Source organism: Polyodon spathula, chromosome 4 (assembly GCF_017654505.1).
Source record: "Polyodon spathula isolate WHYD16114869_AA chromosome 4, ASM1765450v1, whole genome shotgun sequence".
Classification (NCBI taxonomy): domain Eukaryota; kingdom Metazoa; phylum Chordata; class Actinopteri; order Acipenseriformes; family Polyodontidae; genus Polyodon; species Polyodon spathula.
The window spans coordinates 42,682,753-42,826,931 of NC_054537.1; the positions used below are offsets into that span (position 1 = coordinate 42,682,753).

At 38.2% G+C, this 144,179-nt stretch overlaps 3 protein-coding genes and 1 pseudogene across 11 annotated transcripts in view; 2 read left to right on the forward strand and 2 right to left on the reverse strand.

The window, feature by feature from the left end:
- Positions 1-8,729: 8,729 nt before the first annotated feature.
- LOC121314557 (FYVE and coiled-coil domain-containing protein 1-like) lies at positions 8,730-64,812 on the reverse strand. 2 transcript variants are annotated; one of them, XM_041247955.1, is made up of 18 exons: positions 64,750-64,812; positions 59,394-59,486; positions 56,209-56,315; positions 55,528-55,653; positions 50,070-50,176; positions 49,541-49,684; positions 49,184-49,277; positions 41,785-44,343; positions 41,066-41,158; positions 37,759-37,877; positions 36,810-36,977; positions 33,501-33,650; positions 33,070-33,287; positions 31,750-31,903; positions 16,800-16,889; positions 13,352-13,562; positions 9,669-9,778; positions 8,730-9,417 (listed from the first exon to the last, which is right to left on the reverse strand). In XM_041247955.1, exons 2-18 carry the CDS (start codon positions 59,446-59,448, stop codon positions 9,342-9,344), a joined length of 4,581 nt encoding a protein of 1,526 aa, XP_041103889.1. In that variant the 5' UTR covers positions 59,449-59,486; positions 64,750-64,812; the 3' UTR covers positions 8,730-9,341. The 2 variants fall into 2 exon arrangements, with proteins under 2 accessions (XP_041103889.1, XP_041103890.1); XM_041247956.1 differs by having other exon boundaries at positions 59,394-59,489; positions 64,750-64,810.
- A 26,773-nt stretch (positions 64,813-91,585) lies between these two features.
- Positions 91,586-93,731, forward strand: LOC121313841 (chemokine XC receptor 1-like). Its single transcript, XM_041246630.1, has 2 exons — positions 91,586-91,741; positions 91,880-93,731. Exon 2 carries the CDS (start codon positions 91,893-91,895, stop codon positions 92,922-92,924), a length of 1,032 nt encoding a protein of 343 aa, XP_041102564.1. The 5' UTR covers positions 91,586-91,741; positions 91,880-91,892; the 3' UTR covers positions 92,925-93,731.
- Positions 93,732-100,826: 7,095 nt separating this feature from the next.
- The window catches only part of LOC121314558 (C-C chemokine receptor type 4-like), a 46,398-nt gene continuing 3,045 nt past the window's right edge, over positions 100,827-144,179 (forward strand). Inside the window, exons 1-4 of one of the 8 annotated variants that reach the window (XM_041247957.1) lie at positions 100,827-100,934; positions 125,623-125,690; positions 126,060-126,180; positions 139,683-140,023. In XM_041247957.1, the coding sequence (XP_041103891.1) occupies positions 139,829-140,023 (195 nt within the window). In that variant the 5' untranslated portion in view covers positions 100,827-100,934; positions 125,623-125,690; positions 126,060-126,180; positions 139,683-139,828. The other 7 variants (XR_005950119.1, XM_041247959.1, XM_041247963.1 and 4 more) reach the window with 7 other exon arrangements.
- Positions 113,489-114,718, reverse strand: LOC121314559 (annotated as a pseudogene).

Below are 144,179 nucleotides of genomic sequence, written 5' to 3' on the forward strand. Positions count from 1 at the left end.
TCAACACAGGAGCTATTTACAAGTAGACTTCTTACCTCAGACTAACAGTTTTTTTTTTTTTCCCTCTGCCTACTTCATATAGCAGGGGTATCCAACCCTGGTTCTGGAGAGCCCCTATCCAGCAGGTTTTATGGGTGTCTTTACATCATCAGTGGCTAAAGATCTGGAACACCTGTTAATCTTGACTAATTAAGCCAATAATTGGTTCAATTAAGTAACTGAGAGATTGGTTGAAATGAAAACCAGCAGCCATAGTTGCTCTCCAGGACCAGGGTTGGAGCCCTCTGTTATACAGCAACCCTGAAACCGTAATTTCTTAATTGGTGAGTTGTCCGCCTACCTAAAAAAAAAAAAATTCAGCCGTTCACAGGACCCTTTAATGTGTTTTATACATTAAACACATCAGTGTCCACATCAACAATGTGTGTGTGATATGTATAATATGAAAGCCCTCTATTTGTTTTATATTGTCAAATTAAACAAAAAAAAAACAACAAAAAAAAACAATGTGAATATCACCTTTAGTATGTTTCAATGTTTCTACATGCCAGTGATTTTTCAAGTTGAAAGTTTGAAAATGTCTTCTTAAACACTGCAAAGCAGTAAATCTCTGAAATTCACTGTGAAACAGGAAATCCGTTGCCCTGTTCACCTTTCAGTAGCACCACACCACTAAACTTGACTGTTACCATAGTGCCAGCACTGAACGGTTATCAACTGTCTGAGATTTTAATTGTCAACCTCACCAAGCGGATGTGGAGTAATAGTGAAAGTTCTGTGTAGAGTTACCACTTTCACAAAATAAGCTCAAACAGTGGTAAAATAAATAAAGAGAGCAAATGAAGTTCCACAACATCTACTCCCACAGTACAAACCAGAATGTTAACAAGACCACACTCCATCATCTATGATCCAAATATTTATCCTATGAGAAAAATTACAGGCCCAAATTACAACCCATTCTATCAAATGATCGAAAACTACAGCAGGTGTTTCCACAACATTCTATCTTGGCCAAATCTCTAAAAAAAAAAAAAATACTAGTTCCCTTCAAACTTCACAACAGCTCTCCATGTAAAGCCAAAAAACAAACAAAAAGAAACAGACATGTCCTTAGTTGCTCATTGGAAAAATGAATGTTTGTATTTCTGAAACACTCATTTTAAAAATATATTTTCAATTTGTTTTTCTTTTATAAAAATCAAACCCAACTGAACCCTCTGTAAATAGCTGCTGATACTGCACTAGTTTATATACAGTATAACAGAGTGGGTGCTACTTCATATTGTGTTCCTTCCGGCAGGTCAAGGAAAAATCTCACAGCACACACAATTGTTACATGAGAATTTATTTATTTACATTTCAAGTCTTTCCAAATACAGATGCTTGATCTGTTCAGTGAACCACTGGCAATACAACATGTTTCTATAATACTTGGTTACCCAATAAAACCCTATGTAACTTATTTATTTTCTTTCTAGTAGACACTATACTTTCCGGCATTACTGTACAGTGGCTCTCAAAAGTATTCACCCCCCTTGGACTTTTCCGCATTTTACTGTGTTACAACATGGAATCCAAATTGATTTAATTAGGAGTTTTTGCCATTGATCAACACAAACAAGTCCATAATGTCAAAGTGAAAAATAAAATCTACAAATTGTTCTAAATTAATTACAAATACAAAACAGAAAATAATTGATTGTGTAAGTATTCATTATATTTGGTAGAGGCACCTTTGGCAGCAATTACAGCCATGAGTCTATTTGGATAAGTCTCTACCAGCTTTGCACATCTGGACCCTGCAATTTTTGCCCATTCTTCTTTGCAAAATTGCTCAAGCTCTGTCAAGTTGGGTGGGGACCTATGGTGAACAGCAATTTTCAACTCTTTGCACATATTCTCAATTGGATTGAGGTCCGGGCTTTGACTGGGCCACTCCAGGACATTGACCTTTTTGCTTTTAAGCCACTCCAGTGTGGCTTTGGCTGTAAGTTTGGGGTGATTATCCTGCTGAAAGATGAATCTTCTCCCAAGTCCCAAGTCTCTTGCAGACTTCAGCAGGTTTTCCTCCAGGATTTCTCTGTATTTTGCTGCATCCATTTTGCCCTCTATCTTCACAAGCTTTCCAGGCCCTGACACAGAGAACCATCCCCATAGCATGATGCTGCCACCACCATGCTTCACAGTAGGGATGGTGTTCTCAGAATGATGTGCGGCGTTAGGCTTGCGCCAAACATAGCGTTTCGTTGAGGACAAAAAGCTCTATTTTGGTCTCATCAGACCATAGAATCTTCTTCCACTTGGTCTCAGAGTCTCCCACATGCCTTCTGGCAAACTCTAGCTGAGATTTGATGTGTGTTTATTTCAACAATGGCTTTCTTTTTGCCACTCTGCCAGTTTTGTGAAGCACCTGGGCTATTGTTGCCGTATGCACAGTGTCTCCCACCTCAGCCGTGGAAGACTATAACTCCTTTAGAGTTGCCATAGGCCTATTTGTTGCCTCACTTACTAGTGCCCTTCTTGCTCGGATCCTCAGTTTTTGAGGACGGCCTGTTCTAGACAGATTCATAGTTGTGCCATATTCTCTCCATTTCTTAATAATGGACTTTACTGTGCTCCAGGGGACATTCAATGCCTTGGAAATATTCTTCTATCCTACCCCTGATTGATGCTTTTGAAGAACCTTATTCCGGATTTGCTTTGAATGTTCCTTCGTCTTCATGATGTAGTTTTTGTTAGGAAATGTACTAACCAACTGTGGGACCTCCCAGAGACAGGTGTATTTAACCTGAAATCATGTAAAACACCTTAATTGCACACAGATGGACTCCATTCAACTAATTATGTGACTTCTAAAACAATTGGTTGCACCAGAGCTTATTTAGGTGTTTCATAGCAAAGGGGGTGAATACTTATGCAATCAATTATTTTAGTGTCTTTGATCACTACATTTCAATATTTTTTGACCACTCTCATTTTTTTGCAGACTTCTGAATAGTTTAATGCCCTGTATTCTTTTATTACTCTGTCATTTCTGGCTCTAGAGAAATCATGTGATATTGCGACCAGCTCTCAACTCTTATTTGCTCCACAGTGAAGTATAGAAGCAGAGGGAGTCAACAGGGTTGAAATGCAAGTTGTTTATAAACTGAAGACACAATTGCGCCTTTTGAAATAATCGTTTCTGGTGTGCATGTTTAGAAATAATATACCATATAGGGTAAGTGAAGATAACTTTTGGTCTTTGTTGTCTTTAAACACATTACTGGTGTACTTCAGCCATCAATACAGTGGCTTGCGAAAATATTGACCCCCCTTGGCATTTTTCCTATTTTGTTGCCTTACAACCTGGAATTAAAATGGATTTTTATTTGGATTTCATGTAATGGACATACACAAAATAGTCCAAATTGGTGAAGTGAAATGAAAACAATAACTTGTTTCAAAAAATTCTAAAAAATAAATAACGGAAAAGTGGTGCGTGCATATGTATTCACCCCCTTTGCTATTAAGCCTCTAAATAAGATCTGGTGCAACCAATTACCTTCAGAAGTACATAATTTGTTAAATAAAGTCCACCTGTGTGCAATCTAAGTGTCACATGATCTGTCACATGATCTCAGTATATATACACCTGTTCTGAAAGGCCCCAGAGTCTGCAACACCACTAAGCAAGGGGCACCACCAAGCAAGCGGCACCATGAAGACCAAGGAGCTCTCCAAACAGGTCAGGGACAAAGTTGTGGAGAAGTACAGATCAGGGTTGGGTTATCCGAAATGTTGAACATCCCACGGAGCACCATTAAAGCCATTATTAAAAAATGGAAAGAATATGGCACCACAACAAACCTGGCAAGAGAGGACTGCCCACCAAAACTCACGGGCCAGGCAAGGAGGGCATTAATCAGAGAGGCAACAAAGAGACCAAAGATAACCCTGAAGGAGCTGCAAAGCTCCACAGCGGAGACTGGAGTATCTGTCCATAGGACCACTTTAAGCCATACACTCCACAGAGCTGGGCTTTACGGAAGAGTGGTCAGAAAAAAGCCATTTCTTAAAGAAAAAAATAAGCAAACACGTTTGGTGTTCGCCAAAAGGCATGTGGGAGACTCCCCAAACATTGGTCAGTTGAGACTAAAATTGAGCTTTTTGGCCATCAAGGAAAACGCTATGTCTGGCACAAACCCAACACCTCTCATCACCCCGAGAACACCATCCCCACAGTGAAGCATGGTGGTGGCAGCATCATGCTGTGGGGATGTTTTTCATCGGCAGGGACTGGGAAACTGGTCAGAATTGAAGGAATGATGGATGGTGCTAAATACAGGGAAATTCTTGAGGGAAACCTGTTTCAGTCTTCCAGAGATTTGAGACTGGGACGGAGGTTCACCTTCCAGCACGACAATGACCCTAAGCATACTGCTAAAGCAACAGTCGAGTGGTTTAAGGGGAAACATTTAAATGTCTTGGAATGGCCTAGTCAAAGCCCAGACCTCAATCCAATTGAGAATCTGTGGTATGACTTAAAGCTTGCTGTACACCAACGGAACCCATCCAACTTGAAGGAGCTGGAGCAGTTTTGCCTTGAAGAATGGGCAAAAATCCCAGTGGCTAGATGTGCCAAGCTTATAGATACATACCCCCAGCTGTAATTGCTGCAAAAGGTGTCTCTACAAAGTATTGACTTTTGGGGGGGTGAATACTTATGCACGCTCAAGTTTTCTGTTTTTTTGTCTTATTTCTTGTCTGTTTCACAATAAAAAATATTTTTCATCCTCAAAGTGGTAGGCATGTTGTGTAAATCAAATGATACAAACCCCCCAAAAATCCATTTTAATTCCACGTTGTAAGGCAACAAAATAGGAAAAATGCCAAGGGGGGGTCAATACTTTCGCAAGCCACTGTATGGGTGTCGACCTATTGACTTTATAGACTAAAAGAAACACTGATAAAGAATTGTATTCAGCCCAGGCCTCTCAAAGATAGTGTAGCAAGTCAGACAGTGCTTTGTTTTTTACGGTTGCGGTTGTGTTCTGTGTCGAGTTTGTGTTTTTTGATGTTGCTTTATGTTTAATCACCCTAGGTAGTCATTTGTGCACCTGCAGTGGGCTATTCTCTCTACAGCCCTGTTTGTGTGCTTGTGTCCTCCCCTTGATGTCACTGTGTGTTGTTTGTGATTGTAATGGTTAGAGCTTCTGCCCCTTGAGACTCAAGAAAGGATTCAAAGAGCAATTGAATTTGCGTCGCCCGTGGGTCATTTGGCTCGTCGGCAAATTTAATTGCCGACCAATGCTCCAGGTAGTCGTCCGTTCTCCTATGGTGGGCTATGCTGTCCACATCCCTTTGTATGCTTGTATCCTCCCCTTGAAGCGCAATTGGCACTTTAAGTGCTGATTTATTTGAAGAATGTTTATTATGAATAAAAATGTTAATATTAATGAAACTATTTGTTGATGGTTAATACTTTCAAAAATCATAAATAACTGGCTTGTGAATAGGGTCCAATATCTCAAATAATGTTTTCACTTACATTCACATGACCAGATTTGTCCATACACATTTTTTTAAATGGATGGTTTTCATAAAACAAAAACAGTGAGAACAGCAGTACAAAAAAGAATATCAACACGTGAAGATTTTTTTTTTCATATTAATTTGGAGAATCAGTTAATAAATCAATAATTGGATTATAGATTACAGCCTAGGTTATATATAAAAAAAAACAAAAAACAAAAAAAAACATTTTATATTAATTGAATGAACATTTGTCAAGTTATGGGCAAAACTGGCTGATATGTGCCTAAGTATAACCCCGTACAAAATAAATTATGTATTAACATTTCTTCATGTTATTATCTACTACAATTTCCAGAAAATACAATGCCCCCCTTGGATGTTTTCACAGTTTGTTGTGTTACAACATGAATTCTTGATGGATTTAAATGGGATTTTTTCATTGGCAGGGACTGGGAAGCTTGTCAGGGTAGAGGACAAAATGTATGGCGCTAAATACAGGCAAATCCTTGAGGAAAACCTGCTTTAGTCTACAAAAGACCTAAGACTAGGACGGAGATTCACCTTTCAGCAGGACAATGAACCCAAGCACTCAGTCAAAGCGACACTGGATTGGCTTAAAAACAAGAAAGTGAATGTCCTAGAGTGGCCCAGTCAAAGCCCGGACTTGAATCCAATTGAGACTCTGTGGCAAGACTTAAAGATTGCTGTCTACCAATGATCCCCATCCAACTTGACGAAGCTTGAACAATTTTAGCAAGAAGAATGGGCGAATATTGCACGATCCGATGTGCAAACCTGGTACAGACTTACCCCAAAAGACTTGCAGTGTAATTGCTGCCAAAGGTGGTTCTACCAAGTATTGACTCAGGGGGGTGAATATTTATCTAACCAAGACATTTCAGTATTTTTTTTTTTCATTAACTGTTATTTCACAATAAAAATTATCTTCCCGCTTCAAAGTGTAGGTTGTGTAAATCAAAGGAAAAAAAAAATCCCATTTAAATGCATCAAGATTTCAGGTTGTAACACAACAAACTGAAAACGTCCAAGGGGAATGAATACTTCCTATAGGCACTGCAAATACAAAGGGTTGTTATCACATGCAAAACTGGTTGGAAAAACCGACAGTTTAAATAACATTAATTATATTGCATGAGGGGAAACTAATTACCTGCAGACGGAAAACCCACTTCTTGTCCTCCACAACCCATTATACTCCTGTTGAAGGGTGGATGAGGCGATCTCCTGTGCTGGAGTCAGTGGCTGGCTTGTGGAGGGACCCCCATCTGATACTGCAGCCCGACGGACATTGTTGAATCATTTTCAGTCGGACGAAGAAACATTCATAGATGCAACTACCTGCTCCCGTACCTCTTTCACCTTATTTGTCCTGGGTGCTTGATGTTTTGAAGCATTCCTTTCATTTTCTGCGAGTTGCTTGTGTGCAGCCAAATTCCACTTCATGCTACAATGGTGTCTCCTCCATGTTGGATACAGATAACATTGCGCTAACGCTGCTTTTTCTTTTTCTCAGTTTATAATTGCTGCGCGTCCTGGCACCAGTGCAAACAACTTCTTAAAGGGAATGTCAGGTTAACACTTGCACCGGGCACTACATCTGATCAAAATCACTCTCATGGGAAGGAGCACTCCCTGCAGCGCTACCGCAATGAGTGTTGCGTGTGCCCCTGTGTTATCAAAATCGGGCCCCCAGTGTCAAAGTATTTGATCTGTATCATTGATATGGCTGCAGTTAGCAATGTGGCAGTGAAATAATTTTTACTGGAAAATACTGGTAATTGAAAACAACAAATACAGCTGTGTATGTTACATTAAAGTACTAACTCAGTGTATTGTCTCTATGCTGCTGTAACTTACACCTGTGTACCGAGGATCAAGGTAATATCTCAAAGGGTTTACTATCCAGAAACCAAAAAGTCACATGACCCCAATATGGTGGCCATCTTGGGTCAAAAGTCAGGGTGAAGCTTGCCATTAGATTAGGCCCACAGTTTCTCCAACACTGAAAATTTCAAGTTGCTAGCCTAATGGTTTAGGATATATTAGCAGTAGTAGGTCAGCGGGTTCACAAATTCAAAAAAGCTAGCCTTAAGTGGATGCTCAATAAATATTACTACACAGTAATAATCAAATCTCTTTATTGTATGTTTAGACAAACAGTCAATTCATTCCAAAACTTTAAGTGAGATAGACTGCAATAATTATACCACCCAAAACAGAAATTATTGATTGTTATCTGTTATTTACTAAATGAGACAAGTGCCAAAGCTCTTGAAACCCACATATCAGTACTTTAAATGGTTAAAGTTAAAAAAAAAAAAAAAAAAACTATTGGAGTTTTTTGGGCTCAAGAGGCTTTATTGGTTTTTGGTTTTAAAAATGATTATAATCTTCAAAAGTGTGTGCAATATTGCATAGATAGTTTTGATGAAATGTATTCTTTAAAAAAAAACAACAACAACAAAAACAACACTCATTGCTGGCTTTTATAATGAATGCAATGTGTATTGTAAAAATAATTATATATTGCTTGCTGCTGTACCAAGAAAAGTAGCATCCAATTCAATATCTCATAAATATCAAAACAAAAAACATGTATATAATGTATTGCAAGTGTTTCTCAGCAGTCCAATATCAGACTACAGGAGGTAAATAAAAGTTAAACAGCCCTTTAGTGTTATTATATTCCTATAAATATAGCAAATACAACAGTATCAATAACCTATATGTTTGAATAACCTATATAAAGCCATTAATAAATCCTGGTGCTAAAAAGGTATTCAATGCATAGACAATGCTACTGCAAGAGTATTGAAGTATGTCATCAGCACTGATGTTTGCTAGAGAAACTCAATATTAGCTTTTACTACTAAACAACGTTAAAGTATAATTCTGAGGTTTATATATTTTTTAAACTTAGAATAATACACATCATATAAAGTTTATAGCCATATGCTCTTCTCACACACTGTAATAAATAGAGTTTGCCCTGTTGTCTTCAGAGCAAAATAATCTCATATTCACGAGACAACAGAAGTCTCGTCATTAGATTTAAAAACCCTTTATTTGTTAATATCGAGATACTCTAAAAGGATATTTAATAAGGAAATATATATATATATATATATATATATATATATATATATATATATATATATATATATATATATATATATATATATACACACACACAGAAATTAGGGTTTAACATTAAACTGCTTACTCATCCCTAACTATAGTGGTGCTATCTTTCAATGTTGCTAGAATCAAACTTTATCTGTAAAAGTAACAAAAAACATGTACTGTAAATAAGTTATAAATCTCATGATCAATGGCTTATGACCCTTTGAATATAGGGTTTGGGCAATTCTATACTGTACATTACAAACTGAAAGAGAATATGTTTCTACGAACTATGGCACAAATGGGAGTGCTTTTGTTTAGTTTTACTTTGGATATTTTCCGCATTGCACTTAAAAATGCTATGTTATGTTATGAGGCTGGCATTTACACATGCTGTTACACCTGGAAGATGAAGTTACTGCCTTCCAGGATCATCAGATGCAACCTCATGTATTTGACAAGTAAAATGTTTTTGTAAAAATATTGCTGCATACTTTAAATAACTACATACTTTAAACCTTTTTCCCCCAACAACAACAAAAATCCTATAAAAATCCCCTACTCTAACTGCATATTTCATTTTCACACATACAGTACTTGTCACCTAGAGACAGAGGCATAATGAGGGTGCGGGTACTTTAAAATAAACAAATATATAAATAAGAACAATTCCCATATTATGGGAAATCACTTCCATCGTAGATTATGGGCTTCTCAATTGTCAAGTTGTAAAAAACTTTCTTTGAGATGAATCTATAATAAAAAAAAAAAAAAATTATATTATATTTACCTTTACACTAAATACTCAGAAAATTAAAAAATTAAAAGGAACATTATTTGAGTGTATTTAATAAAAACACAAGGTAAATTATACATAGATAATGACTGCAGTGGCAGATATTAATGCTATTATATATACTTTAACGTAAACACTAATAAACAAAACAACTATGTAACTAGCAGGCATTACTATATACCTTGTAAGTATTTTTTAAAGGACATACCTGGAAAATGAGTTGTCGAATATGAGCATGTACAAACCAGGATTCCTGACTTTCAGCTGGCCCTGAACAGTTTCCTCGTGGGAATTGCATCGAGTCAAAGGAATTAAAACCTGTGAATTAATTGGACATAAACATTTTATTTTTATTCCTGTGGTATATTCAGAAGGGGGAGACAAATCCCTGGGTCCAGTTATTCCATATATAGAATGTCACATTTCATCACTGCTGTAACTAGTGCAAACACCACCAAATGTAAAATATGTTTAAAAAAAAACACAGTACCTGCATACATTACACAACTGCAACTGCACTCCTTTAACACAACAACAACAACAAAAAACCAATAGAATATAAAATAAGTTTCTACATTGGGAGATAATGACAAGCAAATCTCTCATTACGGTTAAGAACAACAAAGGTGTTAACAGGCCTTGTTTGCCTGATGTTTTACCGCCTACATTGGGTTTCAGGTGCCAACATTGCAAACCTTCCTGGTTTCATGACACACTTAAATCTCCGATGTACAGTAAATCACAGCTACCACACCTAAACCTCGAGTGAAAAATATTGTGATTCTCATTCTCAGTCAAGCAAACAACACTTATTCCCAATTAGGATACATTCTGTAAATCAATTAAGATTTAACTTCATAGGAAAACATAATTCTGTAATACACATAAGAACGGTAATTGACTTCATACCAGTATTGCTCAAAATGCATCCATACACAGTTACTTCCTAAAATGGAACTCAGCAAAACCATTTTTTTTTTAAAACACTGGAATTGTGTAAACATCTAGGAGATGGATGTGTCAACTACCAAAGACATGGAATTCTTTACATCATAGTTTGAAGATTAAATTTCATAATGTGTCTTTGTCTGGGTATAAATATCATATTTGGTAATTGCTTTACCTCCAAAAATAAACAAACCTCCTCCACAAATCTTAAAACATATTTTTCTACAGCTTATTTGTAAGGCAGTAGTCCAAAGAGTGAAACTGGTTAAAAACTCAGGGGGTAGGATTCGAGTTTTAAAATACTGTTAAAAATGTACTTTGTCTATCTGCTTTGTTTTTGAGGTTAAAGAGGTTAAACAAGATGCACTGCCTGTAGAGATTAATTACACCACATACATTTCTGTCACGAAAGGAAGTGGCCTTCTAAAACATGTCAACAACTTGTACCTTAGAGCAAGATCCCACATGCACGTCATTGGCCCTGTACAAGGAATATATAACAATGGTGTCAGTGTTTTTCCTGTTTGTTTGTCTGACTCTCTGTGCACTTCTCTGCTTGCAAATGTTAAGGCCTGAATACAGATATAACTAAATATTGTATGAAACTTTTAAAAATAAATGTACCTCTTACTTCATGTGACAGACAAAGAATGAATCTTGGTTATAAATCTCCCGACCTGTGAGGGTGCCGTGTAAAGGGAACAGTGTGCCCCGGACTGGATGGTCTGACAATTCATTTCAGGGAAAGGTGGAAGTCAGCCATCTAGAAAGGGGGTGGAGCCAAAGTACACCAAGTCATCGCCCCAGATGGGAGGTGATGTGGCAATCGCAGATTGTTGAAAAAGCGATTACACTTGCTAACCATGGGGGCGTGGCTGAAGGTACAAAAGGGGATGTGGTCGAGCAAAGTGCTCCTATGTTATAGTTGCGAGAGAACCATTGAAGGCCTGTAAAAGTTACCGTGAGTGTTTCGTGTTTGTCTGTTTGCCCATCTAATTGTACTTGTTAGTCATTATTAGACGGCTAACACGTTCAGGGAGCTGTCGCTAAAGGCCAGCACTAACCAGGACAACACTGCACTATTGTACTTGTGATCATGTTTATGTTGTGTGCGTGTTTATACCTTGTTTATTATTTCGGGACTGTACCCCGTGGTTTAAACTGTGCAATACACATTGCTGTTTATTGCCAGAGATTATTGTTTACAGTCACCAAAACGACCTGGATTGAAACAAATAAAGAATTGTTTGGACCGTGAACTTTGTTGTTTGTCATCTGTTTATGAATTGCATCACCTCTACACCTGCGCACTGCAAACCACTTTGCCACACTTCATCATTACTGGAAATTTGAATATGCACTCTTCTGCTGTCGATTTCAGAATAATCTGAAAAAGTTTAGGTTAACAAACTCATACAAGCTTAAAAAGTAGCGGAGTTCCGAAAAATCTAGCGTTATACCTCACCATGTGTTGCTATGTTTAAATAATATACCTGTAATTTTTCTTTTCCTTGTTAACATCTTGACAAATTTTTACACTGTTTCAAGGCTTTTTTCAAAATGCCCACGCTAGTGCACTGGGTTTTGAGATCTGTCCTCTAAATCACTGCAGGAAGAGCAATTTAAAAACAACCAACATAACAAGTGCTCTGGCTTTTCAGTTCCATACCACATCATGGATGTTACCTGTTTGACAATGTGGGCAATAATCCTTACACTATCCGTGCACTAGAGCTGACATTTTAAAGAGAGAGACAGGCTAAGCTATAAGTGTAAAAAGTTGTCAGGATGTTAACATTGAAATGGAAAATTACAGGTACGTTATTTAAACAGGTTTAGCAACATGTGGGGACGCGTAACGCTATATTTATCAGAACCCTACTACTTACTCTTTAAGTGTAATGCTATATTTATCGGATCCCCGCTACTTACTCGGATTACTCCTTAATATAATATTCCATTGTGTATCCGCCCATCACATATCCGCCCTAACTGTTTATCTGCCATGATCAAGCTTGTTTTTCACGTACACCTATGCATTTTGCTACTGTGTAAATCACCCGACACTATGTATACAGAACTGTGGCAGGGCAGGAGCCCTGTGCATGAAGAGGGTTTTTTGTGTAAATGTACATTGTAAATAGTGTGTATTTATTGTAATTTTAATGAAGTACCTGATGCTCCTGGGAGAGCCTGTCTGCTGTGTGTGATTACCAGGTGTGGAATCTAATCAGCAGGTAGGTGTGTTCCAGCGGGGTGTCAGGTATAAAAAGGTTCCATTTATTCACCTCAAAACCAAAGCTAACTGGGCTAAAGAAGCTGAAATTAGCTGGTGTGTGGGTGTGTGTGTCTGTTTGTGAGTGAGAGAGAGAGAGAGAGAGAGAGAGAGAGAGAACCAGAACAACAAACAGGCTTGGAGATAGTTTCTTTTGTTTGTGTAAACTGTGACGGACTGCTGCAGAAAATGAAACATAACCATCTAATAAATTGCTGCTTTCCAAAACTTAAAGAACACTGGTGTCAAGTACAATAGTACAGCCCTACCTTTTTCCAACATCATGAACGTGAACTTTGGATTGCTTATTCACAGGTTATTTTTTAATATGCAAGCTAACCAATGCTACCTCTAAAAAATCAACACAGCAGGTATAATCTCTATTTAAACAAAGGTCCAGACCACAGTGGAAGTTTCTTGACAGTAACAGGATCCTCCAGGTAATCTATTTTAAGAATGGAATAGGAATATACCTAAAAATCTGGTAAAAATCACTGAGCTTTGTGTTTCTTTACCATTGTGATATTAACACTTATTACTGAGTCATTAACAACATAGAACTGTATATCCTGTAGAGACCTAAGTTTGCAAAGGAAAGAATAACATTTTTAAATTACTGAACATTAAAATTCATATGATATCATAACAAAACCAATGAACCTGCTTACCTTTGACTGTTCTAAGGGGCTTTCCGACGACTCTTGGTACACAATGCCGAATGAGATACTTTTTGGCTCAGAAACAAAAACCCAACTAATGATGGGGCCAGCTTCAGCAACAGCAATGGGGATGACGCTGTAGCAGCTGGACTTAATGAACAGTTCTCTACGACCATCTCCAAACTGTGTGATCTCTTCAATATTCAGGGGGACTCGTAACCTGCAAACATAGAACAAACTCACTAAAAATACATAATTTATTATGATGATAATGATGACAAAGATGCAACATGTTGAAGGAGCAAAATCACTTTTCTAACTTTCATCAACACCTTCAAAAGACAGAACTAACTGGACATTGTATTTTCTAAGACCATAAAGAAAGTATCTCCTGTGGCACTGCTTAGGGCTTTAGCCCACTGTTCCATCTAGAATTTCATTTCTACCATGAATAACGTCCAGTAACTTTAACCTCAGCTATGTCCCACGGCAATAAAAAGTCCTGGGTCAATAAAATCAGTGTTTCTGAGCCTTGTAAATGAATAAGGCTAGGCACTAAGAACAACACTTGTTTCATTCCTACATGCCAACTTTGATAATACACTTCAAAAACACATACACAGGACACTTGTCTACCAGAGCATATTTTGAAATGGAAGAGGACAAGATCGAGAGGATCCTGTAAATGGTCATTCTATTTAGGCAGGAAAGGGTTAAAAACTGGTGATCCTGATATTTTTCACCACTCTCATACCACAGTTACACAGTCAGAACTAAGAATCGCACATAGCAACCTTCTCTATTTATAATCAACACTGTTCTTCAAAGGTGGTAAATGCTATAACATATCCCGAAAGTAGACTTCTTAAAGAGCAGGCATCATGCCTTAACCTCACAATGTCATGATATGACATAACTATGATATCCCCATCAGCTGAGCGCATATCAGGTTCTTTATATAACTGTATCTGTCGCCCTCTGTTGGGCAGATTCTGCATATCTTCAATGCTTGGCTAAAAGAGATCTCAGTAAACTGGGATTTTGAATGATTAACTTGTAATGCAGGCAGTGCTGTTTGACAGAAATACTTGCAATGTGGATATGTTGTTTTTAAAAGAGGTGTTTCCGACTGTATTTAATTTAATTTTCTTTCTGCTTCCAAGCCTGATGCTGAAAATGTTGTTGATATACTGCCACCCAGCAAGCTTGCTCACACCTGCGGCAGCAGACAAAAGTATTGGCACCCTATGCTTATTATACCAAAATTCAAGGCAACAGATTAAGGACAACCATTCAGTAAACTTAAACCACTTTTTAATAAAACAAAAAGCAAAATTTACTCAAATAATCTTGTGAGTAATTTAACAAATAATCTTCATAAAAAAACCAAAAAAACAACAACATTTAATTTAAAGTATTCGTTCATGACAAAATTATTGTCACTCCTGTTTTAGTATTTCGTGTGTCCTCCTTTTGCTTTTATTATTGCTTTCAGACGTATATGATAATTCTTAACCAGTCTTGTTGCTGAAATCTGAGCCAATTCTGTCTTGCATATTTCCTTCAGCTCAGACAGGTTTGATACACAATGCTTGGCTACAGTTTTTTCAGATCAGTCCAGAGCATTTCTATTGAATTGAGATCTGGTGATTGGGAAGGCAATTCCAGGACTTTTACCTTTCTTTCCTTTTGTCGTGTTGAACTGTCAGCCTACAAGCAGATGGTATCATACTTTACAGAATGTTTTGATACATGACTGCATTCATTCAATCTTTAACCACATGAATGTCTCCAGTCCCTGAACTGATAAAACCGCCCGTGTTTAACTGTAGGTACAAGGTTTTCTTCACTGAAGGCTTTCCCTTTTTTTTCCAAACATACTGTGGTCCATTTTTGTATAAAAGTTATATTTTAATGTTATTGGACCAGAGAATTTTGTTGAAGAATGCTTCAGATTCCTGTTCATATTTCTTGGAAAAAGGTATACGGTTTGTTTTTAAATTTAGTTTAAAACTGTTTTGCAGTGAGGTCTACAGGTAATATGCCAGATGCTTCTAAGTCTTTTTATAAGTTCTTGGTTGTGGTTTTTTAGCAGCTCGGATGATTCTCTTGCCTGCATTTCTTTGTTGTATTTTGCTACGAGTGCTTTTCTCAAACGTGAATCCCGCTCCTTTGTCTTGACCACCATCTGCTGTGTTGCCAAACTTTACATTTTTAGACTTTCGATATAGGTGACAATACTTTTGTCATGAACAAATTGCTTAAGTGCTTTTGTTTTTTTTTATAAAGATTGTTTGTTAAACTACCTGTAATTGTGTATTTTTGTCTTTGTCATCTTAATGAGTGGCTAATGTTCACAAAATAATTGTATTTAACATGTTTTCTTGAATGATCTTATATTAAGTGTAGGGTGCTTATACTTTTGTCTGTGACTGTATTTTGTAGCAATTTTGTCAATCCGTATCATGAAGATTATATATTATATATCACTCAAATATAGCTGGAATCTGTCATTCCATTTTTTCACATACAGTCATCAGTTGGATGTGATTAAAATGAATACATGCCATTTTTGTTGAACCCCTAATGAGATATATTTCCACAAAGTTATGAGTGAGTGACCCATGATAAATGGAGCTTTTTACTTTCATTTCCTTTAATAGTTCATGAATTTTACAGACAATCAAACACTCAGAACAAACACGGGCCACTGCAAAGTCAATATCAGGTATCAAATTAAAGTTTTGCCATTGGCATACATAATTAGTGAAAAAAATCAATATTTAATTTCTAAAATGACCTACCTGTAATAAGCCTCGGAGTACATTTGGATTTATGCATTTTCTTGATGAAAGTGGGATGAATAGTCACAGAAAATGTTTGGTAAAAATCCAGAATCAATAATTTGCTTGACCATAGAAGTAAAAATCTGATTACAGACCACTTTCAAAGTAGATATAAAGATGGCTAGTTACATTTAAATTGCTAGTGAATTGTTAAGTCCTCAGATCACTTTTAAATATTAAGCCATTAGATATTCAAAAATCAGTAAGATATACTGCATTGTATTTACCAGGATACTTCTTTGATAATCAAATTATTTCTAAAATATCAGAACATGGAGTAAAGTTAGAATAAGAGGGTCTATAAATATTTTTCCACAAGATGGATTAGCCATAGGCAATCATACTCTACCAACCGCTATTTACTCCTGCATGTCGTTGAATAATAGATTGAGAGGATTTCAGTTAGATTAGAATTAGATGTTAAATACATATGATTAGAATAAGATGCTGTGTACATGTGATACAGAAACAAAACAAAAAACCCCCAGTAGCTATGAACTGCTTCTTTACACTCACAACAGTACTGGGACTGCCTAACCATAACCCAATATAGGCCCAATACAGAAAATAAGCCTCCTTTATGTACGAGTAAATAATTTGAATCCACTTACGTCATTTCTCCAGACTTCAACAAGTATATCTCAGCATCTTGAACTGTTGGCTCTAGTTCATCTGGGGTTATTACTTCTGAGCTTGTATTCCTGAAGCAGAGATGTTAGTGTTAGAAATGTCACTAAACTTTTGGAGATGTTGTTGAAATGATGGCAGTATTTAGATCCTCAAACATTAGGTCAACTGAATATTCACAACATCAGTAAAGCTGAAACTCTGAAAGTACCCACCAGCATTATTAAAGTAATTAAAGTGGTAGTTAAAATAAAATCAACCCATCAAACAATAAAACGATAATTGTTACAGAACAATTGTTCTGTATTCTTGGTCCCCTAAAATGAATACCATTACAATTCAAGAGCTAGTTAATGTAAACATGTCTGGCCTGGGGTGTCATTAATGTCAAGGGCAGATAAACAAGTCAAGTAAATTTCCTAATCTGGATAGGTCTTCTTTATAATAAACCTGACGCAAGCAGAGAAACAGCTTATGCTGGGCATTTGAACCTGGTTGTATTTGCAACTGAGTACATATTATGAGTGCCAGAAGGTGGCATAGCAAGCTAACAAACTGCACAATGATCAACAAAAATGATGAATGTAAAATTCTATTTTAAAACCTGATGCAACTGAATTCGCACCAATATTCTCAGTGTTAGGAGTTTTTCAGTATTACAGCTTTTTTCCCCATTAGGGTTTATATGAACACCTTTTATTTAAGAATAACATTGCTTTACCTAGGGCAGCTCAAGAGATAAACATAATGTACTATAGTTAGACAAACATTGGCAGAACTGAGATCCTAAACTAGATTTTCTTGTATCCCAAACCTTCCCTTTTATCATTAAATCAGTGTGTGTGTGTGTATGTGTATATATCTTGTGTTTCCAGATTTTATTTAAATTGAAAAATAAATCAAATAGAAAACTGCACAGATAAGGAAGCCAACTCGTACAGTATTGTAGCACTGCAGGATTGCAAACAAGTTAATGCTGCAGAGCAAATGTATGTTTTATAGGCCAAGCTATTAGACAGGGTTGTGTGATTTGTTGTAATTTGGTTGAAATGCATGTACCTTAATTTAAAAGGTACTGACCCTTGCATTCACCTTGCAGAACATTTAGACACACTGGTGTTTTTCAATGTGTTGCTTAATATGTGTGTTGTTTTGTTCGGTACTTATTTGTGCAAAATGAGGTAGTTATTGCCCTTTTATTTCTTTGCTTAAGAATTAGAAACAAGGTGTTTCTCATATGTGACTGTGACAGGGCGCTCGTGTCACGTGTGTTGGTAACCGCTGTTTAAGCAAGACAGAGAGACCATGGAGGTAGAGTTGAAACGCCGGCACAGGCGCGCAGGATTTATGAATACAAACATAAAATAAATGAAGGTGTTCATGTGACATTACCAGCCATGGTAACACACAGAGGACAAATACAGCAAGCTGTACAAAAGGCAAAACAAAACACTGTACAAAAACTACAAATAAAGGTGCCACACAGGGCGAGCGCTAGACTTATAAACGAGGCATCCCGCTCCAGGAACCGGCTACACTACGTAACCCTCGCTATACATTACATGGGATCACTATCCCCTAAACTAACCTACTGATAAGCCGGTATTCATACGGCCTTGGCTGGGCATTGTCTTCACAAGCACCGCTTGCAGTTTAAGGATTGCATAGCTGTTGTTCCTGCAGAGCGGACTCTCTCCTCCTGAATACACACAGCTTCCCTCTATAGCATGGCGTTCAATCACCATGAGCAACCTCCACAGGATATTTTTACGCCGACAGACACTCGGTCAAGACCCGCCCACTTGTTGATTGAGGACCAGCACAGCCAATCACTTGCTGCCCTTCCCCTCAACCATGCCTAGCAGGCAGCAAGTCTCAATCGAGTTTGTAAACAATAATTGAATCAAACAAATCAACTCCAAAAGACACATAATAAACCCATTTTCCCATACAAATTACACCAACACTAATTCTCCATTGTGCAGTCGCCCTGCCACAGTGACACATTGTTGTGACATCTTTTTCTGATGTGGCACTGTTTTACAACAAATAAAACAACCACACAGTTTTGGAGATTTAATATGTGGAAGCTAAAAAACTTATACTTCATACTGTTAACATGGAGCAATTAAATTATGAACTGTGGTGGTGTTGCGGGAGATAAAGTACCAGCTGCATTGGTATGGAGGTGGCCTATGTTCAAATATCAACCAGTTCATATTTACAGTGGCTTGCGAAAGTATGGACCCCCTGGGCATTTTTCCTATTTTGTTGCCTTACAACCTGGAATTAGGCCACCCCTCTAGTGGGCCAAAGATGTCGCCATACCCCTAGTGGAATGCGCCTTCAACTGCCCTGGTGGTGGAAGGCTTGCAGATTCATAAGCTAATTTAATAGCATCCACTGTCCAATGGGAAAGGCGTTGTTTAGACAACGGCTGACCCAGAGTCTTAGAACCATGGCATATGAACAATTGTTCTGTTTGCCTCACAGTCATTGTACAGTCAATATAACACCTCAATGCCCGCAAGGGGCATAGCATGTGTAATCGTTCCTCCTCTGGGGAAGAAAAAGGAGGAGGATGGAACACCATCAACTTGACTGGTTGGTTCATATGAAACGGGAATATGACCTTTGGTAAAAAGGCTGGATTTACGCGCATGGAGACCTTAGAACCGTCTCCTGCGAAACGAGGAGGTCACAAACGTCTTGCGCCCTTGAGGAACTGCGATGCCAGAAATGGCAACCTGGTGATAACCTGTCAATGCCTACATGGCAACCTGATATGGCGGGAGATTTCCCTTCATCTGACAGTTTCTGTAGAAAGTGTAATATCACTGCCATAGGACAAGATATTGGGCCATGGCCACCCGCCAAACACCAATCTTGGAACAACTGCCACTTGTACGTGTACTGCGACCTAGTAGAGGGCGCTCTAGCACTCTGAATGGTCGAAATCACAGCCGTCGAGAGCCCTAAGGTTGACAGGCGCTCCTGTTCAGGGGCCAAGCCCATAGCTGCATGAGCTTAGGGTTCGGGTACCAAAGTCGTCCTTCGGCCTGGGACAATAGGTCTGCTCGCGGTGGAAGCTCCCACGGTTGACCTTGCAGCAACTGCACCAAGATCAGAAAACATATCCTCCGAAGCTAGAGAGGAGCGACCAGGATCACTGTCGCTTGCTCTACCCTGACCTTCTCTAAGAAGGCAGGGAGCATCGGAATCGATGGAAACGCATATAGGAGCCCTGGCGGCCATTCGTGAGCCACTGCATCGACTCCTAGGGGGCTCACTGAGAACCATAGGGGGTAGTGCGGTAGCGAAGAGATCTACTTGCGCTATGCCAAACCATTCCCAGACGCGCTCTACCACCTGAGGGTGGAGACGCCATTCCCCTGCAAGAGGGCCTCCTTTGGATAGGAGATCCGCTGCACAATTGACTCTGCCCGGTAGGTGAACTGCGCGCAGAGAGGTCAAACGCGGCTGTGCCCATAGCAACAGCCATGCTATCATCCGGTGAAAGCAAGGGGACTGTAGGCCGCCTTGGCGGTTAATATACGCCACAACCGTGGTGCTGTCCGACCGCACCAACACGTGCTTGCCTAGGAGCACTGGCAAGAAGTGCTGAAGGGAGAGGTCCATTGCTCTGAGTTCCACAGCATTGATGTGGGCTGACCTCCAGGGTCCTGACCACACTCCACGGGTCCCTGAGCCATTCCAGACTGCTCCCCAACCTTAGTTGGAAGCGTCGGTCGTGACAACCTCCCTTCGGAAGATGGGACCCAAGTGCACACTCTGGCGGACGTTCGACGGAACTTTCCACCAGCACAGTGCTTTCCAGCAGGTTCGGGATACCGTCAACCTGCGGTATTTGTCTCTCTGCGGATGCAACGCGAAGGCATTGAACCAGGCCTGCAGAGGTCTCTGGTGTAATAAGCCCAAGGGCTTGCGAGGCAGCAGCCATCAACCCCAGCATGCGCTGACACAGCTCCATGCTGACTGTTTCTCTCAACCTGAAAAGGAAGAGACACCGCTCTCGCTCCAGGGAGGCAACTCTTTGTGTCGACAGGGTTGCTTCCATGGACACTCAGTCCAGATGCAGACCCAAGAATTCGGTCTGTTGGCTTGGCACGAGGCGGCTCTTTTCTGAATTGATCTTCAGACCTAGCCGCTGAAGATGGTCTGTAACCATCACTGTGTGCTATGCCAACTGCTCCTTCGACTGCGCGCAGACGAGCCAGTTGTCCAGATAGTTCAGCAGTCGGACACCCTGAGCCCGCAAGGGAGCTAGAATAGCGTCCATACATTTCGAAAAGGTTCAAGGAGCTAGTGACAGGCCGATTGGGAGGACACAAAACTCGTACAACCTGCTCTGAAATGCAAAACGCAGATACTTCCTGTGACCCGGGCAGATGGGTACGTGAAAGTACGCATCTGTCAGATCCACGGTGGTGAACTGGTCGCCGTGCCGGACAAACTGGATGACGTGCCTGTGCATAAGCATCCCAAACGATAACACCCACAGGTATTTGTTCAGTACTCACAGATCTAAAATAGGCCGGAGCCCGTCGTCCTTCTTGGGCACCAGGAAGTATTTGGAATAGAACCCCTGGTCGAACAGAGCAGGGTCTACTTGTTGAATGGCACGCTTCCTGAGCAATGCCTGTATTTCCACATTCAGAGCTGAGCACTGAACTGAGTCCTTCAATGCAGTTACGACCACCCCCCGGAAGGCTTTAACCGGAACTGAAGGGTGTACCCGGTGGATATAGTTTTGTGCACCCAGATGTCGTCGGTGCATTGTTGCCAGAACTGGAGCTGTGGGACAGTGTAGGGGTGGGTTAACAGCTGCCTGGAGATTTCAGGGCTGTTTCGGCTGCGCTCGTACGTGAGGGGACTGGCCAGAGCCACAAGGTGCTGCAGTCCTGCAAATGGAGGCTGACCGTGCGCTGCTGTAGCTGAAGGAGGTGTCTTAGCACCCCGTGGCCGCAGCAGGTGCTGCAGTGGTGTTCTACGCCACTGGTGCTCCTGTTGGCGCTTAGGCTGGAAAGGCTTATGCGGCCACATCTTCGCCATCTGCTGAGATGCCTCCCGGGCATCAGCGCTGTAGCATCTCCTCCACCGCTGGGCCAAACGTGTGCCCCGGTGTGATGGGAGCATCTAATAATGGGGCCTTGTCAGGCTCTTGAACTCTCGCCTGCGAGAGCCAGAGGGGCCTTCTGGCAACTACCAGGGATGCGATACTCCTGCCCTGGGCCCATGCATTTAGTTGGGCTATCTTTACAAGGAACTGAGCGACCAATGCCAATTCCGCCCTCAGAGACACCGAAAGGTGCTCCGGGAGATCTTTCACCAGCGACGCTTGGTAAACTGAAAGGAGGCTGGCCACGTTGGACAACCTAACTGCCTCTGTAGCCGCCAAATAGCCCTTCTTTAAATGAACCTCCATGGTCCTGCACTGTCTGTTAGGACATGCAGGGTCTTTAGTTAGGCCCGAGAGCGTCTGCGTTTTAACTAGGGCCGCAAAGGCGACATCAACTGATGGGAAGGACGCCAGTCCCGCCTCACTCGCTCCCTGCAAGGCAAACGCGGAAGCCTTCTGCGAAGTTGCCGGTGAAAAAGCTGGGGCCCCCCAGGTGGACTGTACCTCCTTAATAAAATCAGGGAAGGCTGGGAGCGTCCTGGGCTGTGGAAACCACATAGACGCCGACTCAAACAGTGACCGCCGAGGTAATTCTACGGCTGGTCACTCAATCCCTACCTGGCGAGTTGCTCGCTCCGCCAGTGACCACAAGGGATCATTGGTGTCCAGTACCTCCAACTCAGTGTCTTGCTCTGAGTTGTGAGGGGTTAGTTCAGCTTCCACACTGTCCTCCTCAAGGAGAGGCTCCCCTTCTGAAGCATCCCTTGAGATGGCATCTACGTCCCAAACCCCTTGGGTTTGTTGGGCGCTTGGTGCAGGCAGAGCCGGTTGATTGGCAGTCGGCCTGACCTGTGCGTCACTGGCTTGTGGTACCATTTTAGTCAATTACATGAGCAGCGATTGCTGACCCATCATCACGTCCATAAACTGGGACATCTTTGAAGTGAGCTCTGCCACGCCTGACTTGTCCCTATAACACCTGTCTCGACGAGGGGAATGAGAGCGTCCCCTATGGCGGGGTGACACGGAGTGAGACTGTGACCGGCGAGGGCATTCCCTGCGAGGTAAGGGGCCTCGGGGTCGGATAGATGGGCTGCGAGAGCGTTCCTGAGCACGTCTATGGTCTGGGGATCTCTGACCAGCTGTAAGCTGAGAGAGGCTCCTGGATAGCCACAGCTTGACAGGCAGAGTCGCTGTAGACGACGGTGGAACAGACAGGGTGTAAGACGACCCAGAGGAGGGGGGGGAGTGGCTACCAACCACTTTCCTCGCCCTCTTGTGAAGAGTGCGCGGCTGAAAATTAGCATACAATGCACAAAACGATCTGTCTGCCAAGGCAGACGGGGCAGGCTCCGGTCCCAGGTTGCTTGCCGGCAAATTTGCCTGGCAGATGACGCAACGGTGGAACCCAGACATCTTTAGACACCCTGATCGCCGAAGCATTGTGTGTCGATGGGTTACGTCGATGTCAATAAGAGTCAAGGTGTGTGCACCGATCAATGTGCTGAGCGTTGAGTTACGTGTACCTAGCGTTGAGGTATGTGTACCGAGCGTCGAGGCGTCGATGCACCGAGCGTCGAATGTCGAGGCGTCGAGCGTAGAGGTGCTTGCGCCGAGCGTCAAGGTGTCGAGCGCGGAAGTATTGGGCGTCGAGCGCAGAAGCATCGAGCGTCGAGGCGCATGCGCTGAGCGTCGAGGAGCAGAAGCGTTGAGGTGCGTGCAGCGAGCGTTGAGCACGGAAGCATCGAGGCGACGTGGTGTAATGTTACAATCCGTGGGTGATATTATAGGAGTGGCTTCTAGTAGCAGGCTGAACCCTGGGTCTGGCAGAGGCGAGTCCGAGGCTGCAAAAAATTGCGTGGCCTTCCAGGCATGCAACGTGTCCTCTAAACTCTATTCTATACCTGGGGGAAGAATAGACAATACATATATATAATGCTCAATAGAGCGAACACTGAAATAAACTCAGAGTAGGGGCGGTAGCCAACTTCACAAGCTCAAGGCTCGAGAGTACAATCAGTGAAGTAAATCTCTCAGAGAGAGAACTTACCAGCTCAATGTCCTACAAAGGCTGAAGGCAAAAGAGGAAGAGAGTCTCCACACGCTGCATATAGTAAGCACCCAGGGGGGCGGGCTTACACGGCAGCTCGCACGGAGGCCTAACGGCAGCTTTGCTATAAAGCTCAGCCAATCCCTACTGCCTGACGGCAATATCCCATACCTCGATGGTTATTTTTGACTTGAAAGGGAACTTCGGTTGGTAGCAGGTTAGAACCGGGCCTGTACCAGAATGGTACAGGGTCGGTTTGGTACCTGTAGCACCGGGTTGGTACAGTAGTGTACAGTACTGTCGCTGCCCACATGAGGCGTCTGCTCAAGCAGTAACGCAACTGTACAGTAATGCAACTGTGGTCTTGCAGACCAGGGTACCTGCAAGACCACAGTGGCTTGTTTGATCAATGGCATAAGCTCTGCCGTTACAGGGACAGCTTAACCACAGGGGATGTGCTATCTGACTCCACGTCCCCAAACAGGAACGCCAGCTCCTAGAGAGGCAGAGCACCTTGGGGAAACGCTCACAAAACTTGCAGAAAGCGGTTTGATGCAAATAGCAAGCAATGTACAGTAAAAATGTACAGATGGTGCCTCTGCTTGTTAAACACAGTAACTGGACTGTTAGCAAGGCCTGCTTCGTATTAGACAGGCAGGCTGGCTTTACATGTGTCGCAGGAATAAACCCAGGCATAATGCAAATAGCAAGCAATGTACATTAAGAATGTACAGTTGCTGCCTCAGCTTGTTAAAGACTTGCATAACAAGCAATGCTGTTTGGTACCGGTTCGGTGCCTGTAGCACAGGGTAAGTACATTTGTGCACAATGGGGGTTACACATCCCCTACGCTCTCTCTGCCATTCTAGACTGTGCACCAGCCAAAGCTGGACATGTCTGCTGAAGTAGCAACATCGCTGTGTAACAGGGTGGGAGCTGCAGCTCCTATATTCACTACTTACTATACAGTATACTGTACTTATAACAAAAAACCAGCTGTCTCAGACAACACAAGCAGCAACGCTGCTGTATGGTATGTTATAGGCAAGTACTGTAAAAACATTTAAAAAAAACAGTGCGAGTTAAACTCAAGCTGTGTTCGTTGCTCTTAAGTACCTGCAATAGTACAGTATTGTACACACACGGTACAGTGAATGGTACCCACATTACAGTGCAAATGGTACAGTACGGTGCAATAGTATGGTGCAAATGGTACACTACCATCACTAAGAACGGTGGTAGATAAGTGACCTACAGTTACAGAAGAAGCAAAATACAGGGATGTCCAGCTGCATAACTTCTGGCTTGACACAACACGGCCCTAAGACTGGAGGAAGCCTGTTGTCACTGACAGCTTTCGCTATGGTGCTTCAAGCAGAAACCAGAGTGGCAACGAGACACTACGGGAAGGACTGCAGCAGCACTGAGCTCAGCGACTGCTAGTGAATTGGCAAAGGTAACCTTGTTCGTTGTAGCGGGAGCAGATATACGACCTACAGTTACCATGGTAGCAATTACAGGGCCTGCTGGTGTAACACTGGCGCCCAGATCTTATCTATCTGCCGAAAGTGAACAGCAGGCTTTCTTCCTCCTCCATTTTGGAGGGGGAGAAGATGATGTAGAACTGGAGGAGGAGGATGAGGTAGACGAGGAGCATGGTTTCTCGATTGGACTCCTTCGAACGCGACGCCTACCCTCGGGCCCCTATAAAAACATGACCCAGACAATGAAACTTGATTTTGTAGCACTTTATTTGCACAATTTTACTGTGAACAACAGAAACAATCAAACAAACAAAACAAACTAAACATCAAGCTCTTCCGAGCACTTACTATATATTTACGCAGGTTCCCTGACTAACGTGGAGAACAGCTAAGCTGTTTACCTGGCATAAAATACAAAAGCAAACAATACCTGCTTTTTCTCTATTGCACTGCTTGTTCTTCAGCCGCGCTGCACAGGACTGTTCCTCCATTAGCCTGTTTTCAGCGGCACCCAGAATGAACTAACTCTGGGGTCTATATTCCCCAGAGAAACAGGTATAGGCTGCTGTCTCTAATTTAACAATAATGAGGCCAACTGCCTAAACAATAAAACAATTACCAATAATTAATTAAACAATTAACACAAATGAAACACTTTAGGCTAGCAGGGAAGCTTTTAACCCTGTTCCTGCCACAAAATACACATATTTACACTTGCAGGGCCCCTGCCCTGCCACAACTGATGTATGATTTCATCAGATTTACTGTCCTTAACCTGTCTGGCATCACTCAGAAGCTGAAGTGATCTTTTTAACTGCTGGTAAGCACTGAATTTCGCCGGCTGTTATTGAGAAAAATAATACAATTCAGTATTTACAATTTAGTTTTCTATCTATATTTTTTTATTTCACCAGTCAAGGGAAACACCGCAGTATATTTAGTTACGAATCCACTTTCTCTGAATAATTGTACTGGAGATGAGCGATCTTTAAAACAGAGTAGTGTCGACAAATTTGTCAAACAAACAAAATGAGACGCTATCTACACTTTTATTCACGGTTATCTGTGTAAACATGCTATTTACAAATATTTGCATTGCGTATTTTAAGTAAGTATGTTAGTAAGATCAATTTATGCCCATGCCAAAATTACTTTGAGGACCACTGCCGTAGACAGTATCAGTAAACATGGTAGACAGTGTCAGTACACAGAGTACCCAGCTAACACACTACGTTCTGGCAACTTGTTTAGGTAGTATTTTGGTTGTGCCAATATGATGTCCTACAGAAGTTGCTGGAAAGTCATAGGTTGGTCGTATTATATACAACGTTGTATATAAATTACCTAAAGGTCTTCCCTGAACTTTGCAGAATAACGTTGTGTGTGTATCGACGCTATGCTGAATGTATAAAATACGTATCAGGATTGCAGCACCGCTAAGGTGTGGATGTAATTATTAGCTAAATCATGCTTTACTAATTTACAGACAAAACAAGCATTGACGTTGAACGTATCTTATACACTCTTATATTGACAGATTTTAATACAGCTTTTTTTATTCTTATTAATATTATTATTAGTATTATTAATAATTTTATATTCATATTATTATGATACTATTAAAATAATAATGGAGTTCATTTCTGCTGCATCTTCCATACATTGTATTGTCTATTTCTTCATGCTGTCTCTCTAAGTATATAACCATTTTTGTATTTTCACATAATTAACCATTGCACACCTTCTATTTCCAGGATCCTGGACAGCAAGCTGCCTCTCAAGAACCTCAAAGTGAATTGGTCACTACCTTTGACAGTACTTAAAAAAAAACTATAAAAATTGCAAACTTGAGCATTTTAAAGAAAAATGGGCGTCATCTTAATCTTTGGTGTTATTCGTGAATAACTTGTGTTACTATTTTCATGTTTGTATTGTTTTTTGTAATGCATTATAACTTGTTCAAGTAAAGGGTTGACCAATATACATTCACATAGTTTTACATCCAGTTCAATAAAAATTTTTAATTGAACTGGATGTAAAACTATATGGAGTGAAGTGGCACTCAAAAGTATTGGCTTAACAGTTTACCTGCAGTCTTTACGGTACTCGCTAGCATGACTGAGTGTTCAACAAACTTCAAAAACATATTTTCTAAATAAGTAGGTTATAGTTTAATACACACTGTTTATGAAACTCTATAAGAGTAGTTGTTGAAAGTGTTAGCACCCTGCCTCATTTGAAACAATGTTATTTGGTGTTTACTTTAGTAGGCTACGGAAGCCCTGAAACGCACATAAAAAAAAAAAAAAGAAAGAAAACTCAGAAGCAGTAGTTTCTTCACTTGTGTACATGTCAGTTTTGCATATGTGATGGTGCGTCTGGTTTTATTATTTCACCTGCGGTTCAGGGCTTCCATAATTTAGTTTAATACACATTGATTATTAAACTATACGATATTTACCAACAATATATTTTCAGAGTTTGTTGAACGCAGATTAAACCTGGAGATAATTTTAAAGACTAAGATAGTGTGGGAATACTTTTGACTGCTACGCAGGAATCAACGGAGTACTGTATCTAATGTATTTTACTGTTTGTGTTATTTATAATATATAAATGAAATACAAGACAATTTTTTTTCTTTTGGCAACTATTTAAAATGTCCCCACAAGGTAATAAAAATATCATATAGAAGTAACAATAAGGTTGCTGGAAAGTCAAAAAATAAGTCATCAGAAGGTTGTGAAAATGTCACATGGACGTCCTCACATGATTGTAGGAATGTCACAATAATGTAATATTACAACATCGTAGCAACATTCCAGCTTCCTTCGTTTGAATGTTTTTAGAACGTTGTTTCGCTACGTTGCCAAGACGAAACTCAACATGCTGGCAACGTTGCAGCAATGTAATTTTGTTAGCTGGGTAGACAGTGTCAATACACACAGCAGTGCAAACTCAGTATCGTGGTGCACTCGGTACCGACATTCCGTACAGGGGGGACGGTGCACTTGGTACCGGCACTCTGTACCAGGACAGTGTACTCTGTATCGAAACGGCAACCTCGGTTCCGGTTCGTATCAGGATCGGAAGCAACAGGTCGCAGTTACCGCTAGTGGCGTGTTAACAGGGATGCTCACCTGTAGAAAGCTACTGGCTAAACTTCTAGTCAATACAGACACGAGACTGGAAGCAGCCTGCTTAAAAACAAGCCACAGTAGCTGCTCTGTCATAGCGTACATTCAGTCAAACTATTTAAAAAGTTTTATTTATAAATCTAAATAGTCCTTGTTGTATCGCATCCAAAGGAGCTTAGGGTTACAAAAGAAGAAGTTATTTCTGTACCTGTTGGGATCTGTTTGCCTTTTTATCAAGCTCAGTACTCAAGCCAGTTAACCTGATAGTGGGCATGCACGCAATTTGCCAGACAGAAATGAAACTGTTGTGATATTCAGGACATAAAACAAGTTGTTGTGTTTTTCCTGTTTGATGGCGTGTGGTACAGACTGAGATGGAGCACAGATTATAAAGTGACTGAGAGTGCAACTGTGAAACACAATAAAGAGCTGTTCACATTTGGCTTTAAAAAAGAAAAGACCACCAGTGTAGGTGTACAACAGAGAAAAAGTAACGAGACAAACTTGTTTATTTTTTGTGGAACGTCACTGTAATATTATTACTCCTTGTAACAGAGCGAGACCAGTGCTGGCTGTCTGACATATGCATGATCCTGTAGTGGAGGGGTCAGGAGCCTTGCAAGATCCACCTATCGATCATGGGGATGACACAGAGAGGTTGTGCGAGGGTGTGTTCTCTCCCTCTCTCTGAGTGGTCGGGAAGTGGGCCTTGGGGGGTGCCTGACCTATATAAACTGTGCTTTGTTATTCCTCAGCCCCGCCCATCTAGGAAGAACCACTGTGACAGCCCTGGTCATGAGGGACTGGAGAAACAAACAAGGCTGAGGAAGACAGCCGAACAATAGAAAAGAAACCACTATAAATAATTGTAATTACGTACCCGAATCGGGACGTGTGTAGATAGCAGGGAAACCCTGGGCAACCCCAAAGAATATAGCAGGGAAATAGCAAAGCACAGCCTGAAGACCCGAACTGTACAGATAGTGACGGTGGGGGAACGCTGCAAGTGCAGCAACTTTTATTTGTAGTTTTGTTATTGTGCACCACGAGTGAACAGCCAACCTTTTACCATTGCTGGTATTGGGTTGTGCTTTGACCACAGTGCCACACTGCCACCTTGTGGCATAAATAAATCAGGCGCCAAGCAGCATTTCAACTAAACAATTCTGTCTTGTGTCCAGTGAATTCCCACACCCTCCCATTAAAAAACGAATGCGTTAAATTACCTTGTTATTAACAAAAGTAATATTACTACAGTAACGTGTTACTTAATTAACCCCCAACTCTGATCATCTTTGTGTATCACTTTTGGGTATCACAGACACTGGTGCACCATACATCTTTTCTGAACTGTTTTTGTATTACCAGCTACACACGCTATAAACTATATTGTATGGCATAACAGTATGGCATATTGCAATTGTGTGATCAAAACACAGGTTGATATTGGTTCTAAACCACAACAAGCCCCTTTCCATGAATCAAGAAAAGAATTATCACATGGGGCTTAGCTTGCAATCTTTAATTTAAGCAGAATAACAATTACACTATTAATGGTGTCAGTCAACAGAGTCTACAGTCTGCTATGTACTGCATTAAAGTAGGATTGATTGGAGTAGAAAAAATACGAAAAATTGTAATACTGATTATATTACATATTAAAAGCCCTTGTTACACATTATCTTCCTGACTCAATACAGACTTTAGCCTGGTTTATCCGTAACTGTTATAAAGCACCCACGCTAAACAAAATATAAGAACAGAGGTAGTGAAAACCAGTTATTAACCTGTCTCGATACTGTCGCAGTGCAATAACACACAAATATCACAGCTTTGCAATCTTGTTTTTTGCTGACTACTTTAAATCAGCTGCACTTCATTAGTCTTGCCACTAGGTGGCAAAATAGATTAGGACATGCATTAACCGTTTAAGAATCACACTGAACGGTCTTTTTAGACCAGTAATCGCATGGTTGATGGAGGTGGAAAACGCTGTCTTGGGCGTCGTTCCAGAATATCCCATAATTGTTCGACTGGGTTCAGATCTGGTGTTTGAGAAGGCCATGACATATGGATAACATCAGTGTCATGCTTATTAAACCACTGGGCGACCACTCATGTTCTGTGGATGGGGGCATTGTTATCCTGGAAGACACCCCCCCCCCCCGCGGCAAGAAAGAAATGCTGCAACATGGGGTGAAGATGATCACTTAGTACCATTAAGTAGCGATTAGCATTGACCTTGCCTTCTAAGGGAATGACTGCACCCAAACATTGCAAGGAAAATGCACCCCACAACATTACGGACCCACCAGAATCCTTCACTGTTGGAACCAAGCACTTAGGGCTGTAGAGTTCTTTAGGTTGGCGCTACATGTGCACTCGTCCATTTGATGAGAACATGGTGAAGCATGATTCATCTGACCATGTCACATTTCTCCACTGCTCGGTAGTCCATTGCCTGTGCTCTTTGCACCACTGGCGTTGCAAACGTGCATTGCCAGGTGTGATGAGCAGTTTGTGCACTGCAACCTGACTATGGTATCCCGCTCGAGTTCTCGGCAGACCGTTTTTGAAGAAACTGGCTGCTCGCGCCCCAGGTTGAAATTTGCAGTCAATTGATCTGCAGTTGCTCGCCTGTTTTGCCTTGCACTTTGAATTAATGCACGAATATCACGATCCTGGAGTATGCGCTTCTGCCCACTGTTGCCCTTTGCTGATGATGACTTGTTGAGCTGTCTTGGTCACTGAAGCTCGTGCCAAACTTGTCTCAATAATCACCCCTCTTTCAAAGTCACTGCAGCCATGCTAGCCATAATTATAGACAACCAGGTTGTCCATCATTTTTATACATGACCCTAAGCATGCTGGGATGTTATTTGCTTAATTAACGCATGAGCTACACCTGTGTGGAAGCCTATGCTTTCAATATACTTGGTGCCCATCGTTTACCCAGGTGTTTCCATTTATTTGTCCACTACCTGTATATGCATACTTAAAAACCTTGGTAAGACTGAAAAACATTTTTAACTGGTCTAGATGAAAGGGTATTTTCCTATTAAACCTGGATTATTTTGCGAGCTAAGAATGTTTTCTTATAATACATTGCAACATGTTACTTACTGTTCTGCTGTGCCCTGCTCAAATGACTCTTTCAGGCTATCTGGGGCCTCAGCATCAGTTGGAGGCAAAGCATCACTGTCATCGATTACATTAAGCTCCTCATCTGTGATAATATCAAAGGTAACATCATCTTGCTTTGAAACTCCATCTGTAACTACAAGATCAAAACCATGCTATCACCACCATGTCACACATACTGCAAGCATGTAAGGAAACTTAGTATGAAGTGGTTATCAACAGACATAAAAGCCAACAGCAGAAAGTACATTGCTCCATTAGGCAAAAGTAAATATGTTGTAGCAGACTTTAAAATCTGTCCAGCTTTGGCCCTATTCACAATGATTAAAGTTATTTAAAGACTTTTCTAAAGTCAGTGTTGATGGATGTCTTCAGCCCTATTTGCACAGGACTAAAAACCTCCACCTAAACAGGTGGTTTCGGAATTTTTACAGATATCAATGAAATTTAGTCCTGTGCGAATTGTCCATTATCTTTTTATCACTCTGATTATCTTTTTATCCCTTTTACAGGTCATCGGGACCTTCTGTGTCTTTTTACTCCGGTTTGAATCGACCACGTCAGTGTTATGTTAGAATTGATACAACATTTCCAGGGTATTTGCCTAAAAGCAACACCAGCCTTTACAATAAACCATAAGATAACATTAAAATTGGTACGTTCTGTCATGAGATTCTAAGTTTAGTAAAATGCTATGATTGGGCATAACCAAATTGGGGACGGGCGAAAATACAAAAAATAATTGTCAGCTTTTAACAGTGCATTTGAAGATATGTATGGAAATACATATTACAAATGACAAAATGGCTATTCTAGCATTTGATAAAAGAAGGTACAACAAAATTAGCTATGTACACCCAGTAAATTGTTTATAAATCATGCACAAAAGCGCCTTCTCTGGCCGCAACATCGCATTCAATTTTGAATTTTCCAACTTTCCTTGATAAAAACTAATCCATGTCTGAGAGGTTACTAGACGTCCTCTGCTTTTGACCAACTCTGAGGACACCTGATTTTTAGTTCTGTGCGAATCATGCTTTAGGGCAGTTTTGTCCTAGTTTATTTTCATCATTTTTTCATCATTATTTGAAAAAAAAAAGCAGTCCTCGTAAATGAAAGGTTTGTCAATTGGGCCCTTAACTTCATAGTGAAATATGTATCTTGAAAGAACACGGTTGTCAATAATATCTGAAACAAAGACAGGAGGCTAGGGTTGGAATTCAGGTCATAGGAAAAAAAGCAGGTAGCAAAAAGATATGAGACAAGGCTCTTGGTCTGTAAGCAGTACATTCCTAGGCCTACCTGTGACACTTGGTGTTGGTCGTGGTGGTGCTTGAGCAGAGAGGGATGGAGATCCCTCAGGAGTTTCGAGAGCACTGCATGCATCTGCCTGGCTAAACCTCTCAATCACTGCACTGTGCTGCATGTAGCATTCTCTGCAGCAACGCTCCTTTTTACCACTGTGCTTGGTCATCACAAAGTTGTTGCTGCAGTAATAGCAAAATATGCGACCACAAAGTCTAAAGAGAAAGTAACAGAAGGATTATTACATGTTAGTGAAAAAATATCTTGGAAACAATTTGAGAATACTTGCTTTGCTGGTTTAGCCTGAATAACTACATTTAAAATAAATAACATGTATTTATTTAGCCATTTACAGTGAAACTTGAATTACAAGGTACTTTGGGTAATTACTATCTAGAGTATTATTAAAATGATTATAATTGACAGACCTGCAGTGGTGTCGGCGAAGCCACCATGTAAATGGACTCTGACAGTCTAGACAGTGATTAGTCTCCCTATCAACAAGCCAGCGCTCTTCAGCACGAAGCTTTTGTTCAAACTCCAGGGCATCTGATTTCTGCCAGAGGGCATCTTTGTCCCTGCACAAAAAACAACACTTTTTTTAACATCTGTTCTGTTTCTGTGACGTTGAAAGGGACAGATGCATCTCAAAGCTGAAATACACAAATACACTAAGCACTGTAATAATTATAAATATTCATATTATTTAATAATACTATTATTATTAGGGGTTTTTCTTGATTAACGATTAACTGAATATAGTCAGCACTCAGATATACGACCCTTATATCCCTTTCGCACAAAGACGAGTTACGACTGCTCAGATCCGGCACTGATGCTGCACTTTGGTCTTTGTGAATTTCCTATAACATCATGGAGGGCGTGGATTAAAAGTCAACATCCCACGTGACTGTATACCAGACGTGTTGGGTATTTTTGTCATAGGTGTTACACGCTTTAATTTTTTTCAAATACAATGGCTGATCAAGAACGAGGTATTAATTGGAGTCTGGAATAAGTTAAGGAATTGTTAACTTTATGGGCCGACGAACAGAAGGGACGGTGTGTGATGCTGTAATTTATGGGCGAATCGCCGTTGCCATGAAAACGATCTGTTGACTGACAGGTTTGAAAGTTGTACTCACATAATCACTTTGGCTGTGTGAAAGGATTATGAGGGTATTACACCGGTATAGATTGCACAATTTCATATATATATATATATATATATATATATATATATATATATATATATATATATATATATATATATATATATATGTAACAAATGAATGCACTTAACCGTCACACGTGATTTCCGACACCAGTTTTCTGCTACGAAGCCCATCTCTTCAATGTTACAATTTATTTGAATATCCGTCACAGCCTGCTTTTTTCTCTAGCCTGCCAATCAGTCTGTTTTTATTATGCAGTTAAAGCGCGCTTCCTCCAATTTCACCTGACGAAAAATGCAGTAAAAACAAAGCGAATGAGACGAGCTATGTTAATGTAAACCAGTTAATCACTAAAAAGTTTTACATACTATGATGTATTTTTTTTTAAATCTCTGATCTTTAGTTGCGTTTGTGCATTTTCATTTGCAAGTGAACTGTGACATTAGGGCCTTATCGAGCACAATATTCTGCAATTTTGAATAATGGCTTTTGATACTGTTAATTCTGGAAATTTTTTTTTTTTTTTTTTAATCTTTTGCTAAATTGCATTGCGTTTTACGTTTTATGCAGTTCTGTGCATGGGTAACACTGCGATTTAGTTTTGCTGTTGGGTCATTAATGGTGAATTTCACATACTGCTTCAATATGTACCAGATTTAAAAGTATGTACTGTATTAAGGACTTGTTACATGAGTCAATGCGCTGGCAACATAAATTGTAGAAACGTGTTGCCTGTGAGGGATTTGCCTTGTTACACGATACAAAGAACAGGCAACTCACATTCAATACAAATTGCCTTTAATCCAAGCAATAGCCAATTACATTTAATCACACATCTACGTCACGTGGTTCTGGAATTAACAGTAAATTAACAGTTTGAAATGGTAGCCATTTAAAAAAAAAGGATCATTAAAGCACTTCTATTAATTAATTTGTTGGAAGATAAAGAAAAACACAAACGTCAGCAAAAGTGGCTCTTATGACGACAGGAAAAAGACTGCTTTCACAGTTTACTGAATGAGCTCTCGTTTTCCTCTTCTAAAATATTGTTCATCCCTCGGATCCCAGAGGAATTTGTTTTCTAAACAGTTCAATTAATAATTAAATCTACCTTCATCACAAAAAAGCAGCGCATCATATATGACATGCTACGTGTATACACATTACACAGGGATATACAGAAAGCGATTTTTTTTTCTTTTGTCAGTCAAAATAAAAAAGCCTTTCATGGCTATAGTATCACAGTGCTGTAACAGTTTAAAAAAAGGTAACGAAATAACAGAATATGGACAGTTTAGCAGAGTTACAGCAGCTACATTTTTATTCCCCTATAGTTAACGATAGTTTGGGCCAAAGATTTTAAGTACGGTATTTTTAAAAACTTGTTAAAAGTAACTCTTCCAGCATTGGTTGTTATCAAAATATTACCAAATTAAAGATGTGTTGACCAGCATTTCTTTGTCCTGAGTCCAGGTAATTGCGGCTTTCGTGTCAATTTTAACTATTGTTTTCACTGTAGCAGACAGAATCACGTGACACATACCAGTGCTATGATTGGATATTGCCTGGAACCTGTTGCCTGTAGTATGATTGCTGTCCATTGCAGTTCCAGAATGTTGACAATACGTTGTCAGGGTTGTTACATGGGGCAATCTTCACGGGATTTGGTCGTAGGTGATAAAAGTTGCTAGTAAATTGACTTGTGTAACAAGGGCTTTACAGTCCCCGATATTTTCAGAATCATATTGCTCTGAATTAAATATACTACTGTACCGAAAAAAAACAACTACCGTACATCTATATGGAAGCCTAATTATTTTAAAATACGGTCCTTTCAGCTATGTACTTTTGACATTGTATTTTTTTTGTGTTCCCTAAAAAACAGACAAGGGTTGGAACGGGCCAAAATGAAATAATCAGATATGCATCACACGCGTTTAACTGTCACTGAATTCAAAACTGTATAGGGTCGGGTATGTGCTTGCTGACTGTAATCACACCTGTGGGCTTTGACAAATTAAAAAATAATTGATTTATCTACCCTAGTACGGTATCAAAAAATGATGCGAGAAAAAGAACTCTTGAAAAATGTTAAAGGGTACTTACTGGATGGTATACACAATATTTAACAATATCTCAGAAGGTACTACAAATTTATCGTATCATCTTAGTCACAAGTACGTTGATTTTTCTTTTTATTCAAAGTAACGGAATCATAAAATGAACACTGAAAAACGTGTTTGTCTGAAAAACTGCAGTGTATATAGTTAGGGTTTGCTGTTAGAAGTGCGTGGTGTAAACAGCATGGGGGTATTTTCTATTTAAGTTTGGCAGGGATGGAGTTCATTGGCATCCCTGCCAAATACATGTGTGGAATGTGGCTGGGTCTTAGTTGAATCATTAATCGTCAATCAAGTCCCAGACACATCGTATAAAAGGGAGGAGGAATTTATACAACAGACATTTCATATAAACTGTAAATTATTGTCTTCTGTTGTTTTAAATAGTACTACATTCCAGCTGTTTTGCATTTGAAAGGTCCAATGATAAAATAAAACATACTTAATCAGTTCAATGAGTCGCTCCTCTAGGTTCTGCTTGGTTCGAGTCAAATCATCAAGTTCAGCCAAGAGCTCCAGTTGTTTTTTTTGCTTTTCGGCCACTGTCTTGTCAAGTTCATCTCTGTACTCCTTGCTTTGTTTTTGCGACACCAATAATTCTTCTTGAATTCTATTGGAAAGATAGTTTGGTTTGCATTAGTTTCCATCATATAACACTGTTGTTCAGTTTACTACGGGTGGTTTACACATTTACAAAACACTATAAAGGTAGCAAACGAGACATTGGTGTAGGGGTAACGGTAGATTTGAACAGCAATGCCTGTTTTTGAAGAACATTATTCTCATACGGTTTTATGAATATCAAAATGAATGTAATCTATCACAACATACTTTAAAAATATATGTGGTTGAGGGGGCTCCCAAGTGGTGCATCCACTAAATGGCGCTCTGCGTGAGTGCAGGATGCGCCCTATAGCCTGGACGTCGCTGGTTCGAGTCTGGGCTACTCCACAACCGACCGTGGATGAGAGTTCCCAGGAGGCAGCGCTCAATTGGCTGAGTGTCGCCTGGGGGGTGGTTGAGGGGTCTAGGTCGACCAGGGTGTCCTAGGCTCACCACGCACCAGCAACCCCTGTAGTCTGGCCGGGCGCCTGTGGGCTTGCCTGTTAGCTGCCCGGGAGCTGCGTTGTCCTCCTACGCTGTAGCTCCTGGGCGGCTGCATGGTGACTCCGCAGTGTGTAAAGAAGCGGTCGGCTGACGACACACGCTTCGGAGGACAGCGTGTGTTCATCTTCGCCGCTCCAGAGTCAGCATAGGGGTGGGAGCGGTGAGCCGAGCATAAATAAATAATAATTGGCCATTTCAAATTGGGAGAAAATAAAAAAAATTATTGGCAACGACAATTTAAAAAAAACAAAACAAATCAAAAACATGTGGTTGTGAACCCATACCTTGCCAAATGATCTTTTAAAGACTGTAGCTCTTCAGCATTTTGTTGGATTAATGTTTCAGAATGTTTCACTTGCTCTGCTTTTTCATCCAGCTGCTTTGAGTAATCACTATTTACCACCTGACACATGGAAACAAAAACATCAATTGCATGTCCTTTATATTTTGCATAAAAATCAGATAGTTAGATAAACAGAAGTTCATAAACACACTAAAGAAAAATGTTGTTTTTTACATTAAGCTGCAATTGCAAAGATTCCAGTACACAACGAGCTCAATAACACATTGTGTTGTACCATATCTCCAATGCCCTAGCTGTCAACAAAGCAAATGCTGGACGACAGAGCGACTTAATTTGTCCTGGGTAATCCATAAACAGTGAGGGTCAGAAACCTTTAGCAACTCGCTGTGAAATACAATACATTTTTTAGAAAAAAAAAAGTGTTTGTTTTTGTTTTTATTTCCCTTTCTCTTAATTTACAGCCAGAACATTATTTATAGTAACAAAGAATGCAGCATATCATCTGTGACAAACAGGATAAATGCTACAGCCCTGGCCTATTGCAATCTGGTATCAGCAACGCTGGATAAAGTTAAGTAAAAACTATAATAAAAAAAAAACAATGGTGTGTGATATATTTTGTATAATTACAGGTACATAAAACCTCTCAAAATCAGTATATAACACATCTGCCTTAAATATTTTTTATTTATTTATGATTTTACAAGACAAAATATCTGCAAACTGAAATCTGTACTTGTGAAAGGTATAAAATGGACACTGTACTAGATATCAGTAGTATGTGTGAGTTCTATCAGAACTGTCATTTTGATAATGAGTGAAATGTTATATTTGTATATTAAATAATCAAGCACCATTAAACTACATAACAGCGAAGAAGCCTATCTAGCTCTTTGATAAGACCACTGCTCAGAAGAAGCTATTGTTAGTGCCTTGCCCTGTTCTTTCTGTTTTGGATGACCTCACAGACTTCAATTAGCACTAAGCTTGAATTACCTAATTTTAATCATGGTCCTTGAGACCTCTTTTTTTACTTCAGTATGTACACCAGTGTATTTTCATTAAGGCTTTGCGCTACTGAAGATAATCTAAAGTGAACAAATTACAAAAGTGAAAAAATGACAATGAGCTCCTCAGTTGAATATTAATAAGATATCTCAATACATGTTTTGATGTATCAATGTGAAATAAACAGGTGAGTATCAATAAGATGTACTGTTTGAGCAGAATATCTGAGCTGAGGATTTGTTGTTAGAATATATTTTTAAACAGACAAGTACAAATCAAGGTGTGATTCAGTAACAAATGGCGCATCATTAGGAACTTTTTTTATGGGCAGAACCTTGACTTAAGAATGAACTTTAGAACATTTACCAATTTGTTATGAAAATGCGTATATGGCACCCGAGCGATCTATTTTCTGTCAGGAAATCAAATTAGTCTTTCAGTGAATGCTCACTAGGAACAATAAAATCAGTATTCGATTCCCTACATACCAGTTCTGATGGTACACTCTGAATCGGAGTCTGATAACCGGCGCAAATCTCCCGCACAATAATCTGATTCAGTCAGTCATCCTTGTGATGCAAAGACGAGAACATTCTGGACTTCTATTACAAACTACAGTACTACATTTTTTTTTTAGTACAAATGCTGACGAAGACAGCTGATAGCAAAAGTGCATCCTATGACTGTGTCCATAAACACGAGTTTAAAGCTGCTTTGTACATCGGTCACAGAGACCTGGGGATTGGAGAGAACGACTACCTTTGAAGTTGTTCATTTTGCCCTTAACTTTAAGATTTAATATATATACATTACAAAAGCATAAATAAGTGCTACACATTAATTTAAAATATACAAAAAAAATAGTAAGTAATGTTTTATTTATCTGCATAGCTCGTTTTTTTCTCACGACTTACAGTACCAGAACCACAGTTTAATTGGATCCAGGAAAAAAAAATTAAAAATTCAGAATGTAGTGTACAGCAAAATTGTCCAGTACTGTCAGCAGATAGTCTTTAAAAATGAATTTAAAATACAAAAACAATTTTAATTGCACTGACAAAGTTCTTAAATGGGTGACGAATAAAAAATAACAAGCGTTTGTGTGATTCAGAATTTTACTGGATGCAGAGCTCCAGAAAAAAAGACAGGGGGAGGATGTGATACACGTACAGTAATACAGGGCGTCGTTGTGAATTAAATTCTGCGCTGGCGATGACATATTTGAAAGGAATTGAAAAACAAATACATAACCAAACCACCAAGGAACATTAACCTGCAAGATGCTTTAAAAAAAAGCCAAATTTGGCTGGAAAAACGCCAACCTGGCAGCACCCAGGTAGCCTAAAAGTCGCATGCGAGACACCTATTACATGTTATTTCAGGTTCAATGTACAAATAAGACATAAGTTTGCATAATTTGTTTTAGAAAAATCGATATTTTAATTGATGTCATGGTAGTACTTTCAGATTTATAACTACACCACTGACTGTATGGGAAGGTCTCAGCCATACCTTTAACAAAAGAAACGTTCTTTTTCTTCATCAAAATATATTAATGGCTTATATAGGAGACCAACCCTCTCAATATTGTGGCTTAAGCCGTCTTTCTTTAAAATGTTTCTTATGGGAACTATGCTTTTAGAGTTTTCTTAAAAAAGGGAGTGCACCAGAAATGACCTGTAAACCCTAATTTCTTATATGGAACTACTGAACTATTGCAAAATAAAGTCACCATGATCTAGCTGTTGTTACCCTCAATAATTCCCACACCAATTGCAGTTACCTCATATCTACTTTTGTTTATGACATTTGCTATGACAACATCACCATGAAAATATTGCTATTACTTCCCTAACATTCTAAAACACTAACAGTGCAAGTACAATTTTAATCACAAACTCGAATCCTACACCACCTGTAAAATGGACACAAGTTTTCTTTGATTAAAAAATGCTCTATCTACTAGTATGGTACAGTATTGTACAGTTTTTACAGCCTCTTGACTACGTGGCTTAGTGTACTGACTTTTAGAAATGCCTACAGTTTACTCAGCAACACACCTACACAACAAAATGTAATATATTTTAGAACAATTAATATGCCTTTTAAAATGTTGCGATTAAAAAATGTTGAGGTAGTGTTTTGTTTTTTTTGTTTTGTTTCTGGTATAAACACAATCTTCCAAGTCTGGTCATTGACAATGATAAATAATACATTCTTGCTGGCATGGAAGTGTATACAGTATATAGATCCAATTCATCTGCATGAATCATGCCTACCTTTAATTGTGAGGCTGTTGCTTCCAGGTCAAACATCTTTTCTTCATGCTCTTTCAACTGTCCTTTAATATTCTCCAATTCTTCTGTGACACTCTAATAGGTATAAATATTTAAAAATCTAGCATTAGCATCTACACAGAACACCACAGATCTAGGCTGTGTGTTAAGACAAGTATACACAACTAAGCCATATTTGTTATTCTGCAGTGGGGATTTAATGTGTATCTTTAGTGCTATTTAATTGACTTTCTTTGTGCTGATACATTCTTTATTTCAAATTTTAAAATATGAAAGTACAACATTCTAAAGGTTCTTTCATACATATTGGTCCTCACCTGGTAAGTTCCCTGAGCTTTATGTCAGTTAAATTGATCTAACGTGTGGCAGATCATACTGTTTTTTAAATATTTAAAAGAGGGGGCTTTGAAAAAAAACAAAAAAATCTCTCAACTGTGTATATGCATCTCAAGTGTATTATTGTCATTAGAAGTAAAATGACAGGTTTGGCGGTATTTACATCAACCACTGTTTAGTACAACGGAATAGACTGTGTCAACTTTGTTTACTGAAAAGGACACAGAGTTTTCTTTAAAAGGAAAAGTCTACTCAGCAAAGAGAGCACGGGAGACTCTGCATACACAGACAGGAATGTTTTTTTTTTAAATCATTTTACATTATGGTTTTATCTTCTATTACATACATTTCTTAATTTGAAATACCTTGATTTTATTTTGATAGCTAAGAACTTCGCTGCTCATCTGAAACTTAACAGCAAAGACCTCTTCTTTGGATGTTTCCTGGAGACTCTTTGCCTGTTTTTCAGTTTTCTCTAACTTAGTTTGTAGGTCAAGGATTGCGTCTGCAAGGTTCTCTGATTGCTTCAGCTCCTCCTGAAGGCTTTCGTTCTCCTGTCTTACAGCAGCCATGCTGGCATTTAACTTGTTTATCTCTTTTTCTGCTTCTTCACATTGCTCCTGAAGCTGAAGAGAAACTCTTGTCCATTTTTCTTTAGCATGTTCTTTTTCTGAGGTGAGGGTACAGATCTGAATACCAAGCTCAGCCATTTCCACGTTTGCCCTTTGAAGTAATTCCTTAGTTTCCGTGTTTTCCAACTCAAGTTTTTCTAAGTACTGTTTAAGCACCGACAGCTGATCTTTAAGAGATGCCGTCATAGTTTCATGTTTAGCCCAGGCCTTGGCTTCAGATTCCTTATCTTTTCTCAGACAGTCCTCCTTCTCCCTAAACTGCACAAGTTCCTGCACATGGTTTCGGTTAAGTGACTCAATCTGTCCCTTCAGTTGCTCTGTAAAGGTTCTCAATTCTTCTAGAGAGGCTTCGGTCACATTTAACTTGGCCTGGGTTTTCATCCTTTCCTCATTGGCACTCTGAAATTTGGCTCTTAGGTCAATAACCTCTGCTTGAAATCTTCCTACTTCTTTCATGTTTAACTCAAGTTGCCTTTCAGCCACAGACATCTGTGAGTTGATCTCTTTCTCCACAGAAGCCTTCTCTGTGGTGAGAGATTCCATTGACTTGGTTTGCTGCAGAAAGGCATTCTCCAAGTTTAGCTTCTCTCTCTCCAATTCCCTTACCTGTTTCTCAAATGTAACTGATTTGTCTAAAAGTCCATCAATAAACTTTTCCTTCTCTTCTAAAAGTCTGTGTTTTTCTTGAAGCTGCTCCTCAAGGGATTTCTCACTTTTCTTTAGTGCTGCAATATTCTTCTCCAGCTCTTTAACATGCTGCTTCATGTCTATCTTCAGTGAGGATATTTCTTCCTTTAGATGTGCTTCATCTTGCTTTAGATCTTTATTCTCAACCTCAAACTTCTTTATTGCTTCTTCAAAAACTGCATTTTGCATTAAAGCTTTCTGATAACTCTCATCTAAATGTCTGTTTTCTTCCCTGAGTTTCTTTTCCTTTTCATCTACAGTGACCATGGTATCTTCTATCTGACTCTGCAGATGCTTCTCAGAAGCCCGAAGGCTAGCCAGTTCATCTTCTTGTACAGTTCTGATTTCCATGAGTTCTTTATTGGTTTCCTCAGTCCTCTTTATTGTCTGTTGCAGTTTCTCATTCAGTGACTTCCAATTGGAACACTCCATTTTAGATTGCTCTAGTTTTTCTGATTGTCGTTTCATGTTTTCTTTTAACTCTGCAATGGTATTAATTAGACCTTCTTTCTCGTTGATGATCTTGACTCGGTGATCGTCTAGCTTCTGAATATTTATGTTGCTGTTAGACAGATCTTTTTCTTTGGCATTTAGTTGTTCAGTGAGAGAATGTATCTGTTCCTCAAGACTTTCCTTCAGAGCGTCATACTTCTGTTGCATCTCCTTCCTAATCTCTTTCTCTTTATTCTGCTTTTCCAGCAATTCAGCATGCCTTTGCAGATCCTGCAGCTGCATTTGCAGATTAGAGGCTTCCTTTTCTTTTACTGTCGGGGCTTCTTCACACTTATCTTTGTTTTTTTTTAAATTTTCCACTTGTTGATTTACGTTAGAGTTTTCTTCTGCAGAGATTATAGTGAGACTGCTAAATTTTGATTCAATTTCTCCTACAGCATCTTCTCTGAGCATTAACTCATCAGTCAATTTTTCAGTCTGAGATTCTTGCTCATTTCTTTTTTTCTGCATTTCAATCTCTTTCTCTGTCACACTGAAATGGTCTCGAAGTTCGTGAATCTTCTGTGTAGAGTCGCAGTGGCTAGCTGTTTGTTGCCCCTTTTCATTTAGAGCCCTGTCAGTCTTTGCCAAGAACTTTAGATTCTTCTGTTCTTCAACATTGGGTCTAGCTTGTATACTACTGGTACTGTCCTTGATTTGGTCAGAAGCCTTGATGGTTTCCAGCTCTTGAGTTAATGACTGCAATTGACTTGCACAGTGCCCAATTGTCTTTTCTAACCACATAACAGTCTCCTGAGATTCTTTTAGCTTTTCAGATGAATTTAGTGTTTTTAGGCACTGCTCTAAGTCATGAGCAGTGCTTTGGGTTAACAAGGAAACCTCCAGCTGCCTCTGCACATCCTCCACCATCTTCCTCAACCGAGAGTTTTCCTCCTCGATGCTTGATCTCCTCAACTTCTCTTGTTGCCCTTCAGGTTGGCTGCTGATTTTCAGCAGCTCTTGCTTCTCCTGTTCCAGCTGACGAACCTGCTCCTCCAATTTCAGCCGCTTTATTTCCGACTGGTCAAGTTCAATGCGCAGCTCGTCCACTATGCTTATTGGCTCGCTCATTAAAGAGTGGTTAAAATCTGGACTTGAAGGATTGTCTTGTGCCTGTGAACAAATAAGATTTGAAAACCATGTTAAACAAAATAACGTGGGTATCTAATATAAAAGCTATTTTTAGTACAATGTTAAAAATACCTGTGATATACCTATATCAAAGAGCTGGACTACCAAATCTGAATCTAATGAATAAAGATATATGCCTTGCACAACTGCGTTTGCGATTACCTGAAAAGTCTGGATAGGTTAAAGACAAAGGTGTAATAAATACTTTTTAGATACCAAGAAAAAACTTATAAAATGACCGTTACTTTACTAAAATAACTTGCACCTGTATGCATTTCCAAATGAAAAGGCGTTAAAAGAGTGTGTACTAGGGCTGTCAGTTAAGCCTCCAAATAGCAATCGATTAATTGGGCACACAAAATCGAATCGTTTGAATAAATATCGATGATTGCAATGCTGTGGCAAAGTGTAAGCCCTGCACATGGAAATATGTAGTTTATTGTAGGTTTTTGTGTTAATTGTTAATATTTAATTGTTTAGCTGCTGTGGTGCTCCACTGGGGACGATTACCCGTCTGCGTGGAGCAGCAGCTGAAAGCAATCAGCTGTTCCAGCAGGCGGGTGGGCTTGTCTCAGCGGAGCGTCAGTATAAAACCATGGTGATCGCTGTGATCACGGCTGCTGCAAGGCCTGCCGTTTTCACGGAACCTTTGATTTACAGTTTATGGTATTGTGTTTTATTTTGCACTTTTTGTACAGTTCGCTGTATTAGTCCTCTATGCGTTACCATCACTGGTAACATCACATGACCACCTTTATTTTACTTTTGTTTTCTGTTTGTTTGATAATAAAACCTGTGCGCTTGTGCCAGCGTTTTCAACATCAACACAACGTCTGTCTCTCTGTGTGCTTGAACAGCGGCTACCCACACGCGTGACCCGAGGAAGACTCTGTCACAACAGCCCACATACATTTTTCGCTCCATTCCTCTCCCCCACACATGATTATTTTAATATCATTGCAGCTAAGTAAAAGCTTGTGCACAACAATTGAATGCGAGGGGTAATTACCCCTTGGCAGAGTGAGTTGAAGAAAAAAAAATCAACAACAATATTCGCAACAACCCTAAAGTTTAACATACTACCTGAGTGTTTCTCAAATATTTATTCCAAACAGATCACAGTACTTTGGAGTGTAACCTATGTCTTTTTGTAGTCAGTAACAGCTGCAGTATCACACATTGCACCTTGTTAATACTGTACCATCTAACCTTATGTGAAACACACAATGCGGAAATCCTTGCTTAAACATCATCATCATAATAATAATATAAATACACTGATTTACTTACAACAACATGCATACATCACTGATTGATTTTTTTTTTTTTTAAATAAAATTTAACATTATTGAATATTGTTAAATATATATTATATAACAGTTCATTTTGAAATTCCAAAGAAGTTTAAACTATGTACAATCAGTTTTCTTCATGTGAACAATTTATTGACAGGCTGTTTGCGAGGAATACAAGCCTGTCATCCTGCTCTGGATTCAAGGCTGCGAGATTTTTTGTTTGTTTACATCAAATACACAGAGGGGTGTACTTAAAAAGCATTTTCAAAACTGATCCGCTGGTAGGATGGGACCAGCAAATCAGATGCTAGTTAACACGAGCAGGAAAAGAAGAGCACGCCCACTACTTGTCTGTGGTAGAAATACTGTAAATAACAAGGCAGCGCGTTCGGTGCAATTTCATTGATAAACTTAAATGTTAAGTACGCGTGTTACAAAAATGTAATTACAGGTGATCCTCGACTTATGACTCTTTTGCATTATTACCCTCCTTCGACTTTACGACATCGATACAGCATTTACAACACAGCGAGACCTGAGCCATGCATCATGTGCGCATGCTCGGTGTCTGAACTGCAGTACCTGCCATGGTCGTCCTGACTTAGTCTAGCATTTTTTTTTCTTTTTTTAATTTATTTGCCCTTAACAATGACTGATAAGAGCAATGGACTCAAAACGAAGCCTAAGCTGTGAACTCTGTCACATGATGAGGGGCTTAACTTCAGGCGATCGTATTTCCTGCTAGAAGTACTGCATAAGCACACTGAATACTTCATTGGAAAGAACAGTCTGTATTTTTAAACAAGCCAGATAGGTGTCTGAGTAATGTGCGTGTAACCACCGGCCTGAGTGTAAAGAGTTAAATAAATATTTGCATGAGTACAATATAACGGGTCATTTTTGTAAAACTATACTATCTGGTTGAAGAGTCAGGAACGTAACCCCAATTTATAACATTTTTCCTATGGGAAAATGTGCTTCGACTTATGACGCTTCGACTTACAATGCGACTTTCAAGAACCAATTGTGACATAAGTGCAAGGACTGGCTGTATTGAATCGATTATCCAGTATCTTGGTGGTGCCATACACCTTCCACTTCTTAATAATCGTCTTGACCATGCTCCAAGAGAAATTCAAGGCCTGATATTTTTTATACCCATCCCCTGATCTGTGCCTTTCAATAACTTTCTCCTGGAGTTCTTTTGAAAGCGCCTTGGTGCTCGTGGTTGAGTGTTTGCTTTGAAATGCACTACCCAGCAGAGGGAACCTACAGGAACTGCTGAATTTATCCTGAAATCACGTGAATCACTACAATTTTACATAGGTGGATGCCACTTAACTTGGTGTGTGATTTTGAATGCGATTGGTTACATCTGAGCTAATTTAGTATTGCTATTACAAGGGGGGTGGACACTTATCCAACCAAGCTATTTCAGTTTTTATTTTTAATTAATTTTTTACACATTTCTAGAATATAATTTCAGTTGTGGGGTAAGATGTGTAGATGAATAAACAAATAAATACAAAAAAAAAATAAAGCATTTTAATTCCAGGCCATAAGGCAACCAAAGGTGAACATTTTGAAAGGGGTGTAGACATTCTATAGGCACTGTAGCTTTGTGAAACTGAGTGCATAATCACAAACTGAAATGTCTGTAAGCAGGCAATTCTGGAAATTGATGAGAAGCAGATCTCTTCCCCCCTCACAAACGCATAGCGGGGAGGAACAGCGTCAATCAAGCTTGACAAGACAAAGGAGTGGTCAGAGACAAACTGACCAGTGTTTAGGCATGTTGCGTGACTTTAAACACCACCCTTGAATTCAATGACCCAATCAAAATGGGTTGAGGTTTAGTTCAAAAGACTGACAAGGTCTGAAGTTATGATCAGAAAATGGGATAGAAATGGTTCTGAAATGTGGCTAAAATCATGTCCTGAGAAGGCTGAAATCAACTAAGAGGGCCCTGCTCTCTGTCCTGCGAGAGTCTGAACCAGGAAACAGGACACAACAAAGATCAGAAAATGGGTCTTTGTTTTTATTTCGCTGCTTGAAATCAACCACGAAATGAACTGAAGCAAAGGTCCCATAGCCATAGCAAAGAATTGCAATGAGAACACTCTTACAAACAACTTAACTTTTCAATAGCAATGCATTCTTTGAACTGAGACTTATGTCCGATCAACGGAACCCATTCCAGTTGGAAACTGTAATTCAAAGGAGTTGGTTATTAAATGCAGAGAATTTGATTATTGCCCCATTCCTAATTATTGCCCCATTCCTGAGTTAATCTGAATATAGAATCAACTGACATATTGTCATTTTGGTAGATGTTGTCGAAACTAAATGAACATGGTAAAACTAACTTGATAAATGAGTTATTGGAAGGTTGGATTCCGTTCTGAATGGGAAGTTGAATTCTCATACATTTCGATATGAAATATGATTGATTACAACGAGGACCGAGTATTGAAAATACTAATGTAAAGTAGATACTTTGTGTGATTAGCCATAATTAATATTAGTATATTAGCCATGTATGCTAATAGTGCTGTGGTCATTGTAATCGTTTGATCATACAAATCAGTGAACTGTATACTATTCACGAAGATCTCAAACCAATCTCCTTTCTTTTCTGTAATATTAGACTAGTTGCGCACCCCTTCTATTCTTTAATGAAATCTTATTTCTAACACGTTGTGTGAATGCTGATTATTGTTCTGATTCTGGTTTTTCTGGTTTTACTTGATGCTGAACTCATATACTATATATATATATATATATATATATATATATATATATATATATATATATATATATATATATATATACACACACACACACCTTATGAGGTGACTAGAGTATTATTTATTAATACATTGTATACCTAACGCACTACAGTACAATACTTGAAAATACATTTATAAGGTAGCATCCTTCCCTTTGGCTGTACATGATGTTTGATTTAACTGTAGAATTGTTGTAAAAAAAAGAATCCCCCCCAAAATTCTGCCACATACAGAACTGAACAATTTCTGTGCCTTATTTATGAAAGGGCACTAAATTTTGAGTTCGAGTGCACTTAAAGTAGTGAACCTAACATGTGCGATAAATCTAAATTTAGTGTCCCATTTACTAACAGAGAATGCACAGTATTTGGCAAATTTACATACCATACAGTGCACGCTATATGTATTGTGAGCAATACTTTAATGTGCACGATAATGTCAGAGGCTTAATGCATATATAATTAAAGTCATGTTGTGCAATGGTATATTTTTCTTTTTGCTCTGCACAAAGCAATGTATTCTATGGAGTCTCAACAAAATGAAAGGACTTTTTTTAACTTTAAGAAGTCACAGAAAGTGCAGAATTACCTTGGAAGAAACTAACTGGTGGGATTACAACAAAGGGTGCACTGTATATGACTAAGCAGAAATGTGGGTTGGCTAGCAGAGTGCTGGAAAAAATTAAAGAAAAGCAGAAGTTTTTTTTTTTTTTTTTAAATTCAGAGCCAACGTGTTTACCTGTGAATAACTGCTAACCAAGCTGTTTATGCTGGAACTGCGACTTGGTGGTTTCCAGACGTGGGTTGGAGAATTGACCAATCCCAGTGTTCTCCTGTAAGGCATAAAATATTATCAGGACTTCCTCTTCTACAGTATATTGCATTTAATGTCTCAAGTTTAAACTACTGTTCTCATGGAAGGGGGAGGGGGGGTGCCACGGTACAACACCCAGCCCGAGGCCCTTAATAAAATATTTGCTTAAGTTACCCAACTATCAATATTTTTATCACCTGGTAACCCATTACTGATATTAAATGGTCTTACCACAATGTTTGATGTTAAAGGCTGAAAGAATGAACATATGTATTACCTTACCTTGCAAATGTTGGCCAAGCAGCATCTAGGTCATGACCCCTCGAAGCTATGTCAAACTGAATTTCATTCAATTCGTACAGGTGATTAATTATGTCAGCATTCAGGTGAGGTTTCAGTAAAGGGCTTCGTGCACAATACCAGTCACTGGAGGAAAGCAACATACACAAGAACACATGCATAACAAATAAAACTTTTTTAGAAACGACTACCTACTTGAAACCTTGCCAAAAAGGTTCTGCTTTCTCTCAGTATACTAACTGGAAAACAGTTTTAACCTACATCTATTATTTGGGGAAATAATGGCTACCAAAGGCACTAAACTATAATCAGGTCTTCCTTTGATGTAACATATTTTATTTTTATTTTTTTAATGTTGTAATACAGAGAACATACTAAAAAGCTTCCAAGTTAGAGTCAATCTGTACAACACATGGTTGAAGGTCAACTAACACAAGCTACATCCATTTACATCATACATTGATTCAGAACAAAGCTTTACATTTTTTACAGTGCTCTGCCTTTGCCTTACCTTGTGACCTTTACATTGATCAAACACTGCTGAAGGGTGTCAGCTAGTCGCTGATGTACAAGAGAATACCGAATAAAAGCCCTTCCTTTACCAAGAGACGTTTTCAGCTTTAGACCAAGGAACAAACAAAAGGAAGACATTTACAACCTGTTTAAAAGATTTGTTTCAACAGCAAGCTTACCACTTTGCTAAGCCTCTGCCTGCAAATTACAAATATTTCTGTAAACACTGTGTGCAGACAATTCTGATTTAACAGAAACATTACAATTATCTTTAAATTCTAACAGCAAATTTGCTTTTTTTTTTTTTTTTACACATCCATATTAAAAAATATGACTTAAATGATTAATTCAGGTGTGTGAGGTGGTATTGCTTGCCTTCTTTTGTACAGAACTTGGATGGCATCATTATGGGCTTAGAGTGGACCTATTTTTTTTTTATTTTACATAGCAACTTTAGAACACATTCAACGGGAGTATGACTATAGCTCTACTTTATTATTATTTGTTTATTTATCAGATGCCTTTATTCAAGGTGACTTAAAGAGGCTAGGGTGTGTGACTTACATAGCCACTTACAACAACATGTCACCCAAAAGACAGAGCACAAGGAAGTTAAGTGACTTGCTTGGGGTCACACAGTAAGTCAGTGGCTGAGCTGGGATTTGAGCCGGGGACCTCTTGTTTACAGGACATTTTCTTTAACCACTTGACCACACAGCCATCTATTACACAGCTTACTGTTAATTCACATGTCCATTTAAGGTAGTTTTCCAAACCAGACTTGTTTCACTATACCCAGCATATCTCACTTCCCACATGAAAAAGTGCAAATTGTGGGTGACAACAGGTCTGAAGCTGCGCACGGTATTTATTCTATTGACAATGAAAATGTTGGGGTTGGCGGTTGGACGGAAATATGTTTTGGCTCCAGTAAAAACCCAACTGTATAAACAGCTTCCAGAATTTGAACTTGATTCAACTGTTTGACACAATGTTACAAGATTAATCAAGATTCATTGTTACAATGTAACCTCCCAAGCCAGAAAGAACCTACAGAAAAAAAATGTACATTGTAACTATGTTTAGTTACAATGTTAGTAACAATGTTTAATTGCAACTGTGATGAATCTTATAACATTGTGTCAAACAGTTGAAATTTGCTTCTAACACTGTCTGATTAATAAAGGTATTTAAAGGTCGGTTGGGTAGGTTTTTTCGGTAGTATTACGCTATACTCACTTAGTTTTATTATGTGCATCATTTTCATCCCAAACGGAACTTCGGAACCGAGTGTTCCAGCGGGTCTATGAATAAAGGTAGGTATTTATCATAAGGTATGTGGAATAAAGGTCAGTTCAGTGAGTCAGCACTATGGTGCGCTCACCTATTTATAATACTAATAACAATATATATATATATATATATATATATATATATATATATATATATATATATATATATATATATATATATATATATATATATTTTTTTTTTTTTTTTTTGCAATTTTTGTTTTACAATTTGTTATTTTACATACAAATTCTGGTACCCATTTGTACAGCTGAGTTTTCACTGGAGCAACATATTGCTCAAGGGTACAGCAGCAGTGTCCTGGTCAACAGTCCAGAGTCCTAACCACTATTCCACACTGCGTACATGTATAATGTGTAGCTCTCAGGACTACAACTACAGATCCTAGTTCAATTATAGGTCGCACCTCTGTTTTTTGTTTGATCTGTTTTTTGTTTTAGGTTAAGAACATATTTACATTTTTTGTTATTTTTTGTTATTCAGATTTTGTGGAAGTGTTTCTTTATCTGAGGTTTTATTTATTTATTTATTTGTTAGTTTGTTATTCATATACAGATGAACCCGCTTTTCATCATGATTGCTGTGCAGGAATAATTTGTACTATAAAGCGGGTCATAATATAAACAGTTTCACGTTTGTCTATGACAGCACATTACGAGTGCAAGAAAAAAGAAAGAAAACTAATGGTGAACAAAAGAGCACTGTTTTAATACTGTACATTTAGTCATTCTTTACATATAAACGCATGCATATAGTTTACTACAGGACAAATACTTTCTGTATCATTAACTGGAACAAAACAGCTTGAAAGCGATGCCTCAGGTTGCCAAGCAGGGCAGTGGGGATTGGGACTGTCCGGGTCACAGTGCGTGCCATGGGTGGATGCCATTTAAAACTGGAGCGCCGAGGCACTGAGGGTGCCTAAGCACAGAGGTTCTGAGGCTCCGAATGGCGAGTGTGCGTAACACCATGGCACCAGGGGCACCAAAGCACAGAGGGATTGAGGTCCCGTAGGTGCCAAAGCACCAGGGGAACCTAAACACCTGAGCATTAGAGTGCCTGGGTGCCAAAGCACCAAGGTACAGAGGGTCTAAGCACCAAGGGCAGTGAAGCATCGAGGGATTGAGGATACCGCGCACTGACGGTGCAAGCACCGAGGGCATTGGGGACAGGTGCCTAGCCTGAACTGCGTGCAGTCACTTGACCGGGGCAGCACGTAGCGTACGCCGGAGTGGAACACAGGCTTCAAGAGCTGCGGTAGGCAATGGTGCTTTAGTTTAAACAGTAATATTTTAGACAGTACTCTCTTTTTTTTTGTTTGGTTTTTTTGAAGGCAACGCACCGAGGTGGGTGGGCCAGACAGCCGGTGAACTCTACTCAACAGCAGACCAAGGTAGAACCAGGCCCCGGTGGAGGTGGCACACATTGTTTGTTTTATTTATTTATTTATTTATTTAACTGCAAGCACAGTAAGAGAAAAGACACACACTCACAGTCACCACACCAGCCGGGTAGACTGAAGAGTTTCTATTTATTTATTTATCTATTTATTTATTCATTCATAATCACACGTCTCTATTATTTTTTTTTTTTTAACTGCAAGTAGCAGAAGACAACAACATATAACAGCAGAAACTGGGGTTAGAAAGAAGTCTGCCATGCAAGTGATGCAGACTGGTGAAAAGACAGAAGACAACAAAGCGCAGTTGAGCAACGATAATAGCTCAGTTCAAATACATTTTGTTCAGAGTTTCTGATTCCAGTAATATTTTTCAATAAAGCAGGTGAATTCCAAAAAACTTGGGTGAGAGTTCTTTCATACAGACTCAATCACAGCAACTGTTTTTATTTTTATTTTTTTTTAGCATTTATCATGCTGGGATAAATGCGATAAAATCAGAGTATATTTAACCGTGGCCTGATAGCTAAAATTGTAGACAACTGGTCATTTAAATTGTACCCGCATACAGGGGGAGTTTTGTAACCCAGGACTGTGCAAGACTACTGTGTTTACAAACTTGTATATTTCTGTTATACTTCTTACACTAAAATTATTATTACACTACATTATTGAAATCCAGTCAATTGTTCTGTGCGAGTGGCCAATACACTGGGCTGGCTAAGAAAGACTATGCTAGTATAATTTCACCTTCCAGTAAAAAAACAAAATGATTAACAAGTAAATTAAAGGTTTGAGCAAAAAAAAAAAAAATAAAGTTCAGGCAGTTCAACTATACAGAACTAAAACGCTTAGATTCCCTGAGATTATTTCAGCTGTTTTATTTATATTTTTGTGTTAGAAGGCTGTGTGGTCCAGTCGTTAAACAAAAGGGCTTGTAACCAGCAAGTTCCCGGTTCAAATCCTAGCTCATTCATTGACTCACTGTGTGACCCTGAGCAAGTCACGTACCCTCCTTGTGCTCGGGTGAGATGTTGTAAGTTACTCTGCAGCTGATGCATAGTTTACACACCTTAGTCTCTATAAGTCGCCTTGGATAAAGGTCTCTACTAAATAAACTAATAATAATGTTGCAGTTCTTTTGTGAAGCAGACTGGACAAATCCTCAAAAGGGGTTGAGGGTGTTGTTAGTTTCCCTTTTCTTTTCCATTCTGAGTGCATCAGACTTCTTAAATGTGCAAACACCCTCTACCTACACGGATATAGTTCCAGTTGTGCTAACATTTGATAAATGCAAATATAAGTCACGTCCACAAACCTTTTACCATATCTGTTTTAACTCACTGTTTACTTTACTCACTGTTTACTTACATATAGCCATCTACCGGCAACACTGCACATAGAAAATGCTATAACCATATTGCACTTTTATTTATTTTTATAAAAAAATACATATATGAAAAATTCCTAACTAATCAGCCTGTGTTTACTGTATAGTTGTGGTGTAATTGATTTTGCTTTGACAGACTGTGAAGGACAACCCATTCTGTATGAAAAAGATAGACATATAAATGAAAGATACAGGTAATTTCCATTTAAATTAAACAAAATGTCTATCTTGCACTTACTTTGTGCTTTCTTTTTATTGCTATTGACATAGGACCTTATTTTGCAAATTACCTTTCATGTTGCCAGACACTACCTATTGTATTCCACTGACTAATCCTCACCATGGTTTCACTTTATCCTTTTTATTTCTGCTGAATGGTGTATAGTAATGTCCTAGACTGTTACAGCCCTACAGTACCATCTATAATTCACCGTGTCTACTAAGTTTACCATTGAAACTACAGAAAAACGTATATTAAATGTACAAAATATATAGGAATATATATATTTTTACAGGAGCCACAGCCTACCTTTCCTAGTGGGGAGAGTGGGTGCAGAATGCACAATATTTTGCAGCATAGTTGTGCTGCTGGGTAGTTTTAGAAAAAAAAAAAAAAAAAAAAAAAAAAAGTTTTTTAGAAAAAAAAAAAAAAAAAAAACTTTTTTAAGCAAGTGATGTGTAGGTCAGGGTACTCTCATATTTCTATTTAGGCATAGATAAGTGACTTTTTATTTGTACAAATCATCTCACACAACAAGTGACACATGTTAAAGGGATGCTTTTGCATAAGATAGTTAATGCTGTGATAAATAAAGTCTTTGAAGTAGTTAATTTAGATGTATTCCTTTTACTGAACATTGCTCACTATGCTGAAGGGACTGTTTTTTTTTTTTTTTCTCTTTGTTCCCTATTCAACTTAGATTGACACAATCTCCTACAGCAGAGGAATCTGACTAGTTAGGAAGCATGTAATTGTTATGTTCTTACAGACTATCCAACAGAAAACCAGTTAAAAACCAATACTATAAACTGCAACTAATGCAACAGTGATTTACTTCTATTTTGTATATGTTACAGTATTTAATAAACAAGCTATGTACTACTAGATGGCCATCCCTTTTAAATACAGATATTTTTGATGATGTGTTATGCTAAGGTTTTATTGTTTAAAGAGTAATGCGAATAAGAAATAACTTGATTACCTACTTAGTTTGCTGTATTTAAATACCAGATCCAGTTGTTGGGAAAAAAAAACCAAAAAACAGCTATACAGTGGCAACACCCGAACGGTTTCCTGACCTTTCCTGATCAGACATGTGTTTGATTACGCGTAATTCATTCATCAGATCTCCTTACCTCTAGGATAGACTTCACAAACCGGATTCCGTCATTCGCTCCTTTTATCTTGGCCAGACATTCACTGAAGTAATCCCAGTAGTCTTTTCTTGTACCCAGAAATGTTGTTTTTTCCTTCTGGTCAAACTTTTTTTTTTTTTAATGAAAAATTATAATTAATACTAGTTTATGCTTAGTGGTACTCTACTGAATTGATCTTGAATTCAAGTGTGAATCTTAGTTTTATAAGAAAAACAAAGGTGTTACATGCAGGACCATAATTGTAACCATTTGGCTACCTAGCATTCCAGATTTAACTCTGGAGGAGGTGTAGAACACTTGTCACATTCCTGAATGCTCTATTAGCACTCCTCTAACTCTGGGGTATGTTGAAATATCTCAAAATTACAAAATGGTAGCTTAGTTCTACTGACCATCTCAATTATTACATATAGTGCTCCCCATTCTTTTGTTACCTGTCCCACCCATACAAATGTACAGTTTAATGTCAAACCAAATTCATGATTTTTAAATCACAAAAAAACAATTATCAACTATTTTGACACAACACTGTATGTATGTCAATGGAAATACAAAGCAAAATGCATTTGAGTGATTCCATAATCACTTTGTTATATTCTAAAGTAACTATTCAAATAATCATTTAAACTACAGAAAATACATTCTGTATAAAATACATACTTGTAACAGGTACTCTAATTTGTATGAGAACTTCTGTAGACTTGTGCTGTCATCAGTGATTGGTTCCCCATTTTCTGTATATTCCTTGCTCAGCGCTGAAACTGCATCTTGAAAACAAAAGGCAAGAAAGGCAAGGAGCACAATCAGCTGAGCCAGATGAACATTTTGTGGCAGGAACAGGATTAAAAGCCTCCCTGCCGGCCTAAATTGTTTAATTTATGTTAATTCTTTAATTATTAATTGGTTCATTCAGGGTGGCTGCTGTGTGAAAAGCCTGACTGTGTGTCGTATTCTGTGTGAAAAGGTACTGTGTGAGCCGTTTCTTTGTAACACTGTGCATTTTTGTATTTTATGCCAGGTAAACAGCTTAGCTGTCCTGCATGTTAGTCAGGGAACCTACATAAATATGTAGTAAATGCTAGGAAGAGCTAGGTGTTTATTTTGTTTTGTTTGTTTTTGATTATCTTTGTTGTTTAAAATAAAAGTATGCAAATAAAGTGCTAAAAAATGAAGTTTTGGTTTCTGGGTCAGGTTTTTATAGGGGCACGAACCCGAAAAAAGGCCATGCTAGTCGAAATATGGTGATAAGAAGTGGGATTACAGTGTCATGGTCACAAACCAGGAGGGAGATGGTACTGCGGGTACACTTTTTTATTTTGTTTTATTTCTCTGGATTTTTTTGTTGTGTGTGTGACCAGAATGGCCTTATTTTGGGTTTGTGCCCCTATAAAACACAAGCCCTGGAGTGTGTTATCCCACTTATAAAACACACACAATAATATCACGGCAGGGGATAACTAGCCAAAATGGCTAAAATAGCATTAAAACACAGCTAAAAATGTAGCCATTGTATATATATATATATACTGCTTTTAGCGAAAATAATCGAGAAAAACAAGTAATAAGGCACAATAGAGTAGTAATAAAAAAAAAATATACTCAGGCTCTCTGTTGCGTTTAAGATGTTGTGTATTGATAATTTATTAATCGAACTGTAATTAGACAAAAATAAGTTCCGTCGTGCATTAAACTATATTTATGCACTGTTTAAAACCCCTCGGCAGCCAATCAGCGTGCAGCATCCGAACATTCTGTTTTATAATTCAGTTTAATATACGTATACCGTATTCTTACTGCAAAACTTAAGTTTGATGGAAAGTTGACATGTAGCAGGAGTAAAGTGATATTTTTTTTTTACTGAATCATAGTAACTATGTGTTATATTCTACCACATAGTAACTATATATTTGAGTATAGAAGGGTTTCATTTCACAGCTTGCTAACTTACGTTTCTGTGCTGATAAAGAACTATAAAAAATAATAACAATAATCATTTTTTGTATATTTACTTAAGCAACATTACTTAAAGAGTAAGTAACAGGGTTCTGAAAAATATAGCATTACTCGTTCCCATGTGTTGCTACAACTGTTTAAATAACATACCTCTCATTTTTCTTTTCATTGTTAACATCCTGACAACTTTTTACACTTAGAACTTTAAAGTCTGTTTCAAAGCTTTTTTCAAAATGTCCACTCTAGTACACTGATAGTGTATGGATTATTGCCCCCATTGTCAAACAGGTAACACAGCAATAATGATCCATGATGTGATACGGCACATAAAAGTGCATGTGTCATGTTGTTTTTTTTTTCTTTTATCGCTCTTCCTGCAGTGATTTAGAGATCTCAAGATCTCAAACCCCAGTGCACTAGAGAAGTCATTTTAAAAACAGCTTTGAAACAAACTGAAGTGTAAAAAGTTGTTAACAATGAAAAGAAAAATTACAGGTATGTTATTTTAAACAGTTGGGAGCTATATTTTTCAGAACCCTGCTACTTACTTTTTAACTGAGCAACATAGAAAATACATTTAAAAATAAAGCAAATGCCTTTTTGAAATTGTAAAAGGTAGTATAAGTTAGTCAAATAACACTGTGTAACAATTTTTTTTTGTTTGATCCTGGGTAGTAAGTGTTATTTCCTAATTGCTTATGCCTCAAAAGTATAGAAGATGGCTATTATTCCCCACAAACTTTGCTTTTGTGACCAGGACAGTGATATTTCAAAATATCACTATTTCCAATGGGAAAATGGGCAAATGTGTGTCTTTTCGTTCACATAAAGTCAGAAAAAAACAACATATGAATCCAAATTAACATGTATTTATACTAAAGTGATACAAAAATGACTACAAAAGATTTAGAAGTGAAAAGACACACATTTGCCCGTTTTCCCATTGGAAATAGTTTTGAGGCATAAGCAATTAGGAAATAACACTTACTACCCAGGAACAAAAATTGTGTTACATCCCTCTAGCTATTATCATTGGTTACCAAAAGCTATGCAAATGCAAAATTGTCTCACGTTTTACAATACAGTAAGTCTAGTGGTTCTTAGAAAAATGTGCATTCCAAACACTATTGTATAATTATTGTATTAATTGTATTCTCTCCCAATTTTGGAATGTCCAATTATTATTCAACCTGGCACATCACTGCAACCCCCGAACTGACTTGGAAGAGACGAGCACTCGCGTCCTCTGAAATGAATGCCGTCAGCTGTCCGCCATCCACTTTTTTCCACTCTGCAAGCCTGCTGTGCAGCCATATCCAGAACTTACAGTGTTGGAGGACCATGCAGTTCTGAATTGCATATAGGCCGGCCTGCAGGCACCTGGCCAGCTGCAAGAGTTGCTGGTGTATGGTGAGCCAAGGACTCCCCAGCTGACCTAACTCCTACCCCGCCTGGGCAGCACTTGGCCAATTGTGTGCTGCCCCCTGGGAACTCCCGTCCATGGTTGGCAGTGGCATAGCTTGGATTCGAACCAGCGATCTCCAAGCTATAGGGTGCATCCTGCACTCTGGGTAGAGTGCCTTTATCGGATGCGCCACTAGGAAGCCCCCACATTCTGACGAACTGCACAGCTGCAGATGATTACCACAACTTTGAGACTTATTAGAAAATATACTGGTTCCTCTTGCACTACTGTTATAATACTGACAGTTGTGAAACTGTGTTGGCAGAAAGAAATGGCGCTCATAGTGAAATGACAAGAGATGGTTATGATCTTTACCCAATAGAGGTTAGAAACAGTCTAGTGCACTGCTCTGTACCCACACAAAAACATTTCTTACATATGTGAAACAGTACTGACAGGGCAGTTTAGTTTAGGAGTCATACTATACCATGCAGATCTCTGATAATCCTCTGTAGCTGGTTCTCGCCCACTGACACAGCCATCGTCCAAGTTCATACATTCACGATGTCACTGACAAATTCTGCTGAATCAGAGAAACAGTGGTGTTCAACACATTAGCAACCCAACAACAGACAAAATCTATAATAGTTACCTGACAATCCTGGTTCTGCAATTGCAAATATAAATAATGTATTTTAACAAAAAAATCTGTGATATAACACGTACATTTCACTAATACTTTTTTTTTTTCTTTTTACTAAAAAATGTACCTATAAATCAACAGTTACCTACCACTTCAGGCACGGAAACAAGGCTTCCATTGCATAGAAGTTTGATCCAATCCTGGTTTTGCTATGAGTTTAATAAGACACACTTGCGATTATTACCTGTACACTGTTCTTATCAAGATCATATTAAAACCTGGAATGTGTAAACTTATTTCCATCTCTGAAATTTAATCATACAATGGCAGCAAACAATCTTTTCCACAGAACAATCTCTGGTTGATATGTCAGGACCTTTGTTTAGTGACTAGATTGCTTGTTCATCAGAAGAAACTGTAAGAAATAGCGTGCATAGCTTGAAACAGGAATGCATGAGCAAAAACAATATGACATGAACTTAACCCTTTTCAAATAAAAACATCAGTTAGGTGACATGAGCAATGGGCTGACAAGGTACAGTATCTGCTGGATAAATGTCCAGAAAGCTACAGTAATAGGACCCATCACACAGAAAAGTATGATGGGTGCAACGAGCCTGTTCCATTGTGAATGTCTCTTATTGCATAGCTAAGGCAGCGATAGGATGGCGTATTACATCTGCTGGATTTACCGTGGATAGCAGTGTGACCTGGTCATGTCTATCCAGGGTGAACTATTTTCCTGGTGGTGATGGATTCTTCCAAAATAACAACACAAGCATCTGTAAAGCAAGAACCACAGGAGGGGACTGATTCTATGTAGGGAACAAGTTGATTGGGATTGTTTGATGTGCAAAATCAAAACGTATGTTTTATTCAGTCAGTATATATACATATATGTATATATATATATATATATATATATATATATATATATATATATATATATATATATATATATATATATATTAGTAGTCGGCAATTAATTTTATACGGCTTTTCTCCCAATTTGACATATCCAATTGCATTTTAAGCTCAGCTCACCACCGGGAACGGTGAAGACAAACACATGCTGTCCTCCGAAGTGTGCCGTCAGTCGACTGCTTTTTGCACTCCACAGGCCTGCCATGTAGCCAACCCAGAGCTACAGTGTTGGAGGACAACGCAGCTCTGGGCAGCTTACCGGTAGGTGCCTGGCCAATCTACAGGGGTTGCTCGTGCGTGGTGACCCCCTACGACATATACACATGTTTAAAACCATTAAAAGCAGACTGAATTTGTGCAGCCAAGGGAATGGTATATAACATTTACACACATTTCAGTTTTTATTTTATTGTTCTAACTGTAACAAATAAGTTGAATACACTGACTGAATACAGCTACTTTCTGCTAAATTGCTGCAGCCATATTTATATCACACCCACCTACACACTAAACCTTGTCCAAAAGTAATCACATCTGCCACCTCACTAACCACTTCCATGCTCAGCATGAAGTGACAGTAAAATAACCCAATAACAGAAGGATAACAAGGAGAAATTTAGCTGTTTACCTATCAGTGGGCTCCCAGGCTGGTTACATTCCTACATACAGTATACCAACAGGGCCAGGCAACCTTGTCCCCTGTTGAAAATTAAATACAGCCATGTTGCCCTTACATACAACTGTAAATATATGAAAACTATAGGGGGTTTGGTACCACCCCTGACCAATTATAATACCCTTATAACTGTTCCTACTGGCAGCATTGAAGAATCTTAAATGTTAAGTTCAATTTGATTTTGCATTCCAATGTATATTATATTGGAGTTAAGTTTAATGCTAGTCTTAGTAGATAAAATGAAATATTATAAAATGATGAATTTATATTGTAAAACCATGTGTTAGCTTGATTATTAACTGGTTAACATCACTTTCTTTACCAGGCTATAAACAAGAATCAAATTCAAAACAGTCCCTAGTTTGTAACAGGCAAGCCCAACTGGGGTCATTATTATAAATAACATAATAGCCTAGGGTTTCAGTAACTTTTTACGCCCTTCAAAGCAACCTGTTTGTGTTCCGTATTCTCTGATACTTCTGCTTTCGCATTCACATTAGAACAAGCTGTCCTTGCATTGCAAAAGTAAATGTAATATGAAACTTAGATAGAGCGACATACAGTAATAGCTGGAATGAATGTAACTCTCTAATGAGCCATTTAAGATGTGGCTCTGAGTATTTATTACAGTGCCTTTACATTTTAATAAAAACAAATATCACGTTATCCATGTTAAACTCAAACTAATCTGGGTATGGAAAACACTTCTTGTTTCGATCAAAGTTGAAAATAAGCCAGTAAGTCAGATAAAAGAGGCTGATTATCTTCTCTTCAGTGCAACACACTGGTTTTGACAGTTGTAATGTCTGGTAAAAGCAATTTAATAATAATTGCAGACTGATGTCATAAGACCATTTTCTAAGTCTGCAGATCATCATGCTATTACAAAAGACTGAGAGTCCTTCCAAAAACAGAGAAGAAATACAGTAAAATAAAATGTTGTTACTCTGACAGTTAACTCAGAGGCTAACTTGCAGTAAATTGTATGTACTGTAAAAACTGTTAATTGGTATGAAAAAAATTAAATGATTTGAAAATGGTATAAAGAGAAGGTAAAGCTTATATAAAGGAAGAATTTAGGACTATGTTAAATGCAGTATTACGGATTTTAAACTTCATGAGAATTAGATAGTGGATACGTTTTGTTGTTGCAGTGATTCAAAATTGCACAACAAATCATTAATAAGGAAGCTTTTTCTTTCCACAGTAGTTTCAACTCCTTGCGAAAAACCATGTTTTAAATGTCTGCGTAGTAAACTAATATTATTTGTCAAAACAACAATACCACAGATGTTTTGACAAATCACATAGATGTTTCGATTCTGGTGCTAAGGCTGTCATTTTTTTAATAAAATACATTTGTATAAAAATGTTTTAACCGATTTACAGAAGTTGGGTTAGGGTTATGCTATAGCTGACATGTTGGTGACAAGTAATAAACCAACAAAATAGCTCAAGGCAGCATCAGTTACATGACCCCACATACAGCCAATCATATTTGTGCAATCACGTCACCTTCAAAGTAACACATGCACAGAGTGTCGGTTGTAGCCCGAAAGCTGCATTGCATTGTGATTACTTTTACATTGCTATAAACAAACTAAATCCAATTTAAGTGCAGAATGTTTAACAGAGGGATAAGACATGGTATTGCTGCCTACAGGTACAGTACACTTAGTATTTCAGTTCTGTACCTGCTGCTAGCACTGCTGATTCCTGTTACAAGTATGTTGGCAGGTCTATTAGTCTTGACACAAATAGGTGGGTAGAATTTCCGCCATTTTACTTTGAGTGGTGACATGACATTTTTCAACTCTTGGTTCCTTATTCCGTGTACCACACGATTGTGCAAGTCTGATGACTAAAAATCAATGACATACTGCAAACCCTCACATATAAAAACCACAAAACTGTATACTTTTCAGAAACAACACTCCACAGAGCAATATATATCTACCTTCATCTACCTTTACGCAGTCACTGTAAAAGCCAAATATATGCAAGTATAAATATTTTAAAAGTGTACACAACTTATAGACATAAGTTTGGATAAACTGAGAAGAGTTTAGATCACAAAAGTGTAGTGAATTAGATATACAATTTATTTAACCCTTTGCTGCCTACGCGGCATGACCATATTTGGTCATGAATATGAACACTTTGTGTTTAAGCGCTTCTAGTTTTGGAACCTTAAATCAGAAATTAAACCCCAATACATCTATAGAAATCCATTAAGTAGATTTATTTCCAGTGATATAATTTATTTTGTTGTGGGATCGATTATGTTTTTTTCATATGAGCTACACCTCGCAAAAAATTATTGAAAAATGTAAAATAATAAAAAATATTTTGAAGATTTCAACCTCTTTTTCTACTGTACTGCAAACCTAGTACAGTAAAGTGGGGTTAGTGTATGTGCCACAATATTTCAATATTGCAGTCTCTTCTGGAATTCTCCTGCAGTCCTTTTTTATGTCATATCTATAAAAACAGATCAAATCTTTAGTCAAATAAGTTAAAAGGTCATAAAACTAGAATATATGATGCAATAATAATATCTTTATTTTTATACAGCACCTTTCAAAGTGGACCACCATTTATACTGGACACTGTTTTAACATCTCATCTGCAAGATGGAGCACAAGGAGGTTAAGTGACTTGCTCAGGGTCACACAGTGAGTCAGTCAGGAGCAGAGGTGGGATTTGAACCGGTAACCTTCTGGTCACAAGCCAAAAATAATTAAAAAAAACATGGAAAACCAGGGTAATCTATAGTATAAGTATAGCCATGGGAAAAACACCTCTGTTATTTTGTAGTAACAATCTTTAATATGTATACAAATGTTGTTTTTTTTTTTTTTTTTTAGCAAATGGTGGGCATCAGCATCAAATAGTGCAAGTAAACACTAAAAACAAAAACTTTACCAACATGTCCCAGTACGTAAACTTCGTTATTTCAGCATGTTTCTAACTGCATATCAATATTCCTCATGTCTTTATCGATGTTATATGATCATGCACCAGCTAGAAAAAAATAAGTTATAACTGCTTTTCAGTTTCACATACGTAAGCTGTATGTCACTGATAAAGTTCCTCAGTATGACAGAAGCTTGTTTTCAACACCCACTTCCATTTTCTAGTAACTGAAAGTACTAACCTACATTTAAATCCTACAGGAAAGAGACAGCTAAGAACATGCCCTCAATTCGCAACAGCTAACACACAAAATACATTAAAAAGTGGCATTTAAATAATTGCTTACATAAACAAAATACAACAAACAACCACTTTGAAGTTGTGCAGAACAAAACAAAATTACACTTTTTTTTTTCTTTTGCACTACGTTTGTTTTTAATAATGAACCAATCCACCCAATACCTGATGATAACTTCATTATAATACTAAATTACCAGTACTGACGTGAGAAAACAAACCAGACAGCTGTGGGTCGTATTTACAAGTTGCTAAATTGTACAATTAAACAACAATAAAGTCATGACTAAAAACTAAAAAGCCTGTGTTACACGGGCGCAAATGTATACACAAGGATGTCATATAGGAATTATAACAAAACAAGATAGAAAACAAACTTTAACATACTTAAAAGTGCCAGATCCCCATCAGCTGAATTAGTTTATAGCACAACCTAACCTGCTATTCGGGAGGTGGGGTGGCATGTGACTGACAAGCTAAAGAAACAAATTAAAATGAAAATTACTGATTGACGGCACCTGTGAAGCAATCGGAGGCAGAGGGCGGAGTATGTTGTACAAAAGTGTGGCTATAGTTTGTTCGTAAGGACATTCAGGATAAACAGGACTTAGTCGTGTGACTTTGGGATCAGAGTGTAACCACTCCTAGTGAGAAGCTCCTAAAAGTAATTGCCAACACCGAGAAAGAACTCTGCTATACAGTAAATGCAAGGCCAGCAATAAACGATTTCAATGTGTGTAATCCATTTGTTTCTTGGAATTTGACAGAGCTTTTAAATGTAATTACTCTCTGCAGCAAGGGCTGCGATTGTCTCAAAAACTGAAAAAGCCAAGGCAGGTTTAATTAAGAGAGCTAAACTATCATGGGGAATGTAACCTTATGACATTTTTCATTAGGATTCTATATATAAAAAAAAAAAAAACAACTCTATAGAACTAAAATGGAGAATTGCCCCTATGGAGCAACTGTATAGAGACTCTCTATAGAATTCTAGATTAAAAACTCTATGTAGAGAACTGCTATAGAGAAAAACTCTATAGAGAATCTCTATAGAACAACTACTGGGGCACAGACTGTATGAAACAGTTGAATTAATAAACAATTGTGCACATCATGTCAGTATTTGCGTCCAAAGAAAAGAAACAGCTACACCGTTGAGATGAGTGATGGTAGAGTTGGGCATATAATTGATTTTGTTGTTGTAAAGTCAACGTGTCAGTGTTCCTGTGTGTGTTCTTGCACTGCACCAGATGAAAGCTTCGCTTTAGTAAACATCCTAAAAAGATGAAACCTTCATCCGTTGGTTGGACATAGACGACTGAAAATGTCAACTGCTTGCAGTTCTGAAGTAGCACAAAAAGTTGTCCTGGTAGCTATAAGGCATTCATGTTTTTTATGCAAATGTTTATACATTGAAATGCATGGGAAGCAGTATTTGTGCAAGATACCAAACAAATTTTAAACAGACATTTGAATTAGGAGTAATGCCACATATTGGCAATGTTATAATTGTTAGCAAATGTGGATCTTCCTATAATATTTTAATTACATCTATAGCCAAAATTTTGCATCATCCTATAATTTTAGGATTGAGACATCATTTTATATATATATATATATATATATATATATATATATATATATATATATATATATATATATATATATACACACACACACACATATACAGTGGCTTGCGAAAGTATTGACCCCCCTTGGAATTTTTCCTATTTTGTTGCCTTACAACCTGGAATTAAAATGGATTTTTATTTGGATTTCATGTAATGGACATACACAAAATAGTCCAAATTGGTGAAGTGAAATGAAAACAATAACTTGTTTAAAAAAATTCTAAAAAATAAATAACGGAAAAGTGGTGCGTGCATATGTATTCACCCCCTTTGCTATTAAGCCTCTAAATAAGATCTGGTGCAACCAATTACCTTCAGAAGTCACATAATTAGTTAAATAAAGTCCACCTGTGTGCAATCTAAGTGTCACATGATCTGTCACATGATCTCAGTATATATACACCTGTTCTGAAAGGCCCCAGAGTCTGCAACACCACTAAGCAAGGGGCACCACCAAGCAAGCGGCACCATGAAGACCAAGGAGCTCGCCAAACAGGTCAGGGACAAAGTTGTGGAGAAGTACAGATCAGGGTTGGGTTATAAAAAAATATCCGAAATTTTGAACATCCCACGGAGCACCATTAAAGCCATTATTAAAAAATGGAAAGAATATGGCACCACAACAAATCTGGCAAGAGAGGACTGCCCACCAAAACTCACGGACCAGGCAAGGAGGGCATTAATCAGAGAGGCAACAAAGAGACCAAAGATAACCCTGAAGGAGCTGCAAAGCTCCACAGCGGAGACTGGAGTATCTGTCCATAGGACCACTTTAAGCCATACACTCCACAGAGCTGGGCTTTACGGAAGAGTGGTCAGAAAAAAGCCATTTCTTAAAGAAAAAAATAAGCAAACACGTTTGGTGTTCGCCAAAAGGCATGTGGGAGACTCCCCAAACATTAGTCAGTTGAGACTAAAATTGAGCTTTTTGGCCATCAAGGAAAACGCTATGTCTGGCACAAACCCAACACCTCTCATCACCCCGAGAACACCATCCCCACAGTGAAGCATGGTGGTGGCAGCATCATGCTGTGGGGATGTTTTTCATCAGCAGGGACTGGGAAACTGGTCAGAATTGAAGGAATGATGGATGGCGCTAAATACAGGGAAATTCTTGAGGGAAACCTGTTTCAGTCTTCCAGAGATTTGAGACTGGGACGGAGGTTCACCTTCCAGCAGGACAATGATCCTAATCATACTGCTAAAGCAACACTCGTGTGGTTTAAGTGGAAACATTTAAATGTCTTGGAATGGCCTAGTCAAAGCCCAGACCTCAATCCAATTGAGAATCTGTGGTATGACTTAAAGCTTGCTGTACACCAACGGAACCTATCCAACTTGAAGGAGCTGGAGCAGTTTTAGCTTGAAGAATGGGCAAAAATCCCAGTGGCTAGATGTGCCAAGCTTATAGATACATACCCCCAGCTGTAATTGCTGCAAAAGGTGTCTCTACAAAGTATTGACTTTGGGGGGGTAAATACTTATGCATGCTCAAGTTTTCTGTTTTTTTGTCTTATTTCTTGTTTGTTTCACAATAAAAAATATTTTGCATCCTCAAAGTGGTAGGCATGTTGTGTAAATCAAATGAGACAAACCCCCAAAAAATCTATTTTAATTCCAGGTTGTAAGGCAACAAAATAGGAAAAATGCCGGGGGGGTGGTCAATACTTTCGCAAGCCACTGTGTGTGTGTGTGTGTGTGTTGTGTGATATATATATATATATATATTATTCAGCAGCAGGTTTCAAACGACTTTAATGAAGCAAAATTAGACAAAATTATATATAGTGATGAAAAAATTGTTGGCTATCATTATACATGATGTCTTTTATTATTTGTTCCATTGAATAAATAAATCAGGGAAAAAAAATTGATTCCACTATTTTAAATTTTATGTTTGTGCCTTCAGTGAATTTGGAACGCTGATGCTTTAGCATTGTGAGTGCAGCTATAACTAAATAAATACTTCTCTTAAGGAATTCTTTCCAGTCCAATCCAACTGTCTTTCTAGGGGAAAGAGGGAGGGTGATTTTTTTTTCTGTGATTATATATATATATATATATTTGTATTGTAAATAAAGAAAAAAGATCACAAAAAAGTATTCTCTTTTAAACCAACCTAGTATACAAGTATGTTTAAATATTCAGGTTTTGCATTGTGCTACACTTCCTATGCTCAGCTCAGCCAATTTTTGTTTTTACTCTTTTTATGAAGCACACAAAATATTTAACACAGAGTGGCTATATATCTATCTACAGATATAAGTGGTTTAATGTATTTTTTTTTTACTTTTATGATAAACGGTTAACTGAAATTCAAGTATTGCTCTTTTGTTGATCTAATCTAGAACTTACTATATCTATCCCTCTCATCAGTACACCCTAGCATATAACAGATACTAGCAACATTTGTGGCAAATTACATAAAAATACATATTAAAATATATTACCTTCAATTTCTGACAATCATTTTTTCAGATTTTATAGTTACTCTTAATTTGTAAATTAAATGGGTTGAGGCTATGCTCAGAAATAATGGATGTGCCCAGTTATTGGGGGGTTAAGTAGCCAGTCCTATAGAAAAGTGTTTCATGGTCAGAGACAAGATGCAATAATAAATAACTGTGCCCTCCTTCCCCTAACACCTTGATGTCGTACAGGGATTTAGCTGTGTAAGCCACTACGTATATTCCCTGCTTTTTTTTCATTAATATTTAATCAAACTGCAATCTATAAAAAAGTCTATGGAGATCTTGACATTCTTTATAGAATTCCATAAACTATGTTATGCTCCATATATTTCTATAGAGATTGCAAAAATGAAATGTGAGGATTGGGGATGAACAATTCACGGAATTAAGGGGACCAAAATTAGGCTCAGGCAAGATATGAGAGTAAAATCAAAGATTACTTTTTTCTGAGTTTAATTTGTTTAAAGGACCCACCTTGTCTCTGTGTGTTACTTTTTCCAAAATACTTGTTTAATTTCTTTTTAACAATATGCACCTCTAGTGAAGGCATAACACATTATTTTAAAATACAGTGCATGGTGGGATACTTTCTTATTCATTTCTACTGTTCATTGTGCTGCTATGAACTGTAACCTAACTAGTTTAACAGTGTGTGTATGCATTAAACCTGACTAAACATGAAACGATACTTCATTGTGGCTGCTTTGATCTGGATTAATTAAAATGTTTTTGAGTATGATTCTCAAGATTGGTTATGTAGTGTGGACAGGGGCGAAATCAACCTTTACCATAATTGGCACCACTATCCAGCTTTCATTAAATGCAGTTCATGCTGCCTATATTCTGATTCTTCATTCTGCTCCTGTTTCTGTAGCTGCTAATAATAACTGGATCACATATATATTCATCCACCAGGTCTACAGTGTTGAGTGGTCATGGTCCCCATTGCTGTGTGGGAAGACATATGCTACATTGAATATTTGCACGCCATCACCTAGTATGTAGTGCAAGTTTTTCCTCTGATTATTTATCCCATTATAAACGGAGGATAGGTTGGACTGGATTGCATTGCTGCAGTTTGTTCTGCCTTAAGGGTGCAGTCTGCTCTGCCTTCAGGGGTGGTGGGAATGCAGTCCTGGACACTGTTGGAAAATATGGATCGAGAATTGATTAGGGGTTTGCGACGCATGTGGACTGGCAGAGCTATACTGGTGTTCTTTTCTGAAAAGAGACTAATATTACAGATAACAGACTGTTTGGTTCAAATTGCATGTACTGCTAACCATTGATAGAGACGTTGCGTCTACAAACTCTTGCCCAACAATGACTGCAAGCTAACGAGATAACAATGCTGTGGACTAGAAGGGAACAGGCTCTAAAGACTTCAGAGAGATCAAAAGAGATAATCCCACTGGCATCAAAGGGGGTCGCAAGGAGATAACAAAAGGCAGATGTATGGACCTTTTGTCTCCAGGAGTGTGAAGAATGCACTGAGTTCAGAGGTTGTCACACTAGACTACACACACAGACACACACACACATTAACACTCACACAATAAATTAAATTACCTTGACCATTGGTTAAGTGTCAGAGAAAGGGGAGGTGGACCATCTATACAGAAGGGTATTTAATGTCATGCAAACATTGTACTGTTGAGTATTCTGTTTGTCCTGTGCCTGGGACCAGACTCCCTGCATATTTCAATAAACCTGGCAACTGACTGAAGAAAAGGACTCTGTGCATTTTCTTGAATCTACTTAATCACCATCATTTTTTTTAAGTTACTTCATTGGCGAGCCACCTGCGGACTGTTTCCTGAAACTTTTTTTTTCCAAATACCGGGGGGTTGATACTTGATTACGGAGAAACCTTTTTTGCCAGCCTGTATCCCATGAAGAGGACCAGGACAAAGCAGACAGAAGGAGACTGTTTCTACTTTCAGCTCAGACGGTGTGGAGAATCTTTTGAATCAGGACTTCAGATCGAACATATAACCACGTACATTGGTGAGTAGTTACTGGTTTTTTTGTTTTATATGCAGTTTTTAGAATGTAGTGAGAATCAAGGGTAAAGTATGAAAGAGGACTTTTGACTACTTGATAATTCATGTACATTGAGGACACAATTAGTTAAGACTGCTTAATTAAAAGTGTATTGACTATTAGGACTTTAGGTATGAAAGAGGACCTCTGGAATCCTAAAAAAAGCCATGAGTAAATCGTGTAGTGTTATGACGTGCCAGTAGAGTTTATTGGACTAGTTACACGGACTTGTATTGCTCAACAGGTACGGGCATACTCGGATTTATGTTTTATGTTTGTTTTTGAGAAGATTTGTTACACTTGTTTTGTCTTTGTTTGTACTGTTTGGTTTATATGTCACGATAAGGGCAATAGGATAAGCCTCTTATTTAACTGTCCACATTAGGTGGTACAAATAAGGAAAAATCAGACAATAAGTTCCAGTTAAGCCCAATAGCACATACAAAAGTGTAAATTAAATGTGCAATAAACCAAAATAAAATGTTATTCTTCCTTAAGCATTGCTTTAAACACGGAACATTGGTAACAACAAGACAAAACTAAAAAGTGTTGTTGTTGTTTTTTTTGTTAGTTTTGTTTTGTTGGGAGTCTGATCAACTCCAAATATGTTAAAATATAATATTGACGGTCATCAAATGGATGACTGGAGAATATGGAACATAGGCTATGTTTTAAAACATGGCAAAAAGGGAAGATATGTACAGAACAGTAATGTACATGTTCATGTAACAGATCAGGTGTGTGTGTCTCGTAAGAAGAAAAATAATGTAGTGCTAAAGATTCTATATCAACACATGTATATAAGGAATACATGTTGTAAAAATAAAATTAAAAGGTCACATTAAAATGTAATTAAGAAGTTGTTTATTAATGATTGTTTGAGTAATTCTGATTTTACTCAAGCGTGGAGATAAAGTAACTTCTTAGTAAAACTACGTACTAATAAGTTGTTTATTAATGATTGTTTGAGTAATTCTGATTTTGCTCAAGCGTGGAGATAAAGTAACTTCTTAGTAAAACTACGTACTAATAAGTTGTTTATTAATGATTGTTTGAGTAATTCTGATTTTGCTTAAGCGTGGAGATAAAGTAACTTCTTAGTAAAACTACGTACTAAGAACCAGCATGAATACTTATTGTCTTGCCCTGATCATAAGAGGGTTTGATAAGGGAAAGAGACCCAGGTTAATTGATGAATTGTTTGACTGCAAAAGAATGGCCAACCTTTGGACTGAAACAGTAACACAAATATACAAAGGAACAATGAAAAAGTTTGTGTTGGATTATATTGATATACACAGAGCTTTTTGTTTTTCTAAGGGTTAACTAGAAAAGAAAGTGCAGAGAGGGAGAGAGAGAGAGATAATGTAGAGATTGCTGCTACATTGACTGCTTGAAAAAACACTTAGGAAGAAAACAAATGTTTCTGGAGATCAATAAATCTGAAACTAAGTAAATCAACCTTGAAATATTTTATTAAATATTTTCATGAAGCAAGTTAAGTGTTTGTTTGTTTGTTTGTGAATTTTATGTTTAAGACACGGGTGAATTTTATGAATCACCTATGAATACATATTTGAAACCACAGATCACATGAGAATGAAATAGGAATGTTGGCGCAAGGGATTTTACAGTGCAGTATAGGACTGTAGGCTTGGTGGATAGTGGTACTGGATAATCAGCAGTACTGATTATGGAAAGTTTTTAGAAACTTATTTTTCAAGAATTAACAGATTTATTTGAAACTTATTTTTCAAGAATTAACAGATTTATTTGTAAATTCTTGAAAATGCATGGCGTGATATTAATCAAACTAACACGTTTTTGAAAAGGGTTTTATAACTTGATTTAAAAAACAATAAAAACAGAGAAAGGAATCTGTTTGCTACAGGCAGATAAACTAACACAGAGAGATTAAATAACTTACCTAATAGGCTACTGTTTTATCAGCTGCAAGAGGGTGGGTTATTAAATTGAAAATTGAATAAGCCAATACCAATAACTTTTTTTTTTATTACAAATACAAGATATCACTGAGGGATAATGTATACTAAATGGACCAGCAACTAAGTGTAAAATCTTTGGTTGACATTAGGCTGTCTGTGTTAGTATACTATCACCCTACAGGGGTTTCTTTGTCAATTATAAGCACAAATCGAAGTAGTGCACAATTAGCATAGGACTAAGCCCCTACCTAAAGGGTTACAATTTCAAATTGGGGAACAAATGTTGCTTATGAAAAAAAAAAAAAATGGGGGATGGCTAGGGTGCCAATTGGGAAAGTTCCATATGAAACTATGGACAAACTTGTGCAACTCAATAAAGATTGTATAAAAGATATTAACTTGAAGTTTTTTTTCGATTCTGGGTGATGTGCTCAAATAGCTGTTTTGTGATAAGACAAAAATAAACAGACTTTGCACTTAAACACCAGTAGAGATCTTGTAAATAAATAAGCTTACAAAGGCTTAAACAGATCACTGGATTTAAGAAGCGAGCATTTTATTTCTCTGTTACAAACTGGTTTTATAGCCTATACATTCTCAGATGAAATAAAGAAAATTCAAGGAGAGAATAACCCCATTGAAGGTTTAAATGAAATCAGATGTTATCAAAAGAATTAATATTGCACTTGATTTTTCTTCTAGGTTTGGAAAATAGATAATTCTGATGGAGATTCAAGTATTGGGACACAGGTGGAGACAACGGTGAAACAACTGATCATACAGCAGGGGCTGTGAATGGGATGAGACCATTGAAAACTCCTGTGCTATTGAGGAATATTGTCAGCTATACTGGACATTCATTTTCAAAAGAACGTGACATTTGAATGATTCAGTGTTGTATATGTCTAAAATGAATGAAAGGAAATTCATATTAACATTATTTGTAATAGGTTAGCAGTAGAAGTGTTGTGCAAAATGATTATATTTGTGGGGGTATTGTATAGAGAATATCATGAGATATAATTAAGGTTTTTTATAACTATGAGAAAAGAAACACTTACCTACTTATGTGTTACATATAGATAGTTAAGCATTCACACGCTATTTTAGTACTTCAATGTATAGTGATCATTTTTAAGTCATAATTTTAGTTTGTAATCCATCTTACGTGCATTTTAAGATTGAGATGGTCAAGCTAGAATATTGGATTCTAGAATGATGGAATTTTACATATGCAAGTTAAACATAACAACGATTCACCTAAATTTGTAAGGTCATAACAACATACCAATATCCAGAATTGGCTTCAAAGAGAAATAGGTAGTACAATAAGAGATTACAAAGAGGCGAAGGCAAGGTAGATACCTACACATAATGGAGAGACTTAGAATGAAGGAACATGCTTCACTATAATATATTATACAAACACATTACTTGATGTGACTACTCAGAACCAGCGAAGAGGACATCTGAGGGCTCGGGATCACGTGAGTAACTTGGTTGTAGCGGGTCACCCCCCTCCATCTTATATTTTAAAAGTAGGGTATGTTGGAAAACATGGATCAAGAATTGATTAGCAATTTGCTACGCATGTGGACTGGCAGAGCTATACTGGTGTTCTTTTCTGAAAAGAGACTAATATTGCAGATAGCAGACTGTTTGGTTCAAATTGCATGTACTGCTAACCATTAATAGAGACGTTGCGTCTACAAACTCTTGCCCAACAATGACTGCAAGCTAATAAGATAACAATGCTGTGGACTAGAAGGGAACAGGCTCTAAAGACTTCAGAGAGATCAAAAGAGATAATCCCACTGGCATCAAAGGGGGTCGCAAGGAGATAACAAAAGGCAGATGTATGAACCTTTTGTCTCCAGGAGTGTGAAGAATGCACAGAGGGTTCAGAGGTTGTCACACTAGACTACACACACGGACACACACACACACATTAACACTCACACAATAAACTAAATTACCTTGACCATTGGCTAAGTGTCAGAGAAAGGGGAGGTGGACCATCTATACAGAAGGGTATTTAATGTCATGCAAACATTGTAATGTTGAGTATTCTGTTTGTCCTGTACCTGGGACCAGACTCCCTGCATATTTCAATAAACCTGGCAACTGACTGAAGAAAAGGACTCTGTGCATTTTCTTGAATCTACTTAATCACCATCATTTTTTGTAAGTTACTTCAGACACTATCCCTGAGCATGCTAATTTTCAAGTGTCCCTCATGGCCTCAGACCACATGGGCTCAAGCCTTTGAACTAGATTGAATGAGGTCTCGGAATTACCATACGTCTCCCTGGGACCCCCTACCTTAAGGGGATGTGGGCGCACCCACCTCAGGAAAGCTGATGCCGAGGGAGATAAATACCCTCTGCAAGGCCACAGAACCCAATGGGTCAGCTATGAATAGGGCACCTAAGGTTGCTTGTACCTTCTCAACCTCTATTCATTGGATCTTATCAAAGGGGGTAAGGACCCTAATGCCCAAATAAGCAGTGCTGAGTGATATGTAATGGGCATCCTTACGCTTACATGGTTGGAATATCTTCCCCTATCTAGACAACAGATACACCTGAGGTTTAGAGCTGGATATAAACAGAGAAAATGTTATTTATAAATCTAGCAACCTCTCTTTAAACAACAATCAAAACTAGAAATGGGAGTTTTTTGTGAACAAAAATAAAAGCATCCCCAGTGGCATAATCTAAGGGGCATGTCACAGCCTCAGCCTCAAAGAGGAACTCACCCCATATAACCAGTAGCATGGGACAAGGTTGCACTGAAATGTGGTTGCATCAAATTGGGAGGGGGAGGGAGAGGGCGAGGGGGAGGGGGCAGGGGGTGAAGCAAGGGAAATCTATCCGTTGAAGAGAATCCTCTTTAAAATTCACCTTCCAACAGTTTCAAGCCCCCCCAAACCTCCAATAATCTCTCCAGAAACAAATCCAGACACCACAAACAAAGTACATTACCACACTGCAGATGGAAATACTCCAAGGGAAGTGGCAACAGACCTGCACATGCAAGTACAGCACAGCACAGCCCAGGGAAGCAACATTTAACAAGGGCATGGAAACACAACAGCATAGCACTGCCACTGAAGATACAATTATAGAGCTAAGTGGCAATATCACTTTTGATATTGCCACCTAGCTCTATAACTGTATCTTCAGTGGCAGTGCTTCACAACAATCTTGTCTTAAATACTACTAGTACCACAAGCAGGGACACACAGACAGAGGAAGATCAGAAACTTGAATAAATTACTCAAAGCATGCAAGAGGGATTCAGATACATCCAACACTGGGAAACCATGAAACACTGCACTGGTACAAATGGAGCAGGCTGCATCTGAACAAGAAGTGATCCAACCCACTTTGTGAAGTAAATCAAAGACTACAGCTACTGTTTATGGCAAGCCATATGATCATTTAGAAATATCTCAAATTGCTTTTTAAGATATCTTGAAATATTTAGTGATATCCGTACATCATTTGCAGATGTATTCAAAAACATTTGAGATATCTGCAAATAAACCATTTTGAAGATATCTAAATTTCATTTTGAGATATCTAAAAATGAAGTATTCCAAATTGAATTACAGATATATTTAAATAGTGTTTTGCTAATGACTTCGTGTTCATTTAGAGATACCTATAAATTATTTTAAGATATCTCTAAAGGACTTCCTGTTCATTTAGAGATATGTCTGAATGAACAAGAAAAGAGCGGAAGCTCTATTTCCAGACCGAGAACGGACGGAGAATGAAAACAAAATAAAATAAAATAAAATAAAATAAATATAGGGGTAGCGGAGGAACTGTGGGTAGGCCCCAAAGGTATAGACTGTAGGTAGCGACGGTCAGGGAAACACTGCAGAGTGCAGCACCTTTATTTTGTAGTGTTGTTAATAGTGTTTTGTTTACCCTTTTTCTTTGTGACTTTTGTTTTTATTATTATTTTGAGCACTTGTAAGGGCACTGGACTGTATACCGCTGCGATGGCGAACCTATGGCAGCGTGCCCAGAGTGGCACGCTGAGTCATATTTGTTGGCACGCCGAGTGAGCAGTTATATCTGCTGTTTTTTTTTTTTTTTTTTTTTTTGTTTCTGCACGCCCTCTGAGTGGCACTTTGGAAAGCCAGTCAGTTTGATTTGCAAGGACGGCCCCGCCCCCAGTAATTAAGCAGTGCTAACTGTAGCCGTTATTTCACGGTTGGTTGTTTATGCTGCTGAGCTGCTTTATTGAAGTACCCTGGGAACAGAAAAGCTGATCAAAAACAGTAAGTCTGTCCCATGGGGGATCAAATGTAATTGTGGTCAACTATGGATGTGTCAGCGGGACACGCGGGGAGGAAGGGATTGTTAGCCTGATGCTTGTAGCATTTTACTGGCCGTCATCTCCTGAACTAAATGGAGAAATGGCCACAATCTTTCATACTTAACACTCAGGGTCGGGGGTCTGTGATCCTTAAATAGGTCTAAATTACATAACCAAGCACTTTCGGCTTACGTCTTTTCTAAAAAGATGTACAACTTTTCGTACACGTGTTAATGTGCAGTGCAAGGTCTTTTGCAGATGTCACTGGAGCCATCACGTGTATTTGTGCATTAAACTTTAAAGCAAATGTCCCACGCTGTTTTGATTGTCAAACCTTTCCCTTGTCATAAATACCAAAAATATATTTCACTGTCACATACTCGTATCCCAGACTATGTGTTCTTTGTTTGATGCACTGTTTTTTTTTTTTTTTTTTTAATAGTATTTTAATCTTAATTATGGGTCATACTGTGGTATGTTGTTACCCCATTTCGTACAGTGGGGAAAAGCAGGTTGTAAATTCTCAAAAATCAATCGTCTCAAAATAAATTATGCCTCTGATATGTAGGGTACATTTGTGGATAGTCCTTTTTTTCAAGGTAGTTTGACACCACAGAAATCTTTTTCTAATAAGTATGTTATCTGATACTCGTGTTTTAAATAGTTATTTTACAAAATGTAAAAGCAGTAGATATGTTTTATGTAAGTAAATATACAGTTGAAAAAATGACGGAACACCGGTAATGGTTGTCACTGTGTGCAATTGCAAACAAAAAAACAAAACAATTATGGCCAGGGTTACTGGTGCAGCGCGTCAACTGAGCAAACGTCTTATATTTATTGTATGATGCACTGTGATTGTTGCTTTTACTGATGTTTAGCATTATAATTCTTAAACTTAATGTGTCATGAAATATGATTGATGTATTTTACTGTAGTTTAGCAATATAATATTCAAACTATGTATTTATTGTATGCACTGTTATTCTTTAACAAGCTGTGAAGTGCTTTGAGATGATGTTCCACTATAAAAGGTGCTATATAAAATCAAGATTGATTGATCTTACTTGAATAAGGATTAAAGAGTCATTGTCCAAAATATATAGAGGGGCATATACAAAAGTTGATGGGTCCCTGTGAGGTGCACTATCACATTTGCTTTTTATGTCTGTAAATTTACAAAACAATATAATATAATCTGTGAGCAAAAATGGATTTAGGGACAGAAAGAATATGCATATTCATAATTATTCATTTTTTGTCTGAATTTGATCAGTCTTGCTGCCTCACTTTGCCTCCCACTGGTCTGCAGCAAAATAGTCTTCCACTGCCTTCTACCACAACCACACTCCCCGGCTGCAGTCTCCAGCAAGAACAGCATGTGAGTGTAGATTAGAATGTGCAGTGTACTTAGGGACAGGGAATGGGGAATGTAAGGGAATTGCTTAAAACAGATTGCGAGTTCTCAGGGACAAGAGGAAATTATGGGCGGTGAGGGGAGACCAGCATAAAGTGCCCAGTGAAGTATAAAGGGGAACAGGAGTGGGATGGGGTTGAAGAGAGAGAGAGTGTATGTTTGGTCTGGCAGTTATGATGGGGATGGTGTTGGAGATATGGATGGACTTGGGGGAGGGGATGTGGTGGGCAATATTAACTGTGGCCATTTTTTGTTAGGTATGGCACCCAGCAAATATCAGCAATAGTGGGATAGCTGTTCATGCTGAAAGCTGCTGTTGTATAGAGACCTCTTCTGGGGAGATAGTAAGACAACCTGTTTCAGCGTGCTTCTGAAGAAAAACATTCTCATCAGTTAACTGAAAAGTGAAGAGAAGGTTAAAAAAATGAGCACAATCAAAAAAGCTAAACTTCAGACAGTGGTAGATCCTTCCAGGAGGGTTGGACAGAAACATTTGGAATGGTTGACAGTAAAGGGAAAGTGCTGTGTGTTATTTGCAATGAAAGTGTTGTTTATCGAACCTCAAGTGTAAAACACCATTTTGACACCAACCACAAAAACATTACAAATCTTAATGAGTGTGAAAGGAAAGAATTCCTTCAAAGGGCAGTGAGGAGTTTTCAAAACCAGACTCTTGTTTTTAGTACTTATCTTAAAAAAACAAACCATTTGGTGGCTGCAAGCTTCAAATTATCTCATTGCATTGCAAAGCATGGCAAACCCTTGTCAGATGGTGAATATATCAAGAGTGCCATGCTGGCTAGTGCTGGTTCTTTATTTCATGACCTCACTAACAAGGATAAAATTGTGCAGCGCATCACAGATATGCCACTCAGTAGAAATACTGTCAAAGACAGAATCCTGCACATGGCTGAAGATGTTAGCCAGCAGCTCACCACTGAGTTGCAAAAGTCAGAGTTTTATTCACTGTGTCTGGATGAAAGTACTGATGTCAGTAACCATGCAAGGTTAGCAGTAATCGTGCGTTATGCAGCTTGTGAAAACATGCGGGAAGAATTAGTGAAACTGTTATCTCTGCCAGGGAGGACAACAGGGAATGATATCTTTAATGCAGTCAGAGGGGCATTTTTGGCTGAAAATATCAGCTTGGAAAAAGTAGTTTCTGTTACAACTGATGGTGCACCTAGCATAGTTGGTGCAACATCAGGTTTCATTCAGTACCTTGTGCAGGAGGCAAAACATCCAGTTATCCAGTTTCACTGTTTGATCCATCAGGAAGCCATGTCAGCTAGAGATAGCAGCAAGAAACTGGATGACATCCTTAAGATAGTCACAAAGATTGTAAATTACATCATGGCTCGAGCTCTAAATTTTCGCCAATTCCAGATGCTTCTTGATGAAGTTCAGTCACAGTACTCAACGTTATTGATGTATAATAACGTCAGGTGGATAAGCCGAGGACGAGTGCTGGAGAGCTTTGTGGCCTGTTTAGATGAAATAAGGCTGTTCATGGATGAAAAAGGGGAAAACTGTCCACAACTCACTGATATTGTGGGGCTTAACACCCTTATGTTTTTCACTGACTTCACCAAACATTTTAATGATGTGAACCAAAAATTGCAAGGTTTTGGCAAAACAGCTGAAAGCATGTCTGGGGATATCAGGGCTTTTGAAAGAAAGTTAGAGGTGTTTGAAAGAGACATTGACTGTGGACAGCTCAAATACTTCCCAAACCTTAAAACACATTTGCCGAAATCTACACACTTTGCAGACAGTCCCAGTAATCTGTAGGAAGTTTATCACCAGTTTTCCAAAATCGTGGGGGCTTCTAGGGAAGCATTTGCAGCCAGGTTTATTCAGTTCTGCAACATGGAGGCAACACTGTCTTTCATGAGCAGTCCTGACACAGCCATGTTTGACCAGCTGAATATTTCCCAGTTGGAATGGCTGGGATTTGAAAGTTTGGAAATGGAATTGTTGGAATTTCAAGAAAGTGCAGTGTGGAAAAGAAAATTCACTGATCTGCATGTAACATTACAGCAGACTGGGTGTGACAGAGTAGATGGGGAAAAAGCAGAAAGTGCAGAAAATGAGATATTAAAAGTCTGGAATTCTTTGAGAAATTCTTTCAAAGCAATGAAAACTCTTGGAATTTCACTTCTAACTTTTTTTGGCTCATCATATTTTTGTGAGCAGCTTTTTTCTGGCATGAATTTGATCAAATCAGACAAGCGCAACAGGCTGACAGATGACATGAGTGATGCATGTGTTGCTCTAAAAATGACTGACTATGAACCACAGGTTGAAAAAATGTCAGCGCATATTCAGCAGCAGAAGTCCCATTAGTCATAGGAACGTAAATATTGTTCCCCCACACCTGCTGTCCAGACAAGAGAGAGGGGAGGGGGGTTGAGGGTTTAGGGAGGTTGTGAGGGGATGAGGGCGGATGGAGGGGTTCTGTCCTAGTTCATGTAATGTTCTTGATTATTTTGTATTGTGGATTGCTGTTTTTTTGGTATGTTTGCTTAATAAAAACTTAATTACAAAAAAAAGGAAAGTAAATATTGTTTTAAAAAGTTACCTTTTAGCCGGCATATAACCTTTTACACCCCTAATTAATCATTGGCACCTTTGGCACTTAGTGATGTATATTAAAAAAAAAAAATCCAACTTTTGGCACTCCAGCTAAAAAAGGTTTGCCATCCCTGGTATACCAGTATTGGTAATTGTTGGCAGTATTCAGGCCATGGACAACAGCTCCCTCTGTGGGTAAAAATAAATCACTTCACCTGAGTGGCGTTACAAATAAAGTTGTGTCTTCTGGTGTCAGTGTGGGATTCACTGGCACTGTCCATACAGCAGTGCAAGAACCAAGGGACACAGACTGGATCCCCAACAGTTCGCCGCCATGATTGACCTCCAGCCCCAAACACTAATGGAGGTCGTGCAGGGGGTTACCAGTCCTGTGGGACCGGACTCATGATTACAGTGGAAATATTCCCTGGAAATATTCAAGGCTATGGCGATCGCTGCCGGGTGGGTTCAAGCACAGTGGACTAGCCACCTCCTGCCACAGCTGACGGGAGAGGCACAGGAGGCGGTGAGGACCTTGGATCCAATGTCAACAATTGACTAACTAATGCTGAAAGCAGCCATGGGGGCAACTCTGGATGGCTACCACCGCAAATTCCAAGAGGAGAGATTCTCTGTGGAGAATCACCTCAGGGACATCGCTCATTGCTTGCAGGATTATGGCCGGGGCTGGCTGAGCCCAGCTGTGACCACCATTGCCAAGCTGGTGGAAGTGATTATAGTCGAGCAGTTCCTGGAATGCTTGGCGAGGGGGCTGCGCTTATGGATGCAACAACAGGCACCCACCACCCTGGATCAGGCGATCCAATTGGCAGAGCAGTATGAGGCAGCAGAACAAACACCTGCTAAGCTGCCTGGAAACAGTGCTACTCCAGCCTCACCCCCTCTACTGGCCCCATGGAGGGCGAAGGGACTGGGGGAGGGGTAGCAAGGTCTTTGGACGGAGTGTGGTGGCAGTAGCTCCCGGCCCGAGAACTGGGGCAGGGTGGGGTCTCCCATGGGCTACTGCGGTTTTGGAACTGAGTCGCATGCGGCCACCCTACCATCGAGCCCCTTTGATGGCTTCTTTGTTTCAACCTCCTGCTGAAGCTTCGTGGCGAGAAACCAGTTCACTGATTTGTGGAACAAGCTGGGAGATGAGCCACATCGACGGGATTGCCCCGCTATGGGATGTGATCTCATCCGACCAGGTAAGACTGTTCCATTTCATCAGTCACTCCAGCAGATGTTATTCCAGTTTTGTTATTCTTGTGTCAGTCGATGATGCACAAACCCAAGCTCTCTTAGATTCAGGGTATAGGCAGTCCCTCATACAAGAGAGCTTAATCTCACCAGGGGATAAACAAAGAACGGGACAGGTGCATATTAAATGTATTCATGGGGATGTGCGCACCTATCCTAAAATGTATGTGAATTTAAAAGTTAGCCAGCAGGTGATGCATGTGCAATTGGGTTTGTGTCCTTGGTTTCCGGTGCCTGTAATTCTGGGACGGGACTGCAAGCAGTGCAAAGATGGGTTGGCTGTTGTGATGGCCCTGTCCTCCCTATTGGCTAAGAAAGAGGAAGTAAATGGAGAGATCTTCCCCTTTCGCGACCCAGCATGTTTTTGGATAGATTTAGACCCGAAAAACTAAACAGGAACGCCAGACCACTAAAAATGAGGACTGGCAATGGAGGGAGTCTGAGAAGTTTCAGGTGGGGGCTATTGGTGAAGAGTCTGGGGGGGGAGACCGCGGAGTCAGCGCAGGGGTCTGGCTCGGCTACCTCCGCTCAGGACCGACCCAATCCTGAGCTAGAAGCCATGGGAGCTGATTTTTTAGCTTGCTCCCATGACTTATGACTCGAGCAAGGGCATGACAATGCGCTTTGACTAAGTAGCTGTGGTTAATGGTCCGGTTGTCGGGGGAAGTGCGTCACCAGTTGTTCATTCCAGTTGTTTATTCCTCAGCCCTTTAAGGAGGATTTGTTGCAGTTGGCTCACGCTATTCCCCTGTCTGGTCATTTGGGTAGGGACAAGACCAAAGCAAGGCTCATGACACGGTTCTATTAGCTGGGGCTAGATGGTGATATCAGGTGTTGTTTGTGAACACTGTGGGGAATGTCAGAAGGCTAGTCCTAGAGCCATTCCTCAAGCTCCACTGGTGCCATTACCAGTAGTGGAAGCTCCGTTTGAGCGAATTGGAGTAGATATAGTTGGATCACTAGAGAGTAGTGTGACAGGATATATGCACCTATTGGTCATTTTGGATTACGCTACACATTATCCTGAGGCCATTCCCCTCTGCTCTGCGCCTGCTAAATCTGTTTCCAACAAGCTTATGAAGGTTTTCTCCCGGGTGGGAATCTCCAAGGAGATACTGATCGAACATGTAAACTTCTGGGGATTAAGACCATTAGGACCTTGGTTATTCACCCTCAGACCATTGGTCTTGTGGAGTGTTTTAGTAAGACCCTCAAAAACATGTTACGCAGATTCATTGACAGCTATATTCGCTACTGGGACAAGCTGATCCCTCCCCTTCTCATAAGTACCTCAGGCTTCTATGGGGTTTTCACCAATCGAGCTGCTGTATGGGCAGAGACCCCGGGGTGTGCTTGATCTGGTTAGAGAGATGTGGGAGGAACAGCAGGATAATTTGACCAATACTGTCCAGTATGTGTTGGACCTGCACAAATGTCTTGAGTCTGTGGGAAAGTGGGCATGTGACAATTTGCAGCAGGCTCAGTGCCGACAGGAGACCCAATATAACAGTGGGGCCCGGTTGTGCATGTTTCAGCTGGGGGATAAAGTGTTTCTATTGTTGCCCAGCTTTGAGTCTAAACTTCTAGTGAAGTGGCAATGACCTTATGAGGTTACTTGCCGGATTGAGACATTATGAGATCTGCCAGCCGGAGCGACAGACAGAAAAGCACATTTATCATGTTAACTTCTGGAAGCCCTGGTTGCAACAGGAGGCTTTGTTAGTGGCACAAACAGATGATGTCACCAACCTGGGACTTGATCTTTCTGTGTTTGCAAAGGAATTGTCGGTACAGGGCTGTATGGAGCACCATCCACTTTCCAGCAGATGATGGATCGCATTTGGCGACCCAATCAGAAAATGCCGCTGCTTACATAGATAACATGGTTATCCACAGTGAGGATTGGCCGAGTCATCTGTGTAAGGTAGTGGTGGTGCTCCAATCTTTGCGGGAGGCTGGACTCACTGCTAACCCAAAGAAATGTGCCATTGGGAAGAGTGAGTCAGAGTATTTGGGGTATCGAGTTGGCTGACTGGCAGGTCCCCACGACCAAAACCCAGGTGCACTCTTTCTTGAGACTAGCAGGCTACTATAGGAAGTTCATTCCGAGCTTTGCCACGCTCGCTACTCCCTTGACTGACCTCACCCGGAAGGCTGCCCCAAATACGATTCAGTGGACAGAGCTGTCCCAGAGAACCTTTCTTGCTCTGAATTGAAGGCTGTGTAGCAAGCAGTCCTGATTTCAGTAGGTGGTTCACCTTGCAGAAAGATAAGTCAGAGACAGGTCTTGCGGGGAAGCGAGCACCCGGTTCTGTATATCAGAAGGAAGCTCCTTGCCCGCGAGAAAAACTATAGTACCATCGAGAAGGACTGTCTTGCAGTACACTGGGCAGTCGAGTCACTCTGGTACTACCTCATGGGGTGACTCTTCACCCTGGTTAGATCAAGCCCCCTTAGCATGACTTCAACGGCTGAAGTATAATAACGCCAGAATCACACGGTGGTACTTGGCCCTGCAGCCCTGTGCCTTCAGGGTAGTCCACCGAGCAGGGAAACTGCATTAACATGCAGTTTATTTCTTTTTAGAAGGCATGGTGGTGTAGGACTTTCAAATGGACCAGTGGTGCCATTCTGAGGGAGAGGATATTTAACAGGGAAGGTCTGTGTTGACTGTTTGGCGCATGCATGCTTCTGCAGGAAGAGGGCAGCAATCCGTAAGATTCACCTGTCAGTCATGGCGATGACACGTAGAGGTGGGACGAGGGTGTGTAGTCTCTCCCTCTCTCTGAATGATTGAGTGGCGGGCCTTGGGGGATTGTTGGGCCTATAAAAATAACACTCTGTTGTTCCCTCAGATCTGCCTCTCTAGGACGACAAATGAGAGAGAGGAAGCTCTATTTCCGGACCGAGAACGGCCAGAGAACGAAAACAAAACAAAACAAAATAAAATAAAATAAAATAAAATATATATGGGGGGAGTGGGTAGCCGTGGGCAGCGCCAAAATTATAGACTGCAGTCTGAGGGAACGGTGGAGTGTAGGACAGAGACCTGGATCGTGAGGGTAGCAATGGTCGAGGAAACGCTGCAAAGTGCAGCAGATTTATTTTATAGTTTTGTTAATAGTGTTTTATTTTCCCTTTTTCTTTGTGTCTTTTGTTTTTATAATTATTCTGAGCACTTCTATGTGCACTGAACTGTATACCAGTATTGGTAACCCGGTGGTCCTGTTTACTGTTGGCAGTATTCAGGCCATGGACTACAGCGCCCTCTGTGGATAAAAATAAATCAGTGCACCTGAACGGTGTTACAAATAAAGTTTTGTCTCCTGTGTGTCAGTGAATTGCCCACCAGCCTTCCACAGGCTGGTATTGCTTTGAGGCAAATACCTCAGAAATGCTGTATCAATTTTAACATTACTCTTAGTGATATTTGGAAATGATTTAGAAACATCTATAAATTAATTTGAGATATCTGAAAAAGATCATTTGGCTTGCCATATACTAGATGTATCAAACTTCCAAAATATAAATTATATTATTTTAAAAATGCATACAACTCATTAAGTTGGAACTGACAGCTTGCTTTCACGAGGGACCAAGGGGAAAATAGAAAACAAAAGTAGACAAATACATGATTTCCATAATTTATCCTCACACACATTTCTCATTACATATATGTTGAGCAAGAAAATAATTATGAATCAAATATTTAAATTTATGCTTTGAAGCTGCATTTCAAATGACAAACTGTTCCAGAATTCAGGGGCTCTGTACATAAAATAATTCATTAACTTCACTTAGTATGGATTGTAAATACCTTGGACCATCACCATGTCACATTTGTAAAGCAGAGAAGCAAAGTGCGACTGTATTCTGAATCTAAACTGCAATGATAGTGGACACATTTCAGAATATAGTGGTAAGTTGAACCACCACATCCCAAGGCAACCTTACAAATATGTTCAATAAAATGTCCAAGCGATTGAGAGACATTTTAGTTGTAAATGGTAAGCAAAGTTTTCTTAATTTGTGCTCCAAAGCAGTGATGATTTCTGTACAGCAAACCCAGTCTCATACAGTATGTACAAGTTTTGTTAATATGTTTGTCAAAAGTAAGATTGTGGTCAAATCATAAGCCAAGGTATGGTAACATGTGCCCTTCTGAGTCTTAATTTGCAATTCATAATTTAGTTTTTGAGTGCTTCCAAACAACATTAAGTGTTTGTAAGATTCAAGAGTAATTTTTTTATTTCAAAACCACAATTTCGCTCATGAAAAATGTATGTTGTTCCATCAGTATATAGTTGAATAAAATGTCATCAGGAGAAACAGTAATTGAATATCTGACTCTCTGCAGACCTGAGGCAAGTCACTAACAAAGACAGAAAAGAGCAGAGGCCACTGGACAGAACCTTGATGTACTATCGCAAGTGGTTTCCAGTCCTACTGGCAGCCTTGTATTGAGACAGCCTGGAGCCTACTGTCCAAATAATCAAAGAAATAGGTTTCGCCTGATGGACTACAGCCATAATCACTGAGTCTTTCTAGCAGACTGTGAACTACTAGGTCAAATGATTTACTAAAGTCTTTCAAACAGCTACAACTCGTGGCCATTTTAAAAGCCCATTAGTTGCTGCACATTAAAAATCTGTAATTTAAATCAATTTTACTATTAACATGTTTCTCATTTTGGATTGAGATACACAAATGGCTTAATAGGTATCAATTGAATTCATAAACAATATATATTTATCAGTTCAATGGATGCTGTATGTGCTGTATCAATGTACAATCTTTATCAATGTACAGTAGTCAGCATGACAGTTTGCAGAAAAGCAGGACCAATTTACTAAGTAGTTATTTTATACAATCGCTACTCTACTCTAGATTTTCTACCTGTGTCTACTTTATTTGAACCAGCACTAATAAAACAGTTGTTGACTTACATTTTTACATGATAATTAAATGTGATGGTATCACTGAGAATGTCAGACTTATTTGGCAGATTTTTGCTCAGAACATCACTACAACTTTTTTGTCAACGAACAGTTGATGTGCTGTATTTTCGGTTACAGACGGTGTACTGTATTTTCAAAGAATTTCAGCCTTGTTAGCCACATGTTTGCTTATACAGAGGCAGACTCCATTATCTATAAATCATAGTAGGGAATAGATGACAAACTGCACAAGATAATGGGCCCGATATTTGAAAGGTTTGTGCACCGTGAAGAGGGGTATGCGCATCGCAAATGGCCGTTGTGCCGAAATTGTGCCAAGTTGCCATATTTGAAACATCCTTTTGCGCGTCACAATCCATTCTGCGCTGTGCAGAAATAAAATGTATGCATCGTGCAATATGGGGAGTGGCCAACAATATGCGTGATCCTGGCATATTCGAAGGTATGTGCCAAGCACAAAACCAGGTTTGTGACGTGCAGAATAAGGATTGTGAAAGGACTACGTTAACTCTGCAGAGTACCATTCCAGCACTGACTACAAACAGGCAACAATAGGAAACGTGGGCAGCATGCAGTGTGTCCGTCAAAATGTGGATGTGAATGATGCAAGGCACACCCAGCAACAGTATGCACATTTGGGATTTTAAAATGCTTAAAAGAATGAGATCTGAGGGTATGGTTACTATGGGAAGCTATAAGGTATTCATTTAAATAAGTATATATATTCATATAATTTACATTGAACAGCCTTATATACCAGAATATACCAGTGCGTCAACCTGCATAAAGCCAAAGAAGTCCACCCTACCAAATCGTATAATATACAATGATGAGTATTACATCTTGCAGTTGTAATGTACCTGCATGATATAGCGAGTCCAGTTTACCTAAAGTTGATGGTGATGCAAACTTATATACTGCATCACCATAGTCAATTTGTGGCAAAAACATACAAGCAATGAGCTTCTTTTTTGTTTTCATTATAACATATATAACATGTTCATATCATAGTGATGTTTATAGCATATTCCCATGCCCAACAGATGAGTGTGGAAACATGCACTCACCACTGTCCAGCACACTGCCTTCCTTCTGTTCCTTTAATATGTTCCTATTAGCATATGGTAATGCATCGGTAAATAGAAACATGAGATGCAAATGTTTTCTAGCTGGACATTCAATGTGCACATAGCGCAATCAAATTTGAATTGGGTGGAAGCCCTAATTCGTCTGAATATACCAATATCTGCGCGATAATTGCGATGCACTAGTTCCAATAACTGCACATCGCTGGCTCAAATAGTGTTGTAGTAATAGTCCAGTCTGGAGTTGGGTACAATAGTACAAATGTACAATAGTACAGAACCCCCCCCCCCCCATCCGTATATCAGTTATGTGTTTTATCACTGTATTGATATGATGGACAGCAGTAGTGTACATACACAGTTATATGTGTTCTTCACTGCTCCACAGGCATATCGGCATCCAACGTGTACCATCAAAGTATGGAAATGAAGATTGAGAGAAGGTTGAAGAGGGGAGGGGGGTCCTGCCTGTTATCTTTGCTGTGTGTTGACACACATCTGTGAATTAATTGTATAAATACGTCATACACCCATCTTGTGGCCCATTGCTTTATTTGGCTATTCCATAGGCAGCGGTGCATTATGGGTTTAGGGGTGGGCAGCTGCAGTTCGGACAGCCAAACACCGACAGGGCACTCTTGCTGTGAAAAGCATGCTAATGTTTTCCTAAAGCCAGACCGGTGATACGATCAACCAATCAAAGACCCGTATTTTCTCTGCAGCAGTCCAATCATAAGTTAGCCGAGGCAGGACAAACAGTTCTGATAACTGCAATTTCTGGCTGTTTTTATGTCTGCGGAATGTCGATGTTGCTAATTGTACAGAGACTATCCGTTTATTGAGAAATCATAGTAGGCTACAATTAACATTTTAGGAGCATATTTAGATTAATTATTATTCTTACAAAAAAAATGTCATAATGAAAAAAATCCATTCCGGCGACACTCAAAACCTTACAAACTGGGCTTAATCATGATGTTCAAATGGGTGAGTAGAATGAATAACATAACACATTTCTGTGTATTGTGTATATAAAAATGCTTGATTGATGTTTACTTTGCAGGTGAATGAACTCGTTACATTTACAAATCAGAGAGTGTGCTACCACAGTAGACTTTGTCACGGCATGATTTATATATAAAAAAAAAAAAAAAAAAAAAAAAAAAAAAATCATTCAGAAAAAAGACAGTATCCAAAGACTTTTAAAAATTTTTTACTATAAAACATACAGCTATATCGGATCAGCTGGCCTTTAAAGAAACCTATATAATATTTCCTTGTGATACAATACTGTCCATATTCAATAAAACAGTGGTGTTATCAGTTCATTAACTTGAAAACTCGGCACCTAGCTATGGAGCCAATTGTGTATTTGAATGGTTCGAATGTACGTGTGCATGGTATATTTTGTGGTCTCGTCACAGTACATACTGTGGCGACGGCAATGGTAGCAGCTTGTCAGGGTAATGCCATTACTAATGATGACTGTCCATCATTCTGCATTCTCGCTTGGCTGTTGGGTGCAATTGCTATGGTAGTGAATGTGCAGATGGTTTTGCGAAAAAAAATAACTATGTGATATTTCCATGAGGGATATGGGCAGTTTTGTTTTGACTGCAAAGAACTATATCCCTCTTGTGTGGTTTCCTGTTTACAAAAAGAGAAAACTTTCACTGCCGAAAAAGAGGAGCTAAAAAAACTTTGATGTATAGCAATTGAGCTTTTACAATTTAAATCCACTAGTGCGATAACATGTTATCTCAGGTTATCAGACTTAGAAGTTAGGTAACTTTAAATGCTAGACATATGTGAAAGGATGTCAGTTGGTTCAGAAAGGAGAATTGTCCGAACAAGGAATATATTTATGTGCTTGATGAACACTTTTATTTATATTTGCCAGCCCTTTAAATAAAGGGCTTGTAGCAGGGTAGTAACTTTTCCCAATTACTGCTGTTTTTAAAACATTGCATTAAGTATTGCAATGAGTTAAGAAACTAATTTAATTGTGGTCTATTATAATTATTGTAGTCTATTATTACATATTGTATCAATTATATTAAGAGAACTGAATTGTGCATGAGCTGTTGACAATTATCAGTGGTGTAAAACATCCAGAGTACTGTAGGGAGCCTGGTGGTGAAAATTAATTTTAAGTCCAGGGCTTCTTGCAGGTTATTTAAGAAAGCTCAACAAACATTAAATGTGTAGACAACCAATTTAGGTACTCTCCACATTTACTATCTATGGAATCGGTTCACTAAAATCACAAAGTGGCTTATCTCTCAGGTCCTTATATGACAATGATGAATTGGTAAACAAAACTGTAATGCATGATGATGCAGTCCAGGACATATGCCTCCGAGATCAGATTGGAAAGACCTATTTGTAGCTTTTGTGCAGGTGTTTAAGGTTTTTAAGTATCTCTTTTCTGGTCTAGTCAATCACACCCTGAGACAAATCTCAAGGAGGTACTTGAACTCTCAGTTTTCATATCTACCATACATGTTCAGTTTTTACCTTGCAAACATCCTTCATTAGGCAAATGATACACAAGACAAAACAAGAGATTCTGGAAACAAGAATTGGCAATGGTGACCGAAAAAAACTGTATATTGCTTTTGACAGCAACAACCTTTCACATTCCCAGAAACTGGCAGAAGACCAAATGTCTGCTCTATCTGGCTTACAAGCCTTTTGCTGTATCAAACATGTGTGATAGTTTGACTTGTCCACTTCATTTGATTTCTTGACTTTGGCTTCTTTTCTTTTTTGCACTGTTGGTGATGCCTCATAGCGATGATTAGGTGCAGATTATGGCAATTCAAATGGTGGGGGAAACACATCCATGTACCTGGGAGAAATGTAGTTTCAGAGAGACCTCCAAGTACTTTCATTCACCTGTTGATGTGTTTAATGCTTTGATCTGGGTCAATGGCATAGCATAGAAAGATAGATAGTTTTCACCACAAAGTTCCTCAGAAATGAATTCCATCTTGTCAGTTTCTCATGTTTAATGGAATATTTTGACAGGTTTTCTTGAAATAGTTGTTCTAATAAACAAGGAACATTTTAAAACTAGCTGTATGTTTTTCAGGTGCATTCTATAGTGGCAAATAGGCTTTTAGCTGCAGCGTTTACATTTTCATTCTTTGACAATGTGTCAATTTAAGATAGGTGTTGACACCTGTGTAGACTGCTTTGCCATGGGACCTTAGACCCAAGGCAATGACTTTGACTTTATAAGGTTAATAGCTTGTCACCATTGGATAGCACATATCCAACAATTTTGATATAGACTTTTCAATCACTTCAATATTATTTCCTCATAACCTCATTCACAGGTAAAGGCACGGAAAGATGCTTTTCCCAGTTGCCTATGGGACAACAAGAGGCCCTGGACTTTGATGTAGGGGACCTGAAAATACATTTTAAAAACTTCAACAATAGCCACACCCTACTTGCAAACAGTACAAGGTTATTGTTTCTTTTCCTTGTAAAATTCCTTATTCCTCTTCTGAGTGTATTTTACTGCAAATTACAAGACAGGAAGTTCACTTGTACCTGCCAGCAACAGTACTCAGTAACTTTATTTGATCAAGAACAACAACTGAATCTTGTTTGAAACTTAAAAATAAAAATTAAGACAAAAGCAGCACTAAGAGGTAAGACATTTTTTGATATGATTACTGTATATGATTTATTATATTATTATTATTATTTATTATTATTATTATTATTATTATTATTATTATGATTTTACTCAACTGTATATTGTATTTATCTATGTATTGTATTTTAAGGAAAAATTCAAGCATGGAAGGTGCTGAAGCTTACAATTACACAGAAGATATAGACTATGAAGATGAAAGTTGCAACAAGGAGGATGTTCAAAACTTTGGAGCCATTGTAACGCCTATTCTTTACACCCTGGTTATAGTTTTGAGCCTCATTGGGAATCTGTTGGTCCTGTGGATTCTGGTAAAATGTGAAAATCTGAAATCAATCACAAACATTTTTATTCTAAACCTTGCTGTCTCAGATCTGCTTTTCACATTTTCCTTGCCTTTCTGGGCTTTTACCTATACATACAGGTATGGTTGGGTCTTTGGAGAACATATGTGCAAAGTCATACAAGCCACCTTTTATGGTGGTTTTTACAGTGGTATACTTTTCCTGACAATGATGACCATTCATCGCTATATTGCAGTGGTCCATCCACTATATGACCTAGGCTCAAGGAAGAGTTGCTACGGCATCACAGCCACAGTGATAATTTGGATTGTCAGTATTTTAGCAACAATTCCTGTAATGTACTTCAATGAAGTAAAAGCGGAACAATCAGATATTAATGTTATGATCTGTGACTATCACACATACCCATGGAAGCAAATAGGAGCATATCAGCAAAATGTTTTTTTTTTACTTGCCTTTTCTGTTATTATATACTGTTATTTCAGAATACTTAAGAAGTTACTTCAGTCCAAAACACAGAAGCGTTATAGAACAGTTAAACTCATATTCTGTATTGTGGTTGTCTTCTTTTTTGGGTGGGCCCCTTTCAATGTTGTTATCTTCTTACGGACACTGGTACATTTTAACATACAATACTTTGCTGATTGCGAAGTGAGTAAACACCTTGATTATGCATTGTATGTTTGCAGAAAGATTGCCTTTTTCCACTGTTGCCTCAACCCAGTTTTTTATGCCTTTGTGGGAGTAAAATTCAGAAACCATCTGAAGACTTTGTTGAAGAAATGTTGGTTCTATAAAAATAACGAAGAGCAGCCAATGACTCCCACTCGAGTTCGTTTCAGCTCTCATGGTGGAGAAGGCTCAATTTACTGAGAAATATTTGGAGATGGATTGCCACTTTAACCTTAGCTAGAAGTAACAACATGTTTGAGAATTAGTGCATTTAGTTTTTAAACATGCAATTAGAAGATACATACTAGTGGTTAAAAAAATGTGTTTTCAATACTTCTGTACTTTGACGTGTGTGAATATTAACGTAAAGATAATGGCTAACAAATATAAACATATTTTATGATTTTTGCCTCATTTATCGCTACTATGTAATTTGTTAGATTGTACTGTAAATAAGATACTTTTCAATGATGTATTATACTTTTTTTTTAAAAACCCATTAATGTTTTGTTCTGCAGTACAACACCAGAGATTAGCTGGAGTTATGTTTTGTCAATGACTCTGTTTTTCAGAACATAAAGTCGTTAGATTTTCTTAATTGAAAAGAATAAAAAAATATATATATTGAGGAGTAAATATTGCTGAAAGTATATTGATTGATAAGATAATGCTTTATCTTAACTTCAACAATAGCCAATAGCTTAAGCTTGAGGAGAAAACAATGACATTGGATTGTCTGGACTGGTGCGTTTTTTAATTCCAATTTGGTTAAAATGTTGCCAACCTGGATAGTGTTGTCAGAGGTCGTAAGCAAGTTCCTAAAGCTACCAGAATGTTTAGAAAAACATGCCAGTGAAGTAGACATTTAATCTTAACAGTTTTCAATATGTCAATCAATTAAATCTTTGTAGCTATCACCTTTGTTTGTACACAAGGAAAACAGGGAAGGAGCAACCCAGCACTGAAATAAACGATGAGTTCCCATTCCCTTACAAAAAATGACCACATTCTGTCTCTGACATTTCATTATGAAGTTTTGACTTGATTTTATCATTATTAATTAGACATTATTAAATATTGTACTTATAATTGATTTATTACATATGTATATATTTTTTTATTCCTAATTTGTTTTGTGTGACAGTTTTCACTTATACAGTTTATAGAGTTCAAATATTTTTCATGATAGATGCATACTTTAATGATGTTCTCAAAGAAGAAATAAATACTTTATATTTACTTTCATTTCATGTTCAAGATACTTTAAAAACTAGTAGTTCCTTTCTATAGAATTGCATGTTTTTTTACATTTGATTAGCATCAGTGGCTATCTTTTAATGATCCAATAACAGTATGTTGTATATATGACAAATGTGTATACTGTATAATAGTAGAATGCTTTACTATTTTGCTTACCTTATTTATTCACCGCTAGTATTATATGAAGCAACTAATGTATAAAGAAATCATTTTTCAATCGTCCCTCCTTGGGACTGCATAGTCATGTTACAGTCCAGTAGTGGAAGTATGAATGTTCTTGGAAAATCTAGCACTGGTGAATCCACGAAATTAACCTGGTTAGCTTTTTCTTCATTTTATGGCTTTTCCACTGTGAAATTGCCAGGGAGATTAGCTGGTAAATCAGGAATTTGGGGTTTTGCACACCACATCAAAACTGACCAATAGAGGAAACCTCTTCATTAATTAGCAAAATAAGCAGCTTGTATAAACTTGGGAATGGGTTGTTTTTTTCTTATTTCGCTGGGATGTGTCGTCTGTCTGTTTATTGGTAATCACTTCTATTCCTTACAAAACTTTAAAGAGTCACGTAACACACTGGAAGATTACTTGGTCATGTATTTGGTCATATGCAATTCTATAAGCTCATATTATGAAACACTGCTGGACAGTTTACACTAAAAATATGATTCACTGTATTTGTTTTTTTTTAAAAAAAAGACCTTGGTTAATAAATGTCCTTTTTTCAAATAGTCATTGCTATAATTATTTCAGAAATGAAAACACACAATAAAATTACCAAACCAGACATAAACAACTCCAAAATTTTATTCAGAAGCTTAGTGGTAGCCTAAATCTGTTTCTTGTTAGTTTTTGTTTCCTTTCAGAAACAAATTATCGAAATAACAATTTGTAGTAAAAAATAACTGAGATTCCAACCCTATGACTGATCCCCTGTTCCTGTTATCTACATAACACAGGATCAACAGTTGCTGATGAAATTTTAGCTAACAAAATAATTCCATAAATCTTATCTAACAAAATACATGGTAACATTTTAGGTAACCGTTATACAGTGGTTATAAACAATCAATAAACATACCATATTAGCTATGCTATTAACCGTTATAATGTATGATTAGAAATAATAATCTTTATTTTTATATAGCACCTCTCACCATCACAAAGCGCTTTACAAGATACGAGACTAGGGTGTGTGAACTATGCATCAGCTGCAGAGTCACCTACAACATCTCACCCCAAAGACAGAGCAGAAGGAGGTTGAGTGACTTCCTCATGGTCACACAATGAACAGAGCTGGGATTTGAACCAGGTACCTGCTGGTTACGAGCCCTTTTCTTTAACCACAGGACCACACAGCCTGCTACATATTGATATAGATATGAAGTATCTTATAAGACTTGTTAATTAAATATATTATAAGTATACTACGTAAGTTATTGTATGTTTTATAAGATTACTTGATTACAACTATATATAAATATTTTAATCACCTCAAGAACCTTTCATTCACTATTTTAAATAATGCCACAATGCACTTTGATCCCCTACCTTTATATATAACTTGTTCCCACAGCTGCAATCTGAAAAGGGTGCTTTTTAAAATTCATTATTGATTGATCATATCTATGAAAAATAGAGCCTTATTTTGCCTGTTTTCATACTACTTTTAACTGATTCAGTGTCTGTTGATGTAAATTAAGCATTGCCATTTACAATAATTGTGTTTATCAGAATTATAATCTTAGAACAGCAATGATACATTTTAATAACCCTTAGAACATATGCCATGACAAGAAACATGTTTTACTTTATTATACAACACAAAGCTTACACAAAGTTATTTTCCAATTAACCATCCAGATTCCTCAAAATGTACCTCATGTTGTGATCTTAAAGGTTCATGAATACCCTTAAAGCAGTTTGTTGAGCCTTCACCACACTGTCATTCACACTCTGTTGTCATTAAAAACCTCTTTGGTGAAATATTTTCCTATTAGCCTTTAATTACAAAGTCTTTAATTTATAAGATAGTAATATAATATCGCACAACCCCTATAAAAACTTCATAGAGTTTTCAAAATATAGGGGTCCCTAATCTATAACATAACTATAAATATATAATGTATGAGAAATGCTGTCAAGTTCCCTATTAAAGCACTGTTTACTCTATTAACAATTTATAAATTAATAACATATTTTGCAACCCCTAAACTAACCCCTAAATTACTATTGTAATCTGTAACATAACTATAATGTATATAAAGTATATGAGAAATGCTGTCCTATCAAAGTTCCCTATTAAAGTATAGTAAAAAGAAATATAAGTGAAAAAATACCAGTATCCATTGTTTTCATGCAGATTTCAATGAATCCATCAGGCAAACCACCAAAAAACCAAGGCACCCTTGCAAACTTATAGTTAAAAAACCTTTATTAATGGGGCATATCCAAAAACAGAATGTTAAAAATAGAATACAAAGCCAGCATGTTCTAAAAAACAAACAGAGACTACCGACTGGTAGCAGCAAAACTAACCTTTGTCAGGGTGTAGTCTCAATGGGCAACACAGCAATACATAAGTAATGACTTTCAATCAATTAACACTCAATTATTGACATGAATTACACTAATTACACAAGTTAATTAACTAAACTCAGCTTAATTAAGGAATTAGTAGACCAGCAATCAAAAGAATAAATATTGAAAAAGATTATACCAAAAATTCAAAAAGAGCCTTTAAGAAAATAACATTCAATTCATAGGTAGGGTCTATAATCTAACTCTTCATTCAGTCCTGGAAATTCAGTAGCTTTTAATTGAACTATGATTTGAGTCTGTCACCTCCCCTTATTGATCTATTAACCATTTAAATCCCTAACACTCTAACTATTTTGCAACCCCTAAAGTGATGCACAATTCTAATCAATTCATAATTATAAATGTAAATAAAGTATACTTATCAATAAACCATTTTCAGCCCCAAATCGAAAGTCATTTATACCTTCATAATTGTGATAATGGAAAAACAATTTAGTCTTAAATGTTACATGTTTTACAATGTGTTTGCTTTTGATGTTTTCAGCAAAGATGCACCCAAATTGTTTATGGAATTATGGAATTAAATATTTAAACTATTGTCTATACAAACTTTCATTGTAACTGTAACTTCATGTAACTGTGTAGATCTTCTATTGTCTATTGTTTTCTTCTTGAGCTTTAAGAAAGAAAGACAACCTGAATGTATTTTTATTTTATTCAACATTTATTATTAGTAGTAGCCAAAGGCTGAGAAGCCTAATGTTATTGTTCAAGTTTTTTTTTTATTATTATTATTTTTATTTTTTTTCTTCCCAAAACTTTCAACTGCTGCTGCTTCAAAGCTGTGTGACTGATCAGGTTCTGACTTAGCAGTTAACAAGCTGGATACATTGGGTGGCTGATGCTGAAAAAATTTTGCTTCTGCATCCTTGCAATTGGCGCCATGACACATTTTTAGATAAAACCTTTCGAAATCTTCTTCTTGGGAACCGGTGAAGTGATTGATCTGAAACTTAGCATATATCATTAGCATCCAAACCCGCATCAAGTTTGCAAAGCAGAAGATTCTGAGATAAATTTTAATGTCGAAATGGCTGCCACAAGCTTTAACGAAACACGCCCTTAACAGCAAATGCTACTATTTGAACACCGTTTGACCAACAAACTCCAAACTTGGTAGTTATTGTCCCAGTTACAGTGGAATACAAATATGTCAAAATGGTTATGTTTTATAAAAAAAGATGGCCGCCAGGTGTACGTTTACGTCTGAAATTTACAACTACCACAGTTGACAAACGGTTTACTTGACTAACTCAAAACTTCACAAGCACCATCCTTGACACTGTAGTAATGCAACTGACTTAAGAAACTCACGTTAAACAAGATGGATGCCTGACACATATCTGAGGCATTTTTTTAAAAAAAAAACCTTTCAAGATTTTTTTCTGTGGAATAGTTAAGGTTGCTGATTTTAAACTTTGAGAACTAAACACGCTTAGATGGTACTGATACCGGGGCTTGGGAGCCGTAAAACTGCCTGGCAGTTCTAGTTATTATTAGAACATAAGAACATAAGAAAGTTTACAAACGAGAGGAGGCCATTCGGCCCATCTTGCTCTTTTGGTTGATAGTAGATTATTGATCCCAAAATCTCATCAAGCAGCTTCTTGAAGGATCCCTGGGTGTTAGCTTCAACAACATTACTGGAGAGTTGATTCCAGACCCTCACGATTCTCTGTGTAAAAAAGTGTCTCCTATTTTCTGTTCTGATCGCACCTTTGTCTAATCTCCATTTGTGACTCCTGGTCCTTGTTTCTTTTTTCAGGTCGAAAAAGTCCCTTGGGTCGATATTGTAAATACCTTTTAGAATTTTGAATGCTTGAATTAGGTCGCCGCATAGTCTTCTTTGTTCAAGACGGAATAGATTCAATTCTTTTAGCCTGTCTGCATAGACCCGGAATAATTCTGGTCGCTCTTCTTTGCACTCTTTCTAGCACTGCAATATCCCTTTTGTAGCGAGGTGACCAGAACTGAACACAATATTCAAGATGAGGTCTTACTAATGCATTGTACAGTTTTAACATTACTTCCCTTGATTTAAATAAAACACTTTTCACAATGTATCCGAGCATCTTTTTGGGCTTTTTTATAGCTTCCCCACAGTCTAGATGAAGACATTTCTAAGACAACATAAATCCTAAGTCTTTTTCATAGATTCCTTCTTTAATTTCAGTATCTGCCATATGATATTTATAATGCACATTTTTATTGCCTATGTGCAGTACCTTACAATTTTCTCTATTAAATGTCATTTGCCATGTGTCTGCCCAGTTCTGAATCTTGTCTAGATCATTTTGAATGACCTTTGCTGCTGCAGCAGTGTTTGCCACTCCTCCTATTTTTGTGTCGTCTGCGAAGTTAACAAGTTTGCTTACTATACCAGAATCTATATCATTAATGTAGATTAGGAATAGCAGAGGACCTAATACTGATTCCTGTGGTACTCCACTGGTTACTTCATTCCATTCTGAGGTTTCTCCTCTAATCTGTACTTTCTGTTTTCTACATGTTAACCACTCCCTAATCCATGTACATGTGTTTCCTTGAATCCCAACTGCGTTCAGTTTGAGAATTAATCTTTTATGCGGTACTTTGTCAAAAGCTTTCTGGAAATCTAAATAAACCATGTCATATGCTTTGCAATTATTCATTATCAATGTTGCATCCTCAAAAAAATCAAACAGGCTAGTTAGACATGATCTCCCTTTCCTAAAATCATGTTGACTGTCTCCCAGGATACTGTTACCATATAGCTAATTTTCCATTTTGGATTATTATTATTATTATTATTATTATTATTATTATTATTATTATTATTATTATTATTATTATTATATTATCACTTTGAAACCTGAATAGCAAAATATGTTGTACTAAAAAGCACTCACTTATACACATCTTACATTGGCTCCTTAACGTATTTTAAAAAAAATAATTAAGTATGGATGCCACCTAAATATATTCCTATTTTGCTTCCAGGTTTCCTTGACTTGGTTCTTTTTCATTCTCATTCCATTTTTTCCCTGAAAAAAAAAATACACAATACATGCATTCGTATTATTATTTAAATCTCCAATGATTACATTAAAAGGCATGAATTCTATTATCCTAATATTGTTTTAAAAACATGATAGAGGGTTAATGACCAGTACAGTTTAACTACAAAGATACATACTGTATATGTGTATTCAGAATTGCCTCAAAAACCCAGTAAATGTACTTATCCCTGCTTTAAAGCCACTATGTAGTCTAGTCACTGTTTACATTACTTTTAGTTGAGAGTTCAGTCACTTTATTGTAGCAAAATGTTGTAGGCCTACTTATCAAGAGACCATGGGCCTTATTTACAAAGGGGCAAAATAAAAACTAGGTCTCAAAGTGATTTTTAAAACCTGATTTATGTAATTAAATCATGTTAACATTATAGATGGATCAGAATTTTAAATACAACATAAAGTCTGATGTTAATACAAATGGTGCCATATGGAAGGAAAATACATATGTAATATGTTCAAGTTAAAAAGTTACACATTTTTTGTACATGTTGTGAATGTATGTATTTAAATGCATGTCTCATATCTACTATTATCATTGACTATCTCGCCTCCCAGTTTCAATATTAGACAGAATTGTGGAATTTTAAATACACAACATACAATAATTGCTGTACTGATCTTCATTTTCCTTGAGAAGGAATAGGCAACATTGAGTTGAAGAATTTACAATCATAAAATGAGTTTACAAAGTTAACATTTTAACCACAAGACCCACATTTTGACAAAGATCTGTATCTGAATTTATGGAAGTCTGTGAAACTTTTTTTAGCTGTTTTATCCAAATACTAAAGAAAAAAATCCTTAAGAGTCTGTAATATAGCCAGGGCTTGTCAGTTATTTGTGCTAGTGGATAATTCTGTGCAAGTCTAAAAAAAACTTTCGCCAGGAAACCTTTATTTGTGAAACAAGAATCCTAACAGGTTCTCAGAAGGAGATTGGGGTCATTCTTCAAGTATTCTACACATGGGCGCCCCTCTATATTGATGTAATCCATCCTTGAATCAAGTAGACTAATATGTCAGCTAATGCAAAGAGCTTGTCTACGTGATTTAATGGTTCACACCATTTCAAGGTTGAAAAAATAAATTGCATCAAAGTCAAGCTTGTACCACATGTTTACAAACATAGTACTGAAGGAGGAAATGCTCTGAGATTCCCTTTTTTAAAAGGATCATACTCAGTCAGACTGTTACAGAAACTTTGCATTTCCTGAACGTGTTGTTGACATAAAAACAAAAAAGCCTTTTCTGAGATATTAAAAAGCTGCTCCATTTGAAAAGAGGACATACCAAAGGTAACTCTGTACAACGATTTAATCTAATAATCCTTTAACTTAAAAAAAAAAACTTAAATTAACAAGGTTTTTTATGCTTACAGAGTCAAAGCAATGCAGAATCAGACATATTTCACAACTGTCAGCACTATCACAAACGTGGTCTACGATGAAACCGATTACTCTGATGAAGGAATTGTATTTCTGTGTGAAGATAATTCACATGCAGTGGGAGGTGTATTTACATCGGTTTTATTCTACTTGGTCTTTTTCCTTAGTCTAATTGGAAATGGTCTGGTTTTGTGTGCTCTTGTGAGATATGAGGACCTTAAAAAGGTAACAAACATATTTATTCTAAACTTGGCCATCTCTGACCTGGTGTTTGCCTTCTCTCTCCCATTCTGGGCATTCTACCATTCATACCAATGGATCTTTGGAAGCTTTATGTGCAAGCTCTTGAGTGGAATTTATTTTATTGGCTTCTACAGCTGTATGATGTTTCTAATGGTGATGACTATTGACCGCTACCTGGCAGTGGTTCATGCTGTATCTACTACGAGGATAAGGAGAACATGGTATGCCTGTTTGGCAAGTGCTGTCATCTGGTTCATCAGTATAGCAGCTGCTATCCCAGAAATTATCTCAACTGATACAGTAAAGGACATTGATGGGAACGTTATGTGCGAAGAAACAATATTTTCAGAGGAGAAGAAAGTTACTTTGCAGTTGCTGGGATATTATCTGCAAATTGTGTTTTTCTTTTTGCTTCCATTTGTTGTTATTGTATACTGTTATTGCAGGATTTTAAAGACGGTGGCTACCTGTAGAATAAGGAGGAAACACAAGGCTGTAAAACTAATATTGACCATTGTTGTAGTATTCTTTCTATGTTGGGCTCCATATAACCTAATTATATTACTTATGTCACTTAAGCTGCTGGAAGTGTCTCCATTGACAGACTGTGATGTTGGCATAATACTTAACTATTCATTTTACATCTGTCGCAACATAGCTTACTTTCACTGTTGCCTTAATCCTTGGTTTTATGTCTTTGCTGTGGTGAAGTTCCAAAGACATTTGGCTTCTCTATCAAGATGTTTCTTTTCACATTATAGATTTAGGGAGCCTAACTTAAGTTCTCTAAACAGTGCACCTAGAAGCTCAATACTGTCTGACCGTCCATAACCTGCTTTAAGGATAAACCGTAGAATAGATTCGCAACCCAAATATTTGGTTTTAATTTGTAATCATCCTGACAAAGTAATGACTGACTTTGCCTTGGCTTTTAGCAGATGTCTTATAAAGCATGTTTTATGTTAATTTGTTTTTGATACTGCTGCCCATTATTATAGACAATTTAAAATAAGCATATTTTCCTCAGTAAATTTCAAACAACATCAGATTAGCATTAATCATCTCCAGTTGTATATTAAGTCTAGTGATCTAATGATTAACATATAATTATCACTGTAATGGCACACTGTCACAGAGCCTGTGGGTGCTGTTTTATGTATGAAACAATTTTTCTCCCTGGTTAAAACACAAACATGATCTATTGACTTTCATTATTGTATTCTATTATTTTAATGTGGTGATAGTAAGCAGAGGGTGACATTAACAAGAGTCATGTTAAGCTAATTTTGCTGTATTTTACTCTTGGTTGGCTCTGCATTATCAATGTCCATCATCCTTGGAACAAACTGTGTACTTGCTTCTCATACGGAAAGAACTTCTATTACATATAGTCTATTTTTATGTGTATACATATATGTTCATACATAAATTATATGTGGATTGGTATCAAATTTGCCTGATTTTATAGTATTTCATATAAGGATTTTATGTGTTGGTATATGTGTTACAGTAAAAGTCTGAATATGGTCTTAAGTTTTACCAGTATATGTCAACATTTAACAAATAAGGTGGTAAATGTCTGAAATTACAAAGAAATAGATTGCTTTTCAGACATTTACTGGTTATATATGTATAGATCTGGCAGTTTTCAAACCAGTCGCTTCGCCTTTGTGTGGTCATGTCTCTGAAAAAGTATCTTGTTGCCCAATGAAAAATCGCATTGCGCCTGGTGTGTGGCAGCCTTTACAATGTGCAAAAGCGAGACATTCGGTCATTAGCCAAAGGCACTTGGTTAATTCTTGAGATTTACCTGTAGATGTCCGATGTAAGCATTCATGTTTATTTCTGACATTTTACCATTTTGCTTGGTAAATGTGACCATTTACCACTAAATCTTAAGATTTGCCAATATTCAGACTGTTACTGTAACATACAGTGCTCTCCATGTATCTTTATAATCTGAATATATATTTTTTGTAATCCAAGTATATGGTTTTTATAATCTAAATGTGTACTTTATAATCAAAATATATGCCATTCATTTGGTACATGTTTTACACAGATTACTACTACTTTTCATATATTCTCCATTGTCCAAGTACCAGTACTGGTAATATAAATGTGGAAATTAAGCTAAATCATTTTTAACTCTGCCTGTAGAGTTTCTGACAGTTTTTTTTTTGTGTGTCTTTTCATGAAAATATGTTCAAACTGGACATTTAATAAAATATTAGTAAATATTTAGATTAATGAAATGGTTAAAGAATCCAAAATAAAGTAACTGTTGAGCCCAGCAAATACATAAACCAGACATTTCCGCCACATCTGACAGGATGTACCATGGTTATAGGGGTGTAGAATGTGTATTTTACCAAATGTTCTCTAGAAAGTTATTTACTTGATGCAGGCTGTGGTCAGAGCTGTAGTGCTTCTTTTGTATAGTAACTGATCAAAATATTAAATGTACAAAAAGCCAAGTTTGAAAAAAGGGGCAAATTAAAGCATAAACCTGTATTAAATTACATTGCTAAACAAGAGACAATTGAGGCTTATCTTTTCCTGCAATTCTTAAGCATAGAGTATTATAGTAAGTAACGTTAAAATGATATGGTATAGGTGCTGAGCCAGATTTAATTGTCTCGTGTAACTAAACTACCTATCTTATATGACCTGTGGGTGTTTGATATACACTTTGCAGGTTTTTGTGTACTAGTTTAAAATGAAGCCTTAAGCAGGAAGTGATTTTATGCTATTTACAAAAATGTTTATTATGTCTGATAAAAATATGAATTAAAGTAGATGTATTTGTTCTTATTGTGTGCATATTATAATCTGTTCTCATTTACTGTATTTACTGGGGTCAGTGCATGACTCACGTTTTGTTTATAAACGTGTACATTAATGTGTACATTTTTTACTTATTTCTTATTTAGTGTAACTATCTCCTATCTATCTTTCTATATACACATTCATCTATCTTTTTATATGGCACACTAATCAAGTTGCATGAAATAATTTAATTTTGGTCATGCATTTTTCCTATTTTGCTTATATTTAAAAACATATTTATAATGTATGTACATCAATATATGGATATGTGATTATAACAGGGGAGATCTGTGCTGACTGTTTGGGGCATGCATGGTTCTGCAGGAAGGGGGCAGCAGCCTCGTAAGATCCACCTGTCAATCATGGCAATGGCACGGAGAGGTTGGAAGGTGTGTTGACTTTCCCTCTTTCTGAGCGGTTGAGACGCGGGCCTGGGAGCGTAAACAAACACCAGGCAAGAATGCCAGTGGTGGGAACGAGAGAATAAAATCAGTGATAGGGGAACCTTGGCCACCCCAGTGTCTAGTGCACAGTGAAGCATAGGCAGGAGACCCGAGCTGACTGACATAGTAGCAGTGGGGACACTGCATAAGCAGTACTTTTGTTTTGTAGTTTTATTACTGTGTTGTTTTTGATTTTCATTATTATTTTTGAGCACCTGTGAGTGTGCCTGCATGAATCTCAGTATACCAGTGTTGGTAATCCTGTGGTCCTGAAAATTAATAAAACTGGGCATCTGTGCTGTGTTTTCAAGTACCATCTTCTGTTTCCTGTGTCCGTGAATACCCCTACCCTTCCACAGTGATGCATATATGTAACATTCCCTAATGGTTTAATTTTTTCAAGTCACTGTGTTCCTTCGGTACTGTTATATCCGGTTCATGCATTACCAATTTCTATCTTCAATAGAACATGTTTTCATTTTGTGATACAATATATTGTACATTATTTAGGTACAAGCTAAAGAAGTGCAGTCATTAAAGTTACAGAATTGTATTAACTGCAGAAACCCATGATTCATAATTCTACAAAACAGCAGTATGGAAACTCGTCTAGAAAATGGAGCAGTGGCTCATTGAGTGACTTTTAAGTAGGACAGCAATGCATTTGTTTTTCCAACAAAGGTTTGTACTCTTTGTGATGGTGTTGTTGCAAAATTACTGAATGTAGCCTTTAATAGGGAATTGGGGATACCCACGGAAGCCAATGTTAATGGCGTCACTTTCGAGTCCACAGCCCTGAAAACAGGTACAATTCTGTACATGATAGTACAGGAGTCATTGTGCAGTGTTACATCAGGGTGCTTAAATCACGCTTTTGTTATTTACATATGTCGGAAGGCACACTTCAATATAAACCAGAAAAGATGTGCAAAAATGTCCTTGCAGGCAGTGTGTTACATAGGCCTAATACAGCAATCGAACAGGGGATGAGCATACTAGCTTGCAATGCCCGAGAGCGCCAATGCAGAGATCCCAAAACAACAATGACATTGAAAGAAGACTACAAGTAATAAGATGACTTTAAAATGTATGCTACAATTCCTTTTTTAATACAGTAGTCTAATTCAGACAAATGTCTCCATTTTCTACTGATTTTTATGTTACAGAGGAATCACTTAAACAGAGAAAATGTAAATAAATGATGAAGAATATGTATTCATTTCTTGTTAGCTCTAGCAGCTGGGAAAAACAGTCAACAGTCTCTCATGGTTTTTATTCATGTCATCCAAAATGTTACGCAACCTGAGGGGAGCGGATGGTCCTGGAGGAAGCAGTTGCCGTCTCCAATAGACGGGCAGGCAGTTCTGTGGTGACAGGAGTCAATTCTTTTCTCGGCATCACTTGCTCTATTTGTACAAATAAATAAATATTTTAAATATCGACTGCCAACTGTTTGTTCCAGTGCAATGTTTTAATCCACTTAAGGAAGACATGCATTTTTAATTCAAGCGTTAACCAAAATGTACAATTAGCAATAGAGCTTGCGTTTGAATTCCGTTCTTAGTGCTTAGAGAAGAGAGTACATAAAAAAATGCCATAGAAAAGTTGTACATCAAATACACAACATTAATGACTTACCATTTCCTGAGGAACCACTTATTGAGGGGATAGAGGTGTTCACTTGCACTTGCCACCTGCATGAGGTCGGTGTCTTGTAGAGTTCCACCAAGGGACATCTCTCTAATGATGCCTCCAATTTCTCATCAAGGAGGTAGTTCTCTGTGTGACTTTGTACACCAACTGTAGCCGTAACTTATTTTGCAATACCTGTTTTGTTGCATCCACTTTCAAACCATTTTTTCTTTGTCGACCGCACTACTTTCTTTCTTCCCCTGGCTGGTTAGCCCGCTACTGAGCGAACCATAGAGCATGCGTTTCCTTGCGTCTACTTCAGACACTGTTACCTGTGGTCTAATTTTAAGGGAGCCTTGTTTTTGGGTTAACAGTGACATCTAGTGACAAAACATCATTTTTGCCACTATGCTAATATTAAACATCAATACTTGGATGAGTTGCACAAAAAAAAAAAAAAAAAAAACAGTGTTATGACTGTGACACTATATAATACACTATTCTGTGGCTAATACAACAAAACAATTGCATTTAACTGAGATGTAGATATTATTTTTTGGGTCACCAGAAATAATCAAAATCTACTCTGTTGCAGAATGGTGGCATCATATTGAAGCTTGTGTACTCATTCAAACTTTCATTGTAGGAATTTTCTTGCATCTTTTAAGACATGTTTCATCACATAAAACAACACGGTTGCAGTCCTTCTTTCAAAGCCAATGTCATTTTACTTTAAAGGCACGTAGCTGAAATCGTAAGGTAACTAACTTCTTTTTCGAAACCCTCCCCATTGTTCTGCGCACTGTGAGTCTGTGTTAAAGGTATGAAAAAACAATACTTGTTTTAAAACTATCAGGAAATGACTTGGTTGCAGTAGTCGCAGTTACAGTATTGTTGTAAGTAAAGTTATCTTATTAAGGGCAAAGTTTACCCTAGAAGCAAGCACAACGGCAAGGACAATTTCTAAGTGGAATAAAACTATTTTAATGGCATAAAACAAGAAACAAATTAACTGCTCATTCCTGCAAGTTTATTTTGTTAAATATAAACTGTTAATCTTTTTATTCAACATTATTATTATTATTATTATTTTATTATTATTATTATTATTATTATTATTATTATTATTATTATTGTTATTATTTTAAACCAATGCTTCTGACAGGGCAAGTATTTTGAACTGTCCTGTCTTAGAGAATATGTGCCTTTAAAAGAACAATACTTGCTTTTCTTTGTTTGTTTAACACTTTTCTTTAATAAGTTTCTTGTGGGGATTCTATCTATGTGGCATTGTGCAGAGATGCCACTGTTAGTGGTGCTACTTGCATGTATTTACTAATTTGTTATTAATACATGCTCAGTAAGTACATATTGAATATGTTATATATAAAACACCTGGCCAATTGTGTGGGTTTACAATTACTAAAACAGTAACATGCTTGGTTTCTGAGAACTTCTTAAAAATCACCTTCATGCACTTGTCAGCTAGTCCTTCAGTCTGCCCACACAGCCTTCCATCCTCACCCTCACCACCGCTACCACCACTTTTTATGCTTCCCAGCCAAAGGCTGAGAAGGCTTATTGTTTATTAGGCTTCCAAGCCGAAGGCTGGGCAAGTCTATTGTTTTTGTTAGGATTATTCTTATTAGGCTTCCAAGCCAAAGACTGGGAAGTCTATTGTTATTGTTAAAGTTTATTTATTATTATTATTATTATTATTATTATTATTATTTTATTATTATTATTATTATTATTATTAAAAATAATATTATTATTTATTCCCAAAATTCTAAACTGCTGCTGATTCGAAGCTGTGTGACTGATCAGATTCTGACTTGGCAGGTAACAAGCTGGATACATTGGCTGTCAGATGTTAAAAAAAATGTTGCTGCTACGTCCTTGCAATTGGCGCCGTGACACATTTTTTGATAAAACCTTTTGAAATCTTCTTCTTGGGAACCACGGAAGCGATTGATTTGAAACTTGGCACATATCATCAGCATCCAAACTTGCATCAAGTTTGCAAAGCAGAAGTTGCTGTGATAAATTTTAATGTCAAAATGGTTGCCACAAATCTTATCGAAACGCGCCCCTAACAACAAACTGCTGCTGTTTGAAAACCATTTGTCCAACAATGTCCAAACTTGGTAGTTATTGTCCCAGTAACAATAGGATACAAATATGTGAAAATGGTAATGTTTTATAAAACAAGATGGCTGCCACTTATACGTTTACATTTGAAATTTCAACCTGCGTCAGTTGACAAATGATTTACTTGACTAACTCCAAACCCCACAAGCATCTTCCCTGATACTGTATCAGTACAATTGACTTTTAAAAAATTGTGTTGACCGTAAACAAAAATGGCTGTGTGACGCATTTCTTCTTGAAACCTCCCGAAATGTGCTTCTTTGGCACTGTTGAAGTAATTATCTGACACTTGGCAGATATTACCAGCATCCAAACTTGCTTGCAAAGCAGAAGCTGCTGTGATACAATTAAATAGTAAAATGGCTGCCAAAAATTTCACTGAAACGCACCCTTAACAGCAGACTGCGTTTATTTGAAAACCGCCTGACCAACAGACTCCAAACTTGGTAGTCATCATTCCGGTGACAGCGGAATACAAATATTTCAAAATGGTTATGTTTCATGAAATGGTTCCAACTCCTACATTTTCTTCTTATATTTAAAACTGCTTCAGTTTAAAAACGGTTCAATTGATTAACTCCAAACTTGAAAACCACTGTGCCTGTGTCGGTAAAATTTACATTTTCAAAAATGACATTTGTGCATTAAACAAGATGGCCAAAACATCTTCTTCTCTGAAACCGCTTATCCGATTGAAGCAAAAATTGGAATAAAACATTTCAGTATGATCATCTGTATGATCATCTGTTACACTTTTTCAAGGGAAGTTGCTACTGTGAAAATCATGGAGGTAAATAGTACAGCTGTGCATCCACAACTGATTTTACTTAAGGAAAAATTGATCAGTCGCATGGTGTGGCAGCCATGTTGCATTTTGCATAAAACGCTTAAATGACAACTTCTCATGAACCCTTTGGCCGATTGACATGACTCTTGGGTAGACATTATCTTTGTAGTGTCCTCTAAAAAAGTTATTCAGGAAAAGTTCCCACGTGAACAAACATGGCCACCATGAGCCAATCAATATGGGTAACATGCCAGTTTTGCCCATTTTTCACCCTGTAATGACACATTCCCACAACTAGGGCAGGTGTTACCATGGATATCAGTACAGTCTAGGAAAAAATATTTCTTGAAGCAGCCATTTTTCGCTGGTGTCTACCAACAGTTTCACTAACTCATGTAACTTAAAACACGGTACCACTGGAAAGTTTGGTATTATTTTACATGCACACAGTACAGTATACAAAAACACATGCTGAAAAGTCTTTTGAAGTCCTATTGCAGCTGTACAGCATCCATACAAAGAAAAAAAAACTGCACCATGCTTTTTAAACCAGAAGACAATCGAATAAAATAAAATGTACAATACTTGAGCTTTACAAGTCATATGAGTACAGTTTGTTTAAAAATCGGAATTAAGTTATGTTTACGAGAAGAACTATATTAAAGCAACAATTACAGATCCTGAATGTTTTGCATGCAAATAAGCTGAGTGTATAACCCATTTAAAAGAGACATGAAAGTGCTGGCGCAACTTTGGGACTGTATCTTTAATTGAACTAATTATTTTAGGTAATGAAAAGTATAGACATAATTATTCACACTCGCTTGCTCTATGAAATACAATTGTAACGGTGAACATTGTACGGTTATTCACAGAGACTGTATTTAGTACTACCTCTTAAAATGTATTAGCCACAGTAATATAATTCAATATCTGGTAGCCAACGTGTTACCGTGCTGCTTGTTCAGTTTTCATTGTGTTCATAAAGTTTATTAATCCTGTCTCTCAAATCGCTCACATTTCTCTCTCCCTACTCTTTGTTTTATATGCCTGGTTACTGACTTGTAAATAAAGTAAACTTTTTATAAAGCACTTAACTGAAGTAATTTCTTAAAACCCACAACTAATTTGGTATTAACCCATAACCTTTGACCTCTGCTAAGGTTCAAAACCCATAAATTGGCTTATAGCTCCACAGCTGTATCTAATACAGATCAGTGCACTTAAACTTCAGCGTAAGATTATACTCTGTTCACGATACAACATAAGTAGCCATTTAACTAATTACAGGAAACGTAGCGAGCTGTATCAGCGATTATTTGTGGTGATTGAACCATGTTTTTTTGGAAGCCTTTATAGCTGCTAGCAACTCTAGTATTTATTAATTTCTTTTTATTTAGTCTTCGCCAATGATTTTTACCCCGGTTTTCTCCCATATTATTATTTTTATCCCAGCTGCAACCCCCCGTGACTCGGGAAACAATGGCTGAAACACGCATCCTTCGAAACGCGTCCTTTCACACTGCGGATCTACAGCGAAGCCACCATACTTAAGTGCCAGAGGACAACACAGATCTGAATGGCTCCACTGCAGACCTGCTGGTGCCCTATCAGCCACAGGGGTCGCTGGTACTTGGTGAACTGAGGATTGCCCTGCCAATCTAAGCCATCCCCACCTGGCCGGTGCTCGGCCAATTGTGCGCCACCCCCTAGGAACCCCTGGTCACGGTCGCAATGACATAGCCTGGATTCGAACCTGCAATCTTCAGGCTATAGGGTGCATCCTGCACTCCACGCGGAAGCCCTTACCACCACTTTTCAACAAACCTATGGTCTGCAAGTATTACTATAAGAAATGATAGTACATGATAGCAGTGACAAACCGTACCTGTTTACAAAATATTGTCCGCCGAAATGAATGATTAAGCTATACCAAAAATATATTTCAAATCGCATATGAACAAGAGTAAAAAATTAAGAGGCCAAAGAGACTAGACAATGAAATAAAGCCTTAACACTAAGAGGACATATTATACACATTCTGTATATGTAAATATAACAAACTAAAGAATGTACTTTCCTTATGAAAATAACTTGAAAAAACATGAACAAAATATTGTTAATGTTTTATATCACTTTTGCAGGTCTGTTTTTTTTCTCATTTTGATTAAAATATGCTGATACATATTTTACTGATTCTATGATTAATGGCATCCTGACAGCATGCGCTTGAGCAATACCATTTGTTTCTCTTATGTGTATGAATCACTTCAGCTATTTTCAAGTACTTCAAGATAAGGCTTTACATCTAATTGCCACACAAGCAACTATTGTCGATCGTCTCAAGGCGGAGACTGCTGTTGCCACAAAAAAGACAAAGAATATAAAGTGTTAGTATTTCTTTTACTGACTTAGATGTACATGTGTTTAATTGTGAGATTAATTTGATTTCATGAAATAGATAATTATGTAATACTTAAAAAGGCAGACATTATCTTTTATGTGAAACAGTGAAAGAGTCAGTTCTTTCACAAGGTTACTGTGACCTTTAAACCGAACACCACAAACCTGATTGATTTGCTACTTCATGGTTGTGGCATTGATGTGTACATCCTTGATTTAGAGGACATTTCTTGGCTCCCAATCCAGCTGCAGCTACACTTTAAATCAATGAAGCATTGTACATTATTTATTTATTTTATTCAGTTAAATGCTTATATAAATGAGCCTTACCGACAGTACTACAGATTGACGTTGTCTATTTATCCAGTTAACTAAACATAGGCAGTTGCATGCCAGCCTCCCAAACCTGCCCAGGATCTCTGAACCTAAGGCACCATCATATGCCCATTAACAGTAAAAAAGGTGCCTTTGCATATCAAATGTGAAGTTTTGTTGACTCAGGCACAATCAAATTAATATTTGTGATCAATAGAGAAGATCAAAGCAAGTCTATTACAACTATGAACAGATTCATTTTGTTTTATTACTACTGAAATTTTAGGCTTTTTATAGCTCTATTTATTTTTATTCTAACAATGAAAACATTAATAGAAAGTAAACAATTATATATAAGCTGATGTTCAGTTATGGATGTTCAAACCATTAAAACTCTTGTTTCGCTATTGCCCAGGGTGTCTTGACAAAATCATGACATAATGTAATTGGTACGTAAAATGCACATTTCTAAGCACAATCCGGAGAGCTTCGTAGCGTACAGTAATTGTTGAAGAGCAGTCTCTGTAACGGGGTGATGGCACGTCACTGTCTTTTTAGATGCCCACATTCCAGCTGGGGTTTAAGGTGAGAGTCTCAGACTTGTGATTTGTTAGGCACGGTTGGCCAGCTGCAGATCTCTAACAGGCTGGTGGACATGCCTCAGTGCGGCGCCTTGCTTTAAAATGGAGCAGCTGATGCACAGCCTGCAGCGAAATACAGACAACTTTTTGTTTTCAAGTTTTGTTTTCTCAGTGTTCGTTTTGCATTCTTTTTTCTGTATTGTTTGTGTATAGTTTGTATTGTTGTACATTTTTTTGACTCGGTGCCAGTCCTGGTGATCCTAAAACGCCATCCTTAAATGGTCATCGCAGGCATTCTTTTTTTATCTAACCTTGTATTCACTCCAGTGAATCAGATACCACAAAGGAACTAACAAGAGGAAACTTCTGTCAGTCACAGATTTCTTTATTAAGAGTAATGGACAGTTAAACAGAAATGAATATGTTTAAAGCTATATTAACTTTATCAGCAGTAGTAAATATTTATCATTGAATATTGTTTATATATGTAAATACCATTTAAAATGTAAGTATAAAGAATGTTAACTGCGTACAAAAATGGAAGACTTTATCCACACTTATATAATGTAAAATGAAGACTCTAAATCTGTGTTATTATCCACAAAACCTAGGCAAGTGCATCATATACCTCAACAACTATAAAGTATAGCTACAATAGTGGAATACATTTAGATTCAGGCCCCAGAGAAGGATTCACCACGAAAACATAATGCAGTATACATGAAATGACATGCCCTAACTCCAATTGCCCCTTATTGTAGTTAGAGACTTTCAGTATTGTGATATTAAACTGATAAAAACCCAGAGAGATACAAAACAGGAGGATGCTAAAAATTGTAAATAAACAGGACATAGAAACCCCCCAAAAATAAAGCACAAAAAAACCTATAAATGTACATTATCAACAGTAAATGTTCCAGTTTTAACGGTTATTGCATAGTTATTATCTAAAATTACTTCAATATATACGTTGCAGAATACAACAACTGGAAGTTTGTTCTGAAAACTTTAGTTTAGTTACCATTTAGACTCAAATAGACAAAGCACTTTTTAATAAACATTTGACATTTCATAGTCTTGGGTCTTAGGTTTGTGTTTATGTAGTACTGATATATTGCCAGTGTGTATATTAATCATAAATGGTATGAGGGATTCTGTGATCACGACTTACCACTAAAACTGCTCTGAGGCTGAGACCTAATGCATAGAATCTCCTTCCCCAGAAATTTAGTTAAATGATCCTGGAATTTTTTACCAACAAATGTGAAAAATACAGGATTTACACAGCAATGTAAATAGGCTAAATTGCTACATATATAAGATGCATAGTCAAGACTGTTAATGCAAGTGTCATCTGTGGGAGACTCTAGGTTTTGCAAAGACTCTAAGAATATCACTACATTATAAGGTGTCCAGCACAGGAAGAATGTTACTACAATGAGAAATATGAGTTTCAATGCCCTGCACTTGTGTTGCATTCTAGTTTTGATAATTGTGGTGACTATTCTGGTATAGCAAAACAAAACAACAATTAAAGGAAGTAGGAAAAATATTACAATTTGCTTGTAAAAACCCAGCTGTTTCCATCTCTTCATAATATCATTAGAATAGCCAGTGTCTTCACACAAAATATTGTATTCACTGTCCTCTCTGACATCATGGAGAATAAACTCTGGTATCGTTGCTGCAATACTGACACACCACACCACAGTGCTTGAAATGAAAACATAATGTCTCCTCCTGGCCTTTGCAGCAGATATAGCATGGACCACAGCTAGGTACCTGTCATTAGTGTCAGGAACAAGATGGAACTGTAGAAACTGATAAAATATATGGTGCTCAGCAGTTTACACATTGTGCTTCCGAAGATCCACTCAGATGAATGGTAGGTTGCCCAGAAAGGAAGGGAGGAGACAAAGACTAAATTAGAGACAACCAGGTTCAGAATTAATGTGTTGGTTACATTTGCCAGTTTCTCGTACTTAAATGAATGAACAGGACCAATCTGTTGCCCAACATGCTTAAAAGAAACACCAGGTAATAGAAGACTGGCAAAAACTGAGCTCCAAAGGCTACAATGTCTTTTTTGTCACACATAACAGCATAGCCTTCATTGTAATCTGTTAGAGCACCGTTGTTCAGTAGTGATCCAATGTCCATTGCTGCGCACTTGTATAACAACCACTGTTAATACAAAATTAGAAAATTAATGCACATCAAACTAATTATGGTAATTTGCTACAAAGGTAATACAGTGACAAATTACAAAGGATTATATCAAACAAAAAATATTTTAAAGAAATGTAGTTACCTGCACTCACTGATTTCTTACCACTCCTTGGAAAATGCAGTATATCACTGAATATAAATACAGATTCAGCTCCAAGTTTCTGTAATTTAAAGCTGCTTTTAGTAATACAGTGATACATCAAGGCAGGGTGTGGATTCTTACTTCCTGACTTTTTTTATTTGTCAGTAAGATGAGCTATTCAACACTAACCAGACTGCTTTACCAATTCCATAATCTCCTGCTTGTGATACTCTGCAACTTTAGGTAAGTATTCATGTCTTAGCTGGGTTGATGAAGGAATCACTCCACCATTTGCTACACTCAATCTGAAGAATTTATGTAACTTTTGGTAGTCCAATTTTTCAAGAGGGATATGTGCACAAACAAACGCCTCTATCAGGTCAAAATGTAATGTGTTTCGTGCTTCACGGTTTTCAGTAGAGTTTTCAACATGGACGTCACTGTTTTTTGTTTCTTTGCAAGTAAAGTAGTCGCAGTACTGCTCTGGATTTCCACCTTTGTCTTTCGGTCAATACTGTACTTGAATCTAAATGCCTGTCAACAGCCGATTCTCAGTAGTGATCTACAGTAATGTTGCAGCATGTACAGAAGAGCTTACCTCCATCGCTGTGTTCAGATTTGTGACTGACACCAAGACTGCCAGAGCTGTTCAAATGCTGTAATCCGGGGACACATGAAGACATGTAGCTGGACAATTCAGTGTGACCCCAACACATGATTAGGGCTGGTAAACTAGACGTCCTAAACAAGGCCATGATAGGTCAAAACAGTACATAATGGCAATCCACAGCACATTGGTTCAATAGCCACTCAATAGCAACTGACATCCCCATGAGCAACCAACAGAGCTGGCTCTAGGCTCCTGTGAACCCAATTTCCCCTGGCCACACCCTACAAAAAGACTAATGTTTGTTTGGGGGACAGCACATGGAGAATAGTTCAGTAAAGGCAGTTTGCTAAGCCTGACCAGTGAGTGTGTGAGTGAGTGTGTGTGTGTGTGTGTGTGTGTATGTCAGAGGGAGAAAAAGTGTTATGTTTTAGAGTGTTTTGTTTGATGTGGGGTTTTTATTCAACTCTTTGATTTGTTCCTGAATTAGATTTGTTTATTTGGGAAAAAAGTGAACCAAGGCTCTTTAAACTAGTTTTGTGTCTGGATTTGCTATTTCTGCCGCTGACCAGCCTTGACCGCCAGCCACTGCGTCACAACCTGGTATTTTTTTTTTACTCTTGCTCGCTAGCCAGCAGCGTATCATTAGTAGTTCATTGCACAAAGCCAGAGTAGGATGCCATTAGTAGATGCCATTGCTTGAGCTGGCCTTGGTGACTAAACTGTGAGAAACACATTGCATGTGTCTGATTAATCAAGATTTCATCTGTCCACAAATGAATATGCAGAATCTGGAGAACAATTTGTTCAGTACCGTTGGTTATTACCAATCTTGCTTCTAATGGTGTTGTTTGGAAAAACAGTACAATAAATGTTCTTTATAAGATATTTGCATACGTCAATATGCAATTATGTTGCAAGTGTTAACTAAAAACATTAATCTGTTAAAAGGGAAATAGACTTGGATTTAAGAAATGATCAGGACACAGTAGAACATGCAGAATAGACATTTCAGGGTAAATACGTGGTATTTATTAATGGTGCTGTACCAGATTACACGCACTGTGATCTTGCAAGTCCAGTGATGTGACTGGTTTGATTCAAAGATACACACCAAAGCACTGTATAGTGTTTTATATCATACTAACTTATTTACTGTACATACAGTAGACTATCGGTTTACAGAATCATATTGTACAACACAGTGGCTACAATGCTGGATTTCATTGTTGGCAGATAGGTACAATGTGATAAGGTGATGTTCCAAATGGAATATTGAGTAAATACAATTCATACTGACATCTGCATTGTAAAAAAAAAAAGAAAAACATTGCAACTGATATTCTCATTACTGTAAGCTGAGTAATGTTAAAACCAAATTTTATAAATGCTGTATAAGTGGTTCCTCAGATAGATGCAAAAATGTAAATAGACAGACACCGCCTAGATCTCCAGAATCTGATATTCTCAACCTATGCTAAGTATGAATGTACAGCTGTCTGCCATATGTCCTCTCAGCAGGGGATTTCATACCCTGTAGGGGATAATAGCTATATGCAGGATTTTTTCGTTAAACACACCACTACTGTTTAACAATAAAATGTTTTTGGAATACAACATGAAGTTCAGAATTGTAACATTTTCATCACATTTTTATTGTCAAGTCCTGCAAAACAAGACTGGAAAACAAAATGGTATCCTTCTCAATGAAAATGAATTTAAAAAGCTTATAAATCTGAAAAAACTGAATCCATGAGAAAGTTATGCATTAAAGGTAGTAAACTGAGGTTAGAAGACTCCAAAATGGAGAAAGACACATGAAATACACAATGTAAGAACCTGAAATGAAAACAGAATTAAAGATTTAATGTAAATAACAAAAACAAAGAAAGGGCAATTTCCTGATATAGAAAATAGAGTTCTCATTGGAAGAACTAATTATTTCTAAGAGGGAAAGACAATAAACATTATCTAACTCTGCAAAGATTTTCCTGCTCCCTATATTGGCATTTGTCATTACATATTGCATTTTCATGTAATTGCAATGGCCATTTTAACAACTGCAGTATTGCCTGAACAATTTAAAAGATAGTATCTGAATATGTATCACATGGAAATATGTGGTTCATATTATAGCCCCTCTTCCTTACACTGGTCATCACAATATTTGGCAACAAATGGAACATTAAAATAGATTTTTTTATTGGTAAAACTATTTTTTATGGAAAAATCAGTGACGTATAACAAATATTGTGATCGTAATAAAAAAAATTAGCATTTTCCCAATGAGAATAAGCTTTTTCTGTGAGTTTGATTGCCTGTTTAGTTGCATAAGAAAAAAAGTTCCTTATGTTTTTACATTGATGTAAGTGTGGCCAGATACATTTGAAAAATGTACACTCAGAACTATATTAAGTTCCTTTGGATGGTTCACATTAGCCTCCAAACTAATCTAAAAGCCGCGAGGTCAACATAAACCTCTGAGCCAAACCCAGTCTGAAAGGGTCCAAACTCACCATTAAGTACCAAATTAATTTTCTTTGAAAAAATCAGAACACAAGCTGTATTTATGTAATTTGATATATTACATATAGACTTATCTTTATAATAACTTATAATGGCTTATCAGACTACGTTATTATAACAATATAGTTAAAGAGAAAGTTAAAATAATAGATGCCAATTAAAAATGCTCACAAAATTACAAAGGAGCCCTCCTCAAATGAGGACAATGACACATAATGGGTTAAGAAACACATTGGAATAAAGAACTGCACTTTACTAGCCCTTGAAATGAAAACGAGGACCACTGAATGATAGGTGCATCTTTTACAAATGCTGGTACTGGACCGAAGATAGCAACCTACTAAATACAGTGTAAAGCAAATAGGTGTAGTCATGGTTCTATGGGCAACAGAACACAGGAAAAATATTTCTTGAGGAAATCACTGGAGGTCTTATGCATTAGTTGTAACAAACCTGATAAAAAATTGAAATGTATCAGGAATATTCCAACCTATTGGAAGTTAATGGGGGCATTAAGTAAATGAGATGCTCAGTGTGAGAATGCTCAGAAAGCACACGGAGCTGAATTTAAATGACTTAACGCTCCGCTACACAAGTGCGCGACTTTTAAAATGGCATTGCTTTTATGCATTTTTGATGTTTTGGTTGATGAAATGAATGTCCCGAGACAAGGAGATCACTGGTATTGAGTTCTTAAAAACATTTTACCAGCAGCCCTTACTGGGTGAACTGGACCAGTTCAAGCAAGAGATTTTGTGGATCAGATTGTCTAATTTCCATATGCGGAGAGATACATTTGAGGTAAATTAAAAAACTGCAGAACTTAAGCATAGTCTGTAGTTTTTACTGTAACTTTTTATGACCTTTGAATATTCTGAGTGATACTGTAATTCGCCTACTCAAATAATGTGCATGTTTTTATTTTTGTGTATTTTGTAGTACAGTTCTGATAAAACTGCACCCACACGCAACTCCATGACCCCCCCTCCACCCCACACTTCCATGTTGAAATGTAACACAAAATTATTCAATATCAAGGAATGCATATAAGCAATAGACATCTGGATATATAGAAACTATTTCCATTTTTTGTTTCCAGTGAATCATGTGTGATCTGAAACACAGCCGTTCCTGTAGAATCATTCTAACTCAATGGACACGAGTCAACCAAGAATCTTTCCAAGAAATTGGGCAATGTTTTGTCCTGTATAGCCATATATTAAGTGGCCTAGCATTGATAATGCTGGGGTAAACATGTCAGCATTTGAAGACAAGTGGGGGTTTCCTGGAGTTGTTGGTGCAGTTGATGGCCCCAGAACCTGAAGGGGACATTTTAATACAAAGGGGTTTCCTTCTACTTTACTGCAAGGGATTTGTGACTGTGAAATTAAATTAACTGATGCTAATGCGGTTTTTACCAGAGTCTTTAGAAAAAGTCAAATTAGCACAGCCGTGGAAAAGCAGCAGATAATTCCTCTCAACAGGCATGTTCTGGCTTATCTTTTGGAGACAACCTTACAGAGAGAATGGGCATCTGACAAGGAAGCAAAGCAGATTTTGTTTACAGCTAGACTACTGTAATACAATTTATCTCTGAGTAACTCTCTCTGTTTTTAAAATGTATAAAACAGAACAGTCCATACACAAAACAGAAATGCAAGTGTTTTTTTTTTTTTCTTAAGATTTAAATTCTAAATGCATCAGTTTCATTAAGTTTTTTTTGTCAATGCTTTTAATTTCATATATACAGGATTATTTTTTAACATTTTAGTATTTCTGTACTGCTGACTAACATTGTTTCCCTATATCTTAAGGTTCTCCTTCACCTTTTGGGTAAATTCCCTCAGCAAATTATTTCTTTAATTTACTATATCTAATTGTTTACTACGTATTTCTATTTGTGATGTAGATGTAGATGGTTCTGGAGATCCTGTCTGTGGTTCAGGTGATGCTGCTGCTGAAGGATTTTTTGCTACAGCAGCATCATCTCATCAAACACAGCAATTGGTGTTATCGCAGGATCAAAATACTCCCAGTTTTTTCCTGTACCAGCTTTATTGTTATTGTCTAATACAGTTTTGTAAGTTTTGCATGTACACCTGTGTGATTTATACAATGTTTTTTTATGGTAAGTAAACTTTTCTTTTTGTTTATTTAAAAAAGATGCAAATTACAAATATTGGTAAAATAAACAAAACTTTGCTATGAAGATTTTTATTTTCAAAAGTAGAGTAAATAAAACATTTTAAAAAACAAATAACGTTTTATAAATGTAATAACCTTTTATATAAGATAATGATCAGTAAACTAGTTCCAGTAAATTGTCTTTACAGAAAGATGAAACAGAGAAAACAGTGAGGCAATGTGCTACAAGAAAACTGTAAGGCAGGAGCATGCAGTAACAGAGGAAACAAAAGTTATAGAAGGTACAGAGGGAGGCATGCGGCGATGACGTTTCTTCATGAAAGGATACGCAGGTGCGGTAGCTGTAAGGAGAAGCTAACCACCAAAAGATAAGTAATTAGTCCACCGCTGGAGGACCCGGCCAGCCTCTTCCCCTGGTGTTCCTGGTGCGGGAAGGAGGACCATCGTTGGCGGTCCTGCCCAGATGTGCCACCGGCAAACTGGTGTGGCCGGTGTGAGGAGGACGGCCACAACTGGGCAGGATGCCCCTACAACCAGGCCCAGGAGGAGGTGCAGTGTTCACCCCGGGCATTGGGGGCCACCCCACTACCTCCAGCACCACCACCTTCACCACCGTCCCAGGAGATCTGGGACTGGTTGATGCACCCTGAGGCAGACCTCGTCCACGATCTCCCCATAGTTATCAACACACTGTGGCGTCAAGATGGGGAGAGGTGGGAACAATGGAAGGAACAACACCACCCAGCATCCTTCCCAGAGGTTGCCCTCATGGTGGTTAATTACCTGGCGGTAGACATGGGAGATGCCCCGGTCACTCCAATAAAGAGGGGTGAGCCGTCGCTCCCAGAGCCAGAGAGGGGTGAGGAGCTGCCGTCGTCCCAGAGCCAGAGAGGGAGGAGGAGCTGCCGTCGTCCCGAGAGCCGAAGAGGGAGGAGGAGCTGCCGTTGTCCCGAGAGCCAGAGAGAGAGGAGGAGCTGCCGTCGCTCCCAGAGCCAGAGAGGGGTGAGCCGCTTTTCCAAGAGCCAGAGAGGGAGGAGGAGCTGCCGTCGTCCTGAGAGCCAGAGAGGGAGGAGGAGCTGCCGCTTTCCCGAGAGCCAGAGAGGGGTGAGGAGCTGTCGTCGCTCCCAGAGCCAGAGAGGGGTGAGGAGCTGTCTTCGCTCCCAGAGCCAGAGAGGGGTGAGCAGCTTTCCCGAGAGCCAGAGAGGGGTGAGGAGCTGCCGTCGCTCCCAGAACCAGAGAGGGGTGAGGAGCTGCTGTCATCCCCAGAGCCAGAGAGGGGTGAGCAGCTTTCCTGAGAGCCAGAGAGGGGTGAGGCATCAGGGGCCACCCCACTACCTCCAGCACCACCACCTTCACCACCATCCCAGGAGATCTAGGACTGGTTGATGCACCCTGAGGCAGACCTCATCCACGATCTCCCCATAGTTATCAACACGCTGTGGTTATTGGTGTTATCGCAGGATCAAAATACTCCCAGTTTTTTCCTGTACCAGCTTTATTGTTATTGTCTAATACAGTTTTGTAAGTTTTGCATGTACACCTGTGTGATTTATACAATGTTTTTTTATGGTAAGTAAACTTTTCTTTTTGTTTATTTAAAAAAGATGCAAATTACAAATATTGGTAAAATAAACAAAACTTTGCTATGAAGATTTTTATTTTCAAAAGTAGAGTAAATAAAACATTTTAAAAAACAAATAACGTTTTATAAATGTAATAACCTTTTATATAAGATAATGATCAGTAAACTAGTTCCAGTAAATTGTCTTTACAGAAAGATGAAACAGAGAAAACAGTGAGGCAATGTGCTACAAGAAAACTGTAAGGCAGGAGCATGCAGTAACAGAGGAAACAAAAGTTATAGAAGGTACAGAGGGAGGCATGCGGCGATGACGTTTCTTCATGAAAGGATACGCAGGTGCGGTAGCTGTAAGGAGAAGCTAACCACCAAAAGATAAGTAATTAGTAAGAACTGTGTCCAGAGGTCAGGTACATGCAAAAAGTAGGAGGGAACAGGAACAGCTGTAAAGGGAAATTGTGGGAAAGAAAAACACTTGCATAACAGGATACCGATGTGTACTGTCGTGTTGTATACTTACCCTGCAGTTGTGCTGTGCTGGGGCTACTTCAGATCATCATCCTCATCCTCCTCATCCTCCTGCAGCAGCAGCTCTTCATCAAGGACGTCCTCCTCCATGGCATCCATGCCTTCATGGTCCTCTACAAGGAGGATCCCAATTTCCTCCTCAGTCAGGGCCCTCCTCTTCAGTGACTGAATCAGATGCTGGAACTGATTCTTGTCTCCATCCATAGCCTGGCACACGCACAAAAAATGTTAAAATAAATACCTATTGTTATTATTATTATTATTATTATTATTATTATTATTATTAATAATAATAATAATAATAATAATAATAATAATAATAATAATAATAATAATAATAATAATGACTAAAGCTAAACAACGTCTCTGTCATTTACACACATACACAAGGTAAAAGCAAACTAATAATAAAGTAGATAACTTTCTTATGCTGGGGCATATTTGCATATTTTTTAAACCTTTTTTTTTTTAACTGTTTCCCCCAAGGAGAGGGGGGGGGGGGGGGGGGGGGGGGGGGGGGGGGGGGATTAGTTGTAGTGATTGGGAGAGTAACCAGCATAAAATATTTTTGAGCTACTTTTTCCTTTAAGTTTGTATTTCAAATAGGTATATTTATAGCTTTTATTGTTGTGGCCTGTTTGATGGTCACTGTAGTTGCTGTCCTGTCTCGATGGCAGCGAGCTGTGTTTATTCGTTTTTAAAAAGGGAAACTCTGGAAAGAACAGAAATGCAGCACTCTGAAACACTTTACAGCACGTTGATGCAGAGTCGTTATCGGGATGAGATGAGATGTCGGTGTGGTTCAGGTGTGCGTACCATGTGAAGATTTCTGGGGGTGCGTCTGGATAGGATACATGCTTTTTTTTATTGTTTTAACTGGCAAGCAAGCAAGTGTAAGGCACTGCAAAATAATGTGGCAGGGCAGTACTATAATGCACTATAAACAGATATGCTATATGCAGTGGTGCTGAACTTTAAGATTGCACTGTGTCTATGAATTCAGGACAGATGCCAGATGCCCGGAGGCATTAAGCCCTACATTTCGGGACTGTTCCGCCCAATTAGGGACGGGTGGTCACCCTACGTGGTATTTGCCCCAGTCAATCTCCTGAGGAAAAACAAATTAAAAAAATGAAAAAAAATGAAAAAAAAAAAAACTAAAATAGCAACGTATATAAATAAAACTAACTATAAGAAATAAAAAAATTAAAAATGATGCTGTTACGGTAGTTACTCGACTCTATAGAAAAACACTGCAGATTTAAAACAACAAAAATATATTTAAAGTTTAACCCTTTGCAGTCCATTTATTCAGCGCCTGTCAGGCACGTCAGGTCCAATTTATTTCCGCACAAGGCGTTTATTTTACACAAGCTGTTTAAAAGTAATTTTATTCACAGTAAAACTGGTTTGAAAGGCACTGCATATCAACAGGACACTCAGTACTGCATAGCCCCGCCCCACCCCTTGTTCGCTGTATTTATCACATATCTCTTCATAGTAGTGCATACTGATAAATCATCTCCTCGTCATTCGTTTTATCACCAAATTCCTCAATAATGCGATCCATTATAGCTGAAGCAGTTATCTTGTTTGTTGATGTCCATGTTATGTCTGTGGTGAAGGGACTACAGCTTGTTGGGAGGGACTACAGCAGCAAGTTGGCCCCCCTACAAACAGCACAAACGTTGAATTATTTATAATTTGTTTGTGCCATTGAAATGAACGTTTGTGCTGCTATAGTTTTTAAAATATTAACGATTCTTTTTTTTAGGGGAGTAACGTCACTCAGCCCCCCTACAAGGTCAGAATTGAACCAAACTTGTCTCATTCGTTTGTGCTGGTTTGTGCCGTTGAAATGAACACTTGTGCTATTACCCAGATAGCCGGCGGCATCGGGCCAGACTTGGCATTTCATCGGCACTGTTGGCTCATCATCGGTGTTGCCGGTCAATAATCGGGCCAGCACTAGGTCATTGTCGTTACGGTCATGTAATCAGCACACATACTCAGCACTGTCGGGCCAGTTCTGGCCCGACTGGTGATGAGAATAGATTTTCTCATATTGTTTTTTTTCTGCTAGTGCACACACTAAAATGTATTTCAATTGAGAATACTTTTTCTTAGAATAAGATGCAGTAATTCTGGCTCAGTGGGATTCTGGCCCGATGCCGCGCTCCAGAATCGGCCCAGTGTATCCGACCAGATCCTGACCAAATTGATCAAGATCAAATAATTGAAACCTGTTGGAAATAAATTACTTAATAACTGTAGAAACATGTAAAAAAAATACACCTATATTTTAATTTTGCAATGACACTTTTTAACTTCTTACTTAAATTCCAATTGATTGTCAAGAACAACAAAAAAAAGCTCACATAACTAATACATTTGCTGCAGATGATTACCCAACTAGGGAAAAAGGGAAAACAAAACGTTGCATGACTGTTCTAAGCCTTCATTTAGTTGGCTATCACAAGCGCCAGTTATATTTAATATTTCAGATACTGTGTGTGGTAGTATGTGCTCTCATGGCAATCAATTTCTACAGTCAATCGTATTCGATACCCTTTCAAACCCCTACTGTATGCTTGTATTGCTAATTTATTCAAAATCTTTTAATCTAATAAATATTTTGTACTACGCACGAGTGTTGCGCTTTGTGAACAGATTAGATTTTATTATTTTGGATGCATCTTGAATCGAGTTGCATCATCAGTCCTTACTGGCCACGTCTATTAAGCCAATTGTACGTCCACATGGATCTTCTCCGCGTTTTCTTTTTTTTCTGCGCAAAACAATGCAGAGACAACAGCGATCGCCTCCTCGTTTGAGTCCACGATTCTCCTGTATGATGTCTACGATTCTGCAATGAAAATAGGCGCAGTCCGCGACATGTAGTGTGTGTAGCTTGCAATCCCCAATCTACAGTGAGAAATCGTAGTTCAATCAGTAAGTGTGAGTGGTGCTGAGTCTCCCGATTGCAAAAATCATGCAGTGTAAGCCCGGCTTAACTTGGTAACTGTCACTTGTCGCTTATCGAGGGTCGAATGAAATAAGTCTCGATGAATTTTATTTTTAACCATCAATGTGAACTGTAATATTATTATATATTTGTGTAGGACGATAAGAGAAAATATTGTATGCACCGCATGTTGTAGTGTTAACATACAACAGGGAATAATAAAGTTAAAGCAGTAGTGCAGGTTTACACAGGTTTTGATTCCTATAAAACTTGGTAACTTAGCTAAAACAGATGTGTACCCTTTATAGGATGTTGATTAGACTGACAGAAAATATCTATATTTTGCCCATCAGAATGTTTTTTCTATTGTCTTCAGTCACAAAAGTCTCACTGTCGATTTTGTTTTTTTAATTTTTGTGTTTTTCTTGATCGAATGATTAAAAAAAAAAAAAAAAATTAAAAAAATGGAAAAAAAATAAGATTTTGGATCAATGTTGTGTGTTTTGCATTTTGCATTTTTTCTTTCTTTTTTTCTCTCTCTCACTCCATGTAGGTGATATTTCCTCCATGCTGGAGTTGGAGGAGAAACTGAGGAGTCAAACCGATCTGAAGAAGAGCTTGGTAATTTTAGCCATAAAGAAATATATACACATTTCTGCCCTTTTTAATTATGATATATAATGCTGTTTCTGTGCTTCTCAATTAGAATGAAAGTATACTCCAAACTAGTGATCTTCATTCCTGGTTTTGAGAGCTGCAGGGTTTTCACTTCAACCTAGCTGCTCTTAATAGCTTAACTTAATCAGTCATTGCGGTCTTGAAGTTTCCTATAAAACCTGCAGGGCTCCAAAGGTTCTCATAATCTGCCATATGGATTTCTTAAACGTCTACTGTTAATATCAAATCTGCGATAACTAACTATTACAGCTTTCTCTTGTCACACCTAATTTTATATTTTTTCTTGGGATGATTGGGGGAACAAATGTGAAGGAAACTGTCTGGAGATTGCTCAGCAAGACCATCAACAACATCCTGGCTCAACAAATGAACTGGACTGGTGTAAATGGAAAGAGAGCTTTTAAAAATCCAACATTAAAGGATGTTGTTTTTGGTAAGTGTGTTTAATTTTTTTTGTAAGGTGACAAGAGCTCCCATGATAATGCATTCAGTCTTACAGAGCTACAGGTATAAACAAAAATAATTAAGTAGACAGTTTTTTTTTTAATCCAGTTAGAAATCAATTTTAAAAGCAGTCCTTGCCAATGCTCAAGAAGGTAACACTGTTACTCTGTAAACTTCCTCTCCAGCACTGGTAAGAACATTTTTCTTTCAAAAGCTAAATAATTTGTCAGTTTCCCATTTTGAATTGTTATTTTTATGTGGCATCAACAAGAGTTTCCATTACTAAATGTTGTTAAATACTGTACAACAGACTATTGAGAAAATACTGTGATTAACAGTTGATATCATCTGTTGTTTAATACTTTTATAAGAACATAAAAGTAGCTTTGAAAGTAGCAAGCAAGTAGCTTTAACTGTAGTTAAATATTTTCCAGCTTAGCAAGTCATTATTGGGGGGAATAACTATTTACTTTTTAAAATTAGCTTCCCCAACACTGCCCTGAGGTGAATTTTTTTTACTTAATATAATTTGTTAATTTATTCTATTTTTGCTGTTAGGAGGAACAGCCTGGCGTCCAAAGTAACGGATGAGGAAATTGAGGGGATCATAAAAAGATAGTTCCAGCTAGCTGGAGACAGAGCAGGAGGACGGGGAGCAAGAGAAAAAAAACCCCAAAAAAACTGTAGACTCTAGTAACAGCCCACTGTAAATAACCCCCTTTTTCTATTATTTTTTATGCATTTGTTCTCCATTTCTCATTAATTAAACAGAATCTTTAAAATCGTTGATGTTTATTCACTTCATGTAATTGTAAATTGTAAATACATTGCGTTGTTTATTTACTGGGCGGCACAGTGGTGTGATGGTTAGGGCTGTTGCCTCAAAGCACCAGCGTCCTAGGTTCTAATCTGGCCTAGGGGGTCTGGCTGTGTGACCCCGTGCTCACGTGGGTTTTCTCCAGGTACTCCAGTTTCCTCCCAAAGTCATGCTGTTCAGGTTAATTGGTCAATCTAAATTGTCACTGTGTGTGTGTGGTTCCCTGCGATGGACTGACTCACTGCAACCCTATAAAGGATTAAGTGGTTAATGATAATGGGTGGATGGATGTTTATTCACTATGTGTGTCTTATACTTTCATTTCTTGAGTATATGAAAAAACCCTAAAGGCACTGGTGTTTCTATTATTAGGGCAGTGTCTCAGTGGCTTCTGACAGAAAACAAACTTCAAATCATTGATAAACTGACAAAGGGTAGTACAGTAAAACAGCAGTGGAACATGGAATAGGTGAACAAAAGAAGGAAACTGAGTTTTCCAGTGAAATTAAAGTGGAGTGGCAGGAGCTGATTCTGGGGGATCGCATTTATCACAGAACAGCCCCGACCTGCATTGAAAAACTTGAGCAGCAAGGTGAGCCAAGTAGGTTGCCCAGATGTAGCAGTATTGTTTTTTGTTTGTTTGTTTGTTTTGTTTTTTTTAATCCAAAGAGTTTCGTCAGTTTTCCCTCAATTGTAATAGATAATTATTCAATTAAAAATTACAAAAAGATAACATACCCTTAAGGTTCTAATGTGCTCGGGCTGTCCCTGCCTAGTGCTGTGGTAACATTGAGGGTAAGTTGTGATGTGGTCTTGTTTATTAGTTTATTTTATTTTTAGAAATGTTCGTATTATTCGATGTTTTATTTTACTACACATATTTTTTTTAATATAGACTGAAGTATTGTTTGAATTTGTCGTTGTTACTGTTTGTATAAAGTTTGATTTTGATATCTAATATGTTAGAAATCAACGGTACTACCGCACAACCTTGTTTTATTATATTGCAAGGGGTTAAGTGTCGTCACTCCCCTAAAAAATAATATTGTTAATATCTCAGAAATCATAATAGCACAAATGTTCGTTTCAACAGCACAAACCGGCACAAACGAAGAAGACAAGTTTAGTTCAATTCTGACCCTGTAGGGGGGCTAAGTGACGTCACTCCCCTAAAAAAGAATCGTTAGTATCTTAAAAACTAAACGGCATAAACGAATGGTATATAATTCAACGCTTGTGTTGTTTACAGGGGGGGCAACTTCACGGAGCTAGGGACTGTGCATATTGCTCAGGTCCGCCTCCGTTTTTTTTTTTTTTTTTTTGGCTTCTGTCGGCCTGAACGCTTTTTTCTTTTTTTTTTTTTTAATTTATGTTTAACCCTTTCCTGCCGACACATTTTAATATTATGACAAATCACATGATGACAAAACATACCATATCTCAGCTGTCCAACCAGCATCTTTTTTGTTTTTGTTTGTGTGCGTCGTAGCCGTGATTACGTGCCATATAATCATACCATTGGTTTAGGGACCAGTGCTTGACGTCTTTTTGATGATGTTAGTAATGGTCCGACATCGGACCAGAAAAAGGAAAAATTATTGGGTAAAACTTAAAAAACTCTAATTATTTCAAGTACTTGCTGTTTATGTGATGTGTTGATTAGCACTCTTGCAATTGTAAAATTGCAGATACAGATCTTCCAATCCGCTGCGCACTCAGTCGTAATGGCGCCAGCAATGACTCGTTTTTGTAATCAAAATATTGTATGTCCTACCCACCCTAGCCCTAAACCAATGGTGTGAATATATGGCCGGTAATCATGGCGAGGACCCACACAAACAACAACAAAAAAGATTGCTGGCTAAGATATGCTATGTTTTGTCATCATGTGATTTGTCATGATATTAAAATGTGTCCGCAGGAAAGGTGTAACATAAATTAGTTGCCCACTCAGGGATGTCAAGATGTGAGAAATAAGATATACGTTATTTAGTAAGTTCAGGATAATGTAGAACTTGGATTTCCTTGACAATAATCGACATGCACACAATATTTGTCACCTCCTCAGCCTAGTCGTGAAACATCAGTGAGCTGTCAAACATGGTTCTGGCACGTCCCTTTTGTGCTATAAGTCATTAGATCCTTTTGCATGGAAGACCTTGGTTGCAAGGGTGTGCGGTTCCTTGATGGATCCAGATTCAGTTAAAATGTGTTTTCCCACTGATGATGGGAATGAGAATGTAGAGATGGGAGCCCAGCTAACAATATTTAAGTTTTTGCAGCTGTCAGGCTTTTAAAGACTGTCATCTACACCTGTGAGCAGAAACTGACTCGCTGAGAGCAGAAACTGACCCAAGACTGTCACAGCTACAGGAAGCAGGCTGATCTTTGGGATACAAACTGAATATGTGAAACTGCAACAAATATTGTAATGACTGTAATGTGTTTTAGAAAATATATGTAGCAGATCTGCACAGGCTTGTCGTGGTGTTCATAGAACCAGTCGGAGCTGAGCCTGGCACAGAGTTTGAATCCTGTTGGGAACATGCTGAGTTATTAGATATGAATTGGATGATTTAAACTAACCTATATTGATTGAAATAATATGATATACTCTTTGTCAATAAGTATAGTAATACTGTATATACTTTCAAATAGATCTGTAAAACCAGTAGAAAATTTATTAGCAGTCTATGAAAGCACTTACTGGAAGGAGTCAAACTTGGTAGGCCTTATCATAAGGTTTTTTAGCATATTCCAGTTTTATGAGAAAAAAAATAGCCAATTTGTTTTGTTACTTTCACTACTTTCGGATAACAGAAGGAAGGTATTAGATTCTAATCAACACCAAACAAATTGGCAAAAGGCTAGAATATGTCTTAAAACCTGCTTCAGACTTAATTTAGTAAAATAATATTAGCAACTGTTATACTGAAGTAACTGAATTAGAAATACATGTTATAAAATCATTTAAAGTTAAACTGTTATACAGATAACAGTATTATTGTTGAAAAAACATATTACAGTTAAAAACGAAACTAACTGACACAGTCAGAATATTGTAATAATGGTACTGTGTTTTAAATATAAAACGGCATAAATAATATTGCAGCAAATTATGAACAGGTTACAATGATTTGAACCAATAAATCTGAACAAGTGTTGGAAGCCAGTAATCCAGTGCCAGTAGAAGCATCTGGGGGAACTAAAGATGGAGGCTAGGTATTGCAAAAAGGTAACCCTTGTTAGACTCAACAATATTTGAAAAAAAAAAGAAAACTTTCATTTTATTTGATTGTGTTGTTACTAAGGTTTTAAATTTAAAAAAAAAAAAAAAAAATTCTGATCTAATAGTAGAGTGACAAAACTCTCTGAAGAGAAATAGTATGTTTTAAGTATTTTGATCTAATAGGAAACATAATATTTAAACCAACAAGTGTTTTTGCTTGTTTCTGGCTCTACTGTAATAAAAATAGACTAAAAGCAGGAGTGAGCATTTAATTTAATCAATTTAAGAATGAGTTCAGTTTCATTCTCCAACTAAACAGTTGTACTGAGCATTCCACTAGTGAAGTGGCATCCAGTGTGATTTCTTCTCAAATAAGTACTGACTTTCTTTGGGAGAAAACTGGCTTCATGCAGTGAATTTGGAGAAGTGCTTACAGTAGTTTTTCGTATTAATCAAAACAATAGTTTTGGCAAGAAAACAGGGTGTCTGAATCCTGCTTGAGCAGGCAACTTTTAGAAAGAGAGAGAGGTCAGGCATAGTATGAGAATTGCACAGTTAAATAAGGCTGTTATACTTAACATGTTTATTATAGCTTAATTTTAAATGAAACTGAACTGACCACTGTATGCTTATTCAAAGGCGTGTGATAAACCTCTACAGTCTTTTTGTTCTACACTTTGTTAACACACGTTTGTATATGAAGTTAAACTGACCCATTGACAACACACTGAAAAGGTAACATAATATGAAGCTAAGAGGTTAATGGAATTAAATAGATCTGGTGTTACATATTAAAAACAATGCTATATATATATATATATATATATATATATATATATATATATATATATATATATATATATATTATATTTCATAGCAAGGACCCTGTGAACTCCAGTTCACCTATTTTTTAGGGAAAGGAGGGGTGGAAGATAGTGAACCATGAGCTCACATTCAGTTAATTTTGACAACAGAGTTTACCGGATCCTTCTAGAAAATATCATTAACTCAAAGATAGGAACTGTCAAGGCAGTTTGATGATCAGATGTAATTGGGACACCTGATGTATTCAATGGTTGGAAAAAGTGATAAAAACCAAGGTACAACCCAGTCAAGTATCACTCAACTTGCTAACTACATGTGTGGTCCATGCTCTAAGGATCTCTGAAAAACTGATTGCTGTTTGGTCGTATTCACAAGTCTCTGCCTTTTGAAAATAGTTCTTAATTTTCAATATATCCCTCACTACACTTCCATACACTGCAAGGTAAGCATATATTTGAATTTAATATCTCTTTTATATTTTTGCATTGCTATAACTAAGATATATAAATAATGTTTTAGTCTTAAAGCAAGTGATAGTGATATATATATATATATATATATATATATATATATATATATATATATATACAGTGGCCCAGTCAGAGTCCTGATCTCAATCCCATTGAGAATCTGTGGCACTATTTGAAACTTGCGGTCCACAAGTGTCATCCAACCAACCTGAACAACCTGGAGCAAATCCGCCGAGAAGAATGGGCCAAAATCACTCCGACACTGTGTGATATAAAATATTCTAGAATTTAGTGTTGGGCATTTTTAGGATTATGCATGCATAGCCTGAAGGCTAAATATATAATAACCATATTCGTATTACTATATTGAAGTACTAATGCTTTTAAAGCTGTAAAGCATTTGATCGCCCAGACTGCTTTTTACTTGGGATTTACAGTGGTCTGCAAAAAAAGCACTACTGCGGCTCTGGTCCACTGGTTTAGAAACTAATTTTGTTGAAGTGTCCAGTAAAAAAGCTCTCCTCTCACAACAAAGTCTACAATCCCACTTTGGATCATATTATCAGGTATATTATATTCAGGGAATATGTTCCACATGCTATTCAAGGGTGTTACACATTTGGTAGGCCAATATGATATTGATCAGTTGCATTTCCCCATTTACCATGTGTGACTTATATAGCGCAAGGCTATTCTTACTCATTATGGGATGAAATTTCAGTAGATATAGTTGGAATAATCCTAATAGTTCTACTGACACACAAAATCTATACAAATATTTCCTAATCAGTCAGAATAACTGTAAAATATTTTGGTAACCTTGCACACTCATGACAGCAGCTCATCAGCACACTAGTCAGTATATCTTACCTGTTCCCAACGGAGAATTAGGTTATGTAACATCTTTAACAAGTGAAATATGTTATTCCTTAACATGTCTAGAATTCAATCTAACTACATTATAACTTTTATAATTATAATTATAATAATTTACAAACTTTCTTGAACAACTTATTTGTTCATTAAGAGAACTCAATCTCTAAGACTGTATCCATGTGACACGTCATAACACCTCTGGCAATGAAAGCTTTCATACTTTCTGGAAGAAATTGCTTGCTCACCAAGATAACTAAATCTCCACATGAGAATTAAGTAATCATTGTATTGATCCATTCATACCTTCATGTTACATTATATTCTTTTGCACACGTCAGTCTTGTTACGAATCAAAATCTGACCTGCCCTATCAGTATGTGTAAAAAAACACTAACATGAACAATTGAAAAGTGAATGGGACTATGGTAGTTAACATACCAGCCAAAGTGTTTCGACAACCTTGCATTCATCTAAAACATTTGGACCTAACCCACACGGTTTGAACTTACACAGTATAATGGCAACGCAGTTTTGGACAACACAGTTGTGAAACACAGTTATGCTACGTAGGAACTGACTTTTGCTTGCAGCCTTTTACACAACGTACCTTTAGAAAATAGTGCAATAATGGACTTTATAAAAAAAAAACCTTGCTTATCAGCAAAATGGAACACTGCAAACTTTCACAAGAGAAAGAATATGCAGTTGTGTCACACACCTATGAAAAAGAGGAAATCAGACTGATAGCAAGCACGAGGACTTGCCACGGAACACAGGATAAATATGGATGCGAAACACAAGCAAAATAGACTCTTTTGTGCAGAAGATGGCCATCTCCCGAATTAAGTGATTCATTTGTTGCTAAATCGTGAGATGGTCACCTGCATAAAAGCCTGCAGCTCTCTCCCCTCAATGTGGGTGTTCAGAAGTGGAGAACGGGAGAGTGAGAGGAGAGATTAATTTAAAAGAAACTTTTAGATCAGTGAAGGCGATTGCCCAGCCTAACTTTGGTTTTGTTGTGTTTTGTGTTCGAGATTTATTTTATTTTATTTTATCTTTTATTTCACTCTGTGACAAAGTGTTTATTGTTTAAATATTTTATTTATTTTTGTATTTAAAATAAACTGCGCACCACGGTTCTCTTTTTGAACTGCAGTGCCTGCCTGTTTGTGTTTTCAGTTCCTCCTTCTGGCCTGACGTCACTGCTCAGAGCCATTTCCTGTCACACGTGGTGTCCAGTGCAGGAGTACTTTGGAAAAAGTATTGCAGAAGAGGTACTGCAGTTTTTTTTTTCATTTTTTATAAACTTTTTGGAGTAAGAGAGAGTATGGGAGGAAAGAGGAGGATGGGAAAGCACCTGCAGCAGCAACAGAAGGCAAAGAAGGAGATCAGCTGGGAAGCTGTCCTCCACAGTATAAGCAAGACCTACTGTTGCTGCATCTGTGGGGAGTGGGGGCATTTCCCAGTTAATTGCCCCCTCCCTGAAGAAGAGGGGTCTTTCAGCAGCTGCAGAGGGGACATGGACCTGGAGTGGGAGGAGCCCAAATGTCCTGCATCTGAGTGGGAGGAGCCTGAATGTCCTACGCCTGGGTGGGAGGAGCCCAAACATCCTGCGCCTGAGTGGGAGGAGCCTGAACGACCTGTGCCTGAGCGGGAGGAGCCCCAACATCCACAGCCCAAGAGGGTGGAGTCTGTGCATCCACAGCCCAAGAGGGGGGAGTTGGTGCGTCCACAGCCCAAGAGAGGGGAGTCGGTGGATGCACAGCCCAAGAGGGTGGAGTCTGTGCATCCACAGCCCAAGAGGGGGGAGTTGGTGCGTCCACAGCCCAAGAGAGGGGAGTCGGTGGATGCACAGCCAAAGAGGGTGGAGTCAGTGCGTCCACAGTCCAGGTACCCGCCAGCAGAGGTAGAATGCCTAGAGGTTCCACCTCCACCGCCATGGGAGGACTGCTTGTCACTCCCACCTCCACCAGCAGAGGGAGAATACCGGCTGGTTCCACCTCCACCGCAATGGGAGGAGCTTCCACTTCCTGATTATTGATCCAACTGTGCTCACTGGGATATCCAAACACTTATTATTTTGTACCCTTTCCCTAATCTATGCATTTGTATTACTTTATCTCTAACTTCTGTAGAATGCTCTTTGGTCTTCGTTTTCCTTCAGATTCACAGCCTTACCAATGATCCTTCAACAGTGGGGTTTTTATCCAGAAAATGTGACAGCAACTTTAACGGTTCACAGGTGGAGGCCAATGGTAAGGTAATTGTGTCCTCGTTAAGGCAATTTTTTTCATCGGTACAAACTTGGAGCGTCCACAGCACAGAGGTTGAATACTTATGCAAGCAACAGATTTCAGTTTTTTATTTTTCTTAAAAATATTTCCCAACATAAAACCAATGTCACCTCACAATAATTGATTCTGAGTTTCAGTGTTTAAAAATAAAATATCAAACAGAACGAAATTTCAATGTACCATTTGTAATTCGATAATATGAGAGAATTGGTCAGGGGTCTGAATACTTTTGCAAGGCACTGTATATATCTAAAATGTATTTATTTATTTTCCTTGTAGTCACATTGAGATTAAAACCTCTTTTACGAGTGAGACCTAGCCAAGCAGGTAGCAGCAAGTCAGTTGGACAACAAGAACAAATACACAATAAAACACAATTAAGACACAGGCAAATCACATTTAAAACAATCAAAATACACAAAAGTAGCCAACTATTTAAAACAATTACAACTCTCAATCACAAAATCATACAGTTTACTCTTAAATTGCAATAAAGATATCTGGGTCTGCAGCTTTAGTTTGGGCTGGAACTCATTCCAGGACCATGGGGGGCATAATAAGCAAAGGATCCTTTACCAGCCTCAGTGTGCACATTTGGGATTTTAAATTGAAAAAAAAAGAGTGAGATCTGAGGCTGTGGTTACTATGGAAAGCTATAAGGTATTCATTTAAATAAGAGGGTAATTTACATTGAATAGCCTTATATGCCAGAATATACCAGTGCTTCAACCTGCGTAAAACCAAAGAAGTCCAGTCTACCAAATTGTATAATATACAGTGATGGGTTAAATTTTGTATTTGTAATGTGCCTCAATGCTGCATGATATAGCGAGTCCACTTTACCTAAAGCTGATGGTGATGCAATAGTCAATTTGCGGCAAAAACATACAAGCAATAAGCCTCTTTATTTGTTTCCCTAATAACATAAATAACATGTTCATATCATAGTGACGTTTATAGCGTATTCCCATGCCCAACAGACGAGTGTGGAAACATGCACTCACCACTGTCCAGCACACTGCCTTCCTTGTTGTGCAGGTGTTTGTTATGTTCTTTTAATACGGTCCTATTAGCATATGGTAATGCATCGGTAATTAGAAACGTGATGCAAATGTATTCTAGGTGGACATTCAATATGCATATAGCGCAATCAAATTTGAATTGGGTGAAAGCCCAAATTCATCTGAATATACCAATATCTGCACGATAATTGCGATGCGCTAGTTCCAATTACTGTGTACCACTTGCTCAAATAGTGTCGAGAGCAACAGTCCACTTTGGAGTTGGGTACTGTGACAGAGTAAGAAAGGATCAGAACTTTAAATTTCCCTCCCGATCAGAAAGGGCGTTCTGTAAGATTGGTGGCATGCTTCTTCCTAGATGGACCGCTTTGACGGTAAGCGGAAACCGGAAGGTGACCATATTAGGGGGAGCATGTAGTTGCACATACCTGAAAGGACTCTATTGCAAGCAGCTGTGGGGCGGCCCTGCAGTGGAGAAACCATGGCGATGGGGTGCTTGCAGGGAGGAGTTTCTGGTTACAAAGGGGAAGCAGCTAGATCAGTACTGTCCCTTGCGCTGACATGAGAGCTGGAGTGAATGAGCGTGTGTTATTGTCTGTCTCGTGTTTTTGTGTTTTTTCTAGAGGAGGAGTGAGTCTGGAGCTGCAGCCACAGAGCCAACACAAATCTCGGAGCATGTCCCTCGCAGCACAAAACAGCACAGCACAGCACTGAACACGCATCACAATCCCTGAACGAAAGGAGCACAGTTTCGTGCACGGAGGATTGTGGTTAAGGAGTGCTTTATTATTTTATCAGGACTGAAACCTGCCTTATTTCTCCCCGATATCATAGTTGGTAGAGAGGCGGACTGTTTATTATTTTTGTGTTATTTTTGTAAATAACCACAGATATTTTTGGAAGAATCCTACCTGGGCATTGGATTTATTACCGCACCACTCACATCCTGTTTACAAATGGTTTTAGAGGTGGGATATGAAAGATGGACCCCAGGATTTTGAATACAATGTTGGAGGCACAGGCACGGAGGCATGAAGAGAACTTGGCAGCGGTGATGGAGAGGATGCATGCCATGTTCCTCGCAGCCAACCAGAGGCTGTATCAGCAGTGACTCCTCCAAAACCAAAAGTGGTGAAGATGTCACTGGAGGATGATCCCGAGGCTTACATGACATTCTTTGAGAGGCAGGCGACAGCAGCCTTATGGCCTCGGGAGTGGTGGGCTACCCAGCTGGGACCCAATCTGATCAGGGAAGCCCAGGCAGCCTACCATGCTTTAACCCAGGAACAGGCCTTGGATTACGACCTGGTGAAGAAAGCCATACTCCAGAGACTGGATATCATGGAGGAGACACACCACCACCGGTTCCAAGAGTACCAACTCCCTAAAGTCTGACCCAGAGTGATGGCCCAGCAGTTGGTGGACCAGGTGACCCGGTGGCTCTGCCCTGGCGAACGTACGGCTGAAGAGGTGGCTGAGTTTGTCACCATCGAGCAGTTCGTACGATTGCTGGGGCCAGAAGCCAGTAATTGGGTCATTCGGCACAGACTGGCTGAGGGGTACGAAGACTCCATGCCCACACCGCTGCTCACCCTGAAAAATGCAACACCGGTGCCTGCCTTTAACAGACCCCGGACAGCCTGCCCAGGATCAGGGCCCCCTCAACCATGCTCCCGTCATTCCGTGATCAGCACCCTCTTGGTCCCCAATGGGCGGCCTCACTCCACAGCATTGGAGGCCAAGGTCGACCCCCAGCTGGGGTAGAGTAGGGGCCCCCTCCCTGCTGTCAGGTCGACAGCAGGACAATCAAGCTTCGTGGGCGCCCTCTACCTTGGAGTGTTACCGGTGTCATGGGGTCGGCCACCTTGCCCGAAATTGCCCCTCAACAATGGAGTGTGGTGCGGCCTCGCATTTCACCAGTGACCGGTAAGTCCAAGGGTAATGATTGGGAGGGACCTTGTATTATTAATGTGCGGGTTGGTGATGTGAGTACCCACGCATTAGTGGACTCAAGGTGCGGGCAGACCTTAATCTCAGAAACTCTCTTGGAAGGGGTACCTTGGTGGTCACGTGGGTTAGTGGTCATCTCCTGCATCCATGGAGATAACAAGGATTACCCCCTCACTAAATTAGATGTGACGATTTGTAGTCACATCTGCCGCATAATCGTGGCTGTGGCAAAAAGGTTGCCTTACCCAGTTATTTTAGGTCGAGACTGGCCAGATTTTGACATAATTATAAAAAAAGGTAACAGTCTCTGGTAAGACCATAGATGCAGCAGGGGAAGCTATTGGAAGTATATTACCTCTGCATACTGATCTGTTCCCCTCCCGGTTCCGCCCAAAACTAAACAAGAGAGAAGGGTGGAAAGATGGGAGGTGCATTAATGAAACAAGGTTGGGGTTTGGTGGGAGACTCCTCTGTGTCTGACGCCGGGGACAGGGGATTGGGATCCAATGTGACGGACTGGGCTTGATTACTGAGACTCCTAGTGTGAGGTTACAATAGCCCCACTCGATATCTCGAAAGTCTGGGACTAAATGTTGATTTAGCATATGAACAAAAAAATGACCCTACGCTGGCTAACATCTGGGGACAGGTTCGGTCTATCGAGGGGAAGGAAGCAGACGGGAATCGGCTGCTCACATACCCTCATCACATTGTACTCGGGCATTTACTGTATAGAGTATCCCGAGCCCCGAGCACAGGGCAGACTGTAACACAATTACTCGTTCCTTAGTCTTTGACATGAGATCATGCGGTTGGCTCATGATATCCCTTGTTCGGGCCATCTAGGTAGCAAAAAGGAATGAATATTGGTTCGATTTTACTGGGCTAGAGTGTACAGCGAGGTGAAGCGATATGTGGCGACCTATAGAGAGTGCCAGCAAGTAGCGCTGGGGCAGGTTCTCCCAGCCCCGTTGGTTCCACTGCCCCCGAATAATATCCCCTTTGAATGGATTGCAGTGGATATAGTGGGCCCATTGAGCCAGTCTGACTCTGAATATATGCATATTTTAGTAGTGGTGGACTATGCGACCAGATATCCGGAGGTAGTACCATTGAGGTCCACTAGTGCATTAGCAATTGCAAAGAATTAGTACAGATCATAATGAGAGTAGGGATCCCCAAAGAAATTCTGACTGCTCACGGAACTAATTTCATGTCACAATGTTTAAAGGAACTGTGTAAATTGTTACAAATTCGGTCTATTCGGACCTCTGTTTATCACCCACAATCGGATGGTTTGGTGGAACATTTTAACCAGACAACCAGTTGACATTTGTCAACCAAGAGCAGAGACATTGGGCTAAACTCCTTCCCTACCTGATGTTTGCAGTGAGCAAGGTGCCTCAGAGCTCTACTGGGTTCTCTCCCTTTTTGCTGCTATACAGGAGACAACCACAAGGTGTCCTCGATCTTGTAAAAGAGGGATGGGAAGAGCAAAATAAAGATTAAAAAAATGTCGTGAAATATGTAATTATGTTGAGAGATCGCATGCAATTGGTTGGTCATTTGGCACATAAGAACTTAAAACAGATTCAGCATCGCCAAGAGCAGCAATACAATAAACAAGCACGAATTCGGACATTTCGGCCAGGAGATAAAGTACTGTTGCTACTTCCCACGTCAGAATCTAAACTGTATGCTAAGTGGCAGGGACCATATGAAGTGATGTGGGCAGTTGGTAAAGCAAACTATGAAATTAGACAACCCTATCGCTGCAACAAATCTGAAATTTGTCATATCAATTTATTAAATGTTTATAGCTAATGACAGTATAGAAGAGGATTTTGGTCCCTCTGTCAACCCACCAGCTACAGTTAACATTCTGATGGGGGAACAATACTTCCTGATCAGAAATGTGAACTTTGCGGGTTAGTGAAACAATTTTGTAATGTTTTTTCTAACTTGTCTGGCAGAACTAATATGATTAAACATGCTATTATTACTCCAGCAGATGTCACAGTCAGAGAGAGACAGTATCGAATCCCGGAGAGCCGCAGAGGTGCAGTTGGCCGGGAGGTGGGGGATCGAACTTGGAGTCATTGAGCCTTCCCGGAGTGAGTGGAGCAGCCCCTTCCCTGAGCGAGTGGAGCAGTGATGGTGCCTAAGAAGGACGGCTCCACTTGGTTCTACGTGGATTTCAGAAAGGTTAATGCCATCTCCAAGTTTGGTGCATATCCCATGCCCCGTGTGGACGAGCTCCTTGACCGACTGGGAGGAGCGCTGTTAGTTTCGACTTTTGATCTGACGAAGGGATACTGGCAAATTCCACTGACCCAGAGTTCGCAACAGGTACCTATACAAAGTATTGGGGGTGGGGCCTGCAGCTCCCTCAACGTCTTCACCCAGGTAGAAGCAGTGTCACATGAAGACTTTGACACCATGTGCCGTGCAATTGCTTAGTGTTTAGGTGCCATCATAATTGGTAATGACAGTATGGCACACCATAGCCAGATACAGATGGAGCTCATTAAGTATGCATTACAGGGAGGTGGATGAATAGCAAGCTGTGCTTGTCCATGTTATGTTACGATATTGATGATGTTTGCATCAACTACGATGCAGTGTTGAACGTGAAATAGTACCAATTGTGTATTTGAATGGTCCGTATGTATGTGTGCAGGATATATTGTGTGGTCTTGTCTGCTGTTCACACAGTACATACTGTGGCAACATCAATGATAGCAGCTTGTCTCATTACTAATGGTGACTGTCCATCATTCTGCATTCTCGCTTGGCTGTTGTGTGCAGTTGCTATATTGATAGTGAATGCGCAGACGGTTTTGCGAGGCACAAACAGATTTGCGAATTGCTAAAAAAACTGCTGTATCCCAATGCCTTGCAATTGCTTTGTGCCTTTTTGGAATATCTCTCATTTTGTGCCAAAGCACTATTTTTTGCACAAATTCAGCGAGGGGATTGCGCGAAGATCGGGCCCAAAGTGTTTAGTTGAAGTGATTGTTTATATGCCTTTTTTTTTTTGCAAAGTTAAATAAATGCATTATTGTTGAATTGCATGCATTTTGTCCTCGTTTCTTCCACAGGCAATTGTTATAGAGTTGTATAAGTAAATGCTATCCTATGATATATGTTTTTCCTTCACGCTTATTTTGCTCCCCATAGAAATATTTTTATACATTTTATGTATGATATTGTAATAGTATAAACTGTTCGTAATTAGTTAGGACCTCATTTTCATCAATAATATTTCACTTATTCGTATTGGTTCAAAGTAAAGGGATTATGAGTTATTTGTATTCACTTGTAATGTTCTAGTAACTGACGAGTTGCCCCATATAGCGAATATTTTTATCCATTATCTTACTTTTGACCTTGGTAATATTATTGTTCAATAGCTGTTGTATTTTGATCTGTTCTTATCAATTGTTTTATGATATACATTTATTGGTCATTAAATGGTTCATAATTATTTTGATTGATAAGGCTGTTTTGAATAGTTTTAAAGAGTGATGTATTAGATTTTACACTAATATTTTAATTTTATATTACTTTATTATTTTATTTGATTATTTATTTTGGCTATAAGATTGTAAATTAGTTGTTCAGTTCTTTCATTTGACATTTCAATATTTTGATCATTTATATTTTGATAATTTAATAGTCTTGTTAGTAGAACGTGTTCCTATTTGCTCCAGGTGCAAGTGCTAGTGTGGTTGTCAGTATTGTGCATTCCATATATCTTTGTCATCAGTGATATATTCATCCTTGCTCATAGTATTTGTTTTTGATATTGTAATTTGACTGTCCAAAATTAGTGAGTATTGTTCTATTGTAGAATAAACTCTTTTTAAATGACTGAGCTGGCATATTGTATTTTTATTTTAGTTTCTCTTTTTAGTTGTACATAGTGTTTTACAAGTTAGGGATCTACACTCGGTCGGTCAAATGATTCCGGAAACCTAAACACGTCAAGAAAATCAGTTGTAGAATTTATAGGTTACTTGCAGTATCATTCTAACATCCAAAAACACATCTGTATTGTTCAGTATATTACATTCAATCAGTTTCAGAAAATTACTAACTGGTTAATGTCAACCTGTGTCAGTCAGTCTGTGTGCTTGTTCCCTGTTCTCTTCAACCACATTACACAATGCCATGTGCAGACTATCTCTCTGATTTACCAATGTGTCAAATTTATTTTCCAAAGTATTTTTTTCACAGACCACTGATACAAATTTCAACTATAACTTGTCACTTTCCTGAATTACCAGAATTAACTCCTGTTTCTTTTGCAGTTGTTATTTCAACTGAATTGGTTTCTTCAGGTCCAATATTTTTAGTTTGCTTTAACTCCTTCAGAGTAAACGCTAACTGCTTTGACCATTTCCATCTCTCATCCAAACCAAGTTTCCTGTTATCAATTTGAGAAAAGGTTTGTTTAATGCCATGCTTAAAATCAACATCCAATACACTTTCAACGTGAACAGGGACTTCATCCTCTGTTACAATCCAGGCTAAATGTTCAAATTCACAAAATAGCAGTGCCATTGTTATTCATAGTACCAGCAAAAACAATTACATCTAATTACTTTCAACCAAAATCTGCTTTCAGCTGATTCTGCACCGCCCACAATCACACTTTCACAGAATCACTCACAAGCTGCAGTTCAGGGGAGACAAGCAGGGCATGCCTAGTTTGCTGACATAGTTTGTGAGAGTCAGAGTAGTATTAGAATAGTGTAGAATAGTGATGTAATTTTAGTATTTCTGATCATGTGCGTTTTAATAAATTATTTCTAAATTATTGTCAGTGCAATCCAATTAATTTCAGTTTATGATCTCCTAACCGTTCCTCCAAAATGTAGTGAATTAGGTATATAATTTATTCTCTAGTCACCCAGTCAGGAACGGCAAGATGTGCGAAATAAGACACACTTTATTTAAGTTCGGGATCATGTAGAACTTGACAATAATCGACAACGTGTCAGAAATATAAAACAATATTTTATTTAAGAATAAAAAGGGTACACTATTAATCTAATATTACAGAAAGGAAAGGCGATTGGTTAGAGATATGTGTGAATAGTATACAGTTGATTGATTTCTTCATCAAACGATTACAACAACCACAACATTATTAGCATACATGGGTAATATACTAATATTAAATTATGGCTGGTCACACAAACGAAATACATTTCTCACACACTCTAAAACAGGAAGTTATATTCTATGCCTAGAACAATTTATCCACTAACTTGATAGCATTAGCTACAGTTAATTTCTCGAGTCATAAATTGTTTAATATTTGATATGTTGAATGGTTATTGATTTTCAATAAATAAGTCCATCTTCTTTGGTGCTGAACATGGCAGTTTCTTCTTTCTCTGGCTCTGAAGTTCACTGAAAATAACGGAGACAGTTGTTCTTGTAATAGGCATTGTGTTTCGTAAGCTCTCAGCAAACAATAGCTCTTTTCAAAGGATGTAGCTTGCTGATTTCCAGTAGTCTTGAAACATTATCTTCGACTTGTCGGAAGATTTCCGACTAGAAATAGTTGATCAGATGTAAACTCATGTTCAAAGTGTGCGTTGCAATTGAAAAGTTGTTTTAAAAATGTGTTCTCGTTGCAGTTCTTCTGTACGGCTAGTACATGAGCTTAGGCCCAGCTGCTGGCTATGCTTCAGTTCATTTTGTGTAGCGACATAGATATAAAGACCTGCTTTCAGATCAAGGCAGCGTCCTGTTTACTGGTTCAGTCTCTCATAGAGCAAAGAGCAGGCCTCTCTGCAAAACTGATGTCAGCCTTCTCAGACATGAGCAGTTCAGTTTCCATTTAATTTTAGACCTCAGAACCACTTCCCTTTCTTTGCATGTCCCAATCTTTTTAAATTAAGTGCCTACCCATCTTGATTGGATGGTTGAATTAATGGGTGGTATTCAGCATCATACAATGTGCCTAAACTCCTAAGCTCCTCACGGTAACTCCTCCTAATCCTTGCCCACAGCTCATGATAGACAGTTCAACCAAATTTCCTTTGTCTTGCAACTGTCAAAAACAAGTTTAAACTGTATACATTACTATCCAGCAAATAACCTGATTTGGCTGTCTCGTACGCTACAAAAGTTTACAGTAGATAGAAATGGCACACAATACTGAAAATTACTACAACGGAAAAGCAAGGTTGGCATTATACTTGTTTTTTTATATATTAACAGTGTTTTTTCATTTGTGAAGACATGTGCACTCATAGGGCAACTAAGAAATTACATATTGTAACGACCCAGCGATTTGCATCGTTGCAGGACATACTGACTGTCCTGTTTGTTTGTCCTTTATGTTTCTGTGTTATATGTCATAATGTTTTTCTGTGCCACGCCACTACACAGTCTGTCTGCGCTCACCACATGCATTTGCACCCCCAGAATGCTGGCGGGAGATTGGGGTCTGAATGGCCTGCCGGGGATTGATGTTTAATGCAAGGAG

Coding starts and splice junctions, on each gene's coding strand:
- LOC121314557 (XM_041247955.1), bottom strand. CDS start 59,448: ATGGCTGTGTCAGTGGGCGAGAACCAGCTACAGAGGATTATCAGAGAT. Junction 41,159..41,784: donor GCTATCAAAATAAAATCAAG/GTATTTCAAATT, acceptor TATACCTATTAG/AGTGTCACAGAAGAATTGGA. Junction 9,779..13,351: donor GCCCCTTAGAACAGTCAAAG/GTAAGCAGGTTC, acceptor ATTAATTCACAG/GTTTTAATTCCTTTGACTCG.
- LOC121313841 (XM_041246630.1), top strand. CDS start 91,893: ATGGAAGGTGCTGAAGCTTACAATTACACAGAAGATATAGACTATGAA.